This window comes from Xenopus tropicalis, chromosome 4 (genome assembly GCF_000004195.4).
Source record: "Xenopus tropicalis strain Nigerian chromosome 4, UCB_Xtro_10.0, whole genome shotgun sequence".
In the NCBI taxonomy this organism is placed as follows: domain Eukaryota; kingdom Metazoa; phylum Chordata; class Amphibia; order Anura; family Pipidae; genus Xenopus; species Xenopus tropicalis.
Window position 1 is genome coordinate 153,375,392 of NC_030680.2, and position 126,633 is coordinate 153,502,024.

The window sequence follows — 126,633 nt, forward strand, 5'->3', positions numbered from 1 at the left end:
GATAGAATGACAGAGAGATAGAATAACAGAGTGACAGAATGGCAAAGTGATAGAATGACAGAGAGATAGAATAACAGAGTGATAGAATGACAGAGAAATAGAATAACAGAGTCACAGAACAGCAAAGTGATAGAATGACAGTGATAGAATGACAGAAAGATAAAATAACAGAGTGACAAAATGGCAAAGTGATAGAATGACAGAGTGATAGAATGACAGAGAGATAAAAATAACAGAGTCACAGAACGGCAAAGTGATAGAATGACAGAGAGATAGAATAACAGAGTGATAGAATGACAGAGAAATAGAATAACAGAGTCACAGAACAGCAAAGTGATAGAATGACAGTGATAGAATGACAGAAAGATAAAATAACAGAGTCACAGAACGGCAAAGTGATAGAATGACAGAGAGATAGAATAACAGAGTGATAGAATGACAGAGAGATAGAATGACAGAGAGATAGAATAACAGAGTGATAGAATGACAGAGAGATAGAATAACAGAAAGATAAAATAACAGAGTCACAGAACGGCAAACTGATAGAATGACAGAGAGATAGAATGACAGAAAGATAAAATAACAGAGTGACAAAATGGCAAAGTGATAGAATGACAGAGTGATAGAATGACAGAGAGATAAAATAACAGAGTCACAGAACGGCAAAGTGATAGAATGACAGAGAGATAGAATAACAGAGTGACAGAACAGCAAAGTGATAGAATGACAGAGAGATAGAATAACAGAAAGATAAAATAACAGAGTGACAAAATGGCAAAGTGATAGAATGACAGAGTGATAGAATGACAGAGAGATAAAATAACAGAGTGACAAAATGGCAAAGTGATAGAATGACAGAGTGATAGAATGACAGAGAGATAAAATAACAGAGTCACAGAACGGCAAAGTGATAGAATGACAGAGAGATAGAATAAGAGAGTGACAGAACAGCAAAGTGATAGAATGACAGAGAGATAGAATGACAGAAAGATAAAATAACAGAGTGACAAAATGGCAAAGTGATAGAATGACAGAGTGATAGAATGACAGAGAGATAGAATAACAGAGTGACAAAATGGCAAAGTGATAGAATGACAGAAAGATAAAATAACAGAGTGACAAAATGGCAAAGTGATAGAATGACAGAAAGATGCACCAGATCCACTTTTTTGGTATCCAGGCAAATCCCAAATCCCAAATCCTTTGTGAAAGATTCGTCCAAATACCGAACCAAATAGGAACCCTAATTTGTATATGCAAATGAAGACAAGGAAGGGTTAAATAGAACAATCCGCAAAGTGGGCAGTGAAACATGTTTATCTTCTGTGTTTATGTGACAAAAAGTCACATGATTTTAAGCAGTGCTGTCCAACTTCTGCGGTGCCGAGGGCCGGAATTTCTCGCGCATACATGGTGGAGGGCCGCTAATGGAAGCCACTCCCCCCTTTTAAACCACACCCACTTCAAACCACACACATTTTATCACAATGGTGGTAGCACAGCAAATTCCCAAATGCTTGATCCTTACTGTGGGGATATCAACCATCATTCATATGTGAAAGAATTATGTCATATTAAGATATACCCTTAAATTCCATATGCCTCCTCCTCCCCTGTGTATAGCACAGCAACCCCCAGTACATAATTACACACCTTAGGGACCATTTAATGGCTATTTCCAACTGCTAACAAACTCCCACAACAAACCCCTGCCAGGTTCACCTCCCACAAGCAGCATAGGGCAAGCAGAGTATGGCACACACAGGCAGCACTCTGCCTGCCCTACGCTACCTGTGTGTACCATACTCTGCCTGCCCCATGATGCCTGTGTCTGCCATATGCTGCCTGTGTGTGCCATACTCTGCCCTACCCTTCCTGTGTGTGCCATACTCTGCCCTACCCTGCCTGTGTGTGCCATACTCTGCCCTACCCTTCCTGTGTGTGCCATACTCTGCCCTACCCTTCCTGTGTGTGCCATACTCTGCCCTACCCTTCCTGTGTGTGCCATACTCTGCCCTACCCTTCCTGTGTGTGCCATACTCTGCCCTACCCTGCCTGTGTGTGCCATACTCTGCCCTACCCTTCCTGTGTGTGCCATACTCTGCCCTACCCTTCCTGTGTGTGCCATACCTGCCCTACCCTTCCTGTGTGTGCCATACTCTGCCCTACCCTGCCTGTGTGGTGCCATACTCTGGCCCTACCCTTCCTGTGTGTGCCATACTCTGCCCTACCCTTCCTGTGTGTGCCATACTCTGCCCTACCCTTCCTGTGTGTGCCATACTCTGCCCTACCCTGCCTGTGTGTGCCATACTCTGCCCTACCTTCCTGTGTGTGCCATACTCTGCCCTAACCCTGCCTGTGTGTGCCATACTCTGCCCTACCCTGCCTGTGTGTGCCATACTCTGCCCTACCCTGCCTGTGTGTGCCATACTCTGCCTACCCTTCCTGTGTGTGCCATACTCTGCCCTACCCTTGCCTGTGTGTGCCATACTCTGCCCTACCCTTCCTGTGTGTGCCATACTCTGCCCTACCCTTCCTGTGTGTGCCATACTCTGCCCTACCCTGCCTGTGTGTGCCATACTCTGCCCTACCCTGCCTGTGTGTGCCATACTCTGCCCTACCCTTCCTGTGTGTGCCATACTCTGCCCTACCCTGCCTGTGTGTGCCATACTCTGCCCTACCCTGCCTGTGTGTGCCATACTCTGCCCTACCCTGCCTGTGTGTGCCATACTCTGCCCTACCCTGCCTGTGTGTTCAATAACCTCGCTGTCCTATGCTGCCTGTTTGTGCCATACCCTCCCTGCCCCATGCTGCCTAAGTGCCATACTCTGCCTACCCTATGCTGCCTACACACAGGCCTGAGGTGTGAACAGGGGAACAATGGGGGTGATTACAGCCTGAGCCTGAGGTGGGAACAGGGGAACAATGGGGGTGATTACAGCCTGAGCCTGAGGTGGGAACAGGGGAACAATGGGGGTGATTACAGCCTGAGCCTGAGGTGGGAACAGGGGAACAATGGGGGTGATTACAGCCTGAGCCTGAGGTGGGAACAGGGGAACAATGGGGGTGATTACAGCCTGAGCCTGAGGTGGGAACACTGCAGGGGGGAACAATGCAGAAACTAAAAGGTGGAACAACACAGGGGATTACATGATTAAACAATACAGGGGGATTACAGCCTGAATCTGAGGTGAGAACCATGCAGGGGGGGCAGTTAATCACAGTACTGATACCATTTAGAGCTTACACAAGAGTAAGCCATCAAAGCAGCCAGACAGGTGGGGGGCCACACAGAGGGGGGTCGCGGGCCTCCAGTTGGACAGCACTGATTTTAAGGATTCAGTTCGCCCATGTAAATTGGATTTGGCCAGATCCCGAGTGGAATCCTGTCCCGAGACAGAATGAACAGAATCTGTATAGAATAAATGGAATCTGTATAGAATAAATGGAATCTGTATAGAATAAATGGAGTCTGTATAGAATAAATGGAGTCTGTATAGAATAAATAGAGTCTGTATAAAATAAATGGAGTCTGTATAGAATAAATGGAATCTGTATAGAATAAATGGAATCTGTATAGAATAAATGGAATCTGTATAGAATAAATGGAGTCTGTATAGAATAAATGGAGTCTGTATAGAATAAATAGAGTCTGTATAAAATAAATGGAGTCTGTATAGAATAAATAGAGTCTGTATAGAATAAATGGAATCTGTATAGAATAAATGGAATCTGTATAGAATAAATGGAATCTGTATAGAATAAATGGAATCTGTATAGAATAAATGGAGTCTGTATAGAATAAATGGAGTCTGTATAGAATAAATAGAGTCTGTATAAAATAAATGGAGTCTGTATAGAATAAATAGAGTCTGTATAGAATAAATGGAATCTGTATAGAATAAATGGAATCTGTATAGAATAAATGGAATCTGTATAGAATAAATGGAATCTGTATAGAATAAATGGAGTCTGTATAGAATAAATAGAGTCTGTATAGAATAAATGGAATCTGTATAGAATAAATGGAGTCTGTATAGAATAAATGGAATCTGTATAGAATAAATGGAGTCTGTATAGAATAAATAGAGTCTGTATAGAATAAATGGAGTCTGTATAGAATAAATGGAGTCTGTATAGAATAAATGGAATCTGTATAGAATAAATGGAGTCTGTATAGAATAAATAGAGTCTGTATAGAATAAATGGAATCTGTATAGAATAAATGGAATCTGTATAGAATAAATAGAGTCTGTATAGAATAAATGGAATCTGTATAGAATAAATGGAGTCTGTATAGAATAAATGGAATCTGTATAGAATAAATGGAGTCTGTATAGAATAAATAGAGTCTGTATAAAATAAATGGAATCTGTATAGAATAAATGGAATCTGTATAGAATAAATGGAGTCTGTATAGAATAAATAGAGTCTGTATAGAATAAATGGAGTCTGTATAAAATAAATGGAATCTGTATAGAATAAATGGAATCTGTATAGAATAAATGGAGTCTGTATAGAATAAATAGAGTCTGTATAGAATAAATGGAATCTGTATAGAATAAATGGAATCTGTATAGAATAAATGGAATCTGTATAGAATAAATGGAGTCTGTATAAAATAAATGGAATCTGTATAGAATAAATGGAGTCTGTATAAAATAAATGGAATCTGTATAGAATAAATGGAGTCTGTATAGAATAAATGGAGTCTGTATAGAATAAATGGAGTCTGTATAGAATAAATGGAATCTGTATAGAATAAATGGAATCTGTATAGAATAAATGGAATCTGTATAGAATAAATGGAGTCTGTATAGAATAAATGGAGTCTGTATAGAATAAATGGAGTCTGTATAGAATAAATGGAGTCTGTATAGAATAAATGGAATCTGTATAGAATAAATGGAGTCTGTATAGAATAAATGGAGTCTGTATAAAATAAATAGAGTCTGTATAGAATAAATGGAGTCTGTATAGAATAAATGGAATCTGTATAGAATAAATGGAGTCTGTATAGAATAAATGGAGTCTGTATAAAATAAATGGAATCTGTATAGAATAAATGGAATCTGTATAGAATAAATGGAGTCTGTATAAAATAAATAGAGTCTGTATAGAATAAATGGAGTCTGTATAGAATAAATGGAGTCTGTATAGAATAAATGGAATCTGTATAGAATAAATGGAGTCTGTATAGAATAAATAGAGTCTGTATAGAATAAATGGAGTCTGTATAAAATAAATGGAGTCTGTATAGAATAAATAGAGTCTGTATAGAATAAATGGAGTCTGTATAAAATAAATGGAGTCTGTATAGAATAAATGGAGTCTGTATAAAATAAATAGAGTCTGTATAGAATAAATGGAGTCTGTATAGAATAAATGGAGTCTGTATAGAATAAATGGAGTCTGTATAGAATAAATGGAATCTGTATAGAATAAATGGAGTCTGTATAGAATAAATAGAGTCTGTATAGAATAAATGGAGTCTGTATAGAATAAATGGAGTCTGTATAGAATAAATGGAATCTGTATAGAATAAATGGAATATAGAGAACACAGAGAATGAACGATAGAAGAAAGGGGGGCAGTTAGTGAATGGGGCAGTTAGTTTAGATATAAAGCAGATCTCCGGTTCTGAGGCCCGGGGGGGGGGGGGTATAAATATCGGGTTCTGCTCTGAGCAATTTATCAGGACAGTGAAGCCCAATTACCCGGCGGCTCTCACTATCTGCCGGTTGGGGTTGATTTACAGAGGCCACTGGCAGGGAGGGAGGCAGTTGGGAAACTCCCAGGAGACCCTGTTGCTCATGGATTGGACTCTCACTTGCCCAACGGGACTTGGTTTCGAAGCAAAGAATCAGAACAATCTCAGGCCCAGGAGACAGGGGAGGGGAAGAGACGAGGGGGCTGATTGGTTCCCACACAGGGAAGAGCAGGGAGTCGGAATCTGCTTTGTGTTCTGCTTCTTCCAATGGTGATTGGATCCATCTGTCAGATTCCCCCCAGCGTTTCTCTTCCAGATCTGCTCCTACCCCACCTGGTCTGGGAATAGCCCCTTCCCCCCCCCCACCTGGTCTGGGAATAGCCCCTTCCCCCCCCCACCTGGTCTGGGAATAGCCCCTTCCCCCCCCCCACCCTGGTCTGGGAATAGCCCCTTCCCCCCCCCCACCTGGTCTGGGAATAGCCCCTTCCCCCCCCCCACCTGGTCTGGGAATAGCCCCTTCCCCCCCCCCCACCTGGTCTGGGAATTAGCCCCTTCCCCCCCCCACCTGGTCTGGGAATAGCCCTTCCCCCCCACCTGGTCTGGAATAGCCTCCCCCCCCCCCACCTGGTCTGGGAATAGCCCCTTCCCCCCCCCCCCCACCTGGTCTGGGAATAGCCCCTTCCCCCCCCCCCCACCTGGTCTGGGAATAGCCCCTTCCCCCCCCCCACCTGGTCTGGGAATAGCCCCTTCCCCCCCCCACCTGTCTGGGAATAGCCCCTTCCCCCCCCCCACCTGGTCTGGGAATAGCCCCTTCCCCCCCCCCACCTGGTCTGGGAATAGCCCCTTCCCCCCCCCCCACCCTGGTCTGGGAATAGCCCCCCCCACCTGGTCGGGAATAGCCCCTTCCCCCCCCCCCACCTGGTCTGGGAATAGCCCCTTCCCCCCCCCCACCTGGTCTGGGAATAGCCCCTTCCCCCCCCACCTGGTCTGGGAATAGCCCCTTCCCCCCCCCACCTGGTCTGGGAATAGCCCCTTCCCCCCCACCTGGTCTGGGAATAGCCCTTTCCCCCCCCCCCACCTGGTGTGGGAATAGACCCTTACCCCCCCCCCCCCACCTGGTCTGGGAATAGCCCCTTACCCCCCCCCACCTGGTCTGGGAATCGCCCCTTCCCCCCCTCCACCTGGTCTGGGAATCGCCCCTTCCCCCCCTCCACCTGGTCTGGGAATAGCCCTTCCCCCCCCTCCACCTGGTCTGGGAATAGCCCCTTACCCCCACCCCCACCTGGTCTGGGAATCGCCCCTTCCCCCCCCACCTGGTCTGGGAATAGCCCTTCCCCCCCCCACCTGGTCTGGGAATAGCCCCTTCCCCCCCCCCACCTGGTCTGGGAATAGCCCCTTTCCCCCCCCCCCCCCCACCTGGTGTGGGAATAGCCCCTTACCCCCCCCCCCCCACCTGGTCTGGGAATAGCCCCTTACCCCCCCCCCCCCACCTGGTCTGGGAATCGCCCCTTCCCCCCCTCCACCTGGTCTGGGAATAGCCCCTTCCCCCCCTCCACCTGGTCTGGGAATAGCCCCTTCCCCCCCTCCACCTGGTCTGGGAATAGCCCCTTCCCCCCCCACCTGGTCTGGGAATAGCCCCTTCCCCCCTCCACCTGGTCTGGGAATAGCCCCTTCCCCCCCCCACCTGGTCTGGGAATAGCCCCTTCCCCCCCCCACCTGGTCGGGGAATCGCCCCCCCATTGTGGCCCATTCAGTCCCAGAGCGGCCGGGGGAGACATTGGGTTCGTACAGAACTAATAAGTCAGGAGCCCAGAATGATACATTGGACTTTGCAATATAAATATAAATGTAATAATCTGGTTTGGACCAGTTCCCTAAGCCCCGCCCCCTGTTCGCTAAGCCCCGCCCCCTGTTCCCCTGCTAGACTGACTATTGGCTGAGACTCAAATAAAATGTAACAGTAGTTGCCTGTCCTCAGCCTTCAGCCTCCCAATCCCACAATCCCCTGCTGCACACGTGATGCCAATAAGGAAAGGAACGTCCCAGCGCAGTGCATTGTGGGTAATGTAGTTCCTAATGTGGGAATTTGTAACGTCGGTGTTTTAGCTCCTTAATTAATTAAATTTAATTATATGCAAATGGGTAAAAACTCAAACTCGTTTGGATTTATTGTCTTGTGTCAAAGTGCAAATCCCATGGAGGCAGGGGGGATTGTGGGAAATGCTGAAATATCTCAACATTGTACTTTGCCCCCCACACACATGGTCATCAATGAGCCTTATTGTCACCTACTCACACTGTCTATTGCCCTACTGCCCCCATCTTGCCCTACTGTCTCCATCTTGCCCTACTGCCCCCATCTTGCCCTACTGCCCCCATCTTGTCCTACTGCCCCCATCTTGTCCTACTGCCTCCATCTTGCCCTACAGTCTCCATTTTGCCCTACTGCCCCCATCTTGCCCTACTGTCCCCATCTTGTCCTACTGTCTCCATCTTGCCCTACTGTCTCCATCTTGCCCTACTGTCTCCATCTTGCCCTACTGTCTCCATCTTGCCCTACTGTCTCCATCTTGCCCTACTGTCCCCATCTTGTCCTACTGTCTCCATCTTGCCCTACTGTCTCCATCTTGCCCTACTGCCTCCATCTTGCCCTACAGTCTCCATTTTGCCCTACTGCCCCCATCTTGCCCTACTGCCTCCATCTTGCCCTACAGTCTCCATTTTGCCCTACTGCCCCCATCTTGCCCTACTGTCCCCATCTTGTCCTACTGTCTCCATCTTGCCCTACTGTCCCCATCTTGCCCTACTGTCCCCATCTTGCCCTACTGTCTCCATCTTGCCCTACTGTCTCCATCTTGCCCTACTGTCTCCATCTTGCCCTACTGTCCCCATCTTGCCCTACTGTCCCCATCTTGCCCTACTGTCCCCATCTTGCCCTACTGTCTCCATCTTGCCCTACTGTCCCCATCTTGCCCTACTTTCTCCATCTTGCCCTACTGTCCCCATCTTGTCCTACTGTCCCCATCTTGCCATACTGTCCCCATCTTGCCCTACTGTCCCCATCTTGCCCTACTTTCTCCATCTTGCCCTACTGTCTCCATCTTGCCCTACTGTCCCCATCTTGCCCTACTGTCCCCATCTTGCCCTACTGTCCCCATCTTGTCCTACTGTCCCCATCTTGCCATACTGTCCCCATCTTGCCCTACTTTCTCCATGTTGCCCTACTGTCTCCATCTTGCCCTACTGTCCCCATCTTGCTCTACTGTCCCCATCTTGCCCTACTGTCTCCATCTTGCCCTACTGTCTTCATCTTGTCCTACTGTCTCAATCTTGCCCTACTGTCTCCATCTTGTCCTACTGTCTCCATCTTGCCCTACTGTCTCCATCTTGCCCTACTGTCTCCATCTTGCCCTACTGTCCCCATCTTGCCCTACTGTCCCCATCTTGCCCTACTGTCTCCATCTTGCCCTACTGTCTCCATCTTGCCCTACTGTCTCCATCTTGCCCTACTGTCCCCATCTTGCCCTACTGTCCCCATCTTGCCCTACTGTCTCCATCTTGCCCTACTGTCCCCATCTTGCCCTACTGTCTCCATCTTGCCCTACTGTCCCCATCTTGTCCCTACTGTCTCCATCTTGCCCTACTGTCCCCATCTTGCCCTACTGTCCCCATCTTGCCCTACTGTCCCATCTTGCCCTGCTGTCCCCATCTTGCCCTGCTGTCCCCATCTTGCCCTGCTGTCCCCATCTTGCCCTGCTGTCCCCATCTTGCCCTGCTGTCCCCATCTTGCCCTGCTGTCTCCATCTTGCCCTGCTGTCTCCATCTTGCCCTGCTGTCTCCATCTTGCCCTACTGTCTCCATCTTGCCCTGCTGTCTCCATCTTGCCCTACTGTCCCCATCTTGCCCTGCTGTCTCCATCTTGCCCTGCTGTCTCCATCTTGCCCTACTGTCTTCATCTTGCCCTACTGTCTCCATCTTGCCCTACTGTCTCCATCTTGCCCTACTGTCCCCATCTTGCCCTACTGTCCCCATCTTGCCCTACTGTCTCCATCTTGTCCTACTGTCTCCATCTCGCCCTACTGTCTCCATCTTGTCCTTCTTGCTGTAGTAGTAGTATTACTACTTGTTATCATTATTATTATTATTATTATTATTAGTTGCTGTGTTATTATTTTTATTCACTATAATATTATTGCTGGTCACTGTAGTAGTAGTAGTAGTAGTAGTATTACAACTCAATGTATTTTTATTATTATTACTAGTCACTGTAGTAATAGTAGTAGTATTACTCAATGTATTATTATTACTACTGGTTACTGTAGTAGTAGTAGTAGTTGTTGTTGTTGTTGTATTACTCAATATATTATTATTAGTAGTAGTAGTAGGAGTAGTAGTAGTAGTATTACTCAAAGTGCTACAATTGTACTTAATCATAAAGAGTAAGTGGTTCTAGACCAATATAAGGTACAAGAGGTTTAAGACCCCACAGTTGGAGTAGATGGAGAATATTCGCATTCGGAATTGTCGCTGTTTTGTCACATAATAAATCTTGGAAAGTCCCGACTTCTATTTAGTGCTAAAAAATCTGAATGTTTCTATAGTTTTTATTTGTATTGATATTTGTGGTCACTGTATTTTTATTACTAGTTTCTATATTAATATTATTATGAGTAACTGTACTATTAATACTAAGTTACTATCCCCTGCAGTTCAGGAATGGCCACTAGGTGGGGTTCCACATGTTAGGGGTCGTTTGGCCTGGGACCTCCCCTCTGCTGGAGAGGGTTACAGGTCAGTGCCAGTCAGCTGAGGATAGAGAGGGGTAGTTTTGTAATGAGTCGCTCTAGGAGCGAGAGAGAGAGGTTCAGGGAGGGTAGTTGGGCAGTTAATAGCCCCACCGAGGAGATTAGAGGGGTAGCACCCCAGGTGGCCAAGACCAACAAAATAGGGGCAGGCAGTTTGCAGGGAGCAACCCAGAGAGACAAGGGCAATAAGTGGCAGAAGTACTGGGAGTTAATACACAGAGGTTGACAGAGAGGCCTACTCGGCATAGTAGCACCAAGCCCCCCCCCCCACACCGACACCCAAGGGTGCCCTACACTAGTAACTATATTATTATTATTATTATTATTATTATTAATAATAGTCACTGTATTATAGCTGTCGTTATTTTATTATTATTACTACTTACTGTACCATTATTAAGTCACTATATTATTACTACTTACTGTACCATTATTAAGTCACTATATTATTATTATTACTATTCACTGAATTTTGTTAGTACTGTATTATTAGTAGCCGCTATGTTATTATTACAACTCACTATATTAGTATTCCAATCTCTATATAATAATAATGATGATGATGAAAATAATAGTCACTATATTATTATTATTATTCCTAGTAACTATATTAGGATTCTTACTCACTATGTAAATCCTGTCACTATATTATTAATGTTATTAGTCCTATTAACTATATGATTATAACTAGTCACTACGTCAACTCTAATCACGTTAATGTTATTCCTGGTCACTGAATTAGTATTACTAGTAACGACTTCAATCAAATTCACAATATTACTACCATTATTACTAGTCACTATATCTTTATTACTACTAGTCACTATATAATTAAATTATTATTCCTACTCGCTGTATTATTAATACTATTATTCCTACTCGCTGTATTATTAATACTATTATTCCTACTCGCTGTATTATTAATACTATTATTCCTACTCGCTGCATTATTAATACTATTATTCCTACTCGCTGCATTATTAATACTATTATTCCTACTCGCTGCATTATTAATACTATTATTCCTACTCGCTGCATTATTAATACTATTATTCCTACTCGCTGCATTATTAATACTATTATTCCTACTCGCTGCATTATTAATACTATTATTCCTACTCGCTGCATTATTAATACTATTATTCCTACTCGCTGCATTATTAATACTATTATTCCTACCCGCTGCATTATTAATACTATTATTCCTACTCGCTGCATTATTAATACTATTATTCCTACCGCTGCATTATTAATACTATTATTCCTACCCGCTGCATTATTAATACTATTATTCCTACCCGCTGCATTATTAATACTATTATTCCTACTCGCTGCATATTAATACTATTATTCCTACCCGCTGCATTATTAATACTATTATTCCTACTCGCTGCATTATTATACTATTATTCCTACTCGCTGCATTATTAATACTATTATTCCTACTCGCTGCATTATTAATACTATTATTCCTACTCGCTGCATTATTAATACTCATTATTCCTACTCGCTGCATTATTAATACTATTATCCTACTCGCTGCATTATTAATACTATTATTCCTACTCGCTGCATTATTAATACTATTATTTCCTACTCGCTGCATTATTAATACTATTATTCCTACTCGCTGCATTATTAAAACTATTATTCCTACTCGCTGCATTATTAAAACTATTATTCCTACTCGCTGCATTATTAATACTATTATTCCTACTCGCTGCATTATTAAAACTATTATTCCTACTCGCTGCATTATTAATACTATTATTCCTACTCGCTGCATTATTAATACCTATTATTCCTACTCGCTGCATTATTAAAACTATTATTCCTACTCGCTGCATTATTAATACTATTATTCCTACTCGCTGCATTATTAAAAACTATTATTCCTACTCGCTGCATTATTAATACTATTATTCCTACTCGCTGCATTATAATCCTATTATTCCTACTCGCTGCATTATTAATACTATTATTCCTACTCGCTGACATATTAATTACCTATTTATTCCTACCCGCTGCATTATTAATTACTATTATTCCTACTCGCTGCCATTATTAATACTATTATTCCTACTCGCTGCATTATTAATACTATTATTCCTACTCGCTGCATTATTAATACTATTATTCCTACTCGCTGCATTATTAATACTAATTATTCCTACCCGCTGCATTATTAATACTATTATTCCTACCCGCTGCATTATTAATACTATTATTCCTACCCGCTGCATTATTATACTATTATTCCTACCCGCTGCATTATTAATACTATTATTCCTACCCGCTGCATTATTAATACTATTATTCCTACCTCGCTGCATTATTAATACTATTATTCCTACTCCGCTGCATTATTAATACTATTATTCCTACTCGCTGCATTATTAATACTATTATTCCTACCCGCTGCATTATTAATACTATTATTCCTACTCCGCTGCATTATTATATATTACTACCCATTTAATCTATTTCCTACTCGCTGCATTATTAATACTATTATTCCTACTCGCTGCATATTAATACTATTATTCCTACCCGCTGCATTATTAATACTATTATTCCTACCCGCTGCATTATTAATACTATTATTCCTACCCGCTGCATTATTAATACTATTATTCCTACCCGCTGCATTATTAATACTATTATTCCTACTCCGCTGCATTATTAATACTATTATTCCTACTCGCTGCATTATTAATACTATTATTCCTACTCGCTGCATTATTAATACTATTATTCCTACTCGCTGCATTATATAATACTATTATTCCTAGTCGCTGCATTATTAATACTATTATTCCTACTCGCTGCATATTTAATACTATTATTCCTACTCGCTGCATTATTAATACTATTTTCCTACTCGCTGCATTATTAATACTATTATTCCTACTCGCTGCATTATTAATACTATTATTCCTACTCGCTGCATTATTAATACTATTATTCTACTCGCTGCATTATTAATACTATTATTCCTAGTCGCTGCATTATTAATACTATTATTCCTAGTCGCTGCATATTAATACTATTATTCTACTCGCTGCATTATTAATACTATTATTCCTAGTCGCTGCATTATTAATACTATTATTCCTAGTCGCTGCATTAATAATACTATTATTCCTAGTCGCTGCATTATTAATACTATTATTCCTAGTCGCTGCATTATTAATACTATTATTCCTAGTCGCTGCATTATTAATACTATTATTCCTAGTCGCTGCATTATTAATACTATTATTCCTAGTCGCTGCATTATTCATACTATTATTCCTACTCGCTGCATTATTAATACTATTATCCTAGTCGCTGCATTATTCATACTATTATTCCTACTCGCTGCATTATTAATACTATTATTCCTACTCGCTGCATTATTCATACTATTATTCCTACTCGCTGCATTATTAATACTATTATTCCCCTACTCGCTGCATTATTAAATACTATTATTCCTACTCGCTGCATTATTAATACTATTATTCCTACTCGCTGCATTATTAATACTATTATTCCTACTCGCTGCATTATTAATACTATTATTCCTACTCGCTGCATTATTAATAACTATTATTCCTAGTCGCTGCATTATTAATACTATTAATTCCTAGTCGCTGCATTATTAATACTATTATTCCTACTCGGTGCATTATTAATACTATTATTCCTAGTCGCTGGCATTATTCATACTATTATTCCTACTCGCTGCATTATTAATACTATTATTCCTAGTCGCTGCATTATTCATACTATTATTCCTACTCGCTGCATTATTAATACTATTATTCCTACTCGCTGCATTATTCATACTATTATTCCTACTCGCTGCATTATTAATACTATTATTCCTACTCGCTGCATTATTCATACTATTATTCCTACTCGCTGCATTATTAAATACTATTATTCCTACTCGCTGCATTATTCATACTATTATTCTACTCGCTGCATTATTAATACTATTATTCCTACTCGCTGCATTATTAATACTATTATTCCTACTCGCTGCATTATTAATACTATTATTCCTACTCGCTGCATTATTAATACTATTATTCCTACTCGCTGCATTATTAATACTATTATTCCTACTCGCTGCATTATTAATACTATTATTCCTACTCGCTGCATTATTAATACTATTATTCCTACTCGCTGCATTATTAAAACTATTATTCCTACTCGCTGCATTATTAATACTATTATTCCTACTCGCTGCATTATTTAAAAACTATTATTCCTACTCGCTGCATTATTAAATACTATTATTCCTACTCGCTGCATTATTAAAACTATTATTCCTACTCGCTGCATTATTAATACTATTATTCCTACTCGCTGCATTATTTAAAACTATTATTCCTACTCGCTGCATTATTAATACTATTATTCCTACTCGCTGCATTATTAAAACTATTATTCCTACTCGCTGCATTATTAATTACTTATTATTCCTACTCGCTGCATTATTAATACTATTATTCCTACTCGCTGCATTATTAATACTATTATTCCTACTCGCTGCATTATTAATACTATTATTCCTACTCGCTGCATTATTAAAACTATTATTCCTACTCGCTGCATTATTAATACTATTATTCCTACTCGCTGCATTATTAATACTATTATTCCTACTCGCTGCATTATTAATACTATTATTCCTACTCGCTGCATTATTAATACTATTATTCCTACTCGCTGCATTATTAATACTATTATTCCTACTCGCTGCATTATTAATACTATTATTCCTACTCGCTGCATTATTAATACTATTATTCCTACTCGCTGCATTATTAATACTATTATTCCTACTCGCTGCATTATTAATACTATTATTCCTACTCGCTGCATTATTAATACTATTATTCCTACTCGCTGCATTATTAATACTATTATTCCTACTCGCTGCATTATTAAAACTATTATTCCTACTCGCTGCATTATTAATACTATTATTCCTACTCGCTGCATTATTAATACTATTATTCCTACTCGCTGCATTATTAATACTATTATTCCTACTCGCTGCATTATTAATACTATATCCTACTCGCTGCATTATTAATACTATTATTCCTACTCGCTGCATTATTAATACTATTATTCCTACTCGCTGCATTATTAATACTATTATTCCTACTCGCTGCATTATTAATACTATTATTCCTACTCGCTGCATTATTAATACTATTATTCCTACTCGCTGCATTATTAATACTATTATTCCTACTCGCTGCATTATTAATACTATTATTCCTACTCGCTGCATTATTAAAACTATTATTCCTACTCGCTGCATTATTAATACTATTATTCCTACTCGCTGCATTATTAAAACTATTATTCCTACTCGCTGCATTATTAATACTATTATTCCTACTCGCTGCATTATTAAAACTATTATTCCTACTCGCTGCATTATTAATACTATTATTCCTACTCGCTGCATTATTAAAACTATTATTCCTACTCGCTGCATTATTAATACTATTATTCCTACTCGCTGCATTATTAATACTATTATTCCTACTCGCTGCATTATTAATACTATTATTCCTAGTCGCTGCATTATTAATACTATTATTCCTACTCGCTGCATTATTAATACTATTATTCCTACTCGCTGCATTATTAATACTATTATTCCTACTCGCTGCATTATTAAAACTATTATTCCTACTCGCTGCATTATTAATACTATTAATTCCTACTCGCTGCATTATTAATACTATTATTCCTACTCGCTGCATTATTAATACTATTATTCCTACTCGCTGCATTATTAATACTATTATTCCTACTCGCTGCATTATTAATACTATTATTCCTACTCGCTGCATTATTAAAACTATTATTCCTACTCGCTGCATTATTAATACTATTATTCCTACTCGCTGCATTATTAATACTATTATTCCTAGTCGCTGCATTATTAATACTATTATTCCTACTCGCTGCATTATTAATACTATTATTCCTACTCGCTGCATTATTAAAAACTATTATTCCTACTCGCTGCATTATTAATACTATTATTCCTACTCGCTGCATTATTAATACTATTATTCCTACTCGCTGCATTATTAATACTATTATTCCTACTCGCTGCATTATTAATACTATTATTCCTAGTCGCTGCATTATTAATACTATTATTCCTACTCGCTGCATTATTAAACTATTATTCCTACTCGCTGCATTATTAAACTATTATTCCTACTCGCTGCATTATTAATACTATTATTCCTACTCGCTGCATTATTAATACTATTATTCCTAGTCGCTGCATTATTAATACTATTATTCCTACTCGCTGCATTATTAATACTATTATTCCTACTCGCTGCATTATTAATACTATTATTCCTACTCGCTGCATTATTAATACTATTATTCCTACTCGCTGCATTATTAATACTATTATTCCTACTCGCTGCATTATTAAAACTATTATTCCTACTCGCTGCATTATTAATACTATTATTCCTACTCGCTGCATTATTAAAACTATTATTCCTACTCGCTGCATTATTAATACTATTATTCCTACTCGCTGCATTATTAATACTATTATTCCTACTCGCTGCATTATTAATACTATTATTCCTACTCGCTGCATTATTAATACTAATTATCCTACTCGCTGCATTATTAAACTATTATTCCTACTCGCTGCATTATTAATACTATTATTCCTACTCGCTGCATTATTAATACTATTATTCCTACTCGCTGCATTATTAATACTATTATTCCTACTCGCTGCATTATTAATACTATTATTCCTACTCGCTGCATTATTAATACTATTATTCCTACTCGCTGCATTATTAATACTATTATTCCTACTCGCTGCATTATTAATACTATTATTCTACTCGCTGCATTATTAATACTATTATTCCTACTCGCTGCATTATTAATACTATTATTCCTACTCGCTGCATTATTAATACTATTATTCCTACTCGCTGCTTATAATACTATTATTCCTACTCGCTGCATTATATCTATATTCCTACTCGCTGCATTATTAATGCTATTATTCCTACTCGCTGCATTAATTAATGCTATTATTCCTACTCGCTGCATTATTAATGCTATTATTCCTACTCGCTGCATCTATTAATGCTATTATTCCTACTCGCTTCATTATTAATGCTATTATTCCTACTCGCTGCATTATTAATGCTATTATTCCTACTCGCTGCATTATTAATACTATTATTCCTACTCGCTGCATTATTAAAAACTATTATTCCTACTCGCTGCATTATTAAAACTATTATTCCTACTCGCTGCATTATAATACTATTATTCCTACTCGCTGCATTATTAATACTATTATTCCTACTCGCTGCATTATTAATACTATTATTCCTACTCGCTGCATTATTAATACTATTATTCCTACTCGCTGCATTATTAATACTATTATTCCTACTCGCTGCATTATTAATACTATTATTCCTACTCGCTGCATTATTAATACTATTATTCCTACTCGCTGCATTATTAATACTATTATTCCTACTCGCTGCATTATTAATACTATTATTCCTACTCGCTGCATTATTAATACTATTATTCCTACTCGCTGCATTATTAATACTATTATTCCTACTCGCTGCATTATTAATACTATTCATTCCTACTCGCTGCCATTTTAATACTATTATTCCTACTCGCTGCATTATTATACTATTCCTACTCGCTGCATTATAATTACTATTATTCCTACTCGCTGCATTATTAATACTATTATTCCTACTCGCTGCATTATTAAAACTATTATTCCTACTCGCTGCATTATTTAATACTATTATTCCTACTCGCTGCATTATTAATACTATTATTCCTACTCGCTGCATTATTAATACTATTATTCCCTACTCGCTGCATTATTAATACTATTATTCCTACTCGCTGCATTATTAATACTATTATTCCTACTCGCTGCATTATTAATACTATATTCCTACTCGCTGCATTATTAATACTATTATTCCTACTCGCTGCATTATTAATACTATTATTCCTACTCGCTGCATTATTAATACTATTATTCCTACTCGCTGCATTATAATACTATTATTCCTACTCGCTGCATTATTAATACTATTATTCCTACTCGCTGCATTATTAATACCTATTATTCCTACTCGCTGCATTATTAATACTATTATTCCTACTCGCTGCATTATTAATACTATTATTCCTACTCGCTGCATTATTAATACTATTATTCCTACTCGCTGCATTATTAATACTATTATTCCTACTCGCTGCATTATTAATTACTATTATTCCTACTCGCTGCATTATTAATACTATTATTCCTACTCGCTGCATTATTAATACTATTATTCCTACTCGCTGCATTATTAATTACTATTATTCCTACTCGCTGCATTATTAATACTATTATTCCTACTCGCTGCATTATTAATACTATTATTCCTACTCGCTGCATTATTAATACTATTATTCCTACTCGCTGCATTATTAATACTATTATTCCTTACTCGCTGCATTATTAATTACTATTATTCCTACTCGCTGCATTATTAATACTATTATTCCTACTCGCTGCATTATTAATACTATTATTCCTACTCGCTGCATTATTAATACTATTATTCCTACTCGCTGCATTATTAATACTATTATTCCTACTCGCTGCATTATTAATACTATATTCCTACTCGCTGCATTATTAATACTATTATTCCTACTCGCTGCATTATTAATACTATTATTCCTACTCGCTGCATTATTAATACTATTATTCCTACTCGCTGCATTATTAATACTATTATTCCTACTCGCTGCATTATTAATACTATTATTCCTACTCGCTGCATTATTAATACTATTATTCCTACTCGCTGCATTATTAATACTATTATTCCTACTCGCTGCATTATTAATACTATTATTCCTACTCGCTGCATTATTAATACTATTATTCCTACTCGCTGCATTATTAATACTATTATTCCTACTCGCTGCATTATTAATACTATTATTTCCTACTCGCTGCATTATTAATACTATTATTCCTACTCGCTGCATTATTAATACTATTATTCCTACTCGCTGCATTATTAATACTATTATTCCTACTCGCTGCATTATTAATACTATTATTCCTACTCGCTGCATTATTAATACTATTATTCCTACTCGCTGCATTATTAATACTATTTATTCCTACTCGCTGCATTATTAATACATTTTTAATACTATTATTCCTACTCGCTGCATTATTAATACTATTATTCCTACTCGCTGCATTATTAACTATTATTCCTACTCGCTGCATTATTAATACTATTATTCCTAGTCGCTGCATTATTAATACTATTATTCCTACTCGCTGCATTATTAATACTATTATTCCTAGTCGCTGCATTATTAATACTATTATTCCTACTCGCTGCATTATTAATACTATTATTCCTACTCGCTGTATTATTAATACTATTATTCCTACTCACAACAAAGTTCCTGGTCATTAGGGGCAGATTTATTAAAACTCAGAATTTCTCATTTTTTTACAAACTCCCATAATTCATTCAGCGCTGTATTTATTAATAGTCATGATCATTTGTAAGTTGATTGTACAAAAGTTTTACATTTTGTTTTAGTTTTGTTTTTATTTCTCTCTAAAAATCCGAGAATTGTTTTGGAAAGTTTTAGGAAAGTTTTGAGAATATAATGTATTCTTGAAAAAAAAAAAAAAAGTGAAATGTAAATAGACGTTCATTTTCCTGAATATTTGAAATAGAAAACAATGAGTTTAACTTCCCCTTGAGCCAAGGGCTGGCTGTCACTGGTGTGTTTTTTACAATAAAACACTAAAACTGAATACTAAAAGCTTCCATAGCAATCAATGGGTTAAACCTGGCGGGATTTTTGTCAGTCAAAAAAAGTCACATCAAGTTTTATATCTCAAAATATTTGTGGTGTTTTATTTTATTTTTTAATTATACACATGTTTTTAAAATCTCTAAATTTTTTAAAACTAAGATATAATTACCCCTTATTGGGGCAGAACAGCCCTATTGGGTTTATTTCATGGTTAAATGATACCCTTTTCTCTGTAATAATAAAACAGTACCTGTACTTGATCCCAACTAAGATATAATTACCCCTTATTGGGGCAGAACAGCCCTATTGGGTTTATTTAATGGTTAAATGATTCCCTTTTCTCTGTAATAATAAAACAGTACCTGTACTTGATCCCAACTAAGATATAATTACCCCTTATTGGGGGCAGAACAGCCCTATTGGGTTTATTTCATGGTTAAATGATTCCCTTTTCTCTGTAATAATAAAACAGTACCTGTACTTGATCCCAACTAAGATATAATTACCCCTTATTGGGGCAGAACAGCCCTATTGGGTTTATTTAATGGTTAAATGATTCCCTTTTCTCTGTAATAATAAAACAGTACCTGTACTTGATCCCAACTAAGATATAATTACCCCTTATTGGGGGCAGAACAGCCCTATTGGGTTTATTTCATGGTTAAATGATTCCCTTTTCTCTGTAATAATAAAACAGTACCTGTACTTGATCCCAACTAAGATATAATTACCCCTTATTGGGGCAGAACAGCCCTATTGGGTTTATTTAATGGTTAAATGATTCCCTTTTCTCTGTAATAATAAAACAGTACCTGTACTTGATCCCAACTAAGATATAATTACCCCTTATTGGGGCAGAACAGCCCTATTGGGTTTATTTCATGGTTAAATGATTCCCTTTTCTCTGTAATAATAAAACAGTACCTGTACTTGATCCCAACTAAGATATAATTACCCCTTATTGGGGGCAGAACAGCCCTATTGGGTTTATTTCATGGTTAAATGATTCCCTTTTCTCTGTAATAATAAAACAGTACCTGTACTTGATCCCAACTAAGATATAATTACCCCTTATTGGGGGCAGAACAGCCCTATTGGGTTTATTTCATGGTTAAATGATTCCCTTTTCTCTGTAATAATAAAACAGTACCTGTACTTGATCCCAACTAAGATATAATTACCCCTTATTGGGGCAGAACAGCCCTATTGGGTTTAAGTACTGTTTAAATAATTTTTTAGCAGACTTAAGGTAGGAGATCCGAATTATGGAAAGATCCCTTACCTGGAAAACCCCAGGTCCCGAGCATTCTGGGTAACTGGTCACATACCTGTATTAGTATCTCTGGTCACTATGTTGTTACTTTTAAATGACACAAATACAAGTTTAGCTCAATAGGCTTCTCTATAACTCGTTACTATTTCATTACTTGTCACTATACTATTATTATTATGAGCATAGTATTATTCCCTGTATTATATCATTACTTGTCACTATACTATTATTATTATGAGCATAGTATTATTCCCTGTTTTTTTGCAAATAAACATTTATATAGCCCCTCTCTAGCACTCTGTGCTCTCCCAGGGCAAAATGTGGGTGGAGCCAACAACAGCCAATCAGATTTTACCTATTGATTTTTAATGGGGAAATTCAACCTGCTGCCAGTCTCACAGTATTAACCCCAGGGTCACTAGGGAACTGCATTTTTAGGTTTTAAAAAGTGGGTGGAGCCACCAACAGCCAATCAGACTTCACCTATTGAATTTTTTTGGTTTATAATTAAAATGTTGCTTTGCTCACACTATTTATGTCAGGGTTCCCAAACAAGTGGGTGGAGACACCAACAGCCAATCACATTTCACCTATTTACTTCCAATGGTGAAGTGTAAAATGCTGTCATTGCTGTCATGTCTCACAATGAATGCCCGAGTCCCCAAATGTTGCAAAGTTGGTCACTGGGGGACTGCGGTTAAAAAATAGGAAAAGTGGGTTGGGCCACTAACAGCCAATCAGATTTCATCCATTGAATTTTTTTGCTTTAAATTTAAAATGCTGCCAGTCTCACACTATTTATGCCAGGGTGCCCACTGTTTGTCACTGGGTGACTTCCACTCAAGGTTAGAAAAAGTGGGCGGAGCCACCAACCACCAATCACAATTCACCTATTGACTTTTATTGGTTTAAATTTTAATTGCTGCCGTTCTGTAACTATTAACCCTACGGTCCCTAAACTTTGCAGAGTTAGTCACTGGGTAACTGCAGTTCCAGGTTAGAATAAGGGGGTGGAGCAACCAACCGCCAATCAGATGTCGTTGACTTTCAGTGGGGAAATGTAAGTTGCTGCCATACAGACACTATTAAACCAGGGCCCCCAAACTTTGCCCAGTGGGTTTTACTGTATAACTGGGGTCCAAGGTCAGAGAAAGTGGGCGGAGCCCATTCAGTGACTTCATGTTTTTCAACCCAACATGAAGTTTGTTCTCAAATTCCATTTTTAGTTATTATTATTACTTATATCTGCATTATTATTCCTTGTCACTAAAGTATTACAATTCGCTATATTATTATTACTAATTTCTGTATTTTTTTCATAGCAGATATATTATAATTATTTATTAATATTAACATTAATGTATCTATGTTATTTATTACTATATTCATGTTTCTATTTATTACTAGTAACTGTATTATTATTGCCAGTCACTATTTTTGCTAGTTGCTGTATAATTTTTTTTATTCCCTACATTATTATTCCTCTGAACTATATTATTATTAATCACTATATGATTATCCCTTGTCTTTGTATTATTATTATTAGTAGTACTAGTATCTATGTAATTTCTAGTCACTACACTATTTGTTATTATAGAATTGTTATTATTATTAGTTGCTGTCTTATTTTATTATTATTACAACTCATATTACTCATCACTATATTAATAATCCAATTAATGATATTATTATTCCTTATTACTGTACTATTATTACTAGTCACTGTATAACTGTTACTTATCACTATATTTTTATTTCTAGTAAGTGTATTAGTAGTAGTACTAGTCACTATTCCTAATGAGTTTATTATTACCAGTCACTGTAGGATTATTTTATATTATTATTTCTAGTCCTTACATAATTCCTAGTTTGTATATTATTATTACTAGTCACTATATCATTCCCAGTCAATATAATATTATTGCTACACTATTATTATTCCTATACAGAATTATAGAGTAATCTCATTACTAGGAAGTACATTTCTATTGCCGGTCACTATATTATTATTTCTGGGGATAAAATGTTGTCTAAAAGTTATTTTTTAGTGTTTCTTTGGCAGATCCAAAGCTTTCTTGGTCCAAATCTGTGTTTTGTTCTAGAATGAACTGATATTAATGTAGCAGAACAATATTCTGGCAACTCAGCAAACCCTGACGCTTGGGAGGAACCTCCCACCATACAGGGAAAGGCATAGAGTGTCCCCCCCATCCAGTTTTCCCACTATGTTAGGCTTCTGCACACCCAAATGTTACAGATCATTATCCCCAAGGTTTGGGGGTGCAGGAGTATAGGGGGGTCACTGGGGTCCCTGACTGATGTACAATATATGTGTGAGATACAGATCATTATCCCCAAGGTTTGGGGGTGCAGGAGTATAGGGGGGTCACTGGGGTCCCTGACTGATGTACAATATATGTGTGAGATACAGATCATTATCCCCAAGGTTTGGGGGTGCAGGAGTATAGGGGGGTCACTGGGGTCCCTGACTGATGTACAATATATGTGTGAGATACAGATCATTATCCCCAAGGTTTGGGGGTGCAGGAGTATAGGGGGGCCCCTGACTGATGTACAATATATGTGTGAGATACAGATCATTATCCCCAAGGTTTGGGGGTGCAGGAGTATAGGGGGGCCAGTGGGGTCCCTGACTGATGTACAATATATGTGTGAGATACAGATCATTATCCCCAAGGTTTGGGGGTGCAGGAGTATAGGGGGGCCCCTGACTGATGTACAATATATGTGTGAGATACAGATCATTATCCCTTAGGTTTAGGGGTGCAGGAGTATAGGGGGGCCAGTGGGGCCCCTGACTGATGTACAATATATGTGTGAGATACAGATCATTATCCCCAAGGTTTGGGGGTGCAGGAGTATAGGGGGGCCAGTGGGGTCCCTGACTGATGTACAATACAGTATATGTGTGAGATACAGATCATTATCCCCAAGGTTTGGGGGTGCAGGAGTATAGGGGGGCCAGTGGGGTCCCTGACTGATGTACAATATATGTGTGAGATACAGATCATTATCCCCAAGGTTTGGGGGTGCAGGAGTATAGGGGGGCCAGTGGGGTCCCTGACTGATGTACAATATATGTGTGAGATACAGATCATTATCCCCAAGGTTTGGGGGTGCAGGAGTATAGGGGGGCCAGTGGGGTCCCTGACTGATGTACAATATATGTGTGAGATACAGATCATTATCCCCAAGGTTTGGGGGTGCAGGAGTATAGGGGGGCCAGTGGGTCCCTGACTGATGTACAATACAGTATATGTGTGAGATACAGATCATTATCCCCAAGGTTTGGGGGTGCAGGAGTATAGGGGGGCCAGTGGGGTCCCTGACTGATGTACAATACAGTATATGTGTGAGATACAGATCATTATCCCCAAGGTTTGGGGGTGCAGGAGTATAGGGGGGCCAGTGGGGTCCCTGACTGATGTACAATATATGTGTGAGATACAGATCATTATCCCCAAGGTTTGGGGGTGCAGGAGTATAGGGGGGCAGTGGGGGGATTTTGCTGTTTCCCAGTGACTGTGCAGGTTGCCGGGCGGATGAACTGGTTAATGGGACGGTTACTGGGAGGGGCCGGAGGGGCAGAATCCCTTGGCTGGGGCAGCGCGGGGCAGTCAGACAGAGGGGCCCAGTCGGTGCCAGGGGGCGTGTCGGAGGGGCTGAGGGGTGGGGCTGTAGCCCTGGGACTGGGGGGGGGGGAGACTGGAACAGCTAATAGCAAAGAGCTTAAGGAGGCCAAGGAACTACAACTCCCTGCAGGCTCCCCGCCATGTTCATTGGTCACAGAAAGTTCTGTCCCATAAGTTGGGTAGCGACAGTGACATGATTTGTTGTTCAACTACAGCCCCCAGAATCCTCTGTTGAGAGGGTCTTCGCATTTCCTGTGATTTGTTCAAGTTTTACTGGACAAGCCTTACAGCAGCTGCCTGGGGGTCACTGGGAGTTGCAGTTAATAATACCCGGGGGTTTAGAACCTGGCAAAAATAATAAGAATAACAGATTCCCTGACCTACAATGGGCATTGCCCCCAGCTCTTCACTTCCTACTCTGTAAATGCACCCTATACTGGCAGGTTTACACCGGCACATATAGACTGGCAGGTTTACACCGGCACATATACACTGCCAGGTTTACACTGGCACATGTAGACTGGCAGATTTACACTGGCACATATACACTGGCAGGATTACACTGGCAGATTTACGCTGGCACATATACACTGGCAGGTTTACACTGGCACATATACACTGGCACATATACACTGGCAGGTTTACACTGGCAGATTTACACTGGCACGTATACACTGGCAGGTTTACACTGGCACATATACACTGGCACATATACACTGGCAGGTTTACACCGGCACATGTAGACTGGCAGATTTACACTGGCACATATACACTGGCAGGTTTACACTGGCACATGTAGACTGGCAGATTTACACTGGCACATATACACTGGCAGGATTACACTGGCAGATTTACGCTGGCACATATACACTGGCAGGTTTACACTGGCACATATACACTGGCACATATACACTGGCAGGTTTACACTGGCAGATTTACACTGGCACGTATACACTGGCAGGTTTACACTGGCACATATACACTGGCACATATACACTGGCAGGTTTACACCGGCACATGTAGACTGGCAGATTTACACTGGCACATATAGACTGGCAGGATTACACTGGCACATATACACTGGCAGGTTTACACTGGCACATATACACTGGCAGGTTTACACTGGCACATATACACTGGCAGGTTTACACTGGCACATATAGACTGGCAGGATTACACTGGCACATATACACTGGCAGGTTTACACTGGCACATATACACTGGCAGGTTTACACTGGCACGTATACACTGGCACATATACACTGGCAGGTTTACACCGGCACATGTAGACTGGCAGGTTTACACTGGCACATATACACTGGCAGGATTACACTGGCAGATTTACGCTGGCACATATACACTGGCAGGTTTACACTGGCACATATACACTGGCAGGATTACACTGGCAGATTTACGCTGGCACATATACACTGGCAGGTTTACACTGGCACATATACACTGGCAGGATTACACTGGCAGATTTACGCTGGCACATATACACTGGCAGGTTTACACTGGCACATATACACTGGCAGGATTACACTGGCAGATTTACGCTGGCACATATACACTGGCAGGTTTACACTGGCACGTATACACTGGCACGTATACACTGGCAGGTTTACACTGGCACATATACACTGGCAGGTTTACACTGGCACATATACACTGGCAGGTTTACACTGGCACATATAGACTGGCAGGTTTACACTGGCACATATACACTGGCAGGTTTACACTGGCACATATACACTGGCAGGTTTACACTGGCACATATAGACTGGCAGGTTTACACTGGCAGATTTACGCTGGCAGGTTTACACTGGCAGATTTACACCGGCACATATACACTGGCAGGATTACACTGGCAGATTTACGCTGGCACATATACACTGGCAGGTTTACACCGGCACATATACAGTACACTGGCAGGTTTACACCGGCACATATACACTGGCAGGTTTACACTGGCACGTTTACACCGGCACATATACACTGGCAGGTTTACACCGGCACGTTTACACCGGCACATATACACTGGCAGGTTTACACCGGCACGTTTACACCGGCACATATACACTGGCAGGTTTACACCGGCACGTTTACACTGGCACATATACACTGGCAGGTTTACACCGGCACGTTTACACCGGCACATATACACTGGCAGGTTTACACCGGCACATATACACTGGCAGGTTTACACTGGCACATATACACTGGCAGGTTTACACTGGCACGTATACACGGGCAGGTTTACACTGGCACGTATACACGGGCAGGTTTACACTGGCACATATACACGGGCAGGTTTACACTGGCACATATACACTGGCAGGTTTACACTGGCACGTATACACGGGCAGGTTTACACTGGCACATATCCACTGGCAGGTTTACACTGGCACGTATACACGGGCAGGTTTACACTGGCACGTATACACGGGCAGGTTTACACTGGCACATATACACGGGCAGGTTTACACTGGCACGTATACACGGGCAGGTTTACACTGGCACATATACACGGGCAGGTTTACACTGGCACGTATACACGGGCAGGTTTACACTGGCACGTATACACGGGCAGGTTTACACCGGCACATATACACTGGCAGGTTTACAATAATGACTGACAGCACTGGTGCTGCTGGGAGAGGAGGGGCTTGATTCCCAGAGTGACTGACAGCACCGGCACTGCTGAGGGAGAAGGGGCTTGATCCCCAGAGGGACTGACAGCACTGGCGCTGCTGAGGGAGAAGGGGCTTGATCCCCAGAGGGACTGACAGCACTGGCACTGCTGAGGGAGAAGGGGCTTGAACCCCAGAGTGACTGACAGCACTGGTGCTGGTGAGGGAGAAGGGGCTTGATCCCCAGAGTCAGGGCAGTAAGTGGCACAATTACTAGCCGTTTTATTAACGTAAAGCATTTGCCTGTATTGAGCCCCCTGCAGCTCTGCGGCCCCCCCTCCCTCAGGCCCAAAGCTCTGGGTTGGGCAGAAGCCACACAATGATGTGCAGGAGGGGATGATGGGAAATTGGCCAGTAAATTGCTCACCCCCAGCTGTTTCATTTCCAGCCACAGGGGAGCCCCCAGGGAGTGACTCTCAGCCAATGGCAGGAGGCTCAGCAGCCGGCGTCTCCCCCTGAACCAATCGTATGATTTACTGTGTCTCAACTGTTATCGTTCAGCTGCAATAGAGATAGTGGGACCCTCGTTATGTCTTGGGCTTCACTAACGACTTCCCTTAATTGTCTGCAACTTCTCTGTAACATCCAATCATCTTGTGTCTCATTTGTCCTCATTATGTGACTCCCTACAGATACCCAGCAAACTCCTTAGCGCAGCAAGCGGGGGGTTGCACAGACTGTCCCATATCCTCACACACAGGAGAATAAGGGTTTGGTCTGGTGGAACTATACCAACCGGTACATGGGGGGGAGAGAGGGAAAGGGGGTTCGGGGAGTAGAGAGACAAATGGGGGGAGAGGGGAAATATAGAAGGGGGAGAAGAGGGAGGATGGGGGGGAGTAAGGCCAAACAGTTGGGGGGGGGAATAGAAAAGGAAAGGAGAGGGGATGAGAGACAGAAGGAGAGAGGGGAAGGGAAAGGGGGTTCGGGGAGTAGAGAGACAAATGGGGGGAGAGGGGAAATATAGAAGGGGGGAGAAGAGGGAGGATGGGGGGGAGTAAGGCCAAACAGTTGGGGGGGGGAATAGAAAAGGAAAGGAGAGGGGATGAGAGACAGAAGGAGAGAGGGGAAGGGAAAGGGGGTTCGGGGAGTAGAGAGACAAATGGGGGGAGAGGGGAAATATAGAAGGGGGGTGAGGGGAGTGGAAGGAGATACAAGAAAAGAGATAAAAAATATTAAGGTGGAGATATCAGGGAATGAGAGGGGATGTGACAGGGGAACAAACTGATTAGCAGGGCAAGATGGAGACAGTAGGACAAGATGGAGACAGTAGGACAAGATGGAGACAGTAGGGCAAGATGGAGACAGTAGGGCAAGATGGGGACAGTAGGACAAGATGGAGACAGTAGGGCAAGATGGGGACAGTAGGACAAGATGGAGACAGTAGGGCAAGATGGAGACAGTAGGGGCAAGATGGGGACAGTAGGGCAAGATGGAGACAGTAGGACAAGATGGAGACAGTAGGGCAAGATGGAGACAGTAGGACAAGATGGAGACAGTAGGGCAAGATGGAGACAGTAGGACAAGATGGAGACAGTAGGACAAGATGGAGACAGTAGGACAAGATGGAGACAGTAGGGCAAGATGGAGACAGTAGGACAAGATGGAGACAGTAGGACAAGATGGAGACAGTAGGACAAGATGGAGACAGTAGGGCAAGATGGAGACAGTAGGGCAAGATGGAGACGTAGGCAAGATGGACATAGGCAGATGAGACAGTAGGGCAAGATGAGACAGTAGGGCAAGATGGAGACAGTAGGGCAAGATGGAGACAGTAGGGCAAGATGGAGACAGTAGGGCCAAGATGGAGACAGTAGGGCAAGATGGAGACAGAGGCAAGATGGAGACAGTAGGGCAAGATGGAGACAGTAGGACAAGATGGAGACAGTAGGGCAAGATGGAGACAGTAGGACAAGATGGAGACAGTAGGGCAAGATGGAGACAGTAGGACAAGATGGAGACAGTAGGACAAGAATGGAGACAGTTAGGGCAAGATGGAGACAGTAGGACAAGATGGAGACAGTAGGACAAGATGGAGACAGTAGGACAAGATGGAGACAGTAGGACAAGATGGAGACAGTAGGGCAAGATGGAGACAGTAGGGCAAGATGGAGACAGTAGGACAAGATGGAGACAGTAGGACAAGATGGAGACAGTAGGGCAAGATGGAGACAGTAGGACAAGATGGAGACAGTAGGACAAGATGGAGACAGTAGGGCAAGATGGAGACAGTAGGGCAAGATGGAGACAGTAGGACAAGATGGAGACAGTAGGACAAGATGGAGACAGTAGGGGCAAGATGGAGACAGTAGGACAAGATGGAGACAGTAGGGCAAGATGGGGACAGTAGGACAAGAGGGGGACAGTAGGACAAGATGGAGACAGTAGGACAAGATGGAGACAGTAGGGCAAGATGGAGACAGTAGGGCAAGATGGAGACAGTAGGGCAAGATGGAGACAGTAGGGCAAGATGGAGACAGTAGGACAAGATGGAGACAGTAGACAAGATGGAGACAGTAGGGCAAGATGGAGACAGTAGAGCAAGATGGAGACAGTAGGGCAAGATGGGGACAGTAGGGCAAGATGGAGACAGTAGGGCAAGATGGAGACAGTAGGGCAAGATGGAGACAGTAGGGCAAGATGGAGACAGTAGGACAAGATGGGGAGTAGGGCAGATGGAGACAGTAGGGCAAGATGGAGACAGTAGGACAAGATGGAGACAGTAGGACAAGATGGAGACAGTAGGGGCAAGATGGAGACAGTAGGGCAAGATGGGGACAGTAGGGCAAGATAGAGACAGTAGGGCAAGATGGAGACAGTAGGGCAAGATGGAGACAGTAGGGCAAGATGGAGACAGTAGGGCAAGATGGGAGACAGTAGGGCAAGATGGAGACAGTAGGGCAAGATAGAGACAGTAGGGCAAGATGGAGACAGTAGGGCAAGATGGAGACAGTAGGGCAAGATGGAGACAGTAGGACAAGATGGAGACAGTAGGGCAAGATGGGGACAGTAGGACAAGAGGGGGACAGTAGGACAAGAGGGGGACAGTAGGACAAGAATGGAGACAGTAGGACAAGATGGAGACAGTAGGGCAAGATGGAGACAGTAGGGCAAGATGGAGACAGTAGGACAAGATGGAGACAGTAGGGCAAGATGGGGACAGTAGGACAAGAGGGGGACAGTAGGGCAAGATGGAGACAGTAGGGCAAGATGGAGACAGTAGGGCAAGATGGAGACAGTAGGGCAAGATGGAGACAGTAGGACAAGATGGAGACAGTAGGACAAGATGGAGACAGTAGGGCAAGATGGAGACAGTAGAGCAAGATGGAGACAGTAGGACAAGATGGAGACAGTAGGACAAGATGGGGACAGTAGGACAAGAGGGGGACAGTAGGGCAAGATGGAGACAGTAGGACAAGATGGAGACAGTAGGGCAAGATGGGGACAGTAGGGCAAGATGGAGACAGTAGGGCAAGATGGAGACAGTAGGGCAAGATGGAGACAGTAGGACAAGATGGAGACAGTAGGGCAAGATGGAGACAGTAGGACAAGATGGAGACAGTAGGGCAAGATGGAGACAGTAAGAGCAAGATGGAGACAGTAGGGCAAGATGGGGACAGTAGGGCAAGATGGAGACAGTAGGGCAAGATGGAGACAGTAGGGCAAGATGGAGACAGTAGGACAAGATGGGGACAGTAGGGCAAGATGGAGACAGTAGGGCAAGATGGAGACAGTAGGACAAGATGGAGACAGTAGGACAAGATGGAGACAGTAGGACAAGATGGAGACAGTAGGGCAAGATGGAGACAGTAGGGCAAGATGGGGACAGTAGGGCAAGATAGAGACAGTAGGGCAAGATGGAGACAGTAGGGCAAGATGGAGACAGTAGGGCAAGATGGAGACAGTAGGGCAAGATGGAGACAGTAGGGCAAGATAGAGACAGTAGGGCAAGATGGAGACAGTAGGGCAAGATGGAGACAGTAGGGCAAGATGGAGACAGTAGGACAAGATGGGGACAGTAGGGCAAGATGGAGACAGTAGGGCAAGATGGAGACAGTAGGGCAAGATGGAGACAGTAGGACAAGATGGAGACAGTAGGGCAAGATGGGGACAGTAGGGCAAGATCGGGACAGTAGGGCAATATCGGGACAGTAGGGCAATATTAGATTGCCCTGTTTAATGATCAGTACAAGGCCTATTCATTGCACTCATGTTGCACAAGGGGGGGGGGGGGTAGTGTCCCTAATAAGGGGGGCAGTTGGAGTGCAGTTGTATTACCCATGAGCAGTTGGGGGTGCCGTTACCCATAACCCATTACACAATGCCCCCCCGTGCCAGGAATGTTCCCGGCCGTTACACAGGGAATAACTGTGGGTTGCGGCACAGAGAATCCTCATAGGAGGCATCAGGCTCTTCCTGCCCCCGAGAGGCGGAAATCAGGGCCAATCAGAGCGGCCGGAGAGGATGTTTTCTTGGAATGAGAAACTTATGAGTTTTGGCAAATTCCTGCATTTTCTCTATAAATTTAGCTGCGAAATTGCAAAATCCCAACCCAGAGATTTGTTTCCTGTGGGGAGTTTGGCGCATTGGGTTTATATGGGGGGTGTCAGCCCCTCGCTGGGGGGGGAGAATTAACCCCTGCCGGGCAGCAGGGGGGTAGGGGGGAGCAGACCCTCAAAATAGGGCGCACTCACGCAGCAGGGGGCACTCACGCAGCAGGGGGGCACTCACGCAGCAGGGGGGCACTCACGCAGCAGGGGGGCACTCACGCAGCAGGGGGGCACTCACGCAGCAGGGGGCACTCACGCAGCAGGGGGGCACTCACGCAGCAGGGGGGCACTCACGCAGCAGGGGGCACTCACGCAGCAGGGGGGCACTCACGCAGCAGGGGGGCACTCACGCAGCAGGGGGGCACTCACGCAGCAGGGGGCACTCACGCAGCAGGGGGCACTCACGCAGCAGGGGGCACTCACGCAGCAGGGGGGCACTCACGCAGCAGGGGGGCACTCACGGCAGCAGGGGGGCACTCACGCAGCAGGGGGCACTCACGCAGCAGGGGGGCACTCACGCAGCAGGGGGCACTCACGCAGCAGGGGGGCAACTCACGCAGCAGGGGGGCACTAACGCAGCAGGGGGCACTCACGCAGCAGGGGGCACTCACGCAGCAGGGGGGCACTCACGCAGCAGGGGGGCACTAACGCAGCAGGGGGCACTCACGCAGCAGGGGGCACTCACGCAGCAGGGGGCACTCACGCAGCAGGGCGCACTCATGCAGCAGGGGGCACTCACGGAAGGGGCCGGGGGAGACCAGTAAGGTATCGGGGAGGCCAATAAGGGGCCGGGGCAGATCAGTAAGGTATCGGGGAGGCCAATAAGGGGCCGGGGCAGATCAGTAAGGTATCGGGGAGGCCAATAAGGGGCCGGGGCAGATCAGTAAGGTATCAGGGAGGCCAATAAGGGCCGGGGCAGATCAGTAAGGTATCAGGGAGGCCAATAAGGGGCCGGGGCAGATCAGTAAGGTATCAGGGAGGCCAATAAGGGGCCGGGGCAGATCAGTAAGGTATCAGGGAGGCCAATAAGGGGCCGGGGCAGATCAGTAAGGTATCAGGGAGGCCAATAAGGTATCAGGGAGGCCAATAAGGGGCCGGGGCAGATCAGTAAGGTATCAGGGAGACCATTAAGGGGCCGGGGCAGATCAGTAAGGTATCAGGGAGGCCAATAAGGGGCCGGGGCAGATCAGTAAGGTATCGGGGAGGCCAATAAGGGGCCGGGGCAGATCAGTAAGGTATCAGGGAGGCCAATAAGGGGCCGGGGCAGATCAGTAAGGTATCGGGGAGGCCAATAAGGGGCCGGGGCAGACCAGTAAGGTATCAGGGAGACCATTAAGGGGCCGGGGCAGATCAGTAAGGTATCAGGGAGGCCAGTAAGGGGCCGGGGCAGATCAGTAAGGTATCAGGGAGGCCAGTAAGGGGCCGGGGCAGATCAGTAAGGTATCGGAGAGGCCAATAAGGGGCCGGGGCAGATCAGTAAGGTATCAGGGAGGCCAATAAGGGGCCGGGGGAGACCAGTAAGGTATCGGGGAGGCCAGTAAGGGGCCGGGGCAGATCAGTAAGGTATCGGGGAGGCCAATAAGGGGCCGGGGCAGATCAGTAACGTATCGGGGAGGCCAATAAGGGGCCGGGGCAGATCAGTAAGGTATCGGGGAGGCCAATAAGGGGCCGGGGCAGATCAGTAAGGTATCGGGGAGGCCAATAAGGGGCCGGGGCAGATCAGTAAGGTATCAGGGAGGCCAGTAAGGGGCCGGGGCAGACCAGTAAGGTATCGGGGAGGCCAGTAAGGGGCTGGGGCAGACCAGTAAGGTATCGGGGAGGCGAGTAAGGGGCAGGGGCAGATCAGTAAGGTATCGGGGAGGCCAGTAAGGGACCGGGGGAGACCAGTAAGGTATCGGGGAGGCCAATAAGGGGCTGGGGCAGACCAGTAAGGTATCGGGGAGGCGAGTAAGGGGCAGGGGCAGATCAGTAAGGTATCGGGGAGGCCAGTAAGGGGCCGGGGCAGACCAGTAAGGTATCGGGGAGGCCAGTAAGGTATCAGGGAGGCCAATAAGGGGCCGGGGGAGACCAGTAAGGTATCGGGGAGGCCAGTAAGGGGCAGGGGCAGATCAGTAAGGTATCGGGGAGGCCAATAAGGGGCCGGGGGAGACCAGTAAGGTATCGGGGAGGCCAATAAGGGGCTGGGGCAGACCAGTAAGGTATCGGGGAGGCGAGTAAGGGGCAGGGGCAGATCAGTAAGGTATCGGGGAGGCCAGTAAGGGGCCGGGGCAGACCAGTAAGGTATCGGGGAGGCCAGTAAGGTATCAGGGAGGCCAATAAGGGGCCGGGGGAGACCAGTAAGGTATCGGGGAGGCCAGTAAGGGGCCGGGGCAGACCAGTAAGGTATCGGGGAGGCCAGTAAGGTATCGGGAGGCCAATAAGGGGCCAGGGCAGATCAGTAAGGTATCAGGGAGGCCAGTAAGGGGCCGGGGCAGACCAGTAAGGTATCAGGGAGGCCAGTAAGGGGCCGGGGCAGATCAGTAAGGTATCAGGGAGGCCAGTAAGGGGCCGGGGCAGACCAGTAAGGTATCAGGGAGGCCAGTAAGGGGCCGGGGCAGATCAGTAAGGTATCAGGGAGGCCAGTAAGGGGCCGGGGCAGACCAGTAAGGTATCAGGGAGGCCAGTAAGGGGCCGGGCCAGATCAGTAAGGTATCAGGGAGGCCAGTAAGGGGCCGGGGCAGATCAGTAAGGTATCAGGGAGGCCAGTAAGGGGCCGGGGCAGACCAGTAAGGTATCAGGGAGGCCAATAAGGGGCCGGGGGAGACCAGTAAGGTATCAGGGAGGCCAGTAAGGGGCCGGGGCAGATCAGTAAGGTATCAGGGAGGCCAATAAGGGGCCGGGGCAGATCAGTAAGGTATCAGGGAGGCCAGTAAGGGGCCGGGGCAGACCAGTAAGGTATCAGGGAGGCCAATAAGGGGCCGGGGGAGACCAGTAAGGTATCAGGGAGGCCAATAAGGGGCCGGGGCAGATCAGTAAGGTATCAGGGAGGCCAGTAAGGGGCCGGGGCAGACCAGTAAGGTATCAGGGAGGCCAGTAAGGGGCCGGGGCAGACCAGTAAGGTATCAGGGAGGCCAATAAGGGGCCGGGGGAGACCAGTAAGGTATCGGGGAGGCCAATAAGGGGCTGGGGCAGACCAGTAAGGTATCGGGGAGGCGAGTAAGGGGCAGGGGCAGATCAGTAAGGTATCAGGGAGGCCAATAAGGGGCTGGGGGAGACCAGTAAGGTATCAGGGAGGCCAATAAGGGGCCGGGGCAGATCAGTAAGGTATCAGGGAGGCCAGTAAGGGGCCGGGGCAGACCAGTAAGGTATCAGGGAGGCCAATAAGGGGCCGGGGGAGACCAGTAAGGTATCGGGGAGGCCAATAAGGGGCTGGGGCAGACCAGTAAGGTATCGGGGAGGCGAGTAAGGGGCAGGGGCAGATCAGTAAGGTATCGGGGAGGCCAGTAGGGGGCCGGGGCAGACCAGTAAGGTATCGGGGAGGCCAGTAAGGTATCAGGGAGGCCAATAAAGGGCCGGGGGAGACCAGTAAGGTATCGGGGAGGCCAGTAAGGGGCCGGGGCAGACCAGTAAGGTATCGGGGAGGCCAGTAAGGTATCGGGAGGCCAATAAGGGGCCAGGGCAGATCAGTAAGGTATCAGGGAGGCCAATAAGGGGCCGGGGCAGATCAGTAAGGTATCAGGGAGGCCAGTAAGGGGCCGGGGCAGATCAGTAAGGTATCAGGGAGGCCAGTAAGGGGCCGGGGCAGACCAGTAAGGTATCAGGGAGGCCAATAAGGGGCCGGGGCAGATCAGTAAGGTATCAGGGAGGCCAGTAAGGGGCCGGGGCAGATCAGTAAGGTATCAGGGAGGCCAATAAGGGGCCGGGGCAGATCAGTAAGGTATCAGGGAGGCCAGTAAGGGGCCGGGGCAGACCAGTAAGGTATCAGGGAGGCCAGTAAGGGGCCGGGGCAGATCAGTAAGGTATCAGGGAGGCCAATAAGGGGCCGGGGCAGATCAGTAAGGTATCAGGGAGGCCAGTAAGGGGCCGGGGCAGACCAGTAAGGTATCAGGGAGGCCAGTAAGGGGCCGGGGCAGATCAGTAAGGTATCAGGGAGGCCAATAAGGGGCCGGGGGAGACCAGTAAGGTATCGGGGAGGCCAATAAGCGGCCAGGGGAGACCAGTAAGGTATCAGGGAGGCCAATAAGGGGCCGGGGGAGACCAGTAAGGTATCGGGGAGGCCAATAAGGGGCCGGGGCAGACCAGTAAGGTATCGGGGAGGCCAATAAGGGGCCGGGGGAGACCAGTAAGGTATCGGGGAGGCCAATAAGGGGCCGGGGCAGATCAGTAAGGTATCAGGGAGGCCAATAAGGGGCCAGGGCAGACCAGTAAGGTATCGGGGAGGCCAATAAGGGGCCGGGGGAGACCAGTAAGGTATCGGGGAGGCCAATAAGGGGCCGGGGCAGACCAGTAAGGTATCGGGGAGGCCAATAAGGGGCCAGGGCAGACCAGTAAGGTATCAGGGAGGCCAATAAGGGGCCGGGGGAGACCAGTAAGGTATCAGGGAGGCCAATAAGGGGCCGGGGGAGACCAGTAAGGTATCGGGGAGGCCAATAAGGGGCCGGGGCATATCAGTAAGGTATCAGGGAGGCCAGTAAGGGGCCGGGGCAGATCAGTAAGGTATCGGGGAGGCCAATAAGGGGCCGGGGCAGTTCAGTAAGGTATCAGGGAGGCCAATAAGGGGCCAGGGCAGATCAGTAAGGTATCGGGGAGGCCAATAAGGGGCCAGGGCAGATCAGTAAGGTATCAGGGAGGCCAATAAGGGGCCGGGCAGACCAGTAAGGTATCGGGGAGGCCAATAAGGGGCTGGGGGAGACCAGTAAGGTATCGGGGCGGCCAATAAGGGGCCGGGGGAGACCAGTAAGGTATCGGGGAGGCCAATAAGGGGCCGGGGGAGACCAGTAAGGTATCGGGGAGGCCAATAAGGGGCCGGGGGGACCAGTAAGGTCGGGGGCCAATAAGGGCCGGGGAGACCAGTAAGGTATCGGGGAGGCCAATAAGGGGCCGGGGGAGACCAGTAAGGTATCGGGGAGGCCAATAAGGGGCCGGGGGAGACCAGTAAGGTATCGGGGAGGCCAATAAGGGGCCGGGGGAGACCAGTAAGGTATCGGGGAGGCCAATAAGGGGCCGGGGGAGACCAGTAAGGTATCGGGGAGGCCAATAAGGGGCCGGGGGAGACCAGTAAGGCATCGGGGAGGCCAATAAGGGGCCGGGGCTGATCAGTAAGGTATCGAAGAGGCCAGTAAGGGGCCGGGGCAGACCAGTAAGGTATCGGGGAGGCCAGTAAGGGGCCGGGGCAGACCAGTAAGGTATCAGGGAGACCAGTAAGAGGCAGGGGCAGACCAGTAAGGTATCGGGGAGGCCAGTAAGGGGCCGGGGCAGATCAGTAAGGTATCGGGGAGGCCAGTAAGGGGCAGACTGGGATTAAGGAGACCAGTAGGGTGCTAGAGAAGAAACTCCCACCTTGGCCTGTGCCCCTCAGGGGTATATTCAGGGTGCCGGACATTATAGAATAACAATATGTAGTACTTCAGTTTCCCCTGCTCACTGCCCTGACCTCTAGATTGCAAGCTTTAGGGGCCAGTGTCCTGTTTCTTTATCCGCCTATTGTTGTGGGAAAGCGGCCGCTGTACAGTCCATAAACATAAACCTTTATACAAAGTCTATTTCATGCCAATTGGACTGTTCTGTCCCGGAATGTTCCCAAGAATGTGCCACGGAGACAATGAGACACGGCCATGGTATGTGGCTTCTTAACCTGCCGCTCGCTGCCCGACGCCTCCGCCCCTGGGGGAACATCACAACTTTCCTGCTGCTAAAAACGCCACAAGTGGGAAAAAAAGGGAAATTTGTTGCTTTGCAAAGATTTGTATCTTCCTGGTCCGAAAAAGCACCGGTGCCGCCGACAGGGTCAGTTCTGGGGGTAATGGCCCAAACCCGGGGGCTTCAGAGGTACCGAGTACCCCAAGTGCTTTCTGGTTTCTATGCTCCCTGCCTATAGCAACTGGATCTACACAGAATAAATAGCAAGAATGATGAGCAATACAAAATAATGATAATATTAAAAATATACCCTTACAATCCATCTGCAGTCTGGTTGTCAGGAACACTTTCCCTAGCAACGCAGTGGCACGTTCAATTCTAGGTTACACAGAAGCAGAAAATCAAAATCTTTCTAAACCCATAAAAATACACAGAAGGGCAGTGAGATGGCGCCATCTAGTGGTCAAGGCTTCTAATAAACAATATTATTATTATCATGTATTTCAACGGCGCCAACAGATTCCTCAGCCAATATAGCATGTAAAACTGGTTCTGCCAAACAGCTTACAATCTACTAAATCTAAGTAAGAATAGAATGTAACCATTATCATCACTGTACTTTAACCAGAGACTTAATAACTGATTCTGCTTCTAAACCCGCATCAGCGACAGAATCATTTAAATACTATATGGGGGGGGGGGGGGGTCACTATATATAAATATATAAGGGGGGGCAGTAATGAAATAGAGAAAGTACAGGGAAGAGCGACTAAGCTGATAAAGGGAATGGGCTCAGTTATGGGGAAAGGCTGGCCCAGTTGGGATTGGTTACACTGGGGGGGGGGGGCAGTTAAGGGGGGGTCACTATATATAAATATATAAGGGGGGGTCACTATATATAAATATATAAGGGGGGGGGGGGCAGTAATGAAATAGAGAAAGTACAGGGAAGAGCGACTAAGCTGATAAAGGGAATGGGCTCAGTTATGGGGAAAGGCTGGCCCAGTTGGGATTGGTTACACTGGGGGGGGGGGGGGCAGTTAAGGGGGGGTCACTATATATAAATATATAAGGGGGGGTCACTATATATAAATATATAAGGGGGGGGGGCAGTAATGAAATAGAGAAAGTACAGGGAAGAGCGACTAAGCTGATAAAGGGAATGGGCTCAGTTATGGGGAAAGGCTGGCCCAGTTGGGATTGGTTACACTGGGGGGGGGGGGGCAGTTAAGGGGGGGGGCACTATATATAAATATATAAGGGGGGGCAGTAATGAAATAGAGAAAGTACAGGGAAGAGCGACTAAGCTGATAAAGGGAATGGGCTCAGTTATGGGGAAAGGCTGGCCCAGTTGGGATTGGTTACACTGGGGGGGGGCAGTTAAGGGGGGGTCACTATATATAAATATATAAGGGGGGGGCAGTAATGAAATAGAGAAAGTACAGGGAAGAGCGACTAAGCTGATAAAGGGAATGGGCTCAGTTATGGGGAAAGGCTGGCCCAGTTGGGATTGGTTACACTGGGGAAGGGGCAGTTAAGGGGGGGGGTCACTATATATAAATATATAAGGGGGGGCAGTAATGAAATAGAGAAAGTACAGGGAAGAGCGACTAAGCTGATAAAGGGAATGGGCTCAGTTATGGGGAAAGGCTGGCCCAGTTGGGATTGGTTACACTGGGGAAGGGGCAGTTAAGGGGGGGGGTCACTATATATAAATATATAAGGGGGGGGCAGTAATGAAATAGAGAAAGTACAGGGAAGAGTGACTAAGCTGATAAAGGGAATGGGCTCAGTTATGGGGAAAGGCTGGCCCAGTTGGGATTGGTTACACTGGGGAAGGGGCAGTTAAGGGGGGGTAGGATCACTATATATAAATATATAAGGGGGGGCAGTAATGAAATAGAGAAAGTACAGGGAAGAGCGACTAAGCTGATAAAGGGAATGGGCTCAGTTATGGGGAAAGGCTGGCCCAGTTGGGATTGGTTACACTGGGGGGGGGGGCAGTTAAGGGGTGGGTCAATATATATAAATATATAAGGGGGGCAGTAATGAAATAAAGAGTAAGGGGGGGTTAGGAAGGCACAATCAGATCACACAGACAGGCACTTTAGAAGTTATTATTAAGAAAAGCTTTGCATTATCCCAAAATAAATTGTTTGTGCCGGGGGGGGGGGGGGAGGGGGGCCGGATGCCCACACCCAGGTTATCCAATTAAAGACAGTACTGGGGGTCAGTAATAAACACTGGGCAACCAATCAGAAATTTGCTTTCATTGTTCCTACCTGCAGTTGGCTGGAAAAATCTAATCATGGGTTGGTTGCTATGGGTTACTGCCCAGGTGCAAATGTGCCTCATAATGTATCTCCCTGTAACACCCCTTTCCCTTCCTAACATGGAACCTCCTTTCCTCTAATCTGATTGGCTCCCTGCTGTACCTATGTAATGTATCGGGGGGGTCCCACAGGCTCACAGTTCTCCAGACACCCCTGCACAAAGAATTTTTATAACCCCCCCCCCCCCCATTGAAGTGCAGAGGATCTGGGGGGGGGGGTATAAAAGCTGTAAAGATTGTCTAATTAAAATATAATGAAGATCTGTTTTTTTTTCAGCAGAGAACGTGATAATGGGATTTGATTATTTGACTTTACTTCCCCTTGCAATTCCCTGTGTTCCCTATTGGTGCTGCATTAACACAATCTTGCCACTAGGGGTCCCTGTTGTACATTCAATCAATTTCTCTCGTGTTCCTTATCACTCATTCTGCAAGATGTGAGGGTCCTTATGGTTTGGGGTTTTGGGGACCCCTGTGATGCTTGGGGCCCATTAAAAATGCATTTTCTGCCCCAGCACCAAAGCAGCCACGTAGCAGCCAATGGCCTACACTGTACTAATTGCCAGGGATCTGTGTATCTGGCCTTTGAGACTTGGGGCTATTGGGCCACAGGGGCCCACGTGCCAATCCCACCACAAATGACATGTATAGGGGCATTATTTCATATTTGACCCCCAGCATTCTGGCACACCTGCCCATTATTTATATTTATTATTTCATTGTAATGAATAAATTGTAATTATAACCCAATAAAACTCCCAGCATCCCCTGCCAGCACAGAGCCGGGGCCCATACCAGACATAGATTATTTGGGTTCCCATGAATAATCCCAGAAATACAGCAAAGTGCTGGTAATGAGCCCAAACAGATTTATTCTACGTGCAAGAATAATCCACAAGGGCCTCACACAAGAACATTGGGTCGCCCCAGGATCTCTCTGCAAATGGAACCCGGGTGAACTCCCTTTGTCCCTAGGGCTGTACACTTGGCCCCTACTCTGGGCAGTAGTGCCCCCGGGATACTAATCCCACTAACTCTCCTCATTGGAGCTCAGGCTGCTCTAGCTAAGCCCTTAACTATCTGTCACCCCCAGTGTGACTTATGAAAGATTATATCCTGATACTGACTAGGCCTTTACCTCACCCACTTTGCCCCAACCTGCCTGCTCAGGTGGGGTTCTTCTCAAAGATGACCCAAAGTATGTGGCCGCTCTGCCCGATATAGTTTACATAAATGCCATCTAGTGGCCAAACTATAGAACTACAATGGCCATACTTTGCTCCTTCCCTATTAGAATAAGTTACTGGGGGACTGCCAGGGAACAGGGGCATCTGTTTTACACGTCCCCTACAAATAAAATGGATATTTGGCCATAGAATATACTGGGGGGGGGGGGGTGGATTATTCATTTACAAGAGCAGAGAGAGTGAATCCAGATACAGTGTTGCATAGCTGGTTATTGCCCCCCCGGCTGGTACCTTAGTAGCCTGACCAGTAAATATGTTAGTAATAGGGAAGAGACACAGGAGATGCAGAGAGGGCAGGATTACTTCCCCTTTAATGTGCATAGCCATTGGCCAATGTCAGTGCTCCTGGGCCCACCATCAGGGGAACACAGCGATGGGGCGCTGCCCATTGGCTACAGCTGGCGGAGGGCCCGCAGATAAGGCACAAGGCTATTGGCAGATTGTTCTATAGGAGACAAATGCACCATTTACACCCGGCCTTGCAGCAGGTTTGTGGCACAGAAATGACATGCGCTGCTGCAGACTGCAATGCTATTAAGGAAGCCAATAAAATCAAGCAAAGCACCGCCTCTAATCTATTGGAACAGACACTAACGGCAGCCACTCATTAGCGCAGGAATTGCCCCTACGTGCCTTTCCCATTGGCTGAGCCACAGGACAGTAATGCCGCTGGGATTCCCTGCAGGATACGCGGCTCAGAGTGGAATTCCAAAAAGATTTCCCAGCAGGAAGAATAAGGAATACATTCTGCCAGGGGGGCCCCTATCCTTTACACAGGGAGGGCACTATGGGGGCACCTGGGCAGGGCACAGCCTGGGGTTGCCCAAAACTCCGCCAAGGTCCTCACTGCTCAAACACTGCTCCTCATTCATCAACTTCTGCCCCTTTTGCCCTACATGATGGCCACTAGTAGAAAGGAACAGTATCATCATGGGAAAGGCCAAAGGAAAGGGAGAAACTGCGCCACAAACAGGCAGTGAAGTAAACTGAGGGAATCAGGTGTGTGTTAGGGGCGGAGTAATGGGACAGGTAAGAGGAGGAGTTTACAGTTGGGAGATCAGAAGTCATTGGATGTAGTGGATAAAAGGGCAGGAACAGAAGGTATGGGGGGTATTGAATAAAGGGGCAGGAACAGAAGGTATGGGGGGCATTGGATAAAGGGGCAGGAACAGAAGGTATGGGGGGTATTGGATAAAGGGGCAGGAACAGAAGGTATGGGGGGTATTGGATAAAGGGGCAGGAACAGAAGGTATGGGGGGTATTGGATAAAGGGGCAGGAACAGAAGGTATGGGGGTATTGGATAAAGGGGCAGGAACAGAAGGTATGGGGGGTATTGGATAAAGGGGCAGGAACAGAAGGTATGGGGGTATTGGATAAAGGGGCAGGAACAGAAGGTATGGGGGGGTATTGGATAAAGGGGCAGGAACAGAAGGTATGGGGGTATTGGATAAAGGGGAGGGAACAGAAGGTATGGGGGGGTATTGGATAAAGGGGCAGGAACAGAAGGTATGGGGGGTATTGGATAAAGGGGCAGGAACAGAAGGTATGGGAGGTATTGGATAAAGGGGCAGGAACAGAAGGTATGGGAGGTATTGGATAAAGGGGCAGGAACAGAAGGTATGGGAGGTATTGGATAAAGGGAGGGAACAGAAGGTATGGGGGGTATTGGATAAAGGGAGAGGAACAGAAGGTATGGGGGGTAGCGGATAATGGGGCAGAAACAGAAGGTGTGGGGGGTATTGGATAAAGGGGCAGGAACAGAAGGTATGGGGGGTATTGGATAAAGGGGCAGGAACAGAAGGTATGGGGGGTATTGGATAAAGGGGAGGGAACAGAAGGTATGGGGGTATTGGATAAAGGGAGAGGAACAGAAGGTATGGGGGGGTAGCGGATAAAGGGGCAGAAACAGAAGGTATGGGGGGTATTGGATAAAGGGGCAGGAACAGAAGGTATGGGGGGTATTGGATAAAGGGAGAGGAACAGAAGGTATGGGGGTAGCGGATAAAGGGAGAGGAACAGAAGGTATGGGGGGTATTGGATAAAGGGGCAGGAACAGAAGGTATGGGGGGTATTGGATAAAGGGGCAGGAACAAAAGGTATGGGGGGTATTGGATAAAGGGGCAGAAACAGAAGGTATGGGGGGTATTGGATAAAGGGAGAGGAACAGAAGGTATGGGGGGTATTGGATAAAGGGGCAGGAACAGAAGGTATGGGGGGTATTGGATAAAGGGCAGGAACAGAAGGTATGGGGGTATTGGATAAAGGGGCAGAACAGAAGGTATGGGGGGTATTGGATAAAGGGACAGGAACAGAAGGTATGGGGGGTATTGGATAAAGGGGCAGAAACAGAAAGTATGGGGGGTATTGGATAAAGGGGCAGGAACAGAAGGTATGGGGGTTTTGGGATAAAGGGGAAGGAACAGAAGGTATGGGGGGTATTGGATAAAGGGGCAGGAACAGAAGGTATGGGAGGTATTGGATAAAGGGGCAGGAACAGAAGGTATGGGGGTATTGGATAAAGGGGCAGGAACAGAAGGTATGGGAGGTATGGATAAAGGGGCAGGAACAGAAGGTATGGGAGGTATTGGATAAAGGGGCAGGAACAGAAGGTATGGGGGGTATTGGATAAAGGGGAAGGAACAGAAGGTATGGGGGGTATTGGATAAAGGGGCAGAAACAGAAGGTATGGGAGGTATTGGATAAAGGGAGAGGAACAGAAGGTATGGGGGGTATTGGATAAAGGGGCAGAAACAGAAGGTATGGGAGGTATTGGATAAAGGGGCAGGAACAGAAGGTATGGGAGGTATTGGATAAAGGGGCAGGAACAGAAGGTATGGGGGGTATTGGATAAAGGGGCAGGAACAGAAGGTATGAGAGGTATTGGATAAAGGGGCAGGAACAGAAGGTATGGGGGTATTGGATAAAGGGGCAGGAACAGAAGGTATGGGAGGTATTGGATAAAGGGGCAGGAACAGAAGGTATGGGGGGTATTGGATAAAGGGGCAGGAACAGAAGGTATGGGGAGGTATTGGATAAAGGGGCATAAACAGAAGGTATGGGAGGTATTGGATAAAGGGGCAGAAACAGAAGGTATGGGGGGTATTGGATAAAGGGGCAGAAACAGAAGGTATGGGAGGTATTGGATAAAGGGGCAGAAACAGAAGGTATGGGGGGTATTGGATAAAGGGGCAGGAACAGAAGGTATGGGAGGTATTGGATAAAGGGGCATAAACAGAAGGTATGGGAGGTATTGGATAAAGGGGCAGGAACAGAAGGTATGGGGGGTATTGGATAAAGGGGCAGAAACAGAAGGTATGGGAGGTATTGGATAAAGGGGCAGAAACAGAAGGTATGGGGGGTATTGGATAAGGGGCAGGAACAGAAGGTATGGGAGGTATTGGATAAAAGGGGCATAAACAGAAGGTATGGGAGGTATTGGATAAAGGGGCAGAAACAGAAGGTATGGGAGGTATTGGATAAAGGGGCAGAAACAGAAGGTATGGGGGGTATTGGATAAAGGGGCAGGAACAGAAGGTATGGGAGGTATTGGATAAAGGGGAGGGAACAGAAGGTATGGGGGGTATTGGATAAAGGGAGAGGAACAGAAGGTATGGGGTGTAGCGGATAACGGGGCAGAAACAGAAGGTATGGGGGGTATTGGATAAAGGGGCAGGAACAGAAGGTATGGGGGGTATTGGATAAAGGGAGAGGAACAGAAGGTATGGGGGGTATTGGATAAAGGGAGAGGAACAGAAGGTATGGGGGGTATTGGATAAAGGGGAGGGAACAGAAGGTATGGGGGGTATTGGATAAAGGGAGAGGAACAGAAGGTATGGGGGTAGCGGATAAAGGGAGAGGAACAGAAGGTATGGGGGGTATTGGAATAAAGGGGCAGGAACAAAAGGTATGGGGGGTATTGGATAAAGGGGCAGAAACAGAAGGTATGGGGGGTATTGGATAAAGGGGCAGGAACAGAAGGTATGGGAGGTATTGGATAAAGGGGCAGGAACAGAAGGTATGGGAGGTATTGGATAAAGGGGAGGGAACAGAAGGTATGGGGGGTATTGGATAAAGAGAGAGGAACAGAAGGTATGGGGGGTAGCGGATAACGGGGCAGAAACAGAAGGTATGGGGGGTATTGGATAAAGGGGCAGGAACAGAAGGTATGGGGGGTATTGGATAAAGGGAGAGGAACAGAAGGTATGGGGGTAGCGGATAAAGGGAGAGGAACAGAAGGTATGGGGGGTATTGGATAAAGGGGCAGGAACAAAAGGTATGGGGGGTATTGGATAAAGGGGCAGAAACAGAAGGTATGGGGGGTATTGGATAAAGGGAGAGGAACAGAAGGTATGGGGGGTATTGGATAAAGGGGCAGGAACAGAAGGTATGGGGGGTATTGGATAAAGGGGCAGGAACAGAAGGTATGGGGGGTATTGGATAAAGGGGCAGGAACAGAAGGTATGGGGGGTAGCGGATAACGGGGCAGAAACAGAAGGTATGGGGGGTATTGGATAAAGGGGCAGGAACAGAAGGTATGGGGGGTATTGGATAAAGGGAGAGGAACAGAAGGTATGGGGGTAGCGGATAAAGGGAGAGGAACAGAAGGTATGGGGGGTATTGGATAAAGGGGCAGGAACAAAAGGTATGGGGGGTATTGGATAAAGGGGCAGAAACAGAAGGTATGGGGGGTATTGGATAAAGGGAGAGGAACAGAAGGTATGGGGGGTATTGGATAAAGGGGCAGGAACAGAAGGTATGGGGGGTATTGGATAAAGGGGCAGGGAACAGAAGGTATGGGGGGTATTGGATAAAGGGGCAGGAACAGAAGGTATGGGGGGTATTGGATAAAGGGGCAGGAACAGAAGGTATGGGGGGGTAAAGTTGGATAAAGGGGCAGAAACAGAAGGTATGGAGGGTATTGGATAAAGGGGCAGGAACAGAAGGTATGGGAGGTATTGGATAAAGGGGCAGGAACAGAAGGTATGGGAGGTATTGGATAAAGGGGCAGGAACAGAAGGTATGGGGGGTATTGGATAAAGGGGCAGGAACAGAAGGTATGGGAGGTATTGGATAAAGGGGCAGGAACAGAAGGTATGGGGGGTATTGGATAAAGGGGCAGGAACAGAAGGTATGGGAGGTATTGGATAAAGGGGCAGAAACAGAAGGTATGGGAGGTATTGGATAAAGGGGCAGAAACAGAAGGTATGGGGGGTATTGGATAAAGGGGCAGAAACAGAAGGTATGGGAGGTATTGGATAAAGGGGCAGAAACAGAAGGTATGGGGGGTATTGGATAAAGGGGCAGGAACAGAAGGTATGGGAGGTATTGGATAAAGGGGCATAAACAGAAGGTATGGGAGGTATTGGATAAAGGGGCAGAAACAGAAGGTATGGGAGGTATTGGATAAAGGGGCAGAAATAGAAGGTATGGGGGGTATTGGATAAAGGGGCAGGAACAGAAGGTATGGGGGGTATTGGATAAAGGGGCAGGAACAGAAGGTATGGGAGGTATTGGATAAAGGGGAGGGAACAGAAGGTATGGGGGGGTATTGGATAAAGGGAGAGGAACAGAAGGTATGGGGGGTAGCGGATAAAGGGGCAGAAACAGAAGGTGTGGGGGGTATTGGATAAAGGGGCAGGAACAGAAGGTATGGGGGGTATTGGATAAAGGGGCAGGAACAGAAGGTATGGGGGGTATTGGATAAAGGGGAGGGAACAGAAGGTATGGGGGGTATTGGATAAAGGGAGAGGAACAGAAGGTATGGGGGGTATTGGATAAAGGGGCAGGAACAGAAGGTATGGGAGGTATTGGATAAAGGGAGAGGAACAGAAGGTATGGGGGTAGCGGATAAAGGGGCAGAAACAGAAGGTATGGGGGGTATTGGATAAAGGGGCAGGAACAGAAGGTATGGGGGGTATTGGATAAAGGGGCAGGAACAGAAGGTATGGGGGGTATTGGATAAAGGGGCAGAAAACAGAAGGTATGGGGGGTATTGGATAAAGGGGCAGGAACAGAAGGTATGGGGGGTATTGGATAAAGGGGAAGGAACAGAAGGTATGGAGGGTATTGGATAAAGGGGCAGGAACAGAAGGTATGGGGGGTATTGGATAAAGGGGCAGAAACAGAAGGTATGGGAGGTATTGGATAAAGGGGCAGGAACAGAAGGTATGGGGGGTATTGGATAAAGGGGAAGGAACAGAAGGTATGGGAGGTATTGGATAAAGGGGAAGGAACAGAAGGTATGGGGGGTATTGGATAAAGGGACAGGAACAGAAGGTATGGGGGGTATTGGATAAAGGGGAAGGAACAGAAGGTATGGGGGGTATTGGATAAAGGGACAGAAACAGAAGGTATGGGGGGTATTGGATAAAGGGGCAGGAACAGAAGGTATGGGGGGTATTGGATAAAGGGACAGAAACAGAAGGTATGGGGGGTATTGGATAAAGGGGAAGGAACAGAAGGTATGGGGGGTATTGGATAAAGGGGCAGGTACAGAAGGTATGGGGGATATTGGATAAAGGGGCAGGAACAGAAGGTATGGGGGGTAGCGGATAAAGGGGCAGGAACAGAAGGTATGGGGGGTATTGGATCCCATGGAATCTCCCCCCTCACACAGACTCCCCAGGTGGAACACAGTAAGTACAACACTGGGGGGGGGAAGGGGGGCCCCATGGAATCTCCCCCCTCACACAGACTCCCCAGGTGGAACACAGTAAGTACAACACTGGGGGGGGGGCAGGGGGGCCCCATGGAATCTCCCCCCTCACACAGACTCCCCAGGTGGAACACAGTTAGTACAACACTGGGGGGGGCCCCATGGAATCTCCCCCCTCACACAGACTCCCCAGGTGGAACACAGTAAGTACAACACTGGGGGGGGGGCAGGGGGGCCCCATGGAATCTCCCCCCTCACACAGACTCCCCAGGTGGAACACAGTAAGTACAACACTGGGGGGGGGGCAGGGGGGCCCCATGGAATCTCCCCCCTCACACAGACTCCCCAGGTGGAACACAGTAAGTACAACACTGGGGGGGGAAGGGGGGCCCCATGGAATCTCCCCCCTCACACAGACTCCCCAGGTGGAACACAGTAAGTACAACACTGGGGGGGGGGGCAGGGGGGCCCCATGGAATCTCCCCCCTCACACAGACTCCCCAGGTGGAACACAGTTAGTACAACACTGGGGGGGGCCCCATGGAATCTCCCCCCTCACACAGACTCCCCAGGTGGAACACAGTAAGTACAACACTGGGGGGGGCAGGGGGGCCCCATGGAATCTCCCCCCTCACACAGACTCCCCAGGTGGAACACAGTAAGTACAACACTGGGGGGGGGGGGCAGGGGGGCCCCATGGAATCTCCCCCCTCACACAGACTCCCAGGTGGAACACAGTAAGTACAACACTGGGGGGGGGCAGGGGGGCCCCATGGAATCTCCCCCCTCACACAGACTCCCCAGGTGGAACACAGTAAGTACAACACTGGGGGGGGGGGCAGGGGGGCCCCATGGAATCTCCCCCCTCACACAGACTCCCCAGGTGGAACACAGTAAGTACAACACTGGGGGGGGGGGCAGGGGGGCCCCATGGAATCTCCCCCCTCACACAGACTCCCCAGGTGGAACACAGTAAGTACAACACTGGGGGGGGGGGGCAGGGGGGCCCCATGGAATCTCCCCCCTCACACAGACTCCCCAGGTGGAACACAGTAAGTACAACACTGGGGGGGGGGGGGCAGGGGGGCCCCATGGAATCTCCCCCCTCACACAGACTCCCCAGGTGGAACACAGTAAGTACAACACTGGGGGGGGGGCAGGGGGCCCCATGGAATCTCCCCCCTCACACAGACTCCCCAGGTGGAACACAGTAAGTACAACACTGGGGGGGGGGGGGGCCCCATGGAATCTCCCCCCTCACACAGACTCCCCAGGTGGAACACAGTAAGTACAACACTGGGGGGGGGGGGGGGCCCCATGGAATCTCCCCCCTCACACAGACTCCCCAGGTGGAACACAGTAAGTACAACACTGGGGGGGGGGCAGGGGGGCCCCATGGAATCTCCCCCCTCACACAGACTCCCCAGGTGGAACACAGTAAGTACAACACTGGGGGGGGGGGGGCAGGGGGGCCCCATGGAATCTCCCCCCTCACACAGACTCCCCAGGTGGAACACAGTAAGTACAACACTGGGGGGGGGGGGGCAGGGGGGCCCCATGGAATCTCCCCCCTCACACAGACTCCCCAGGTGGAACACAGTAAGTACAACACTGGGGGGGGGGGGGGGGCAGGGGGGCCCCATGGAATCTCCCCCCTCACACAGACTCCCCAGGTGGAACACAGTAAGTACAACACTGGGGGGGGGCAGGGGGGCCCCATGGAATCTCCCCCCTCACACAGACTCCCCAGTTGGAACACAGTAAGTACAACACTGGGGGGGGGCAGGGGGGCCCCATGGAATCTCCCCCCTCACACAGACTCCCCAGGTGGAACACAGTAAGTACAACACTGGGGGGGGGGGGGGGGGAAGGGGGGCCCCATGGAATCTCCCCCCTCACACAGACTCCCCAGGTGGAACACAGTAAGTACAACACTGGGGGGGGGCAGGGGGGCCCCATGGAATCTCCCCCCTCACACAGACTCCCCAGTTGGAACACAGTAAGTACAACACTGGGGGGGGGCAGGGGGCCCCATGGAATCTCCCCCCTCACACAGACTCCCCAGGTGGAACACAGTAAGTACAACACTGGGGGGGGGGGGCAGGGCGGCCCCATGGAATCTCCCCCCTCACACAGACTCCCCAGGTGGAACACAGTAAGTACAACACTGGGGGGGGGGGGGGGAAGGGGGGCCCCATGGAATCTCCCCCCTCACACAGACTCCCCAGGTGGAACACAGTAAGTACAACACTGGGGGGGGGGGCAGGGGGGCCCCATGGAATCTCCCCCCTCACACAGACTCCCCAGGTGGAACACAGTAAGTACAACACTGGGGGGGCAGGGGGGCCCCATGGAATCTCCCCCCTCACACAGACTCCCCAGGTGGAACACAGTAAGTACAACACTGGGGGGGGGGCAGGGGGGCCCCATGGAATCTCCCCCCTCACACAGACTCCCCAGGTGGAACACAGTAAGTACAACACTGGGGGGGGGCAGGGGGGCCCCATGGAATCTCCCCCCTCACACAGACTCCCCCGGTGGAACACAGTAAGTACAACACTGGGGGGGGGGGGGGGGGGGGGCAGGGGGGGCCCCATGGAATCTCCCCCCTCACACAGACTCCCCAGGTGGAACACAGTAAGTACAACACTGGGGGGGGAAGGGGGGCCCCATGGAATCTCCCCCCTCACACAGACTCCCCCGGTGGAACACAGTAAGTACAAACACTGGGGGGGGGGGGGGCAGGGGGGCCCCATGGAATCTCCCCCCTCACACAGACTCCCCAGGTGGAACACAGTAAGTACAACACTGGGGGGGGGGGGGGGGCAGGGGGGCCCCATGGAATCTCCCTCCTCACACAGACTCCCCAGGTGGAACACAGTAAGTACAACACTGGGGGGGGCAGGGGGGCCCCATGGAATCTCCCCCCTCACACAGACTCCCCAGGTGGAACACAGTAAGTACAACACTGGGGGGGGGGGGCAGGGGGGCCCCATGGAATCTCCCCCCTCACACAGACTCCCCAGGTGGAACACAGTAAGTACAACACTGGGGGGGGGGGGCAGGGGGGCCCCATGGAATCTCCCCCCTCACACAGACTCCCCAGGTGGAACACAGTAAGTACAACACTGGGGGGGGGCAGGGGGGCCCCATGGAATCTCCCCCCTCACACAGACTCCCCAGGTGGAACACAGTAAGTACAACACTGGGGGGGGAAGGGGGCCCCATGGAATCTCCCCCCTCACACAGACTCCCCAGGTGGAACACAGTAAGTACAACACTGGGGGGGGGGGGGAATGGGGGGCCCCATGGAATCTCCCCCCTCACACAGACTCCCCAGGTGGAACACAGTAAGTACAACACTGGGGGGGGGAAGGGGGGCCCCATGGAATCTCCCCCCTCACACAGACTCCCCCGGTGGAACACAGTAAGTACAACACTGGGGGGGGAAGGGGGGCCCCATGGAATCTCCCCCCTCACACAGACTCCCCCGGTGGAACACAGTAAGTACAACACTGGGGGGGGGAAGGGGGGCCCCATGGAATCTCCCCCCTCACACAGACTCCCCAGGTGGAACACAGTAAGTACAACACTGGGGGGGGGGGGCAGGGGGGCCCCATGGAATCTCCCCCCTCACACAGACTCCCCAGGTGGAACACAGTAAGTACAACACTGGGGGGGGGGGGGGCAGGGGGGCCCCATGGAATCTCCCCCCTCACACAGACTCCCCAGGTGGAACACAGTAAGTACAACACTGGGGGGGGGCAGGGGGGCCCCATGGAATCTCCCCCCTCACACAGACTCCCCAGGTGGAACACAGTAAGTACAACACTGGGGGGGGGGGGGGCAGGGGGGCCCCATGGAATCTCCCCCTCACACAGACTCCCCAGGTGGAACACAGTAAGTACAACACTGGGGGGAGGGGGGGCAGGGGGGCCCCCATGGAATCTCCCCCCTCACACAGACTCCCCGGTGGAACACAGTAAGTACAACACTGGGGGGGGGGGGGGGCAGGGGGGCCCCATGGAATCTCCCCCCTCACACAGACTCCCCAGGTGGAACACAGTAAGTACAACACTGGGGGGGGGGGCAGGGGGGCCCCATGGAATCTCCCCCCTCACACAGACTCCCCAGGTGGAACACAGTAAGTACAACACTGGGGGGGGGCAGGGGGGCCCCATGGAATCTCCCCCCTCACACAGACTCCCCAGGTGGAACACAGTAAGTACAACACTGGGGGGGGGGGGGGGCAGGGGGGCCCCATGGAATCTCCCCCCTCACACAGACTCCCCAGGTGGAACACAGTAAGTACAACACTGGGGGGGGGGGGGGCAGGGGGGCCCCATGGAATCTCCCCCCTCACACAGACTCCCCAGGTGGAACACAGTAAGTACAACACTGGGGGGGGGGGGGCAGGGGGGCCCCATGGAATCTCCCCCCTCACACAGACTCCCCAGGTGGAACACAGTAAGTACAACACTGGGGGGGGGGGGGGGGGGCAGGGGGGCCCATGGAATCTCCCCCCTCACACAGACTCCCCAGGTGGAACACAGTAAGTACAACACTGGGGGGGGGGGGGGCAGGGGGGCCCCATGGAATCTCCCCCCTCCACACAGACTCCCCAGGTGGAACACAGTAAGTACAACACTGGGGGGGGGGGGGCAGGGGGCCCCATGGAATCTCCCCCCTCACACAGACTCCCCCGGTGGAACACAGTAAGTACAACACTGGGGGGGGGGGCAGGGGGGCCCCATGGAATCTCCCCCCTCACACAGACTCCCCCGGTGGAACACAGTAAGTACAACACTGGGGGGGGGGGGGGCAGGGGGGCCCCATGGAATCTCCCCCCTCACACAGACTCCCCAGGTGGAACACAGTAAGTACAACACTGGGGGGGGGGCAGGGGGGCCCCATGGAATCTCCCCCTCACACAGACTCCCCAGGTGGAACACAGTAAGTACAACACTGGGGGGGGGGGGCAGGGGGGGCCCCATGGAATCTCCCCCCTCACACAGACTCCCCAGGTGGAACACAGTAAGTACAACACTGGGGGGGGGGGGCAGGGGGCCCCATGGAATCTCCCCCCTCACACAGACTCCCCAGGTGGAACACAGTAAGTACAACACTGGGGGGGGGGGGCAGGGGGGCCCCATGGAATCTCCCCCCTCACACAGACTCCCCAGGTGGAACACAGTAAGTACAACACTGGGGGGGGGGGGGGGCAGGGGGGCCCCCATGGAATCTCCCCCTCACACAGACTCCCCAGGTGGAACACAGTAAGTACAACACTGGGGGGGGGGGGGCAGGGGGCCCCATGGAATCTCCCCCCTCACACAGACTCCCCAGGTGGAACACAGTAAGTACAACACTGGGGGGGGGGGGGGCAGGGGGGCCCCATGGAATCTCCCCCCTCACACAGACTCCCCAGGTGGAACACAGTAAGTACAACACTGGGGGGGGGGGGGCAGGGGGGCCCCATGGAATCTCCCCCCTCACACAGACTCCCCAGGTGGAACACAGTAAGTACAACACTGGGGGGGGGGCAGGGGGGCCCCATGGAATCTCCCCCCTCACACAGGACTCCCCAGGTGGAACACAGTAAGTACAAACACTGGGGGGGGGGGGGGGCAGGGGGGCCCCATGGAATCTCCCCCCTCACACAGACTCCCCAGGTGGAACACAGTAAGTACAACACTGGGGGGGGCAGGGGGGCCCCATGGAATCTCCCCCCTCACACAGACTCCCCAGGTGGAACACAGTAAGTACAACACTGGGGGGGGGCAGGGGGGCCCCATGGAATCTCCCCCCTCACACAGACTCCCCAGGTGGAACACAGTAAGTACAACACTGGGGGGGAAGGGGGGCCCCATGGAATCTCCCCCCTCACACAGACTCCCCAGGTGGAACACAGTAAGTACAACACTGGGGGGGGGGGGCAGGGGGGCCCCATGGAATCTCCCCCCTCACACAGACTCCCCAGGTGGAACACAGTAAGTACAACACTGGGGGGGGGCAGGGGGGCCCCATGGAATCTCCCCCCTCACACAGACTCCCCAGGTGGAACACAGTAAGTACAACACTGGGGGGGAAGGGGGGCCCCATGAATCTCCCCCCTCACACAGACTCCCCAGGTGGAACACAGTAAGTACAACACTGGGGGGGGGGCAGGGGGCCCCATGGAATCTCCCCCCTCACACAGACTCCCCAGGTGGAACACAGTAAGTACAACACTGGGGGGGCCCATGGAATCTCCCCCCTCACACAGACTCCCCAGGTGGAACACAGTAAGTACAACACTGGGGGGGGGCAGGGGGGCCCCATGGAATCTCCCCCCTCACACAGACTCCCCAGGTGGAACACAGTAAGTACAACACTGGGGGGGGGGGGCAGGGGGGCCCCATGGAATCTCCCCCCTCACACAGACTCCCAGGTGGAACACAGTAAGTACAACACTGGGGGGGGGCAGGGGGGCCCCCATGGAATCTCCCCCCTCACACAGACTCCCCAGGTGGAACACAGTAAGTACAACACTGGGGGGGGAAGGGGGGCCCCATGGAATCTCCCCCTCACACAGACTCCCCAGGTGGAACACAGTAAGTACAACACTGGGGGGGGGGGGCAGGGGGGCCCCATGGAATCTCCCCCCTCACACAGACTCCCCAGGTGGAACACAGTAAGTACAACACTGGGGGGGGGGGGCAGGGGGGCCCCATGGAATCTCCCCCCTCACACAGACTCCCCAGGTGGAACACAGTAAGTACAACACTGGGGGGGGAAGGGGGGCCCCATGGAATCTCCCCCCTCACACAGACTCCCCAGGTGGAACACAGTAAGTACAACACTGGGGGGGGGGGGGGCAGGGGGCCCCATGGAATCTCCCCCCTCACACAGGACTCCCCAGGTGGAACACAGTAAGTACAACACTGGGGGGGGGGGCAGGGGGGCCCCATGGAATCTCCCCCCTCACACAGACTCCCCAGGTGGAACACAGTAAGTACAACACTGGGGGGGGGCAGGGGGGCCCCATGGAATCTCCCCCCTCACACAGACTCCCCAGGTGGAACACAGTAAGTACAACACTGGGGGGGGGCAGGGGGGCCCCATGGAATCTCCCCCCTCACACAGACTCCCCAGGTGGAACACAGTAAGTACAACACTGGGGGGGGGGCAGGGGGGGCCCATGGAATCTCCCCCCTCACACAGACTCCCCAGGTGGAACACAGTAAGTACAACACTGGGGGGGGGGGGGCAGAGCCAAGATACAGGCAGCCGGGGGGCCGCACAGTAGGACACACAGGTTACAGGCCGCAGTAAGGAGGAGCCTAAGGACACGCCCCCCTCTCACAGGCCTTTCTCTCCGCTATGAGTCTCACACACTTACAAACGCCGAGCCAGTAAATTACCAGCAGAAGTCAGTAAAGCTTCCAGCCAATGAGCCAAGAGAGACAGCCAGCCAATCAGAGCGAGGGGAGGGTTTGTTGTGGCCGGGTAATGACGTAGGAGGGCGGTGCCACAGGAGGGAGGAGGTGGCTAAGAAGCAGTTGCTGATGGACTGGTCTGGCTCCTCCCCCCAGGTTGCGGGTTAGTGTGAGGCGGGCAGCAGGGGGACGAGGAGCGGAGAGCTGGACTGGGCCGTTACCGGGACCCCTTGGCACCCAACTCTGTGTGTACCGGGACCCATCTCTCGCTTACCGGGACCGTATGTAGCAACGCCGCTGCCAGGTAACTCGTTCGCTCAGCACCTCCGCACCACAAGGGGGCGCCTTCCTCTCCCTACCCACCTGTACCGACCCCTCACCTGCTCTACTTACCGACACTTACCCGCAGCCCTGCCGGCCCTCTGGCTCCTCACCCTCCGCCTTGTAGGTACCCCATGTCCCCCCACCTACGGCCCCATCCCCTCCATTCCGCCCCGGGCTCCTCACCTTTACTTTCCCCTGCCTGTGGGCCCGTCATCTGATTGGTTCCCCTGGGCCCGTCATCTGATTGGTTCCCCTGGGCCCGTCATCTGATTGGTTCCCCTGGGCCCGTCATCTGATTGGTTCCCCTGGGCCCGTCATCTGATTGGTTCCCCTGGGCCCGTCATCTGATTGGTTCCCCTGGGCCCGTCATCTGATTGGTTCCCCTGGGCCTATGGTCTTCTTCTTACCCGCTGTGCCCTGCCAACCCCCGGGCCCCTCACCGGCCCTGTGTCCTGCCCCCCCTCGCCTACCCCCTCATAGGTACTCTGTACCCTTCTACCCCCTCATAGGTACCCTGTACCCTTCTACCCCCTCATAGGTACCCTGTACCCTTCTACCCCCTCATAGGTACCCTGTACCCTTCTACCCCCCTCACCTACCCCCTCATAGGTACTCTGTACCCTTCTACCCCCTCATAGGTACTCTGTACCCTTCTACCCCTCACCTACCCCCTCATAGGTACCCTGTACCCTTCTACCCCCTCACCTACCCCCTCATAGGTACTCTGTACCCTTCTACCCCCTCATAGGTACTCTGTACCCTTCTACCCCCTCATAGGTACCCTGTACCCTTCTACCCCCTCATAGGTACCCTGTACCCTTCTACCCCCTCACCTACCCCCTCATAGGTACTCTGTACCTTCTGTACCCTTCTACCCCTCATAGGTACTCTGTACCCTTCTACCCCTCATAGGTACCTCTGTACCCTTCTACCCCCTCATAGGTACCCTGTACCCTTTCTACCCCCTCATAGGTACCCTGTACCCTTCTACCCCCTCATAGGTACCCTGTACCCTTCTACCCCCTCATAGGTACCCTGTTACCCTTCTACCCCCTCATAGGTACCCTGTACCCTTCTACCCCCTCATAGGTACCCTGTACCCCTTCTACCCCCTCATAGGTACCCTGTACCCTTCTACCCCCTCATAGGTACCCTGTACCCTTCTACCCCCTCATAGGTACCCTGTACCCTTCTACCCCCTCATAGGTACCCTGTACCCTTCTACCCCCTCATAGGTACCTCTGTACCCTTTCTACCCCCTTCATAGGTACCCTGTACCCTTCTACCCCCTCATAGGTACCCTGTACCCTTCTACCCCCTCATAGGTACTCTGTACCCTTCTACCCCCTCATAGGTACCCTGTACCCTTCTACCCCCTCATAGTACCCTGTACCCTTCTACCCCCTCATAGGTACCCTGTACCCTTCTACCCCCTCATAGGTACCCTGTACCCTTCTACCCCCTCACCTACACCCTCATAGGTACCCTGTACCCTTCTACCCCCTCATAGGTACCCTGTACCCTTCTACCCCCTCATAGGTACTCTGTACCCTTCTACCCCCTCATAGGTACTCTGTACCCTTCTACCCCCTCATCTACCCCCTCATAGTACCCTGTACCCTTCTACCCCCTCATAGGTACCCTGTACCCTTCTACCCCCTCATAGGTACCCTGTACCCTTCTACCCCCTCATAGGTACCCTGTACCCTTCTACCCCCTCATAGGTACCCTGTACCCTTCTACCCCCTCATAGGTACCCTGTACCCTTCTACCCCCTCATAGGTACTCTGTACCCTTCTACCCCCTCACCTACCCCCCTCATAGGTACCCTGTACCCTTCTACCCCCTCATAGGTACCCTGTACCCTTCTACCCCCTCACCTACCCCCTCATAGGTACCCTGTCCCCTTCTACCCCCTCATAGGTACCCTGTCCCCTTCTACCCCCTCATAGGTACCCTGTCCCCTTCTACCCCCTCATAGGTACCCTGTCCCCTTCTACCCCCTCATAGGTACCCTGTCCCCTTCTACCCCCTCATAGGTACCCTGTCCCCTTCTACCCCCTCATAGGTACCCTGTCCCCTTCTACCCCCTCATAGGTACCCTGTGCCCTCACCTACCCCCTCACCTACCCCTCATAGGTACTCTGTACCCTCACCTACCCCCTCATAGGTACCCTGTACCCTCACCTACCCCCTCATAGGTACCCTGTACCCTCACCTACCCCCTCATAGGTACCCTGTACCCTCACCTACCCCCTCATAGGTACCCTGTACCCTTCCACCCCCTCACCTACCCCCTCATAGGTACCCTGTACCCTTCTACCCCCTCACAGGTACCCTGTACCCTTCTACCCCCTCACAGGTACCCTGTACCCTTCTACCCCCTCACAGGTACCCTGTGCCCTCACCTACCCCCTCATAGGTACCCTGTACCCTTCTACCCCCTCATAGGTACCCTGTGCCCTCACCTACCCCCTCATAGGTACTCTGTACCCTCACCTACCCCCTCATAGGTACCCTGTACCCTCACCTACCCCCTCATAGGTACCCTGTACCCTCACCTACCCCCTCATAGGTACCCTGTACCCTCACCTAACCCCTCATAGGTACCCTGTACCCTCACCTACCCCCTCATAGGTACCCTGTACCCTCACCTACCCCCTCATAGGTACCCTGTACCCTCACCTACCCCCTCATAGGTACCCTGTACCCTCACCTACCCCCTCATAGGTACCCTGTACCCTCACCTACCCCCTCATAGGTACCCTGTACCCTCACCTACCCCCTCATAGGTACCCTGTACCCTTCTACCCCCTCATAGGTACCCTGTTACCCTTCTACCCCCTCATAGGTACCCTGTACCCTTCTACCCCCTCATAGGTACCCTGTACCCTTCTACCCCCTCATAGGTACCCTGTACCCTTCTACCCCCTCATAGGTACTCTGTACCCTTCTACCCCTCATAGGTACTCTGTACCCTTCTACCCCCTCACCTTACCCCCTCATAGGTACCCTGTACCCTTCTACCCCCTCATAGGTACTCTGTACCCTTCTACCCCCTCATAGGTACCCTGTACCCTTCTACCCCCTCATAGGTACCCTGTACCCTTCTAACCCCTCATAGGTACCCTGTACCCTTCTACCCCCTCATAGGTACTCTGTACCCTTCTACCCCCTCGCCTACCCCCTCATAGGTACTCTGTACCCTTCTACCCCCTCGCCTACCCCCTCACAGGCACCCTGTACCCTTCTACCCCCTCACAGGTACCCTGTACCCTTCTACCCCCTCACAGGTACCCTGTACCCTTCTACCCCCTCATAGGTACCCTGTACCCTTCTACCCCCTCATAGGTACCCTGTACCCTTCTACCCCCTCATAGGTACCCTGTACCCTTCTACCCCCTCATAGGTACCCTGTGCCCTCACCTACCCCCTCATAGGTACCCTGTACCCTTCTACCCCCTCATAGGTACCCTGTGCCCTCACCTACCCCCTCACCTACCCCCTCATAGGTACCCTGTACCCTCACCTACCCCCTCATAGGTACCCTGTACCCTCACCTACCCCCTCATAGGTACCCTGTACCCTCACCTGCCCCCTCATAGGTACCCTGTACCCTCACCTACCCCCTCATAGGTACCCTGTACCCTTCTACCCCCTCATAGGCACTCTGTACCCTTCTACCCCCTCGCCTACCCCCTCATAGGTACTCTGTACCCTTCTACCCCCTCGCCTACCCCCTCATAGGTACCCTGTACCCTTCTACCCCTCATAGGTACTCTGTACCCTTCTACCCCCTCATAGGTACTCTGTACCCTTCTACCCCCTCACCTACCCCCTCATTAGGTACTCTGTACCCTTCTACCCCCTCATAGGTACCCTGTACCCTTCTACCCCCTCATAGGTACCCATGTACCCTTCTACCCCCTCATAGGTACCCTGTACCCTTCTACCCCCTCATAGGTACCCTGTACCCTTCTACCCCCTCATAGTACCCTGTACCCTTCTACCCCCTCATAGGTACCCTGTACCCTTCTACCCCCTCATAGGGTACCCTGTACCCTTTCTACCCCCTCATAGGTACCCTGTACCCTTCTACCCCCTCATAGTACCCTGTACCCTTCTACCCCCTCATAGAGTACCCTGTACCCTTCTACCCCCTCATAGGTACCTGTACCTCTTCTACCCCCCCTCATAGGTACCCTGTACCCTTCTACCCCCTCATAGGGTACCCTGTACCCTTCTACCCCCTCATTAGGTACCTGTACCCTTCTACCCCCTCATAGGTACCCTGTACCTTCTACCCCCTCATAGGTACCCTGTACCCTTCTACCCCCTCATAGGTACCCTGTACCCTTCTACCCCCTCATAGGTACCCTGTACCCTTCTACCCCCTCATAGGTACCCTGTACCCTTCTACCCCCTCATAGGTACCCTGTACCCTTCTACCCCCTCATAGGTACCCTGTACCCTTCTACCCCCTCATAGGTACCCTGTACCCTTCTACCCCCTCATAGGTACCCTGTACCCTTCTACCCCCTCATAGGTACCCTGTACCCTTCTACCCCCTCATAGGTACCCTGTACCCTTCTACCCCCTCATAGGTACCCTGTACCCTTCTACCCCCTCATAGGTACCCTGTACCCTTCTACCCCCTCATAGGTACCCTGTACCCTTCTACCCCCTCATAGGTACCCTGTACCCTTCTACCCCCTCATAGGTACCCTGTACCCTTCTACCCCCTCATAGGTACCTGTACCCTTCTACCCCTCGCCTACCCCCTCATAGGTACCCTGTACCCTTCTACCCCCTCATAGGTACCCTGTACCTTCTACCCCCTCATAGGTACCCTGTACCCTTCTACCCCCTCATAGGTACCCTGTACCCTTCTACCCCCTCATAGGTACCCTGTACCCTTCTACCCCCTCATAGGTACCCTGTACCCTTCTACCCCCTCGCCTACCCCCTCATAGGTACCCTGTACCCTTCTACCCCCTCGCCTACCCCCTCATAGGTACCCTGTACCCTTCTACCCCCTCATAGGTACCCTGTACCCTCACCTTTCCCCTCATAGGTACCCTGTGCCCTCACCTACCCCCTCATAGGTACCCTGTGCCCTCACCTACCCCCTCATAGGTACCCTGTGCCCTCACCTACCCCCTCATAGGTACCCTGTGCCCTCACCTACCCCCTCATAGGTACCCTGTGCCCTCACCTACCCCCTCATAGGTACCCTGTGCCCTCACCTACCCCCTCATAGGTACCCTGTGCCCTCACCTACCCCCTCATAGGTACCCTGTGCCCTCACCTACCCCCTCATAGGTACTCTGTACCCTTCTACCCCCTCGCCTACCCCTCATAGGTACTCTGTACCCTTCTACCCCCTCGCCTACCCCCTCATAGGTACCCTGTACCCTTCTACCCCCTCATAGGTACCCTGTACCCTTCTACCCCCTCATAGGTACTCTGTACCCTTCTACCCCCTCATAGGTACTCTGTACCCTTCTACCCCCTCACCTACCCCCTCATAGGTACTCTGTACCCTTCTACCCCCTCATAGGTACTCTGTACCCTTCTACCCCCTCACCTACCCCCTCATAGGTACTCTGTACCCTTCTACCCCCTCACCTACCCCCTCATAGGTACTCTGTACCCTCACCTACCCCCTCATTGGTACCCTGTGCCCTCACCTACCCCCTCATAGGTACCCTGTGCCCTCACCTACCCCCTCATAGGTACCCTGTACCCTCACCTACCCCTTCATAGGTACCATGTGCCCTCACCTACCCCCTCATAGGTACCCTTTGCCCTCACCTACCCCCTCATAGGTACCCTTTGCCCTCACCTACCCCTCATAGGTACCCTTTGCCCTCACCTACCCCCTCATAGGTACCCTTTGCCCTCACCTACCCCCTCATAGGTACCCTGTGCCCTCACCTACCCCCTCATAGGTACCCTGTGCCCTCACCTACCCCCTCATAGGTACCCTGTGCACTCACCTACCCCCTCATAGGTACCCTGTGCACTCACCTACCCCCTCATAGGTACCCTGTGCACTCACCTACCCCCTCATAGGTACCCTGTGCACTCACCTACCCCCTCATAGGTACCCTGTACCCTCACCTACCCCCTCATAGGTACCCTGTACCCTCACCTACCCCCTCATAGGTACCCTGTGCCCTCACCTACCCCCTCATAGGTACTCTGTACCCTTCTACCCCCTCACCTACCCCCTCATAGGTACCCTGTACCCTTCTACCCCCTCACCTACCCCCTCATAGGTACCCTGTACCCTCACCTACCCCCTCATAGGTACCCTGTGCCCTCACCTACCCCCTCATAGGTACCCTGTGCCCTCACCTACCCCCTCATAGGTACCCCTGTGCCCTCACCTACCCCCTCATAGGTACCCTGTGCCCTCACCTACCCCCTCATAGGTACTCTGTACCCTTCTACCCCCTCACCTACCCCCTCATAGGTACTCTGTACCCTTCTACCCCCTCACCTACCCCCTCATAGGTACCCTGTACCCTTCTACCCCCTCACCTACCCCGTCATAGGTACTCTTTACCCTTCTACCCCCTCATAGGTACCCTGTACCCTTCTACCCCCTCACCTACCCCCTCATAGGTACCCTGTACCCTTCTACCCCCTTATAGGTACCCTGTACCCTCACCTACCCCCTCATAGCTACCCTGTACCCTTCTACCCCCTCATAGGTACCCTGTGCCCTCACCTACCCCCTCATAGGTACCCTGTGCCCTCACCTACCCCCTCATAGGTACCCTGTACCCTCACCTACCCCCTCATAGGTACCCTGTACCCTCACCACCCCCTCATAGGTACCCTGTACCCTCACCTACCCCCTCATAGGTACCCTGTACCCTCACCTACCCCCTCATAGGTACCCTGTACCCTCACCTACCCCCTCATAGGTACCCTGTACCCTCACCTACCCCCTCATAGGTACCCTGTACCCTCACCTACCCCCTCATAGGTACCCTGTACCCTTCTACCCCCTCATAGGTACCCTGTACCCTTCTACCCCCTCATAGGTACCCTGTACCCTTCTACCCCCTCATAGGTACCCTGTACCCTTCTACCCCCTCATAGGTACCCTGTACCCTTCTACCCCCTCATAGGTACCCTGTACCCTTCTACCCCCTCATAGGTACCCTGTACCCTCACCTACCCCCTCATAGGTACCCTGTGCCCTTCCAACACCTGGTTCCCTCACCTACCCCCTCATAGGTACCCTGTGCCCTTCTACCCCCTCACCTACCCCCTCATAGGTACTCTGTACCCTTCTACCCCCTCACCTACCCCCTCATTGGTACCCTGTGCCCTCACCTACCCCCTCATAGGTACCCTGTGCCCTCACCTACCCCCTCATAGGTACCCTGTACCCTCACCTACCCCTTCATAGGTACCATGTGCCCTCACCTACCCCCACATAGGTACCCTGTACCCTCACCTACCCCCTCATAGGTACCCTTTGCCCTCACCTACCCCCTCATAGGTACCCTTTGCCCTCACCTACCCCCTCATAGGTACCCTTTGCCCTCACCTACCCCCTCATAGGTACCCTTTGCCCTCACCTACCCCCTCATAGGTACCCTGTGCCCTCACCTACCCCCTCATAGGTACCCTGTAACCTCACCTACCCCCTCATAGGTACCCTGTACCCTCCCAACCCCTGGTTCCCTCACCTACCCCCTCATAGGTACCCTGTGCCCTCCCAACCCCTGGTTCCCTCACCTACCCCCTCCATAGGTACCCTGTGCCCTCCCAACCCCTGGTTCCCTCACCTACCCCCTCATAGGTACCCTGTGCCCTCCCAACCCCTTGTTCCCTCACCTACCCCCTCATAGGTACCCTCCCAACCCCTGGTTCCCTCACCTACCCCCTCATAGGGACCCTGTACCCTCAGCTACCCCCTCATAGGTACCCTGTGCCCTTCCAACCCCTGCTTTCCTTACCTACCCCCTTATAGGTAGCCTGTACCCTTCCAACCTCTACTTTCCTCACCTACCCCCTCATAGGTACCCTGTGCCCTCCCAACCCCTGGTTCCCTCACCTACCCCCTCATAGGTACCCTGTACCCTCCCAACCCCTGGTTCCCTCACCTACCCCCTCATAGGTACTCTGTACCCTTTCAGCCCCTGGTTCCCTCACCTACCCCCTTATAGGTACCCGGTGCCCTCCCAACCCCTGGTTCCCTCACCTACCCCCTTATAGGTAGCCTGTGCCCTTCCAACCCCTGGTTTCCTCACCTACCCCCTCATAGGTACCCTGTACCCTCCCAACCCCTGGTTCCCTCACCTACCCCCTCATAGGTACCCTGTACCCTTTCAACCCCTGGTTCCCTCACCTACCCCCTCATAGGTACCCGGTGCCCTCCCAACCCCTGGTTCCCTCACCTACCCCCTTATAGGTAGCCTGTGCCCTTCCAACCCCTGGTTTCCTCACCTACCCCCTTATAGGTACCCTGTGCCCTTCCAAGCCCTTGTTCCCTCACCTACCCCCTCATAGCTACCCTGTACCCTCCCAACCCCTGGTTCCCTCACCTACCCCCTCATAGCTACCCTGTACCCTCCCAACCCCTGGTTCCCTCACCTACCCCCTCATAGGTACCCTGTACCCTCCCAACCCCTGGTTCCCTCACCTACCCCCTCATAGGTACCCTGTACCCTTTCAACCCCTGGTTCCCTCACCTACCCCCTTATAGGTAGCCTGTGCCCTTCCAACCCCTGGTTTCCTCACCTACCCCCTCATAGGTACCCTGTACCCTCCCAACCCCTGGTTCCCTCACCTACCCCCTTATAGGTAGCCTGTGCCCTTCCAACCCCTGGTTTCCTCACCTACCCCCTCATAGGTACCCTGTACCCTCCCAACCCCTGGTTCCCTCACCAACCCTTTCATAGGTACCCTGTACCCTTTCAACCCCTGGTTCCCTCACCTACCCCCTCATAGGTACCCTGTGGCTCTGGCCCCTGGTTATACTGGGAACGCTGCCGGCTCTGGCCCCTGGTTATACTGGGAACGCTGCCGGCTCTGGCCCCTGGTTATACTGGGAACGCTGCCGGCTCTGGCCCCTGGTTATACTGGGAACGCTGCCGGCTCTGGCCCCTGGTTATACTGGGAACGCTGCCGGCTCTGGCCCCTGGTTATACTGGGAACGCTGCCGGCTCTGGCCCCTGGTTATACTGGGAACGCTGCCGGCTCTGGCCCCTGGTTATACTGGGAACGCTGCCGGCTCTGGCCCCTGGTTATACTGGGAACGCTGCCGTGCCCTGGCTGGCTGGCCCCTGGTTATACTGGGAACGCTGCCGGCTCTGGCCCCTGGTTATACTGGGAACGCTGCCGGCTCTGGCCCCTGGTTATACTGGGAACGCTGCCGGCTCTGGCCCCTGGTTATACTGGGAACGCTGCCGGCTCTGGCCCCTGGTTATACTGGGAACGCTGCCGGCTCTGGCCCTGGTTTACTGGAACGCTGCCGGGCCCCTGGTTATACTGGGAACGCTGCCGGCTCTGGCCCCTGGTTATACTGGGAACGCTGCCGGCTCTGGCCCCTGATTATACTGGGAACGCTGCCGGCTCTGGCCCCTGGTTATACTGGGATTGCTGCTGTATAAACGTTGGCCGTATGTCTCGGGCCGGAGCCGTATTACAAAGAAAGTGTTTGTTCCGAGTGATACGGAGAGGCAAATACTGGAAATAAAGTGAGTTTTGCGTCAGTCCGGGGCTGCTGCCCCCCTGGGCCCGGCACTGTTGGGCTTTGTAGCCGCACAGAGGGGCACTTATTGGCCCTGCTATGTGAGAGCGGTCAGCGCTGCCCGGGGGTTAATTAAATGTGCAATTTAAAACAAACATTTCTGTAGATCTGACTGAATTCCTAGGGTGTCTGAGATGCTGGATTATTCCTAATGCATCTGCCTGGAACGCTGTGTTGGCAGGAGAAGAGTCGGCGCCGCGCGGTTCCCAGCCCTCGCTTGGCACGCGTCCTGTGCGGCGTTACCAGCCCTGCTGGGCCCTATTGATTGGAACTCCCCACTTATATAAATAAGTGCAGTCACGGCAGGGAGAGGCCTCTGCGCAGGTCTCATTCCCCCCTCTCCCTGCCCCCCAGCTCCAACATTCCCTGCCGCTCTCCTGTCTGTACAGCAAGGGGGGCACGGGGACTTCTTCCACCCCCTCCTCTCTGCTTAATAACAGGAGATTTAAAGGGATATTGCCACCCCCAAAAAGGCCCTTTTTTAGATAATTTTATTTAATTTGCATTCACTTCTGCTTATTGCTGCCCAGTTTTGTTTTACTGACTGTGCCACTGGCACAGGGAGCCGCGACTGTCAGCTTATCCCCTCTGCCAGTTGCACTGCTGATTCATCTTGTTAATGGCCCCCAACCCTGGGGCAGTATAAAGGGATGGCACTCAATGCTCTGTTATACAGATAGCTAGAATCTCAGCCATAAAGCAGGGCAGGACTGCTGCTTACAATGGGGGGATCAGATAGGATCTGTGCCACTGTGACAGAATGCTCTGTTATACAGATAGCTAGAATCTCAGCCATAAAGCAGGGCAGGACTGCTGCTTACAATGGGGGGGGGATCAGATAGGATCTGTGCCACTGTGACAGAATGCTCTGTTATACAGATAGCTAGAATCTCAGCCATAAAGCAGGGCAGGACTGCTGCTTACAATGGGGGGATCAGATAGGATCTGTGCCACTGTGACAGAATGCTCTGTTATACAGATAGCTAGAATCTCAGCCATAAAGCAGGGCAGGACTGCTGCTTACAATGGGGGGATCAGATAGGATCTGTGCCACTGTGACAGAATGCTCTGTTATACAGATAGCTAGAATCTCAGCCATAAAGCAGGGCAGGACTGCTGCTTACAATGGGGGGGGATCAGATAGGATCTGTGCCACTGTGACAGAATGCTCTGTTATACAGATAGCTAGAATCTCAGCCATAAAGCAGGGCAGGACTGCTGCTTACAATGGGGGGATCAGATAGGATCTGTGCCACTGTGACAGAATGCTCTGTTATACAGATAGCTAGAATCTCAGCCATAAAGCAGGGCAGGACTGCTGCTTACAATGGGGGGATCAGATAGGATCTGTGCCACTGTGACAGAATGCTCTGTTATACAGATAGCTAGAATCTCAGCCATAAAGCAGGGCAGGACTGCTGCTTACAATGGGGGGATCAGATAGGATCTGTGCCACTGTGACAGAATGCTCTGTTATACAGATAGCTAGAATCTCAGCCATAAAGCAGGGCAGGACTGCTGCTTACAATGGGGGGATCAGATAGGATCTGTGCCACTGTGACAGAATGCTCTGTTATACAGATAGCTAGAATCTCAGCCATAAAGCAGGGCAGGACTGCTGCTTACAATGGGGGGGGGATCAGATAGGATCTGTGCCACTGTGACAGAATGCTCTGTTATACAGATAGCTAGAATCTCAGCCATAAAGCAGGGCAGGACTGCTGCTTACAATGGGGGATCAGATAGGATCTGTGCCACTGTGACAGAATGCTCTGTTATACAGATAGCTAGAATCTCAGCCATAAAGCAGGGCAGGACTGCTGCTTACAATGGGGGGGATCAGATAGGATCTGTGCCACTGTGACAGAATGCTCTGTTATACAGATAGCTAGAATCTCAGCCATAAAGCAGGGCAGGACTGCTGCTTACAATGGGGGGATCAGATAGGATCTGTGCCACTGTGACAGAATGCTCTGTTATACAGATAGCTAGAATCTCAGCCATAAAGCAGGGCAGGACTGCTGCTTACAATGGGGGGATCAGATAGGATCTGTGCCACTGTGACAGAATGCTCTGTTATACAGATAGCTAGAATCTCAGCCATAAAGCAGGGCAGGACTGCTGCTTACAATGGGGGGGATCAGATAGGATCTGTGCCACTGTGACAGAATGCTCTGTTATACAGATAGCTAGAATCTCAGCCATAAAGCAGGGCAGGACTGCTGCTTACAATGGGGGGATCAGATAGGATCTGTGCCACTGTGACAGAATGCTCTGTTATACAGATAGCTAGAATCTCAGCCATAAAGCAGGGCAGGACTGCTGCTTACAATGGGGGGATCAGATAGGATCTGTGCCACTGTGACAGAATGCTCTGTTATACAGATAGCTAGAATCTCAGCCATAAAGCAGGGCAGGACTGCTGCTTACAATTGGGGGATCAGATAGGATCTGTGACAGAATGCCTACAATGCCAGCCCTGGAGCTGCAAGTTAGATGTTAATGGGATGGAATGCAGTGCTGCCTGCCTCGCACAGGATTGTGGGAGTTGTAGTTGTGCTGGCAGAGGGAGAGTTACAGTTGGATGCGCTAGAGAAGGAAGGAATGGGAAGGCAGGGGGAAGGTGGGAGAGTGTGTAGCAGCCAGTGAGTACGGCAGCAGTTCCGGGACTGGTTCTACGTGGGAAAGAACAAAGTGGATGGTCCTGTTTGATCCGAGCGCGGTGTTGGGACACGTCGGCTCCCACGGTGTATGGCGGCACAATCCTTTGTGTTGGGCTGGGGGGGTTACACTTGTGTGTGAGTGTGAGCTCCTAGTGTCGCTGTGACTGACTGTGCCAGTCCCCCTTCCCCCCCCCGGCACAGAGCGCTGGGTGGGTGTCACAGGGTGCAGTCTGCGGGTGGCCCCTGAGTCTCTCTGTGCCTCCTCATTCCTCCTCTTCAGCTCCGGCGTCTGTCCCTGCCTCGCACTGTGTTTCTTTCTTTAAAGGGGAACTGGACCCAAAATCTCATCTTTCATTAACGAGGCGCTGTCATTTCCCTCAGTATCCATTTATCCATCTCTGCACTGCTGGTTCTGACTCCTGATACAACTCCCCAATATCCATTCATTCCTCATTCTCACTGGGTTTATAGTTATGTGTAACTGTCACTGTCCCTGTCCCTTTCCCTTCCCTGCACTGCTGGTTCTGACTCCTGATACAACTCCCCAATATCCATTCATTCCTCATTCTCACTGGGTTTATAGTTATGTGTAACTGTCACTGTGTCTGTCCCTTTCCCTTCCCTGCACTGCTGGTTCTGACTCCTGATACAACTGCCCAATACCCATTCATCCCTCATTCTCACTGGGTTTATAGTTATGTGTAACTGTCACTGTGTCTGTCCCTTTCCCTTCCCTGCACTGCTGGTTCTGACTCCTGATACAACTGCCCAATATCCATTCATCCCTCATTCTCACTGGGTTTATAGTTATGTGTAACTGTCACTGTGTCTGTCCCTTTCCCTTCCCTGCACTGCTGGTTCTGACTCCTGATACAACTCCCCAATATCCATTCATTCCTCATTCTCACTGGGTTTATAGTTATGTGTAACTGTCACTGTGTCTGTCCCTTTCCCTTCCCTGCACTGCTGGTTCTGACTCCTGATACAACTCCCCAATACCCATTCATCCCTCATTCTCACTGGGTTTATAGTTATGTGTAACTGTCACTGTGTCTGTCCCTTTCCCTTCCCTGCACTGCTGGTTCTGACTCCTAATTTTGGTACAGATTATATCTATCTTAGCTAGGAAATGGCAGTGCCGGAGTTCTTACGTTCTTATGGGGGGGGGTTGTTGGATCCCCCCCTGAATCAGTGGGACTGGCAGATACATTAGATAGGTACAAGGAAGGGGCTGGGTATTTAGCAAGTGAGGGAATACAAGGGTAGGGGGGATAGCTCTCAGTACAAGTGAGGGAATACAGGGGTAGGGGAGATAGCTCTCAGTACAAGTGAGGGAATACAGGGGTAGGGGGGATAGCTCTCAGTACAAGTGAGGGAATACAGGGGTAGGGGAGATAGCTCTCAGTACAAGTGAGGGAATACAGGGGTAGGGGGGATAGCTCTCAGTACAAGTGAGGGAATACAGGGGTAGGGGAGATAGCTCTCAGTACAAGTGAGGGAATACAGGGGTAGGGGGGATAGCTCTCAGTACAAGTGAGGGAATACAGGGGTAGGGGAGATAGCTCTCAGTACAAGTGAGGGAATACAGGGGTAGGGGAGATAGCTCTCAGTACAAGTGAGGGAATACAGGGGTAGGGGGGATAGCTCTCAGTACAAGTGAGGGAATACAGGGGTAGGGGGGATAGCTCTCAGTACAAGTGAGGGAATACAGGGGTAGGGGGATAGCTCTCAGTACAAGTGAGGGAATACAGGGGTAGGGGAGATAGCTCTCAGTACAAGTGAGGGAATACAGGGGTAGGGGGGATAGCTCTCAGTACAAGTGAGGGAATACAGGGGTAGGGGGGATAGCTCTCAGTACAAGTGAGGGAATACAGGGGTAGGGGGGATAGCTCTCAGTACAAGTGAGGGAATACAGGGGTAGGGGGATAGCTCTCAGTACAAGTGAGGGAATACAGGGGTAGGGGGGGATAGCTCTCAGTACAAGTGAGGGAATACAGGGGTAGGGGGGATAGCTCTCAGTACAAGTGAGGGAATACAGGGGTAGGGGAGATAGCTCTCAGTGCAAGTGAGGGAATACAGGGGTAGGGGGGATAGCTCTCAGTACAAGTGAGGGAATACAGGGGTAGGGGAGATAGCTCTCAGTACAAGTGAGGGAATACAGGGGTAGGGGGGATAGCTCTCAGTACAAGTGAGGGAATACAGGGGTAGGGGGATAGCTCTCAGTACAAGTGAGGGAATACAGGGGTAGGGGAGATAGCTCTCAGTACAAGTGAGGGAATACAGGGGTAGGGGGGGATAGCTCTCAGTACAAGTGAGGGAATACAGGGGTAGGGGGGATAGCTCTCAGTACAAGTGAGGAATACAGGGGTAGGGGAGATAGCTCTCAGTACAAGTGAGGGAATACAGGGGTAGGGGAGATAGCTCTCAGTACAAGTGAGGGAATACAGGGGTAGGGGGGATAGCTCTCAGTACAAGTGAGGGAATACAGGGGTAGGGGGGATAGCTCTCAGTACAAGTGAGGGAATACAGGGGTAGGGGGGGATAGCTCTCAGTACAAGTGAGGGAATACAGGGGTAGGGGGGATAGCTCTCAGTACAAGTGAGGGAATACAGGGGTAGGGGAGATAGCTCTCCGTGCAAGTGAGGGAATACAGGGGTAGGGGGGATAGCTCTCAGTACAAGTGAGGGAATACAGGGGTAGGGGAGATAGCTCTCAGTACAAGTGAGGGAATACAGGGGTAGGGGGGATAGCTCTCAGTACAAGTGAGGGAATACAGGGGTAGGGGGGATAGCTCTCAGTACAAGTGAGGGAATACAGGGGTAGGGGAGATAGCTCTCAGTACAAGTGAGGGAATACAGGGGTAGGGGAGATAGCTCTCAGTACAAGTGAGGGAATACAGGGGTAGGGGGGATAGCTCTCAGTACAAGTGAGGGAATACAGGGGTAGGGGAGATAGCTCTCAGTACAAGTGAGGGAATACAGGGGTAGGGGGGATAGCTCTCAGTACAAGTGAGGGAATACAGGGGTAGGGGAGATAGCTCTCAGTACAAGTGAGGGAATACAGGGGTAGGGGGGATAGCTCTCAGTACAAGTGAGGGAATACAGGGGTAGGGGGGATAGCTCTCAGTACAAGTGAGGGAATACAGGGGTAGGGGAGATAGCTCTCAGTACAAGTGAGGGAATACAGGGGTAAGGGAGATAGCTCTCAGTACAAGTGAGGGAATACAGGGGTAAGGGAGATAGCTCTCAGTACAAGTGAGGGAATACAGGGGTATGGGAGATAGCTCTCAGTACAAGTGAGGGAATACAGGGGTATGGGAGATAGCTCTTAGTACAAGTTGCCCCAGGGACTGGTCCGATTGCCATCTTGGAGTCAGGAAGGAATTTTTTCCCCTCTGGGGCAAATTAGAGAGGCTTCAGATGGGGTTTTTGCCTCCTCGGGATCAGTAGCAGTTAGGCAGGTTATATATAGGCATTATGGTTGAACTTGATGGAGTGTGTCTTTTTTCAGCCTAACTTACTATGTAAATAGACTGAGGAGCTATAGACTTGTTTGTCTTTATTCTCTTACCAACATGTAGCCTGTTAACTTAGAGAATTCACCTTGAGGGGCGGGGCCAATGCATTAGCCACACCTTCTGCACACCTGCCTGGACATGTGGGTGTGTTTCAGCAGTTAGAGCTGTGGTTTTGGTGGCTTTCTCTCAGTGAATATGACTAGTAAGTGCAGTTATGGGGCTGGGGGTTATTATTTGAGTGGTACCCTACAGATGTGCCAGGCTGGGGAAGAGTTATACCCTGGGGTATAAATGCTCATTGGGGGGCTTTATTCCCCTATTTGAAATAATAGTGATAAAAAGGCAGCAATGGGCTAAAGGTTCCCTGCCCAGTGGGGGTGGGCCCGGTGGCTCCCCTGCCCAGTGGGGGTGGGCCCGGTGGCTCCCCTGCCCAGTGGGGGTGGGCCCGGTGGCTCCCCTGCCCAGTGGGGGTGGGCCCGGTGGCTCCCCTGCCCAGTGGGGGTGGGCCCGGTGGCTCCCCTGCCCAGTGGGGGTGGGCCCGGTGGCTCCCCTGCCCAGTGGGGGTGGGCCCGGTGGCTCCCCTGCCCAGTGGGGGTGGGCCCGGTGGCTCCCCTGCCCAGTGGGGGCCACCGGGCCCACCCCCACTGGGCAGGGGAGCCATGTATGTAGCCAATTTGGCCACCCAACTACCTGTTTGCCCCACTGGCCGTATACCTGGCTTAGAGATTACCTTGTTAGACCCTCAGGGGAGGCAGGGCCTGTATTGCTGCTGGTTACCTGCTGTGGCCTGTGGTACCCCCCCCCCCCGGGGCATTCAGCTGCCCATTGCTATTCTGTATCTCCGTGCTATTATAGGAGGGGTGCAGTTGTGCTATTCCTGCTGTTTACATGGGAGAGCAGTAAGTGTGGGTGCAGCGGTGTGAGTGGCGGCCGGGGTGCGGCTATTTCGGGCAGTGTAGGCGAATACGTGGCCACTGTTTCCTGAAGATAAACAAAGCGCAGCCTTGGGATGGGGGAGCCACACTGGGGAACGGGCAGCTGGGATATGTGCCCCTTCTGCTCACTCTGGGGCTGGGGCAGAAGACCCCCTGTGGGGCCCCTGACTGCAGCTCTCTTGGCTTTTACCTTACTGTGCGCACTCTCCCTGACTCCCTGGGTGTTCCCTCTTTGTACCCCCCACAGGGAGATGTGTCTGTGCCAGGTCTTATGGGGGCACCGGGGATGCCTCACAGCTGGCAGGGAATGGGTTCCCCCTCAGTAGGTTTTTGGATTTCAGCAGCATGGGGTGCCTGTAAGGAGAGATCTCATCAAACTATGGCAGGGATTCTCCTGTACTAAGCACAATTCAGCAGGAACAGCCCCCTAAGTTTGCCCATAGCCTGTACAGAGAGATACCATAACACTATGGCACATAGGGATTCCCCTGTACTAAGCACAATTCAGCAGGAACAGCCCCCTAAGTTTGCCCATAGCCTGTACAGAGAGATACCATAAAACTGTGGCACATAGGGATTCCCCTGTACTAAGCACAATTCAGCAGGAACAGCCCCCTAAGTTTGCCCATAGCCTGTACAGAGAGATACCATAACACTAAGGAAGCATAGGGATTCCCCTGTACTAAGCATAATTCAGCAGGAACAGCCCCCTAAGTTTGCTCATAGCCTGTACTGAGAGATACCATAACACTATGGCAGCTTTGGGTCAGGATGGGGGGCAGTACAGAGTGGCACACTAAACCCCCCACCTCAGATCTCTCTGTGCTTCTTGCCTGCACTTGTGTATTTCTCCCAGCCCCTATCAGGTGTAACTCTATCTCCCCCCGGGGCTGGTCCCATGGCCCAGTGCTGTGAGGACACAGTCTGTAAATAGACTGGCGTTACTATAAGTGTAAGGGGACCCCAGACGGACCACAAGCGCCACCCCCTCGCCCTCCTACTGGGGTTCAGCCCCCGGCCGCACTGCATAGTAGTGATGTAAGCAAAGGCTGCCATTACTGTGCCCTTAGGCTTCAGTATCGGTGCCACCCGAGGGCATGGACCAGTAGCCTTCCTGCACTTACCTTTTGTCTGCCCTCCTCCTGCTGGGAATGGGGGCAAATACACTGCCTCTCACAGCTTGTGTGACTGGGTGGGGCAATTGGCCACTTTCCTGGGATTTCAGCAACCCCCCCCCCCGGGAACTAATAGGATGCACAGGGCACCCCACAGCAGGTTTCAGGGCTACAAGGAGCACCCCAGGTGTTGTGGAGGGGTCCATGTTGGGAATGTCACTTGGCTGGGATACGTAAGGGCATCATATGTCCTGTGTGTGGGTATGGGCACCGCGTGGGGGCTGCGCACACTATGGGCACCGCGTGGGGGCTGCGCACACTATGGGCACCGCGTGGGGGCTGCGCACACTATGGGCACCGCGTGGGGGCTGCGCACACTATGGGCACCGTATCAGTACCACGCAGTGGTCCACACTGCCCAATAGATGCCACTGTATGGGGGCATGGGGGTACACACAGTATGGGCACCATATCAGTACCAGGCACTGGCCCAGCATTGCCCAATAGATGCCACTGTATCAGTACCAGGCACTGCCCCAGCACAGCCTTTGTCTCTGCCGTTCCTGCTGTGGGGCACTGGGCAAGCTCTATGCCATGGGGAAGGAATGAATGGAAGTTTCCATGAGCCTTTCCTTGGGTTTTAAAGGGCAACTAAGGCTAAATACTGCTTACATCCCACAGCTGCCGTACTGCTTTGCACAAACAGCACTAACATTTTCTGTTATAAAATGGAAAAAGGAAACTGACGTTTCATCATATGGTTTTGACACCCAGAGTTTTGCAACTCACGAGATTCTTGCTTTCAGCTGGCCCAAAAATGGCAATGTTTGCTTGATCCGACGGGGTCCCATCAGATTTGTGCTTAGTGTATGGGGACAGGGGAATAGCTCTCTATACAGGCTATGAGCAAGGGGGCTGTTCCTGCTGAATTGTGCTTAGTACAGGGGAATCCCTATGTGCCATAGTTTTATGGTATCTCTCTGTACAGGCTATGAGCAAGGGGGCTGTTCCTGCTGAATTGTGCTTAGTACAGGGGAATCCCTATGTGCCATAGTTTTATGGTATCTCTCTGTACAGGCTATGAGCAAGGGGGCTGTTCCTGCTGAATTGTGCTTAGTACAGGGGAATCCCTATGTGCCATAGTTTTATGGTATCTCTCTGTACAGGCTATGAGCAAACTTAGGGGGCTGTTCCTGCTGAATTGTGCTTAGTACAGGGGAATCCCTATGTGCCATAGTTTTATGGTATCTCTCTGTACAGGCTATGAGCAAACTTAGGGGGCTGTTCCTGCTGAATTGTGCTTAGTACAGGGGAATCCCTATGTGCCATAGTTTTATGGTATCTCTCTGTACAGGCTATGGGCAAACTTAGGGGGCTGTTCCTGCTGAATTGTGCTTAGTACAGGGGAATCCCTATGTGCCATAGTTTTATGGTATCTCTCTGTACAGGCTATGAGCAAACTTAGGGGGCTGTTCCTGCTGGATGGCAGCTCCTACCTGTATGTATGTTGAGGGAATGTTCTGGGCACACAAGAAGCTGTACCCACATACTGTGAGGCCAGGGTGAGAGAGGACGAGAGAGAGCGAGAGTGCAGAGAACAGGTAAGAGTGCATTTGGGAGCGAGACAGCTCTCGCTGGAGCTCATCAGGGAATTGGAGATTAATTAGGATAATTACTGTATGTGCTGGGTGTTTCCTGGAACCTACAGGACTTGCCGGTGTCGGTGAATGCCCAGCTGGCACATTAGCGGCTGTGAGTGGCCGATAGTCACGCTCTGTCTCTCTGTTCCAGCCCGGGCTGCAGCACTACAGGCCGATGGAGCACATACAAGGTGCCTGGAAGACCATCAGCAATGGCTTTGGCTTTAAGGACTCTGTGTTTGACGGAAGCAGCTGCATGTCCCCCACCATTGGGCATCAGTTTGGCTACCAGCGGCGGGCGTCGGATGATGGCAAGCTCAGCGATACCTCCAAGACTGGCAGCACCATGCGAGTGTACCTACCCAACAAGCAGAGAACCGTGGTAAGTGGGTGCAGTATTCTCACCCCCCCCCCCCGGGCAGGCTCCCTGGGCATTACTACAGCTGGCGCCCCAATAATGCAGCTTAGGAATGGGTCGAGCAATGCAGTCAATTCTGCCCCCACCTTACTGAGCTGCCCCTGGGAAACCCCTCGTGAAGGTAAAACTGAAATCCTAGACAAGAAAAAATAGCATCAACCAATCGGCACGACCCATAGGGAACATAGAGGGGCATATTTATTGGAGACCAACATCACCGGTGATGTTGCCATAGCAACTAAACGGCAATTAGACTTGGAGGGTCACTTACAAGTTAGAAAACAGAAGCAAAGATCTGATTGGTTGCTATGGGCACCAGCACCGGCTATGTTTGTCTCCAATGTTAATTCATTCGCCCTCAGTATCATTTTAGACTGGGTCCCCAGACCCTCACTCAGACCCCCCTGGAGCCACTGGCCTAAGTCCTCTATCCTTGATTGTCCATTGAAACCAAATCATAGTTGCTAGGCATAATGACCCTAGCAACCATATGGGGCTTTAATGCTAAGCTTTGGAACATATGTTTATTCTAAAACTTCAGAAAACTGTAAAATGAAAACGAATTGCAAATGTTCTGCGTTATAATTTAGATTTGCTTCCCCTTTAATGTTGCACCCAAACTGCACTCTGCTCTGCCTGGTAAGTTCCCCTCATGTGGGGGCGCTAGTGAGCATCTCCTAAAGGGCCAGTAACATTCAAGAAAATGAGCAGTTAACCCTTCATGTCAGTTTGTTGGGTGTTTGGCCCAAGCTGCATGATCTGAACCCCCACAGGTACCAAGAGCAGGGAGGCCTCTCTAATGACACATTTGTCTGTTACCGTTTTCTGAGTTTTGGGGGGGCCCTAGGGGCATATTTATTATAGCGTGTAAGCCAACATCACTGGCGATGTTGCCCATAGCAACCAATCAGATCTTTGCATTCGTTTTCTAACTTGTAGGGGACTGTTCAAATTTAATTTCTGATTGGTTGCTATGGGCGACATCACCGGTGATGTTGGCTTGCATGCTATAATAGATTTGCCACCTAATGTGAGAGAGTCGGGGTTGGATGGGAGGCGGGGGGGGGCCTTGCAGTAAAGTTGGCTCCCCTTCCGGGGTGTCAGTAATAGACAACCCCTAAAACTGTGGTTAAACTCCAACCCCTTGCATTTCTGTCTGTGGCATCTGTAGGGGGCAGCAGGTTGCCCAGCTCTGCTAGTGCCAGGATATGTGCCACTTGGCTGACTGGCAGCTCCGTGGGGGCGTAACCCTTTAGTGGCACTATTTAGCCAGCGCGCAGTCAGTGTGCCTGTCTCTTTAAGGCAGTGTCTCTATAGAGAGAGATGGCGCACGTGCCCCCGGCGGCTCTTGGCACACACACACTTGTTCCACTAGTTCCGCGGCATTGCTGTGTGCATTAAAGCTGCTCGTAGGGATGGGGCCACATGGTGACTTCACCCAGGCTTAGCTGCCCTCGCCATGTGACTCGCTGGGCAGGAATGTGGCTCACTCAACTGCCCATTAAATTCCATGCAAGGTAGAACCGGGCCGCCTTCTGTAACTGGGCCAATAGTACTGCCAAGTTATGGGCAGGGGGCCAGTGAGGTCAGTTTCCTAAGGCAAAATCCCAGCAGCTCTGCCATCCTGGCAGCCCTGGCACGCATTCTCACTATGTGCCCAGCATCCTTCCCTGGCATTTACTTACTCACCACCAGTCCAGGGCCCCTACTCCCCAGTCAGCTATGCAATTGGTCATCTGATTGGCAGTCTGTCTCCAAAGTCAAATTTAAAATGCTGAAACCACAGTGACCTCAAAATCAGTCTGTTATGGTCCCCTCCAAGCCTCTGGCAACTGTGTTTACTAGGGTCATTAGCCCTAGCAACTGCATAGTAACTAGAGTTACAGTAGAATGGAAGAAAAACAACTTTTATATCAAGCAGTTCTACCCCCTCTCTGTGTATAAGGCTGGTGTATCTAGCAGTTCTGCCCCCTCTCTGTGTATAAGGCTGGTGTATCTAGCAGTTCTGCCCCCTCTCTGTGTATATGGCTGGTGTATCTAGCAGTTCTGCCCCCTCTCTGATACACCAGCCTTATACACAGAGAGGGGGCAGAACTGCTAGCTACACCAGCCTTATACACAGAGAGGGGGCAGAACTGCTAGCTACACCAGCCTTATACACAGAGAGGGGGCAGAACTGCTAGCTACACCAGCCTTATACACAGAGAGGGGGCAGAACTGCTAGCTACACCAGCCTTATACACAGAGAGGGGGCAGAACTGCTAGCTACACCAGCCTTATACACAATCAGTTCTGACTGTGTGTCTCCCCCTTCAGGTCAATGTGCGGAGTGGGATGAGTTTGCACGACTGTCTCATGAAAGCTCTGAAGGTTCGAGGGCTCCAACCCGAATGCTGCGCAGTCTTCCGGCTGATTCAGGATCCAAAGGGGTAAGTTTGCCCTTCTGCCCCCTGCCTGCCTTGGATTGGTTCTGTGTTTGTGCCCTGGTACAGCCACAATCCCTAGGGATAAAGGCAATGGATACCCTGTACACACAGTGGGGGGCACAAAGCACTCCTGGGCAGCATGTATCTGTGGGTAGAATAATATCGTGGGGCAGTGGGAGTTTCAGGTGCCCCCCCATGCGCCCTGGGGCAGATACTCTGCACTGCTGTTGGGTGAGTGTGGGTGACAGGTGAGTAATGAGTTACTCAGTTTCAGTGGGTGGATCCCAGTCATGTGGCCTCTCCTGGCTGTGTGAAACCGTTTCAGGCTGCGGAGTGATTCTGTGGAAGTTCCCTGTGCCAGTGTGCCAGTTCCCTGTGCCAGTGTGCCAGTTATATTTAGCTCAGGTGTGTACCAAGCCGGGAGTCTCCTCCCCAAGGCCGTGGCACTGCCAGCAAGGATATGGCTACGAGGTGGAGAGAGAATGGTGCCAGATTCTCCTTTTACTGAAATAATAAACCCAGTTGCACTGAGGCTGCACAGAACCACCCTACTGATCCAACTTGCATTCATGGGCCCGGGCATTGCCAGACTGGGGCACTTAGCAGCCATTTATTGTAGCCATGGAATTCTAGGTGTGCCTGACTCTCCCTGGTATCCCCATTAAGCCAGTGTATCTGTTTAAAAGTGGGGCTCTCTTAGCCTTAAGAGGGGGGTTAGCAGGGGCCCAGATATCTGCCCAGTGATGGAAGGTGGGGGGGGGGCAGCACGGAATCGCACAGCAGGGGGGTCGTTCTATGAGCACCCCTAGGGTCACATAATAATATCTGGCCGGCAGCCAACTGGCCAAGGGCATTACTGCTGGGGTAATTTCCCTCTCTATCCTGTGTCCCCACAGGAAGTTGCGCTTGGATTGGAACACGGACGCCATGTCGCTAGTCGGAGCGGAGCTGCAGGTGGATTTTCTCGATCACGTGCCACTCACGACACATAACTTCGTAAGTCGGTTTTTCTGCCTGTTAGTGGGGCGTTGGGACGGTGGCTACTGAGATGCTCTTTGTTATTGGCCATGGGAAGTCCTGGCAATGCGGCCCCAGCAGAGAAGCCATATGCCCAATGCAGCCCTGAGTCATTTGCCTGCTCTGCTGCCACTCCTGCCCCCTCGTTTCACTGGCATTAGGGGGGCTCTCTGGGATATCACACCACTTTAAAGGCAAAGCTAACAACACATTTTAGGTTTTTTACATTTTTATTTTTTTGCAGTTTTACCGCAGCCCCACGTATGCCTGGCCTGAGTAATCTCTCACTGATTTTTTGCTTGCCAGGGTCTCTGCACCTCACCAAAATGCCATTTTTGGGGAAGTTTCCCTTTAAAAGAATGAATAGAGGAGGTTAGGAATGGTGTTTGTGCCCAGGAGCGAGTGCCCTTTGCTGAAGTGGGAGGGGGGTGGCTGTATGTTGTATGTGGCACCTTTTCCTTTCATGTAGAATATCTGGTTAGTTTTCTGGGGGAGGGGGTTGGCTGGCAGTGGTGTAAATGGGGGGTACTGGGCTGAACCCCTTTGCTGATATTACAGTAGGGAAGTGGGAAATAGTTGGGGCTGCCATGTATCGGCTGGGCTTCAGGGTGGTAGTGCCACGTATCCCTGCTAGCAGCCATTTCGTGCCAGCGCTGGGCAGCTGTGCTTTCTCTCGGGGGCATTAGCAGCAGTGCAGGGTGAGTCTCTCACACATTACACAGGGCAAGGCTGTCGGGCACTGAATGTGTTGCATTTGTCATTGCTGGGGTTGGGGGGCATTACATGGCCGGAATGTGCCCCCTCCCCCAGATGGCAGAAGCAGTTAAATAATCCAGCAGTGCCGGGTCCCATCGGGTAGAATAACAAACAGAACAGAAGCTCTTTGAGAGGAACTTTCCAGCTGAAATATTTGGGAGATTTGTACAAACCTGGAATATGGGCGTCATTGGTTTCATGTCACTAACCCCGCCCCCAACGCCTCTCTGTCTTGTCCCCCCCCCCCCAGGTGCGGAAAACATTTTTAAAACTGGCATTTTGCGATATCTGTCAGAAGTTTCTATTAAACGGCTTTCGCTGCCAGACGTGTGGCTACAAGTTCCACGAGCACTGCAGTACCAAGGTGCCCACCATGTGCGTGGACTGGAGCAACATCCGGCAGCTGCTGTAAGTATAGGGGCAATGGCGGAGGGGCGGAGCCTGTCAGCCCAGCTGTGGGCGGGGCTAGGGAACCCTAATGGCAGCTTACAGCTTATTTTATTCAAACTGATATAGGGGTTTCCCTAAAGCTCTGGCACGGGCGGCCTCTGGGCAGTGCCTGGTACTTACTACAGGGGGCCCTCGTGGCGGGGCATTATATTCATATTATATAGAGATTTCCATCAGTGTATTGTTTGCTCACAGCTAGGGAATGTGCATGGAAACTGCACGCAGGAATAATTCAGGATTTGGGGAGTAGGGATTTCGGCAGCCTGAAAACATCTGGGCAAACCAGTTTATTCTATTTTTAAACAAAGCTATAATTGTATATAAAATGAGAGCGGCCAAGGCCATAAACAGGGCGTGCGTCCAACTAATCATTTGGCGCTTTCATCCCAGGGCAGTAGAAAGTAGTAAGAGCAGGACTTTCCTGCCCCAAACCACTTTATGCCCCGTGGCAAAGGCAGCATCCTGGGCAATACTGGCTAAAGGCTTGGCATGAACCCACTGAATCTGTCTGCTTGTAAATATATAATGGGCTTGCATGGGCCCGACCAGTCCTGTTAGGGACCCCCATTCCTTCATTCCACCCACCTCTGAGAGTACAGAGAGGGGCAACTAAGCTGATAAAGGGAATGGGCTCAGTTATGGGGAAAGGCTGGCCCAGTTGGGATTGGTTACACTGGGGGGGGGGGGCAGTTAAGGGGGGGTCACTATATATAAATATATAAGGGGGGGCAGTAATGAAATAGAGAAAGTACAGGGAAGAGCGACTAAGCTGATAAAGGGAATGGGCTCAGTTATGGGGAAAGGCTGGCCCAGTTGGGATTGGTTACACTGGGGAAGGGGCAGTTAAGGGGGGGTCACTATATATAAATATATAAGGGGGGGGCAGTAATGAAATAGAGAAAGTACAGGGAAGAGCGACTAAGCTGATAAAGGGAATGGGCTCAGTTATGGGGAAAGGCTGGCCCAGTTGGGATTGGTTACACTGGGGAAGGGGCAGTTAAGGGGGGGGGTCACTATATATAAATATATAAGGGGGGGCAGTAATGAAATAGAGAAAGTACAGAGAAGAGCAACTAAGCTGATAAAGACAATGGGCTCCCATACATACAATAAACATTTATTGACCATCCCAGCAGACAGGAGGGAGCCAATCAGAGGAAAGGAAGGAGGTTCCATGTTAAGGAAGGAAAGGGGAGTTACAGGGGGGGCTGGGAGATTTGTGATTCCGCCCCCCCCCCCGAATCAGTGGTACTGGCAGATACATTAGATAGGTACAAGGAAGGGGAGTTACAGGGGGGGCTGGGAAGTTGTGGGATCCCCCCCCCCTGAATCAGTGGTACTGGCAGATACATTAGATAGGTACAAGGAAGGGGAGTTACAGGGGGGGGCTGGGAAGTTGTGGGATCCCCCCCCCCCTGAATCAGTGGTACTGGCAGATACATTAGATAGGTACAAGGAAGGGGAGTTACAGGGGGGGCTGGGAAGTTGTGGGACCCCCCCCCTGAATCAGTGGTACTGGCAGATACATTAGATAGGTACAAGGAAGGGGAGTTACAGGGGGGGGCTGGGAAGTTGTGGGATCCCCCCCCCCTGAATCAGTGGTACTGGCAGATACATTAGATAGGTACAAGGAAGGGGAGTTACAGGGGGGGCTGGGAAGTTGTGGGATCCCCCCCCCCTGAATCAGTGGTACTGGCAGATACATTAGATAGGTACAAGGAAGGGGAGTTACAGGGGGGCTGGGAAGTTGTGGGACCCCCCCCCCTGAATCAGTGGTACTGGCAGATACATTAGATAGGTACAAGGAAGGGGAGTTACAGGGGGGGCTGGGAAGTTGTGGGATCCCCCCCCCTGAATCAGTGGTACTGGCAGATACATTAGATAGGTACAAGGAAGGGGAGTTACAGGGGGGCTGGGAAGTTGTGGGATCCCCCCCCCCTGAATCAGTGGTACTGGCAGATACATTAGATAGGTACAAGGAAGGGGAGTTACGGGGGGGCTGGGAAGTTGTGGGACCCCCCCCCTGAATCAGTGGTACTGGCAGATACATTAGATAGGTACAAGGAAGGGGAGTTACAGGGGGGCTGGGAAGTTGTGGGACCCCCCCTGAATCAGTGGTACTGGCAGATACATTAGATAGGTACAAGGAAGGGGAGTTACAGGGGGGGCTGGGAAGTTGTGGGATCCCCCCCTGAATCAGTGGTACTGGCAGATACATTAGATAGGTACAAGGAAGGGGAGTTACAGGGGGGGCTGGGAAGTTGTGGGATTCCGCCCCCTGAATCAGTGGTACTGGCAGATACATTGGATAGGTACAAGGAAGGGGAGTTACAGGGGGGGCTGGGAAGTTGTGGGATCCCCCCCCCTGAATCAGTGGTACTGGCAGATACATTAGATAGGTACAAGGAAGGGGAGTTACAGGGGGGGCTGGGAAGTTGTGGGATCCCCCCCCCCCTGAATCAGTGGTACTGGCAGATACATTAGATAGGTACAAGGAAGGGGAGTTACAGGGGGGGCTGGGAAGTTGTGGGACCCCCCCCTGAATCAGTGGTACTGGCAGATACATTAGATAGGTACAAGGAAGGGGAGTTACAGGGGGGCTGGGAAGTTGTGGGACCCCCCCCTGAATCAGTGGTACTGGCAGATACATTAGATAGGTACAAGGAAGGGGAGGAGGAGGAGTATTATTAGAATACACGGTAGGAATATGAAGACTCTGTGCAGCATTAGTTAGTCTGTATCCACATTAGGCAGAGCCATCACATGGCACTGATGATGACAGATCTGTGGATATGATTGGATAGATCTCAGTGGACAGTACTTGATGCAGTTAAATTACAGCCAATGGCAGGTAACCTGTTAACCTTTTTTCCCCGTTAGATTATTCCCCAATCCAAACAACATGGAAGGGGGCAGCCACACGTTACCCTCTCTGACAGTGAGGCGAATGCGAGAATCTGTGCGGATTCCAATCAGGTAAGAGTTCTCTTTCTTCTCTGGAGTCGGAATCATGGGGGGAGGAATATTCCTGTTACTCTGCTGAGTCAGGCTGTGTATTCCAGTCACCTTAGACCAGTGCTGTCCAACTTCTGTTGTACCGAGGGCCGGAATTTTTCCGACCTACATGGTGGAGGGCCGATAATGGAAGCCAGTTTTGACCACTCCCCTTTTTGAAACCGCACCCACTTGAAACCACACCCATGTTATCACATGACCATACCCATATTAATGGTTGTAGTACAGCAAAAACCTGCCATACTCTGCCTTCCCTACCCTGCCTGTGTGCCATACATTCACTGTGTGTGCCATACTTGGCCTGTGTGTGTGCGCCATACTTGGCCTGTGTGTGTGCGCCATACTTGGCCTGTGTGTGTGCGCCATACTTGGCCTGTGTGTGTGCGCCATACTTGGCCTGTGTGTGTGCGCCATACTTGGCCTGCCCTACCCTGCCTGTGTGTGCCATACTCTGCTTGCCCTATGCTGCCTGTGTGTATGGCACACACAGGCAGCCTACAGTGACACAATGCTGGCACTGCTCCTACAGTCTGCACAATAACTATATATATTAAAAAACTTTTTAATTGCAGTACCACCTCAGTATATATTCTTTTTGTAGTGTGCAGGGATTATTTGTGGGTTTCTACTGCTCCTGAGGTGGGAACAGGGGAACAATGGGGGTGATTACAGCCTGAGCCTGAGGTGGGAACAGGGGAACAATGGGGGTGATTACAGCCTGAGCCTGAGGTGGGAACAGGGGAACAATGGGGGTGATTACAGCCTGAGCCTGAGGTGGGAACACTGCAGGGGGTGAACAAGGCAGAAACTAAAAGGTGTGAACAACACAGGGGATTACATGATTAAACAATACAGGGGGGTTACAGCCTGAATCTGAGGTGAGAACCATGCAGGGGGGGCAGTTAATCACAGTACTGATACCATTTAGAGCTTACACAAGAGTAAGCCATCAAAGCAGCCAGACAGGTGGGGGGCCACACAGAGGGGGGTCGCGGGCCTCCAGTTGGACAGCACTGCCTTAGACCATCACTAAACCTGAAATTTATTTCCCTGTGAAAGTAGCGCCCCCCAGTGTGTGAAACCAATAGAACAGACTGATATTATACGATTGTTTCAGATGTGCCAGTGGCACGGGCAGTGGGCATAGTCTGGTAGGTACCGGGCAGTCTAATTTATTGTGACGGATCCCAGTCGGGTAATAGTTGGATCTACTGGATTTTACGCTTGGTTTCCAGCTGTACATGACATAGTCCCTGCTGCTGGTGGGAGGGGGGCCCTGTTCTCAGTAGTAGCCTTTAGTTATAGCACACAGACACATTTACACAGCACTTATCAAGTTTGACTCCCATGTCATCTAGCTGTACTTTATGTGCAGAACACACCATACAGTGGCGCTGTTCTGTTACAGCCCTATGGGCAACATTGGCTCTTGGCCAGTACTGGTGAGAAGTGGTACTGCAACTACTCATCTATAAACCTGCTGTGCAACAACTTTCCAATGAGCCATTGGGCACAAATGTGAGGGTCCTTTGTCACAGCAAAGCAGTGAGCCTGCACCCAGGCCCCACACCCCACCCCACCCTGGGGTGTGATCATGTGTGATCCCGTGTTACCTACCCAGTCTGTGTCTTCTGCCAGGATTGGCCAGTCTCATTCGCTAAGACCGACAAGCAGCCAATAGATACCCTGAATGTTTCCGCACCAGTAACCGTAATCTGTTTCTTTTTGTCTTCCCAAAGCTCCCAACAGAGATATTCAACTCCTCACCCCTTCTCCTTCAGCACCCCCAGCGCTCCTTCTGAGTGCTCCCTCTCCCAGAGACAGAGGTCCACTTCCACGCCTAATGTGCATATGGTCAGTACCACAATGGCCGTGGACAGCCGCCTTATTGAGGTAAGGATCACCCCCCCCCCCATCCTGATTTCATTGGTTACAAGCTTATTGGCCATTACGGCTTTGGGCAGCCCCTCAGTTGGGGCCACTGTGCCATTGGAAGGTGCCCGCTGTATGGCAGCAGGTAGGCAGAATGGAGTAGGTATCTGTGCCAGTACTTGCCCCTTACACCTTCTGCTGAGTGCCAATGTGGTAAATTTGTGTAGGGAAAGCACTTTAAAACTCCCTTTGCATGTTAGCACTGCAGCGCTGAGTGAACTTAAGGTAAACTTCCCCTTTAATTACACACATGAACCCTTCAGGCACCTGTAGGGCACACAGCTCTGACTCCTGCTCTGTAACTGGCCTTTTATTTGCCTCTCTGTTTTTTTTTTATCTCCTGGTGACTGGGAGTAGAATAACTGGCTGAATGTGTCCCCCAGCTCTTGGGGCCGGCAGCTCTGTATGAGAGGAAGAGTAGGTATTTCTGTCCTGCTGTCATTGCTTGTCTCGCCTGTCCCACTACTCGCCTGTCCCACTACTCGCCTGTCCCACTACTCGCCTGTCCCACTACTCGCCTGTCCCACTACTCGCCTGTCCCACTACTCGCCTTGTCTTCTGCCCATGGGAATGCTTTGTGTCTGTGCCATAGCCTACTTACCTTCTCTAGGGACAAGTCTTAAATGAGCTTCAGCTTGGTTGATGGGAAATTAATGGCTTTATTTTAAGGGGAAGTGCACTCTGAAACAGTATGTGGGGTTATTGTGTGCCCAGAACATTCCCTCTCTGTATATTTGTATTTATACATATGGGTAGGGGGTGCCATAGTGTTGCTCTTAGACAGTACAGTATGGGGGTACAGCTTATTGTGTGCCCAGAACATTCCCTCTCTGTATATTTGTATTTATACATATGGGTAGGGGGTGCCATAGTGTTGCTCTTAGACAGTACAGTATGGGGGTACAGCTTATTGTGTGCCCAGAACATTCCCTCTCTGTATATTTGTATTTATACATATGGGTAGGGGGTGCCATAGTGTTGCTCTTAGACAATACAGTATGGGGGTACAGCTTATTGTGTGCCCAGAACATTCCCTCTCTGTATATTTGTATTTATACATATGGGTAGGAGGTGCCATAGTGTTTCCCTTAGACAGTACATTATGGGGGTAAAGCTTAATGTGTAGAATTGGGGATTGGGGCCGGGAAGCTGCTGTAGAATTGGGGTTGGGGCCGGGAAGCTGCTGTAGAATTGGGGATTGGGGCCGGGAAGCTGCTGTAGAATTGGGGATTGGGGCCGGGAAGCTGCTGTAGAATTGGGGATTGGGGCCGGGAAGCTGCTGTAGAATTGGGGATTGGGGCCGGGAAGCTGCTGTAGAATTGGGGATTGGGGCCGGGAAGCTGCTGTAGAATTGGGGATTGGGGCCGGGAAGCTGCTGTAGAATTGGGGATTGGGGCCGGGAAGCTGCTGTAGAATTGGGGATTGGGGCCGGGAAGCTGCTGTAGAATTGGGGATTGGGGCCGGGAAGCTGCTGTAGAATTGGGGATTGGGGCCGGGAAGCTGCTGTAGAATTGGGGATTGGGGCCGGGAAGCTGCTGTAGAATTGGGGATTGGGGCCGGGAAGCTGCTGTAGAATTGGGGATTGGGGCCGGGAAGCTGCTGTAGAATTGGGGATTGGGGCCGGGAAGCTGCTGTAGAATTGGGGATTGGGGCCGGGAAGCTGCTGTAGAATTGGGGATTGGGGCCGGGAAGCTGCTGTAGAATTGGGGATTGGGGCCGGGAAGCTGCTGATTGGATGGTTGGGCAAAGCTGGGTTGCAGGCTGCCAATCTGTAGGTTTCAGGGAAATGGGTGTGGTTAGTTCAGGAGGGCTGATGAGGGGGAAATGCATGCTGGGATATGAAGTGGGTGTGATTAATCGTTTGCCATTTGTGCATGTGTGAGATTGGATGAGGTACCTGTGGGTCGGTGCCAGTAGAACCTCACCTGACGGGTCTGTTTATGTTGCAGGATGCGGTGCGGAGTCACAGCGATTCAGGTGAGATTTCCTTTGCTTCTCTCTTCTCTTCTGTGTCCTTATTCTCTGGGCATTGTGGGTAATGGCTCTGTTTCTCCCCTTCTCAGGGAGCCCCAATAATCTGAGTCCTACGGGGTGGTCCAACACCAAAACGCCGGCCCCCACACACCGAGAGAAGGCAGCGTCATCCAGTGGGCAGGAGAAGAACAAAATAGTGAGTTCTGACTTCTGAGCACCGGCTCCTGTGCCCAAATGCAGCAAAGCCTTGGCCACTTTACTCTCCATGTCCCTGGGGCTCTATATAAATACCTGTATATGTTTCTCCTGATTGGCTGATAGCGGCAGCGCCTGGCCCTGTATATATAATGGGGCAGAAATGAATGATGTGTTTTGCTTTCCCTTTACCAGCGCCCCCGTGGGCAGAGAGACTCCAGTTATTACTGGGAGATAGAGGCCAGTGAGGTGATGCTCTCCACAAGGATTGGATCGGGCTCCTTCGGAACAGTGTACAAAGGGAAATGGCACGGTAAGTGTTAATTATTGGCTCCTCCTTCCATCCATGCGAGTTGTACAGGGGGCTTGGGGGGGGGGGGGTGCCCTACACTCATGGATATATTAACTCACCTCTTCAGCCTACATTGGCCAAGACCAAAGCACTCTGGGGATTATTAATTTGCAGTAAGTAATAATATAACCCTGTATCCCCCCCCCCCCCCCCCCCCCTCCATGCTAATAAAGCATCCGCCCCTTCCTTGCAGGTTCCATGTTAAAGAGGGAAAGGACTGTTTCAGGGAGAGCTGGAAAATTGTAGGGTTCTCTCCCATAACACCCCTCTCCCTCCCAGGGGGAAACCCCACAACTTCCCATCTCTCCCTGTAACACCCCTTTCCCTTCTTAACATGGAACCTTCTTTCCTCTAATCATATTGGCTGCTTCCTGTCTGCTGGGAGGAGCTAATATTAAATAAAGCATCCGCCCCTTCCTTGTACCTATCTAATGTATCTGCCAGTACCACTGATTCAGGGGGGGGGGATCCCACAACTTCCCAGCCCCCCTGTAACTCCCCTTCCTTGTACCTATCTAATGTATCTGCCAGTACCACTGATTCAGGGGGGGGGGGTCCCACAACTTCCCAGCCCCCCTGTAACTCCCCTTCCTTGTACCTATCTAATGTATCTGCCAGTACCACTGATTCGGGGGGGGGATCCCACAACTTCCCAGCCCCCCTGTAACCCCCTTCCTTGTACCTATCTAATGTATCTGCCAGTACCACTGATTCAGGGGGGGGGGATCCCACAACTTCCCAGCCCCCCTGTAACTCCCCTTCCTTGTACCTATCTAATGTATCTGCCAGTACCACTGATTCAGGGGGGGATCCCACAACTTCCCAGCCCCCCTGTAACTCCCCTTCCTTGTACCTATCTAATGTATCTGCCAGTACCACTGATTCAGGGGGGGGATCCCACAACTTCCCAGCCCCCCCTGTAACTCCCCTTCCTTGTACCTATCTAATGTATCTGCCAGTACCACTGATTCAGGGGGGGGATCCCACAACTTCCCAGCCCCCCCTGTAACTCCCCTTCCTTGTACCTATCTAATGTATCTGCCAGTACCACTGATTCAGGGGGGGGATCCCACAACTTCCCAGCCCCCCTGTAACTCCCCTTCCTTGTACCTATCTAATGTATCTGCCAGTACCACTGATTCAGGGGGGGGATCCCACAACTTCCCAGCCCCCTGTAACTCCCTTCCTTGTACCTATCTAATGTATCTGCCAGTACCACTGATTCAGGGGGGGGATCCCACAACTTCCCAGCCCCCCCCTGTAACTCCCCTTCCTTGTACCTATCTAATGTATCTGCCAGTACCACTGATTCGGGGGGGATCCCACAACTTCCCAGCCCCCCCTGTAACTCCCCTTCCTTGTACCTATCTAATGTATCTGCCAGTACCACTGATTCAGGGGGGGGGATCCCACAACTTCCCAGCCCCCCTGTAACTCCCCTTCCTTGTACCTATCTAATGTATCTGCCAGTACCACTGATTCAGGGAGGGGGGGGGGGGGGCACAACTTCCCAGCTCCCTGGCTGTGTGCCAGTGCTGGGGGTACATGGCTGTTCAGAAGGATCTTGTGCCCATTGCAGCACTGTGATATCCCCGGGGCCATTAGTTCCGTGAAGCATTGGGGTCCCCTCTGTTAGTGCTGGGCGGTATACCGGTAAAAACCGATCACCGGTGTTTTTTTTTAAACCGATATGTATTTTCTACATACCCCCATACCGGTGTGCTTGAATACTTCCGGGTGCGCACGTGACGTCAGTGCGCACGTGACGTCAGTGCGCACGTGACGTCAGCGCGCACGTGACGTCAGCGCGCACGTGACGTCAGCGCGCACGTGACGTCAGCGCGCACGTGACGTCAGCGCGCACGTGACGTCAGCGCGCACGTGACGTCAGCGCGCACACTCTACAAAAGCGCCATCGCATTCAGAGTCGGATACCAATGTGAGCTGGTGGGGGTGCCTGGCAAGTAATTATATTTTATGTGAAGGGGATGGGGGGGTGTTATTTATGTGAAGGGGATGGGGGGGTTATACTTATGTGAAGGGGATGGGGTTGTGTTTGGGGGGGTTGTGGTGGGGTGGGGGGTTATATTTATGTGAAGGGGATGGGGGGCTGTTTGGAGTGGGGTGGGGTGGGGGGGGTGTGCGGATGGGGGTGTGTGTGCGGATGGGGGGTGTTTGGGGTGGGGGGGGTGTGTGCGGATGGGGGGTGTTTGGGGTGGGTTGGGGGGAGTGTGCGGATGGGGGGGTGTTTGGGGTGGGTTGGGGGGGGAGTGTGCGGATGGGGGGGTGTTTGGGGTGGGTTGGGGGGAGTGTGGCGGATGGGGGGGTGTTTGGGGTGGGGTTGGGGGGTGTGTGCGGATGGGGGGGTGTTTGGGGTGGGGGGGGTGCGTGCGGATGGGGGGGTGTTTGGGGTGGGGACGTGCGTGCGGATGGGGGGGTGGGGGGGCTGCGTGCGGATGGGGGGGTGGTGGGGGGTGCGGGTGGCGGGTGTTTGGGGTGGTCACCTAATCATGCATGGGGGAAAAAAAATACCGTCAAATACCGTGATACCGATATAATTTTGAAAAATACCGTGATATAAATTTTTGGTCATACCGCCCAGCACTACCCTCTGTGCATGTAAGCTGTTGGGCCGGGGCCGGTATCGGTTCATGGAAAGGAGAAGGAAGCAAAATAAGATTTTGGCCAGTGGCTGTAACTTCGGGCGTTGTCCCTAAATTGGGAATTACATCATGTGGATTCCTGACGTCTGCTCCAAATGTTCTCCTTGTACTTGACATGAAGAATGTCCCACTTGGGCAAGGGTTTCGGGAGTGTCTGTCACGCGGTGGGATTTCCTGGCTGCCCCCCCGTGTTACTGGGCTTGTTACACTGCATGGAGACATAAGCTGCCCATACCAACACACCAAGAAAAACTACCTTTTGCAGGGAGCTGCCATTGTACCAGCTTTTTGTCCATTGCTGTACCAAAGCATGCTGGGAGATGTGGGGTGAGCAGCCATTGCTGTACCAAAGCATGCTGGGAGATGTGGGGTGAGCAGCCATTGCTGTACCAAAGCATGCTGGGAGATGTGGGGTGAGCAGCCATTGCTGTACCAAAGCATGCTGGGAGATGTGGGGTGAGCAGCCATTGCTGTACCAATATGTCAATATGACCTGCTGTGCAGTATTGCATCCCCAGCGGCGCCCCCTAGTGGCTTAGTTATGAATGAGCGCATCAGCGGCCCCCACCCTGTGTATAATATATATGATGTTACTCACTCTAATCGCTTGTTCTGTTTGGCAGGGGACGTGGCAGTGAAAATCCTGAAGGTGACCAATCCAACGCCAGAGCAGCTCCAGGCATTCAGGAATGAAGTTGCTGTACTTAGGTGAGTCCTGGACGATCTGCCCAAGAGCTAACCATCTGATTGGCTCTTTCTACCTTACTGAGTGTAGCTTGGCTGGGCACCGACAACTCTCCCTGACTTTGCCACTTGCATGCTGAGCTGGTTAGCCAGGTACTGGCCCAATAATCCTATCATACTGCCGGCCTACAGAAACCTGCTATGCACGCATGTGCTACTGCCCAATTACCAAAAAGATATCAGTTGGGTAGGTCCTTCCGAGGGCCCCATTCAGGGGCCAATAAGCTGTTAATTAGGTTTACGTCTGTATGCCAGACCCCATTGCTCCATAGCAGAACAACAGGCGCTGCTGCCTCACTGCAACTCCCATAACCCCATTTCTCTCCGTATTATTATCCTGTCCCAAAGGAAAACGCGGCACGTTAACATTCTGCTTTTCATGGGCTACATGACCAAGGAGAATCTGGCCATCGTCACGCAATGGTGTGAGGGGAGCAGCCTGTACAAACATCTCCATGTCCTCGAGACCAAGTTCCAGATGTTCCAGCTCATCGACATCGCCAGGCAAACGGCACAAGGGATGGAGTAAGTACTGCCCTGTGGGGGGCACCCCTCTACTTATTGGGGGGACTAGTGAATGCTTTCTGGCTGTGAGTTTGTTATACTCGGCCATTCATGTTCAGCATCTTTGGGTGATCCCTTCCCTCTATGGGGTCCTGTATGTGTCCTGCTGGGACCTGCTGTGACTCACTAGTATAAATCTGCCTTCCTGGCCTCTCTCTGCCTGGCTGTCTGCCTTCCTGGCCTCTCTCTGCCTGTCTGTCTCTGCCTTCCTGGCCTCTCTCTGCCTGTCTGTCTCTGCCTTCCATGGCCTCTCTCTGCCTGGCTGTCTGCCTTCCTGGCCTCTCTCTGCCTGTCTGTCTCTGCCTTCCTGGCCTCTCTCTGCCTGTCTGTCTCTGCCTTCCATGGCCTCTCTCTGCCTGTCTGTCTCTGCCTTCCTGGCCTCTCTCTGCCTGTCTGTCTCTGCCTTCCTGGCCTCTCTCTGCCTGTCTGTCTCTGCCTTCCATGGCCTCTCTCTGCCTGTCTGTCTCTGCCTTCCATGGCCTCTCTCTGCCTGTCTGTCTCTGCCTTCCTGGCCTCTCTCTGCCTGTCTGTCTCTGCCTTCCTGGCCTCTCTCTGCCTGTCTGTCTCTGCCTTCCTGGCCCCTCTCTCTGCCGGTCTGTCTCTGCCTTCCTGCCCTCTCTCTGCCGGTCTGTCTCTGCCTTCCTGGCCTCTCTCTGCCGGTCTGTCTCTGCCTTCCTGGCCTCTCTCTGCCGGTCTGTCTCTGCCTTCCTGGCCTCTCTCTGCCGGTCTGTCTCTGCCTTCCTGGCCTCTCTCTGCCGGTCTGTCTCTGCCTTCCTGGCCTCTCTCTGCCGGTCTGTCTCTGCCTTCCTGGCCTCTCTCTGCCGGTCTGTCTCTGCCTTCCTGGCCTCTCTCTGCCGGTCTGTCTCTGCCTTCCTGGCCTCTCTCTCCTTGCCCAGTTAACCTGCTGTAGCTTAGAACTGAAAATTCAATGGAAAATGGCAAAATAATGGTTGTTTTAGAATTGTGCAACTTGGGAAACTCTAGGCTCGTTACAGGCAGTGTAATTACCGGCAGTGGGATAGCGCTCGTTACAGGCAGTGTAATTACCGGCAGAATCTCTCCTTACAGCATTTGTCTCATTGTCTCTCTGCTTGTCTTTCAGTTACCTCCATGCAAAGAATATTATCCACCGGGACATGAAATCCAACAGTATCCTTTCTGCCCTCTGTGCCAGGCTGAGCCCCAGGCCCCCCCCCTGCCTGTGCCCTGCACCCTACCCACCTACCCACAGTTGTTTCATTTGTTGCTAAAGTGTGTGTGTGTATATCTGTATATTGGGAGCGGTATTGTGTGTATATACTATATACTGTATAATGTAGTGGGGGGTCCCTAAGCGCAGGTAACTGACAGCAGCACAGAGCATGTGCTGGGAATCGGCAGAAAAGAAAATGGGGGGCTACTTGGGGCATCATCTGGGGCATAGATCTCCCCAGCTAAAGGGGGGTGGGGGAACATTGGCTGCTGTTGGTGGGAATAGTTGCAGTTGGTCACCTTTAACATGTAATCACATTTGAATTAATCCTGCGGGCCCCCCTTATAGATATTTTATCAGGGAGCAGGTAATTCTTGGGTGCTGTGGGGCAGGATGGGGGAGCAGTTGTTTGGTGCCTGGGGGGCAGTTACTTTCTGCTTATGTACTTGGGTACCATGATATCCCGCTCGGAGCCAGTAATGACTCCTGTGACTGGGCATTGGTCACTGTGCAGCATGTGACCTTGTCAGAGCTCAGTTGTGGGCCTTGATTCGCTGGACAGATATCTTTCTCCATGAGGGGTTAACCGTGAAAATCGGAGACTTTGGATTGGCCACGGTAAAGAGCAGGTGGAGCGGTTCCCAGCAGGTGGAGCAACCGACAGGCTCCATACTGTGGATGGTAAGGATGGGGCTCTGTAATACAGGGCTACTTGTGGGCAACTTGTAGGGACTGCCCGGGTACAGCTCATATGGGGGCACTGGGAGGGGCACTGGGAGGGGCTTCTGTTTTACCTGGAGCATTTAGAGAGTGGCGGTTCATTCTTTGTATCTGGCCTATGGGAGAGAGGGGGCTGAGCTGTGTCTGCCTCTGATTGGATATAGTTGCCCTGTGATGTGGCCCTTACAGGGGCAGAACAGATATTGGGCCCATTTCTACCCAATAAACACAGGATTATTTGTTCCATTTGTGTCACTGGGTTTCTGCATCTACTTTTAGGACTGAGCTTTTAGGTCACATTCATAATATGGGGCGGGGAATTGCTGGCCACGCCCCCAAGCAGATGGGCTGTCTCTCCTTTTACTTAGGGGCTGTGACGAATCAGAGGCTGCCTTTCCTTCTTGGGGGGCACAAGGTTTAAGGCACCCCCACCTGTGGATGCCATAGTTACTGTATGTTCCACTGCATTAACCACTAAATGCCCAAGGTTTGTAGTTAAACTGCCCCCTGTCTGCCCCACAGGCCCCAGAAGTGATCCGCATGCAGGACAATAACCCCTTCAGCTTCCAGTCGGACGTCTATTCCTATGGGATCGTGCTGTTTGAGCTTATGACCGGGGAGCTGCCCTACTCCCACATTAGGGACAGGGACCAGGTGAGTGACACCTACACTGTGCGCATCAAGGACTACTTGCCCTTTAATTGACTATTATAGTGCATACGGTAATAATCTCAGGCAATTTGCATTTGGCCTTTATTTTGTATTTATTGTGATTTTAGGACTTTCAGCAGCTCTCAAATTTGGAATTTTAGCAGCTGTCTGGTTGATAGGGTCAGATTTCCCCTAGCAACCAGGCAGTGATGTGACTGGGAGATGAATAAGAATAGGACTGAATGTAAAGAAAAGGTCTAAACTGGAGTCGCACAGAGCAATAGGCTTTTGGCTGCCGGGGTCAGTGACCCCTACTTGAAAGCTGGAAAGAGGCAGAAAAGGAAAGCCTTTCCAAAACTATAAAGACCAATTGAAAAGTTGCTAAGAGTGGGACCTGATCAATTACATTGTAGAAGTTTCCTTAGAGGAACACTGTACCCCCACACTGAGCCCCCAGAGCGTTTATATCATAATATGGGGCCAGTGACAGACTCCCCAAACTGCCTAACACCCATAAACATTGCCCTTGCCCCCCTGTTTTGTGCTGTGCTCCCCCAGAGATCACCTGACAGGAAGTAGTGTGGGAATAAGAGACCGATCTCTGCCCATTCATTGGCTGATGTGGCCTAGCCTGTGTGTGTGCCCTGTGAATGGTATAGTGCCCGGGGCGGACACACCAGTCTGTATGAAAATGGTTTCTTTAGATGAAGCACGGGAGTTACGTTATTTGGGGGTTTAGTTTCCCTTTAAAGGTCAACTGCCCCCTTCAAGGTTCCTTTTAAAAGGAAACATTTAATTTAGGAACTCCCAGCACCCCTGATGGATTCCTAATGTATTACTTGTTCAGGAGGCTTCTGGCTCTGCTTGCTGAGAAGCACCCCCTACCTACCTACCTACCTACCCTTCCTGGATACGACTTACCCCTCTCCTGTGCCACTGCTCACAGCCCAGTAACTTCTTTCCTTTGCTCTTAGATAATATTTCTGGTTGGACGAGGAGGGACGGTCCCCGACCTGAGTAAGCTCTACAAGAACTGCCCCAAGGCAATGAAGCGTCTCGTGGCCGATTGTATCAAAAAAATGCGGGAGGAGCGCCCCCTATTCCCTCAGGTGAGGTGCATAGACCTGCATTGCTCTATTGTACAGTGCCCCCCAATGTCTGGGTACTGTATCTGTAACCTTGTTATGGGCTAAGGGGGCCCAGCCTGAAGGCCAGTTAGGGGGGGATTTGGGGTGAGTGGGTATTTGTGCCCTGGGTACCCCTGGAACTATAGCGGGGTGACTGTTACCCCAATGTTTCTATATATCTGTAACCTTGTTATGGGCTAAGGGGGCCCAGCCTGAAGGCCAGTTAGGGGGGGATTTGGGGTGAGTGCTTATTTGTGCCCTGGGTACCCCTGGAACTATAGCGGGGTGACTGTTACCCCAATGTTTCTATATATCTGTAACCTTGTTATGGGCTAAGGGGGCCCAGCCTGAAGGCCAGTTAGGGGGGATTTGGGGTGAGTGCTTATTTGTGCCCTGGGTACCCTGGAACTATAGCGGGGTGACTGTTACCCCAATGTTTCTATATATCTGTAACCTTGTTATGGGCTAAGGGGGCCCAGCCTGAAGGCCAGTTAGGGGGGGATTTGGGGTGAGTGCTGTGCCCTGGGTACCCCTGGAACTATAGCGGGGTGACTGTTACCCCAATGTTTCTATATATCTGTAACCTTGTTATGGGCTAAGGGGGCCCAGCCTGAAGGCCAGTTAGGGGGGGATTTGGGGTGAGTGCTTATTTGTGCCCTGGGTACCCCTGGAACTATAGCGGGGTGACTGTTACCCCAATGTTTCTATATATCTGTAACCTTGTTATGGGCTAAGGGGGCCCAGCCTGAAGGCCAGTTAGGGGGGGATTTGGGGTGAGTGCTTATTTGTGCCCTGGGTACCCCTGGAACTATAGCGGGGTGACCGTTACCCCAATGTTCACTGCCAGAAGGCTAGCTATGTTCATATGATGTGCCAGGCTATAGGTGGCAGTGCCACACAGTATAACATGGCAATATATTTATTTTCTGTGCCAGATCCTCTCATCTATTGAGCTGTTACAACACTCGTTACCCAAAATCAATCGCAGCGCTTCGGAGCCGTCGTTACACCGCGCCGCACACACAGAGGACATCAATTCCTGCACACTGACTTCCACCCGGCTGGCAGTTTTCTGAGGGGACAGTTGCTGTGACTGTGGCACCATCACCAAATTCTCCCCCCACGCCAAGTGCTTTATCCCAAAGGGGAGATTGTCCAGTGTGTCAGGCAGGGGCCCCTGAGCCCCAGGATATCGCCACTGTGCTTCCAGTCTCACTGTGTGACACCCCATCATAAACTGCTGCCCCCCTGTGGGTTGGCCTCCCAGCTCCTATAGTCACTGCGCAATAATCTCGGCCCCCGGAGCTTCCAGACCTGGAATTTTCTTCATTTCTGAAATCCCAGATGAACTCGGGGGGGGGGGAATTTTCTCTGTGGCAGAAGCAGCGCTGGGGGTGGGTGTGGAATGGCCTGGGGGGTCCTTAATAGACTTGATTTGCACATCAGTTCATGTACGGGCGGGGGGGTCCCTGTGTTCCTATACAGCAGCGGCACAATGGGAATTGGGTTTGGTTCCGTCTATCGCAGGAAAGCCCTGGAGGTCTCTGTGCCCAGTGGGGACGTTGGTGCAGAACCCGGCGGGGGGCCCAATACACCAATGTACATACAAGGTCCGACTGAGATCCCAGATGCGCACTATAAGGGGAATCGGAGTGATACCGTTTGTTATTATATGATTTGGGTTTTAATTGGTTCTTTTACTGCTTCTCAGCAGCTGCCTCTATTGGCTGATTTGCCTTTTTGTTATAAATTAAATGCGTCTTACATTTTATTTACATTCTGTTTCCCGTCATCCAGCTGGGGGGGGCACAGGGCAGGCTGTGAGAGGGGTTTGGCTATAGTGGGGTACCCCAGTAGTGCCGGGCTGGGAGGTGCCAACATACCTGTGCAGAACATTAGCCAAGTAAGCACGGGCAGAGAGTCTGGTTACAGGAGAAAATATAAAGTGGATAATGTACCCCCTACTGTAAATGATAAGGATATTAGCAGTCACTGAGGGGTTCTGTGCCCCCCATATAAAGGCACAAGGCTGCAGGCTGAGTTATACAGGGAACTCTGAGTATCACTCATGTATTATAAGGGATAATGTACCACCCCCTCCCTCCCCCCCCCCAACCATAGAGGAGCGGTGTCTCGGTTTCTAAGACCATTGGAAATGTGTTTTCTGATGGTCTTAGGCGACCCCTGTGAAAGGGTCATTCTACCCCCAAAGGAGTCCCGACCCCCAGGTTGAGAACCGCTGTTCTAAGGGCAGTCAGGTTATGGGGTTCCCTACCAAGAGAGGGGGAATGAGTGATACATTGGGGGTGGGGAGGAAAGGGGATCTCACCATCAGCATAGGAAGGGGCTCCTTACTGTAAGGGCAGTCAGGTTATGGGATTCCCTACCAAGAGAGGGGGAATAAGTGATACATTGGGGGTGGGGAGGAAAGGGGATCTCACCATCAGCATAGGAAGGGGTTCCTTACTGTAAGGGCAGTCAGGTTATGGGATTCCTTACCAAGAGAGGGGGAATGAGTGATACATTGGGGGTGGGGAGGAAAGGGGATCTCACCATCAGCATAGGAAGGGGCTCCTTACTGTAAGGGCAGTCAGGTTATGGGGTTCCCTACCCAGAGAGGGGGAATGAGTGATACATTGGGGGTGGGGAGGAAAGGGGATCTCACCATCAGCATAGGAAGGGGTTCCTTACTGTAAGGGCAGTCAGGTTATGGGATTCCTTACCAAGAGAGGGGGAATGAGTGATACATTGGGGGTGGGGAGGAAAGGGGATCTCACCATCAGCATAGGAAGGGGTTCCTTACTGTAAGGGCAGTCAGGTTATGGGATTCCCTACCAAGAGAGGGGGAATGAGTGATACATTGGGGGTGGGGAGGAAAGGGGATCTCACCATCAGCATAGGAAGGGGTTCCTTACTGTAAGGGCAGTCAGGTTATGGGATTCCTTACCAAGAGAGGGGGAATGAGTGATACATTGGGGGTGGGGAGGAAAGGGGATCTCACCATCAGCATAGGAAGGGGCTCCTTACTGTAAGGGCAGTCAGGTTATGGGATTCCCTACCAAGAGAGGGGGAATGAGTGATACATTGGGGGTGGGGAGGAAAGGGGATCTCACCATCAGCATAGGAAGGGGTTCCTTACTGTAAGGGCAGTCAGGTTATGGGATTCCTTACCAAGAGAGGGGGAATGAGTGATACATTGGGGGTGGGGAGGAAAGGGGATCTCACCATCAGCATAGGAAGGGGTTCCTTACTGTAAGGGCAGTCAGGTTATGGGGTTCCCTACCCAGAGAGGGGGAATGAGTGATACATTGGGGGTGGGGAGGAAAGGAGATCTCACCATCAGCATAGGAAGGGGTTCCTTACTGTAAGGGCAGTCAGGTTATGGGGTTCCCTACCCAGAGAGGGGGAATGAGTGATACATTGGGGGTGGGGAGGAAAGGGGATCTTTATAAAGAGAAATGGGGATCCTCAATCTAGTGTTTGAGTATAATAGCCCCCACCCCAGGGCAGTAACATTAAGATCCAATGCAGATCACATGACACTTCCCATGAGGCAGTGGGCCCCAGAGCTGACATGAAGGCAAGGGTAAGGCAGAAGGGTGGGTACCAGTGTTGGCCCATACGGTTGCAGCTGAGACTGAATGTGGGGGGGGGGAGAACCAATGTATTTGCAGTAGGACAGAGGGTGAGGGACCCCCCCCCACCTCATGGGGCCCCTCTGTACAGACAGACAGAACAAGAGACAGTCCCAGACATCAGGTTTATTGTTGTGCAAACGGGTCACTAATGATTCCGGCCGGGGGGGCTCAGTTAGAGGCTGCGGGGGGTTCCTCACCGACTCCGGACAGGTGCATAAAGAGCTCCCCCAGTTCCGCCACCTCATCCTCTGCATCAGGGAGGTTCCGCTGCTCCCGCTCCTCAATGAAGTCCCACAGCCGCACCGAATTGAGAAACTGCAAGGAGGCAACAGGATGTCTTATGGATGGCTCCTCCCCCAGGCAGCTAATGCTATACACAGGGTAACCCCACCCCCTCCCCAGGCAGCCAATGCTATACACAGGGTAACCCCACCCCCCAGCCAATGCTATATACAGGGTAACCCCACCCCCCAACCAATGCTATATACAGGGTAACCCCACCCCCCAGCCAATGCTATACACAGGGTAACCCCACCCCCTCCCCAGGCAGCCAATGCTATACACAGGGTAACCCCACCCCCTCCCCAGGCAGCCAATGCTATACACAGGGTAACCCCACCCCCTCCCCAGGCAGCCAATGCTATACCCCCCACAGGAAGGTTCGGTACCCCCACACAGCGCCTCTTACCCTCACGGTGCCTTCGGACCCAAGCTGCTTCCGTGGTTTCTCAGGTTCTGCCCTCGTCCCATCAGGGTAGGCGTGTAAGTAAAGGCATTTGCCCCCAAATGGGCACGTTCCCCGCCCCTGATCAAAGTATTTACAGGCTTTTTTCCTGGAACAGAAGGGATGGGGGGTCCTCCGGTTATTCCTATACAATGTGAGGGGGGGGGTTCTCTGGGACCTGAGCCTCATTCAATGACCCCCCAGCACTATGGCAGCACCAAGACACTGCTGCAGGAGGGGAGGGGCGGGGGGAATGTGTGCCAAGTCAGTGTGGCGATAGGGTGGGCTGAATACTGGGGGTCAGCCTGGCACAGCTGGGGGGGCATCAGCCCCCAGAGACACAGGAAGGCCCTAAATACCACAGAGGGGCAGAGTGGGCACAATGTGTGTTTGTGGGGGGGCCACTCACCCCATTCCCTGCTTAAAGGCCTCAATCAGCTCAAACTTCTTGCTTTGGTCTTCGACCCAATAGGCGCTGGGGATGACGAACTCGGAGATGACGCGGCACTCTGGGCACGACCTGCAATACAGGAGTCAGTGAGCCGGGCACGGGGGGGGGGCACACCCCTCCTACCCCCCCAACCTGAGGGCCCACAGGCTCCACCCCCTTCTCCGGGTCAGGATTTGCCCCTGTGCCCCACACAGTGCCAGCTCTCCTCCTGCTGATTTAAAGGGGAACTGTCACTGTGAGAGAGAAATCACATTTAACCCTTTGTGTACCCCTCATTCCCAGGATTCTGAGAAGCTTCTCTAACGGAGCTGTGCCCTCACTGGGTGCCAGTGGAGCACCAGCCCCCCCCCCCCCGGGTCAGAATTAGCCCCGTGCCCCACACAGTGCCAGCTCTCCTCCTGCTGATTTAAAGGGGAACTGTCACTGTGAGAGAGAAATCACATTTAACCCTTTGTGTACCCCTCATTCCCAGGATTCTGAGAAGCTTCTCTAACGGAGCTGTGCCCTCACTGGGTGCCAGTGGAGCACCAGCCCCCCCCGGTCAGAATTTGCCCCGTGCCCCACACAGTGCCAGCTCTCCTCCTGCTGATTTAAAGGGGAACTGTCACTGTGAGAGAGAAATCACATTTAACCCTTTGTGTACCCCTCATTTCCAGGATTCTGAGAAGCTTCTCTAACGAAGCTGTGCCCTCACTGGGTGCCAGTGGAGCACCAGCCCCCCCCCCCCCCCCCGGGTCAGAATTAGCCCCGTGCCCCACACAGTGCCAGCTCTCCTGCTGTTGATTTAAAGGGGAACTGTCACTGTGAGAGAGAAATCACATTTAACCCTTTGTGTACCCTTTCATTCCCAGGATTCTGAGGAGCCTCTCTAACTGACCCCTGCCCTCACTGGGTGCCAGTGGAGCACCAGCCCCCCAGCCGTGGCCACACCTACCTACCTACCTGTGAGGGCAGCACTCACTTGATGACAGGATTCTCGAACTGGCGGGCACATCTCCACTGGCGGATACATGCCAGGCAGTAGGTGTGGTGGCAGTTGGAGAGGATGCCGAAGCGCCGCTCGGAGGGCGACTGTTTGTCGTAGACGCGCTCCATGCAGATGCTGCACACCTTGCCCTCACTGGCCTGGAAGGCAAACGCTCTCTCCATGTCCCGCTCGAAGTTGGCCATGCACAGCTGGCGGGAGAGAGGCAGATGAGGCACCCGTGCCAACCCCAACCCCCCCCCCCCCCCCGTGCCCCACAACAAACCGCCACTCACCTTCTCGTGGTGCCCCCTCTGCTCCTGGTCGTACGGATGCAGGACCTGGAGGCCGCAGATCTCGCACACGTTGCCATGGATATAGGGGCAGCTCTCGCCATAGTGACAGCCACCGGCCTGGGCAAAAGGGCACAACTGCTGGGGGGCATCAGGATAGGCGCTGGGGATTGGGGTCTCATCCAGTCCGGTGCAGATGGCTTCCAGGTACGAATGGGGTTTGGCCTCCAACTCACTGACTGGGGGGTCAGCGGCGCAGCCGGGCCGGAGTGCAGGATCGGGATGAGCCTTTTCCACGGAGGCGCCGCACAGATCTAAGAGGGGAGAGGTCAGAGTGACGCGCAGCCGTAACACCCCCTTCCCATAATCCCTGCCATGGGGGCCCTTAGTCATAAGTGTGAGCCCAATGGGTCACTCCTGCGCTTGGCAAAACCAGCACCAAACAGAACCAGCATCTTCTGTGATCCTGGGACTCCATGGGCCCCTAATAACTGGGGGGTCACATGATGTACAGGCGGGGGCTGCCATATTGCTTGCCCCATCCTCTCCCCACAGAACAGACAGGTACCAGCTCAGCAGAGAACTCACCACGGTCCCTAAGTACAACGGATTTCTTCTCACGCCTCTGGGGGGCACTTTTTGTGACGGGCGCCGCAGCTTCCTGTGTGGGGAGTAATGGAGGGGTGCTCTCTAACGGCGCCGGCGCCATCTCTTGGGGAGGGTAAAACACGGATCCGTTACACGGCTTGACATGATCATACCTGGAAAAGGGGCGGCACCAGTGAGAGTTTACACACACAAACACATGGAGGCGGGGCAATGTTACTATGTGACAAAGCCCCGCCCCCTGGCAATCTGAGCCTATTGGATCAGTAAGAGAGACCATTGCAATGTGAGAGAAGGGGGTTCAGGTATTTGCTGATCCAATAGACAGTATAAACCCAATAACCCAGTGCTGAGTGATACCCGCCACCACTATAGACTCCCTACCTGCAGCGGGCTCCGTACGCACACTGGCCCCTCTGGTAAAAGCGGCAGACAGTGGAGGGTTTGCTTGTGGCCAAGTCATGAGAGAAGAGGCAGCGGCCCCCCTCCCTGCACACACCATGTAGGAAATACCTGCAGGGAGACAAGATACCCCGTAACCATGGAGATGCCAACAGATCCACCCACTGTACAGGGCCCTTATGTGCACCCCCACATACCCCTCACCTGTTCTACTGCAGCCCCATAGGTTGATAGTGGTAAGAGGCGGTACTGCAACTATTCATTCTGCCATTGCCTGAAGCCCCTCCCAGGAACAGCAGCGCCCTTACATGGGTATAGAGGCTCCTCCTCTGTCTAAGGGAAACACTATGGCACCCCCTACCCATATGTATAAATACAAATATACAGAGAAGGAATGTTCTGGGCACACAATAAGCTGTACCCCCATACTGTACTGTCTAAGGGAAACACTATGGCACCTCCTACCCATATGTATAAATACAAATATACAGAGAGGGAATGTTCTGGGCACACAATAAGCTGTACCCCCATACTGTACTGTCTAAGGGAAACACTATGGCACCCCCTACCCATATGTATAAATACAAATATACAGAGAAGGAATGTTCTGGGCACACAATAAGCTGTACCCCCATACTGTACTGTCTAAGGGAAACACTATGGCACCTCCTACCCATATGTATAAATACAAATATACAGAGAGGGAATGTTCTGGGCACACAATAAGCTGTACCCCCATACTGTACTGTCTAAGGGAAACACTATGGCACCTCCCTACCCATATGTATAAATACAAATATACAGAGAAGGAATGTTCTGGGCACACAATAAGCTGTACCCCCATACTGTACTGTCTAAGGGAAACACTATGGCACCCCCTACCCATATGTATAAATACAAATATACAGAGAAGGAATGTTCTGGGCACACAATAAGCTGTACCCCCATACTGTACTGTCTAAGGGAAACACTATGGCACCCCCTACCCATATGTATAAATACAAATATACAGAGAGGGAATGTTCTGGGCACACAATAAGCTGTACCCCCATACTGTACTGTCTAAGGGAAACACTATGGCACCCCCTACCCATATGTATAAATACAAATATACAGAGAAGGAATGTTCTGGGCACACAATAAGCCCCACCCCCATACTGTACTGTCTAAGGGAAACACTATGGCACCCCCTACCCATATGTATAAATACAAATATACAGAGAAGGAATGTTCTGGGCACACAATAAGCCCCACCCCCATACTGTACTGTCTAAGGGAAACACTATGGCACCCCCTACCCATATGTATAAATACAAATATACAGAGAAGGAATGTTCTGGGCACACAATAAGCTGTACCCCCATACTGTACTGTCTAAGGGAAACACTATGGCACCTCCTACCCATATGTATAAATACAAATATACAGAGAAGGAATGTTCTGGGCACACAATAAGCTGTACCCCCATACTGTACTGTCTAAGGGAAACACTATGGCACCCCCTACCCATATGTATAAATACAAATATACAGAGAGGGAATGTTCTGGGCACACAATAAGCTGTACCCCCATACTGTACTGTCTAAGGGAAACACTATGGCACCCCCTACCCATATGTATAAATACAAATATACAGAGAGGGAATGTTCTGGGCACACAATAAGCTGTACCCCCATACTGTACTGTCTAAGGGAAACACTATGGCACCCCCTACCCATATGTATAAATACAAATATACAGAGAGGGAATGTTCTGGGCACACAATAAGCTGTACCCCCATACTGTACTGTCTAAGGGAAACACTATGGCACCCCCTACCCATATGTATAAATACAAATATACAGAGAGGGAATGTTCTGGGCACACAATAAGCTGTACCCCCATACTGTACTGTCTAAGGGAAACACTATGGCACCCCCTACCCATATGTATAAATACAAATATACAGAGAGGGAATGTTCTGGGCACACAATAAGCTGTGTTAGCCCATTACTAAAGGAATACAACAAACACACGTGACCCCGCGCCTAGCCCTGCCCACCTGCACGTCACATGTTTGGTGTTCATGGCGGCGCTTTAGCTTCTCCTTTAGCTCGGAAGCCCCTGAGTCCCTCTGACCGACGTCTCCTCCGGTTCTGGTATCACCCGCGGTGCAGCTGCCTGAGCAACACAACCGGAAACATCGATTCGCGCTTCAGTTCCGGATTTCGGGCAAAGTTTAGTCCTCCCTTTCGTCATTTCCGGCTCCCTCCGGGCCAATGGGAGAGCGATGTAATTGTAGCGTTGGTAGGAATGGCGCTTAGTGTCATGTGACGCGTCCCTGCCAATGGGCTGCCGGTATTACCCGGGCCGTGTAGTAATGGGGTTCATACCCCCAGGGCCCTGGCATTGCCCCTTACAGACTGACCGTGTGGGGGCAAGGGGCAGATCCGGGGAACCCTCCGCCAGGGGAGCGGCCCTCAGATACTTCTGTGCAGTTAGTGACAAACCTAGGGGCTTCTCATTGGCTGCAGTGTCTCCTCCCACAGCAGCACCGACTGGATAGAATTACAGGCAGCAGCGGCCCCAGGGAACATGCACCGGGAGCTGCTGAAATTCAGCCACTGTGGGTGGGACATTTACTGCCCCTGTGTGCCCCAGCAGTGCCCTGTGTGTGGGGAGGCGGCAGTCAGCTCCTGGCGGCTGGAGGAGGCCCCTGTCAGTATCCCCAGCCCCCTAGTGAGTGGCCACAGCCAGCCCTGCTCCTTTGTACTGAGGCCTACATGGGGCAACTTCCTGGGGTGAGTGCTGTGTGGGGAGGGATATACCCCAGGGGGGGGTTATAGTGGGACTGGGTGAGTGCTGTGTGGGGAGGGTTATACCCCAGGGGGGGTTATAGTGGGACTGGGGTGAGTGCTGTGTGGGGAGGGTTATACCCCAGGGGGGGTTATAGTGGGACTGGGGTGAGTGCTGTGTGGGGAGGGATATACCCCAGGGGGGGTTATAGTGGGACTGGGGTGAGTGCTGTGTGGGGAGGGATATACCCCAGGAGGGGTTATAGTGGGACTGGGGTGAGTGCTGTGTGGGGAGGGATATACCCCAGGGGGGGTTATAGTGGGACTGGGGTGAGTGCTGTGTGGGGAGGGATATACCCCAGGGGGGTTATAGTGGGACTGGGGTGAGTGCTGTGTGGGGAGGGATATACCCAGGGGGGGTTATAGTGGGACTGGGGTGAGTGCTGTGTGGGGAGGGATATACCCCAGGAGGGGTTATAGTGGGACTGGGGTGAGTGCTGTGTGGGGAGGGATATACCCCAGGGGAGGGGTTATAGTGGGACTGGGGTGAGTGCTGTGTGGGGAGGGATATACCCCAGGAGGGGTTATAGTGGGACTGGGGTGAGTGCTGTGTGGGGAGGGATATACCCCAGGGGGGGGGGTTATAGTGGGACTGGGGTGAGTGCTGTGTGGGGAGGGATATACCCCAGGGGGAGGGGTTATAGTGGGACTGGGGTGAGTGCTGTGTGGGGAGGGATATACCCCAGGGGGGTTATAGTGGGACTGGGGTGAGTGCTGTGTGGGGAGGGATATACCCCAGGGGGGGTTATAGTGGGACTGGGGTGAGTGCTGTGTGGGGAGGGATATACCCCAGGGGGGGTTATAGTGGGACTGGGGTGAGTGCTGTGTGGGGAGGGATATACCCCAGGGGGGGTTATAGTGGGACTGGGGTGAGTGCTGTGTGGGGAGGGATATACCCAGGGGGGGTTATAGTGGGACTGGGGTGAGTGCTGTGTGGGGAGGGATATACCCCAGGGGGGGTTATAGTGGGACTGGGGTGAGTGCTGTGTGGGGAGGGATATACCCCAGGGGGGGGGGGGGGGGTTATAGTGGGACTGGGGTGAGTGCTGTGTGGGGAGGGATATACCCCAGGGGGAGGGGTTATAGTGGGACTGGGGTGAGTGCTGTGTGGGGAGGGATATACCCCAGGGGGGGTTATAGTGGGACTGGGGTGAGTGCTGTGTGGGGAGGGATATACCCCAGGGGGGGTTATAGTGGGACTGGGGTGAGTGCTGTGTGGGGAGGGATATACCCCAGGGGGGGTTATAGTGGGACTGGGGTGAGTGCTGTGTGGGGAGGGATATACCCCAGGGGGGGTTATAGTGGGACTGGGGTGAGTGCTGTGTGGGGAGGGATATACCCAGGGGGGGTTATAGTGGGACTGGGGTGAGTGCTGTGTGGGGAGGGATATACCCCAGGGGGGGTTATAGTGGGACTGGGGTGAGTGCTGTGTGGGGAGGGATATACCCAGGGGGGTTATAGTGGGACTGGGGTGAGTGCTGTGTGGGGAGGGATATACCCCAGGGGGGGTTATAGTGGGACTGGGGTGAGTGCTGTGTGGGGAGGGATATACCCCAGGGGGGGGGGGGGGTTATAGTGGGACTGGGGTGAGTGCTGTGTGGGGAGGGATATACCCCAGGGGGAGGGGTTATAGTGGGACTGGGGTGAGTGCTGTGTGGGGAGGGATATACCCCAGGGGGGGTTATAGTGGGACTGGGGTGAGTGCTGTGTGGGGAGGGATATACCCCAGGGGGGGTTATAGTGGGACTGGGGTGAGTGCTGTGTGGGGAGGGATATACCCCAGGGGGGTTATAGTGGGACTGGGGTGAGTGCTGTGTGGGGAGGGATATACCCCAGGGGGGGTTATAGTGGGACTGGGGTGAGTGCTGTGTGGGGAGGGATATACCCCAGGGGGGATTATAGTGGGACTGGGGTGAGTGCTGTGTGGGGAGGGATATACCCAGGGAGGGTTATAGTGGGACTGGGGTGAGTGCTGTGTGGGGAGGGATATACCCCAGGGGGGGGTTATAGTGGGACTGGGGTGAGTGCTGTGTGGGGAGGGATATACCCCAGGGGGGGTTATAGTGGGACTGGGGTGAGTGCTGTGTGGGGAGGGATATACCCCAGGAGGGGTTATAGTGGGACTGGGGTGAGTGGCTGTGTGGGGAGGGATATACCCCAGGGGGGGGGGTTATAGTGGGACTGGGGTGAGTGCTGTGTGGGGAGGGATATACCCCAGGGGGAGGGGTTATAGTGGGACTGGGGTGAGTGCTGTGTGGGGAGGGATATACCCCAGGGGGGGTTATAGTGGGACTGGGGTGAGTGCTGTGTGGGGAGGGATATACCCCAGGGGGGGTTATAGTGGGACTGGGGTGAGTGCTGTGTGGGGAGGGATATACCCCAGGGGGGGTTATAGTGGGACTGGGGTGAGTGCTGTGTGGGGAGGGATATACCCCAGGGGGGGTTATAGTGGGACTGGGGTGAGTGCTGTGTGGGGAGGGATATACCCCAGGGGGGGGGGGGGGGGGGTTATAGTGGGACTGGGGTGAGTGCTGTGTGGGGAGGGATATACCCCAGGGGGAGGGGTTATAGTGGGACTGGGGTGAGTGCTGTGTGGGGAGGGATATACCCCAGGGGGGGTTATAGTGGGACTGGGGTGAGTGCTGTGTGGGGAGGGATATACCCCAGGGGGGGTTATAGTGGGACTGGGGTGAGTGCTGTGTGGGGAGGGATATACCCCAGGGGGGGTTATAGTGGGACTGGGGTGAGTGCTGTGTGGGGAGGGATATACCCCAGGGGGGGTTATAGTGGGACTGGGGTGAGTGCTGTGTGGGGAGGGATATACCCAGGGGGGGTTATAGTGGGACTGGGGGTGAGTGCTGTGTGGGGAGGGATATACCCCAGGGGGGGTTATAGTGGGACTGGGGTGAGTGCTGTGTGGGGAGGATATACCCCAGGGGGGGGGGGGGGGTTATAGTGGGACTGGGGTGAGTGCTGTGTGGGGAGGGATATACCCCAGGGGAGGGGTTATAGTGGGACTGGGGTGAGTGCTGTGTGGGGAGGATATACCCCAGGGGGGGTTATAGTGGGACTGGGGTGAGTGCTGTGTGGGGAGGGATATACCCCAGGGGGGTTATAGTGGGACTGGGGTGAGTGCTGTGTGGGGAGGGATATACCCCAGGGGGGGTTATAGTGGGACTGGGGTGAGTGCTGTGTGGGGAGGGATATACCCAGGGGGGATTATAGTGGGACTGGGGTGAGTGCTGTGTGGGGAGGGATATACCCAGGGAGGGTTATAGTGGGACTGGGGTGAGTGCTGTGTGGGGAGGGATATACCCCAGGGGGGGTTATAGTGGGACTGGGGTGAGTGCTGTGTGGGGAGGGATATACCCCAGGGAGGGTTATAGTGGGACTGGGGTGAGTGCTGTGTGGGGAGGGATATACCCCAGGGGGGTTATAGTGGGACTGGGGTGAGTGCTGTGTGGGGAGGGATATACCCCAGGGGGGGTTATAGTGGGACTGGGGTGAGTGCTGTGTGGGGAGGGATATACCCCAGGGGGGGTTATAGTGGGACTGGGGTGAGTGCTGTGTGGGGAGGGATATACCCCAGGGGGGGTTATAGTGGGACTGGGGTGAGTGCTGTGTGGGGAGGGATATACCCCAGGGGGAGGGGTTATAGTGGGACTGGGGTGAGTGCTGTGTGGGGAGGGATATACCCCAGGGGGAGGGGTTATAGTGGGACTGGGGTGAGTGCTGTGTGGGGAGGGATATACCCCAGGGGGAGGGGTTATAGTGGGACTGGGGTGAGTGCTGTGTGGGGAGGGATATACCCCAGGGGGAGGGGTTATAGTGGACTGGGGTGAGTGCTGTGTGGGGAGGGATATACCCCAGGGGGGGGTTATAGTGGGACTGGGGTGAGTGCTGTGTGGGGAGGGATATACCCCAGGGGGAGGGGTTATAGTGGGACTGGGGTGAGTGCTGTGTGGGGAGGGATATACCCCAGGGGGGGGGGGGGTTATAGTGGGACTGGGGTGAGTGCTGTGTGGGGAGGGATATACCCCAGGGGGGTTATAGTGGGACTGGGGTGAGTGCTGTGTGGGGAGGGATATACCCCAGGGGGGGTTATAGTGGGGACTGGGTGAGTGCTGTGTGGGGAGGGATATACCCCAGGGGGGGTTATAGTGGGACTGGGGTGAGTGCTGTGTGGGGAGGGTTATACCCCAGGGGGGGGTTATAGTGGGACTGGGGTGAGTGCTGTGTGGGGAGGGATATACCCCAGTGGGGGGGGTTATAGTGGACTGGGGTGAGTGCTGTGTGGGGAGGGATATACCCCAGGGGGGTTATAGTGGGACTGGGTGAGTGCTGTGTGGGGAGGGATAATACCCCAGGGGGGGGGTTATAGTGGGACTGGGGGTGAGTGCTGTGTGGGGAGGGATATTACCCCAGGGGGGTTATAGTGGGACTGGGGTGAGTGGCTGTGTGGGAGGGTTATACCCCAGGGGGGTTATAGTGGGACTGGGGTGAGTGCTGTGTGGGGAGGGATATACCCCAGTGGGGGGGTTATAGTGGGACTGGGGTGAGTGCTGTGTGGGGGAGGGATATACCCCAGGGGGGGGTTATAGTGGGACTGGGGTGAGTGCTGTGTGGGGAGGGTTTATACCCCAGGGGGGTTATAGTGGGACTGGGGTGAGTGCTGTGTGGGGAGGGATATACCCCAGGGGGGGTTATAGTGGGACTGGGGTGAGTGCTGTGTGGGGAGGGATATACCCCAGGGGGGGTTATAGTGGGACTGGGGTGAGTGCTGTGTGGGGAGGGATATACCCCAGGGGGTTATAGTGGGACTGGGGTGAGTTGCTGTGTGGGGAGGGATATACCCCAGGGGGGGGGGTTATAGTGGGACTGGGGTGAGTGCTGTGTGGGGAGGGATATACCCCAGGGGAGGGCGTTATTAGGGGGACTGGGGTGAGTGCTGTGTGGGGGAGGGATATACCCCAGGGGAGGGGTTATAGTGGGATGGGGTGAGTGCTGTGTGGGGAGGGATATACCCCAGGGGGGGGTTATAGTGGGACTGGGGGTGAGTGCTGGTGTGGGGAGGGATATACCCCAGGGGAGGGGTTATAGTGGGACTGGGGTGAGTGCTGTGTGGGGAGGGATATACCCCAGGGGAGGGGTTATAGTGGGACTGGGGTGAGTGCTGTGTGGGGAGGGATATACCCCAGGGGAGGGGTTATAGTGGGACTGGGGTGAGTGCTGTGTGGGGAGGGATATACCCCAGGGGGGGTTATAGTGGGACTGGGGGTGAGTGCTGTGTGGGGAGGGATATACCCCAGGGGGGGGGTTATAGTGGGACTGGGGTGAGTGCTGTGTGGGGAGGGATATACCCCAGGGGAGGGGTTATAGTGGGACTGGGGTGAGTGCTGTGTGGGGAGGGATATACCCAGGGGAGGGGTTATAGTGGGACTGGGGTGAGTGCTGTGTGGGGAGGGATATTACCCCAGGGGAGGGGTTATAGTGGGACTGGGGTGAGTTGCTGTGTGGGGAGGGATATACCCCAGGGGGGTTATAGTGGGACTGGGGTGAGTGCTGTGTGGGGAGGGATATACCCCAGGGGGGGGGTTATAGTGGGACTGGGGTGAGTGCTGTGTGGGGAGGGATATACCCCAGGGAGGGGTTATAGTGGGACTGGGGTGAGTGCTGTGTGGGGAGGGATTATACCCCAGGGAGGGTTATAGTGGGACTGGGGTGAGTGCTGTGTGGGGAGGGATATACCCCAGGGAGGGGTATAGTGGGACTGGGGTGAGTGCTGTGTGGGGAGGGATATACCCCCAGGGGGGTTATAGTGGGACTGGGGTGAGTGCTGTGTGGGGAGGGATATACCCCAGGGGGGGGGGTTATAGTGGGACTGGGGTGAGTGCTGTGTGGGGAGGGATATACCCCAGTGGGGGTTGTAGTGGGACTGGGGTTACCTGGCATCAGTCTCACCATAGCAACAACATGCCCCTTGCACTTACATACACAGCCAATCACAATGAGCCTGGCATAACATGTGATGGGTGACCCCACCCAGTGCCATTGCCCCTCATTCCCGGGGTAGTTACTAATGCTGGGGAGTATTAATACTGCTCTTTTTTTCTTTTAGGGAGTACGATGGCAGCGCAGACCTCCATGTTGGAATCTCCAGCTCTACAGGTGCATCCACTTCCTTGTCCTGTAACTGGCACCTTATATACCCTGCTCTGTGATGTCATCACTTATAATCAGTGATTAATGATGTCACATGACTCACTGAAACTTGCGTACTGTATTAAATAAAGTACCCCCTGTTTAGAAGTCACCTTCCATGTCCTGTATAACAGCATTCAGCCTGCAGCCTTGTGCCTTTATATGGGGGGCACAGAACCCCTCAGTGACTGCTAATATCCTTATCATTTACAGTAGGGGGTACATTATCCCTTATAATACATGAGTGATACTCAGAGTTCCCTGTATAACTCAGCCTGCAGCCTTGTGCCTTTATATGGGCACAGAACCCCTCAGTGACTGCTAATATCCTTATCATTTACAGTAGGGGGTACATTATCCCTTATAATACATGAGTGATACTCAGAGTTCCCTGTATAACTCAGCCTGCAGCCTTGTGCCTTTATATGGGGGGCACAGAACCCCTCAGTGACTGCTAATATCCTTATCATTTACAGTAGGGGTGCAGTGTGCCCCACTGTATTCTAGACAAGCCATGGGTCACAGGGCACAGAGGCAGCCATTACTGTGACTCATTAGGGGGTACAGCACACATGGGCACCCTGGCTTGTAGGCACGCCTATACCTGGCAGGGGGGTTCCCTATGGCTCTGGCTAATGCCCCATGTCCCCCCCTACAGGCACCGTGTATCACTACAATGAGAGCGGCGTTCATAAGGATTCCGTGGGCTGGGAGCAGAGTGTGAGCGTCCCCCTTGTACCCGCGCACCAACATGCCCTCCTGCACCAGTGGGATTCTTATTTAGAAGAGTTCTCGGCAGCAGATAACTGGCGCCCACACAGGTACCCCCTGGGGATGAGCCAATCACAGCCAGTCAGTGCCCAGTTGGGCCAGATAATTCATTAGTGTATGTATTAATAACAGGAGAGGTAAAGTGCAGCACAGTGAAATACAGGGGAGTTTATTGCCCGGTACCCATGTGACTGTCTCTGCTTCCTTTGCACGGGGGAGTGTATTTCCTGGTACCCATGTGACTGTCTCTGCTTCCTTTGCACGGGGGAGTGTATTTCCCGGTACCCATGTGACTGTCTCTGCTTCCTTTGCACGGGGGAGTGTATTTCCCGGTACCCATGTGACTGTCTCTGCTTCCTTTGCACGGGGGAGTGTATTTCCTGGTACCCATGTGACTGTCTCTGCTTCCTTTGCACGGGGGAGTGTATTTCCTGGTACCCATGTGACTGTCTCTGCTTCCTTTGCACGGGGGAGTGTATTTCCTGGTATCCATGTGACTGTCTCTGCTTCCTTTGCACGGGGGAGTGTATTTCCCGGTACCCATGTGACTGTCTCTGCTTCTTTGCACGGGGGAGTGTATTTCCCGGTACCCATGTGACTGTCTCTGCTTCCTTTGCACGGGGGAGTGTATTTCCCGGTACCCATGTGACTGTCTCTGCTTCCTTTGCACGGGTAGTGTATTTCCTGGTACCCATGTGACTGTCTCTGCTTCCTTTTGCACGGGGGAGTGTATTTCCTGGTACCCATGTGACTGTCTCTGCTTCCTTTGCACGGGGGAGTGTATTTCCTTGGTACCCATGTGACTGTCTCTGCCTCTTTGCACGGGGGAGTGTATTTCCTGGTACCCATGTGACTGTCTCTGCTTCCTTTGCACGGGGAGTGTATTTCCTGGTACCCATGTGACTGTCTCTGCTTCCTTTGCACGGGGGAGTGTATTTCCCGGTACCCGTGTGACTGTCTCTGCTTCCTTTGCACGGGGGAGTGTATTTCTTGGTACCCGTGTGACTGTCTCTGCTTCCTTTGCACGGGGGAGTGTATTTCTTGGTACCCATGTGACTGTCTCTGCTTCCTTTGCACGGGGGAGTGTATTTCCCGGTACCCGTGTGACTGTCTCTGCTTCCTTTGCAACGGGGGAGTGTATTTCCCGGTACCCGTGTGACTGTCTCTGCTTCCTTTGCACGGGGGAGTGTATTTCCCGGTACCCGTGTGACTGTCTCTGCTTCCTTTGCACGGGGGAGTGTATTTCCCGGTACCCGTGTGACTGTCTCTGCTTCCTTTGCACGGGGGAGTGTTATTTCCTGGTACCCATGTGACTGTCTCTGCTTCCTTTGCACGGGGGAGTGTATTTCCCGGTACCCGTGTGACTGTCTCTGCTTCCTTTGCACGGGGGAGTGTATTTCCTGGTACCCATGTGACTGTCTCTGCTTCCTTTGCACGGGGGAGTGTATTTCCTGGTACCCATGTGACTGTCTCTGCTTCCTTTGCACGGGGGAGTGTATTTCCTGGTACCCATGTGACTGTCTCTGTTTCCTTTGCACGGGGGAGTGTATTTCCTGGTACCCATGTGACTGTCTCTGCCTCTTTGCACGGGGGAGTGTATTTCCTGGTACCCATGTGACTGTCTCTGCTTCCTTTGCACGGGGGAGTGTATTTCCTGGTACCCATGTGACTGTCTCTGCTTCCTTTGCACGGGGGAGTGTATTTCCCGGTACCCGTGTGACTGTCTCTGCTTCCTTTGCACGGGGGAGTGTATTTCTTGGTACCCGTGTGACTGTCTCTGCTTCCTTTGCACGGGGGAGTGTATTTCTTGGTACCCATGTGACTGTCTCTGCTTCCTTTGCACGGGGGAGTGTATTTCCCGGTACCCGTGTGACTGTCTCTGCTTCCTTTGCACGGGGGAGTGTATTTCCCGGTACCCGTGTGACTGTCTCTGCTTCCTTTGCACGGGGGAGTGTATTTCCCGGTACCCGTGTGACTGTCTCTGCTTCCTTTGCACGGGGGAGTGTATTTCCCGGTACCCGTGTGACTGTCTCTGCTTCCTTTGCACGGGGGAGTGTATTTCCTGGTACCCATGTGACTGTCTCTGCTTCCTTTGCACGGGGGAGTGTATTTCCCGGTACCTATGTGACTGTCTCTGCTTCCTTTGCATGGGGGAGTGTATTTCCTGGTACCCATGTGACTGTCTCTGCTTCCTTTGCACGGGGGAGTGTATTTCCTGGTACCCATGTGACTGTCTCTGCTTCCTTTGCACGGGGGAGTGTATTTCCCGGTACCCATGTGACTGTCTCTGCTTCCTTTGCATGGGGGAGTGTATTTCCTGGTACTCATTCATTCTTGAGACAAGCCCAATATGTCAGAACCCAGTCTGTTACTGTGTAGTTTACAGCGCTGCTGCCTGGCAAGGCCTTAGTTGCTAGGAGACTCTGGCTGGGAGAGGATGACAGTGATTATGGGTTTAACCCTTTCTGTACCATTATGCAGATTAACTGAATGTTCCCATTTAACCCCGCACTCCCCCGAATGGGAGAGAATCAGGGCCCAATGATGGAATTTCTGTTACAGGTACCAGGAAGCGGATCAGAACTGTTACACCTTCGCCCTGACCTTCATCAACCGGGTTCTGCTGGTGCAGGAGAAGGAACCGTTCAGCAAGGAGGAGTTTACTGCCAGGTACGTTCTGCCCCGGACCCGCCGCCTCTCCAAGTACCTGTCCATCTGGCGCCAGATCTCCCTCACCGGCTTCTGCATCCTGCCCACTCACTGCCCATAGGCCGGGGTGGCACTGGGGCAATTCTGCCTGGAATCAGCCTCTGTCTCTCTGCGAGGGAACCACAGGGCGGAGTCTGGGGACCAAAGGGCGGAGTCTGGGGATCATCATCTCATAGGCGTCTCCCTAACAGGGTACATGAGACTGCATGCAGCCAATCCGCAGATGCCCCAAGCAGGGAGGATATTTGCCCCCTCGCCCGGAATAGGAACCATTTGCACAGTTAATTTGTCCAGATCAGTGTTCATAGGAGAATGAGCCCCACTTCTGTCCCTGTAATCGTGATCATGTGACCCCATCATTATATTTATTGTGCCCCTAAAATAAAGTGATTTTAAAACTTGTCACTCATTCATCCATTGCCCATTGCGCACCAGTCACAGGATATTTATAGTGTATCAATGTACCTCAAAGCAGAGTAACTATCAGCGGGGGTGGTGCCGATCACCATCAGCGGGGGTGGTGCCTATGGTATGGGGGGGAGCAGGCAGGGCAGCTGTAGGCACATACTGTATAAGACAGATAGGGGGCGCTGTGGGTATATATATAATGCTATGGGGGGAGCAGGCAGGGCAGCTGTAGGCACATACTGTATAAGGCAGATAGGGGGCGCTTGTGGGTATATATATAATATATATAATGCTATGGGGGGGAGCAGGCAGGGCAGCTGTAGGCACATACTGTATAAGACAGATAGGGGGCGCTGTGGGTATATATATAATGCTATGGGGGGAGCAGGCAGGGCAGCTTGTAGGCACATACTGTAATAAGGCAGATAGGGGGCGCTGTGGGTATATATATATATATATATAATGCTATGGGGGGGGAGCAGGCAGGGCAGCTGTAGGCACATACTGTATAAGGCAGATAGGGGGCGCTGTGGGTATATATATAATGCTATGGGGGGAGCAGGCGGGGGAGCAGGCAGGGCAGCTGTAGCACATACTGTATAAGGCAGATAGGGGGCGCTGTGGGTATATATATTATAATATGCTATGGGGAGGGAGCAGGCAGGACAGCTGTAGGCACATACTGGTATAAGGCAGATAGGGGGCGCTGTGGGTATATATATAATGCTATGGGGGGGAGCAGGCAGGGCAGCTGTAGGCACATACTGTATAAGACAGATAGGGGGCGCTGTGGGTATATATATATATATAATGCTATGGGGAAGGGAGCAGGCAGGACAGCTGTAGGCACATACTGTATAAGGCAGAATAGGGGGCGCTGTGGGTATATATATAATGCTATGGGGGGGAGCAGGCAGGGCAGCTGTAGGCACATACTGTATAAGACAGATAGGGGGCGCTGTGGGTAATATATATATATAATGCTATGGGGGGGAGCAGGCAGGGCAGCTGTAGGCACATACTGTATAAGACAGATAGGGGGCGCTGTGGGTATATATATATATAATATGCTATGGGGGGAGCAGGCAGGGCAGCTGTAGGCACATACTATATAAGACAGATAGGGGGCGCTGTGGGTATATATATATATATAATGCTATGGGGGGAGCAGGCAGGGCAGCTGTAGGCACATACTGTATAAGACGGATAGGGGGCGCTGTGGGTATGTATATATATATATAATGCTATGGGGGGAGCAGGTAGGGCAGCTGTAGGCACATACTGTATAAGGCAGATAGGGGGCGCTGTGGGTATATATATAATGCTATGGGGGGAGCAGGCAGGGCAGCTGTAGGCACATACTGTATAAGGCAGATAGGGGGCGCTGTGGATATATATATATATATAATGCTATGGGGGGAGCAGGCAGGGCAGCTGTAGGCACATACTGTATAAGGCAGATAGGGGGCGCTGTGGGTATATATATAATGCTATGGGGGGAGCAGGCAGGGCAGCTGTAGGCACATACTGTATAAGGCAGATAGGGGGCGCTGTGGATATATATATATATATAATGCTATGGGGGGAGCAGGCAGGGCAGCTGTAGGCACATACTATATAAGACAGATAGGGGGCGCTGTGGGTATATATATAATGCTATGGGGGGAGCAGGCAGGGCAGCTGTAGGCACATTACTATATAAGACAGATAGGGGGCGCTGTGGGTATATATATATATATATAATGCTATGGGGGGGAGCAGGCAGGGCAGCTGTAGGCACATACTGTATAAGACAGATAGGGGGCGCTGTGGGTATATATATAATGCTATGGGGGGGAGCAGGCAGGGCAGCTGTAGGCACATACTGTATAAGACAGATAGGGGGCGCTGTGGGTATATATATATATAATGCTATGGGGGGGAGCAGGCAGGGCAGCTGTAGGCACATACTGTATAAGACAGATAGGGGGCGCTGTGGGTATATATATATATATAATGCTATGGGGGGGAGCAGGCAGGGCAGCTGTAGGCACATACTGTATAAGGCAGATAGGGGGTGCTGTGGGTATATATATATATAATGCTATGGGGGGAGCAGCAGGGCAGCTGTAGGCACATACTGTATAAGGCGGATAGGGGGCGCTGTGGGTATATATATATATAATGCTATGGGGGAGCAGGCAGGGCCAGCTGTAGGCACATACTGTATAAGGCGGATAGGGGGCGCTGTGGGTATATATATATAATGCTATGGGGGGGAGCAGGCAGGGCAGCTGTAGGCACATACTGTATAAGGCAGATAGGGGGCGCTGTGGGTATATATATAATGCTATGGGGGGGAGCAGGCAGGGCAGCTGTAGGCACATACTGTATAAGGCAGATAGGGGGCGCTGTGGGTATATATATATATATAATGCTATGGGGGGAGCAGGTAGGGCAGCTGTAGGCACATACTGTATAAGGCAGATAGGGGGCGCTGTGGGTATATATATAATGCTATGGGGGGAGCAGGCAGGGCAGCTGTAGGCACATACTGTATAAGGCAGATAGGGGGCGCTGTGGGTATATATATATATATATATAATGCTATGGGGGGGAGCAGGCAGGGCAGCTGTAGGCACATACTGTATAAGGCAGATAGGGGCGCGCTGTGGGTATATATATATATATATAATGCTATGGGGGGGAGCAGGCAGGGCAGCTGTAGGCACATACTGTATAAGGCAGATAGGGGGCGCTGTGGGTATATATATAATGCTATGGGGGGGAGGCAGGCAGGGCAGCTGTAGGCACATACTGTATAAGACGGATAGGGGGCGCTGTGGGTATGTATATATATATATAATGCTATGGGGGGAGCAGGTAGGGCAGCTGTAGGCACTACTGTATAAGGCAGATAGGGGGCGCTGTGGGTATATATATAATGCTATGGGGGGAGCAGGCAGGGCAGCTGTAGGCACATACTGTATAAGGCAGATGGGGGCGCTGTGGATATATATATATATATATATATATATATATATAATGCTATGGGGGGGAGCAGGCAGGGCAGCTGTAGGCACATACTATATAAGACAGATAGGGGGGCGCTGGTGGGTATATATATAATGCTATGGGGGGGAGCAGGCAGGGCAGCTGTAGGCACATACTATATAAGACAGATAGGGGGCGCTGTGGGTATATATATATATAATGCTATGGGGGGAGCAGGCAGGGCAGCTGTAGGCACATACTGTATAAGACAGATAGGGGGCGCTGTGGGTATATATATAAATGCTATGGGGGGGAGCAGGCAGGGCAGCTGTAGGCACATACTGTATAAGACAGATAGGGGGCGCTGTGGGTATATATATATATAATGCTATGGGGGGGAGCAGGCAGGGCAGCTGTAGGCACATACTGTATAAGACAGATAGGGGGCGCTGTGGGTATATATATATATAATGCTATGGGGGGGAGCAGGCAGGGCAGCTGTAGGCACATACTGTATAAGGCAGATAGGGGGTGCTGTGGGTATATATATATATAATGCTATGGGGGGAGCAGGCAGGGCAGCTGTAGGCACATACTGTATAAGGCGGATAGGGGGCGCTGTGGGTATATATATATATATAATGCTATGGGGGGGAGCAGGCAGGGCAGCTGTAGGCACATACTGTATAAGGCGGATAGGGGGCGCTGTGGGTATATATATATATAATGCTATGGGGGGAGCAGGCAGGGCAGCTGTAGGCACATACTGTATAAGGCGGATAGGGGGGCGCTGTGGGTATATATATATATATAATGCTATGGGGGGGAGCAGGCAGGGCAGCTGTAGGCACATACTGTATAAGGCAGATAGGGGGTGCTGTGGGTATATATATATATAATGCTATGGGGGGAGCAGGCAGGGCAGCTGTAGGCACATACTGTATAAGGCGGATAGGGGGCGCTGTGGGTATATATATATATATAATGCTATGGGGGGAGCAGGCAGGGCAGCTGTAGGCACATACTGTATAAGGCGGATAGGGGCGCTGTGGGTATATATATATATATAATGCTATGGGGGGAGCAGGCAGGGCAGCTGTAGGCACATACTGTATAAGGCAGATAGGGGGCGCTGTGGGTATATATATAATGCTATGGGGGGAGCAGGCAGGGCAGCTGTAGGCACATACTGTATAAGGCAGATAGGGGGCGCTGTGGGTATATATATATATAATGCTATGGGGGGGAGCAGGCAGGGCAGCTGTAGGCACATACTGTATAAGGCAGATAGGGGGCGCTGTGGGTATATATATATATATAATGCTATGGGGGGAGCAGGCAGGGCAGCTGTAGGCACATACTGTATAAGGCGGATAGGGGGCGCTGTGGGTATATATATATATAATGCTATGGGGGGGAGCAGGCAGGGCAGCTGTAGGCACATACTGTATAAGACAGATAGGGGGCGCTGTGGGTATATATATATATAATGCTATGGGGGGAGCAGGCAGGGCAGCTGTAGGCACATACTGTATAAGGCAGATAGGGGGCGCTGTGGGTATATATAATATATATAATGCTATGGGGGGAGCAGGCAGGGCAGCTGTAGGCACATACTGTATAAGGCGGATAGGGGGCGCTGTGGGTATATATATATATAATGCTATGGGGGGAGCAGGCAGGGCAGCTGTAGGCACATACTGTATAAGGCGGATAGGGGGCGCTGTGGGTATATATATATATATAATGCTATGGGGGGAGCAGGCAGGGCAGCTGTAGGCACATACTGTATAAGGCAGATAGGGGGCGCTGTGGGTATATATATAATGCTATGGGGGGGAGCAGGCAGGGCAGCTGTAGGCACATACTGTATAAGGCAGATAGGGGGCGCTGTGGGTATATATATAATGCTATGGGGGGAGCAGGTAGGGCAGCTGTAGGCACATACTGTATAAGGCAGATAGGGGGCGCTGTGGGTATATATATAATGCTATGGGGGGAGCAGGCAGGGCAGCTGTAGGCACATACTGTATAAGGCAGATAGGGGGCGCTGTGGGTATATATATATATATATAATGCTATGGGGGGGAGCAGGCAGGGCAGCTGTAGGCACATACTGTATAAGGCAGATAGGGGGCGCTGTGGGTATATATATATATATATATAATGCTATGGGGGGGAGCAGGCAGGGCAGCTGTAGGCACATACTGTATAAGGCAGATAGGGGGCGCTGTGGGTATATATATAATGCTATGGGGGGAGCAGGCAGGGCAGCTGTAGGCACATACTGTATAAGGCAGATAGGGGCGCTGTGGGTATATAAATATATATATAATGCTATGGGGGGGAGCAGGCAGGGCAGCTGTAGGCACATACTGTATAAGGCGGATAGGGGGCGCTGTGGGTATATATATAATGCTATGGGGGGAGCAGGCAGGACAGCTGTAGGCACATACTGTATAAGGCAGATAGGGGGCGCTGTGGGTATATATATATATATATAATGCTATGGGGGGGAGCAGGCAGGGCAAGCTGTAGGCACATACTGTATAAGGCAGATAGGGGGCGCTGTGGGTATATATATAATGCTATGGGGGGAGCAGGCAGGGCAGCTGTAGGCACATACTGTATAAGGCAGATAGGGGGCGCTGTGGGTATATATATATAATGCTATGGGGGGGAGCAGGCAGGGCAGCTGTAGGCACATACTGTATAAGGCAGATAGGGGGCGCTGTGGGTATATATATAATGCTATGGGGGGGAGCAGGCAGGGCAGCTGTAGGCACATACTGTATAAGGCAGATAGGGGGCGCTGTGGGTATATTATATAATGCTATGGGGGGAGCAGGCAGGGCAGCTGTAGGCACATACTGTATAAGGCAGATAGGGGGCGCTGTGGGTATATATATATATATATAATGCTATGGGGGGGAGCAGGCAGGGCAGCTGTAGGCACATACTGTATAAGGCAGATAGGGGGCGCTGTGGGTATATATATAATGCTATGGGGGGGAGCAGGCAGGGCAGCTGTAGGCACATACTGTATAAGGCGGATAGGGGGCGCTGTGGGTATATATATAATGCTATGGGGGGGAGCAGGCAGGGACAGCTGTAGGCACATACTGTATAAGGCAGATAGGGGGCGCTGTGGGTATATATATAATGCTATGGGGGGGAGCAGGCAGGGCAGCTGTAGGCACATACTGTATAAGGCAGATAGGGGGCGCTGTGGGGTATATATATAATGCTATGGGGGGGAGCAGGCAGGGCAGCTGTAGGCACATACTGTATAAGACAGATAGGGGGCGCTGTGGGTATATATATAATGCTATGGGGGGGAGCAGGCAGGGCAGCTGTAGGCACATACTGTATAAGACAGATAGGGGGCGCTGTGGGTATATATAATAATGCTATGGGGGAGCAGGCAGGGCAGCTGTAGGCACATACTGTATAAGACAGATAGGGGGCGCTGTGGGTATATTATATATATAATGCTATGGGGGGGAGCAGGCAGGGCAGCTGTAGGCACATACTGTATAAGGCAGATAGGGGCGCTGTGGGTATATATATATAAATGCTATGGGGGGGAGCAGGCAGGGCAGCTGTAGGCACATACTGTATAAGGCAGGATAGGGGGCGCTGTGGGTATATTATATATAATGCTATGGGGGGAGCAGGCAGGGCAGCTGTAGGCACATACTGTATAAGGCAAGATAGGGGCGCTGTGCGGTATATATTATAATGCTATGGGGGGGAGCAGGCAGGGCAGCTGTAGGCACATACTGTATAAGGCAGATAGGGGGCGCTGTGGGTATATATATATATATAATGCTATGGGGGGAGCAGGCCAGGGCAGCTGTAGGCACATACTGTATAAGGCGGATAGGGGGCGCTGTGGGTATGTATATATTATAATGCTATGGGGGGGAGCAGGCAGGGCAGCTGTAGGCACATACTGTATTAAGGCGGATAGGGGGGCGCTGTGGTATGTATATATATATATAATGCTATGGGGGGGAGCAGGCAGGGCAGCTGTAGGCACATACTGTATAAGGCAGATAGGGGGCGCTGTGGGTTTATATATATATATATATAATGCTATGGGGAGGGAGCAGGCAGGACAGCTGTAGGCACATACTGTATAAGGCAGATAGGGGGCGCTGTGGGTATATATATAATGCTATGGGGGGAGCAGGCAGGACAGCTGTAGGCACATACTGTATAAGACAGATAGGGGGCGCTGTGGGTATGTATATATATATATATATAATGCTATGGGGAGGGAGCAGGCAGGACAGCTGTAGGCACATACTGTATAAGGCGGATAGGGGGCGCTGTGGGTATGTATATATATATATATATAATGCTATGGGGGGAGCAGGCAGGGCAGCTGTAGGCACATACTGTATAAGACAGATAGGGGGCGCTGTGGGTATATATATATATATAATGCTATGGGGGGGAGCAGGCAGGGCAGCTGTAGGCACATACTGTATAAGACAGATAGGGGGCGCTGTGGGTATATATATAATGCTATGGGGGGGAGCAGGCAGGGCAGCTGTAGGCACATACTGTATAAGACAGATAGGGGGCGCTGTGGGTATATATATATATATAATGCTATGGGGGGAGCAGGCAGGGCAGCTGTAGGCACATACTGTATAAGGCAGATAGGGGGCGCTGTGGGTAGTATATATATATATATAATGCTATGGGGGGGAGCAGGCAGGGCAGCTGTAGGCACATACTGTATAAAGGCAGATAGGGGGCGCTGTGGGTATATATATATATTATAATGCTATGGGGGGAGCAGGCAGGGGCAGCTGTAGGCACATATGTATAAGGCAGATAGGGGGCGCTGTGGGGTATATATATATATAATGCTATGGGGGGAGCAGGCAGGGCAGCTGTAGGCACATACTGTATAAGGCAGATAGGGGCGCTGTGGGATAATATATATATATAATGCTATGGGGGGAGCAGGCAGGGCAGCTGTAGGCACATACTGTATAAGGACAGATAGGGGGCGCTGTGGGTATTATATATAAATGCTATGGGGGGGAGCAGGCAGGGCAGCTGTAGGCACATACTGTATAAGGCAGATAGGGGGCGCTGTGGGTATATATATATAATGCTATGGGGGGGAGCAGGCAGGGCAGCTGTAGGCACATACTGTATTAAGGCAGATAGGGGGCGCTGTGGGTATATATATATATAATGCTATGGGGGGAGCGGCAGGGCAGCTGTAGCACATACTGTATAAGGCAGATAGGGGGCCGCTGTGGGTATATTATATATTTAATAATGCCTTATGGGGGGACGCAGGCAGGGCCAGGCTTGTAGGCACATACTGTATAAGGCAGATAGGGGGGCGCTGTGGGTATATATATATATATAATGTTATGGGGGGGAGCAGGCAGGGCAGCTGTAGGCCACGATACTGGTATAAGGCAGATTAGGGGGGCGCCTGTGGGTTATATATATAATGCTTATGGGGCGGAGCAGGCAGGGCAAGCTGTAGGCACATACTGTATAAGGCGCCAGTAGGTGGGCGCTGTCGGGCTAATATAGAATATATATAATGCGTATGGGCGGGGAGCAGGCCAGGGCAGCTGTAGGCACATACTGGTATAAGGCGGATAGGGGGGCGCGCTTGTGGGTATATATAATTATAAAATGCTATGGCGGGGGAGGCAGGCAGGGACAGCTGTAGGCACATACTTGTAAAGCGCAGATAGGGGGGGCGCTTGTGGGTATATATATATAATGCTATGGGGGGAGCAGGCAGGGCAGCTGTAGGCACATACTGTATAAGGCAGATAGGGGGCGCTGTGGGTATATATATATATATATATAATGCTATGGGGGGGAGCAGGCAGGGCAGCTGTAGGCACATACTGTATAAGGCAGATAGGGGGCGCTGTGGGTATATATATATATATAATGCTATGGTCTACAAGAACTGCCCCCAAGGCCAAATGAAGCGTCTCGTGGCCGATTGTATGTCAAAAAAAATGCTGGAGGAGCGCCCCTATTCCCTCCAGGGTGAGGTGCATAGACCGCATTGCTCTATTGTACAGTGCCCCCCAATGTCTGGGTACTGTATCTGTAACCTTTGTTATGGGCTAAGGGGGCCCAGCCCTGAAAAGGCCAGTTAGGGGGATTGTGGTGAGTGGGTATTTGTGCCCTGGGTACCCCTGGAACTATAGCGCGGAGTGGACTGTTACCCCACATGTTTCTATTATATCTGTTATACCTTGTTATGGGCTTAAGAGGGGCCCAGCCTGAAGCGCAGTTAGGGCGGGATTTGGGGTGAGTGCTTATTTGTTGCCCTGGGTACCCCTGGAACTATAAGCGGGGGGACTGTTACCCCAATGTTTCTATATATCTGTAAACCTTTATGGGCTAAGGGGGCGCCCAGCCTGAAGGCCAGTTACGGGGGATTTGGGGTGAGTGGCTTATTTGTGCCCTGGGTACCCCTGGAACTATAGCGGGGTGACTTGTACCCCAATGTTTCTATAATCTGAACCTTGTTATGTGTAAGGGGGCCCAGCCTGAAGGCCCAGTTAGGGGGGATTTGGGGTGGAGTGCTGTGCCCTGGCGTACCCCTGGAACTATAGGCGGTGAAACTGTTACCCCAATGTTTCTATATATTCTGTAACCTTGTTATGGCTAGAGGGCCCCAGGCCTGAAGGCCAGTTAGGGGGGATTTGGGGGTTGAGTGCTTATTTGTGCCCTTGGGTACCCCTCGAACTTATTAGCGGGGTGACTGTTCCCCAATGTTTCTATATATCTGTAACCTTGTTATTGGCTAAGAGGGGACCCAGCCTGAAGGCCAGTTAGGGAGGGATTTGGCGTGAGTCGCTTTATTGTTGCCCTGGAGTACCCCTGGAACTATAGCGGTGACCGTTACCCCCAATGTCACTGCCAGAAGGCTAGCTATGTTCATATGATGTGCCAGGCTATAGGTGGCAGTGCCACACAGTTTATAACATGGCAATATATTTATTTCTGTGCCAGATCCCTTCATCTATTGAGCTGTTACAACACTCGTTACCCAAAATCAATCGCAGCGCTTCGGAGCCGTCGTTACACCGCGCCGCACACACAGAGGACATCAATTCCTGCACACTGACTTCCACCCGGCTGGCAGTTTTCTGAGGGGACAGTTGCTGTGACTGTGCACCATCACCAAATTCTCCCCCCACGCCAAGTGCTTTATCCCAAACGGCGGAGATTGTCCAGTGTGTCAGGCAGGGGCCCCTGAGCCCCAGGATATCGCCACTGTGCTTCAGTTCCACTGTGTGACACCCCCATCATAAACTGCTGCCCCCCTGTGGGTTGGCCTCCCAGCTCCTATAGTCACTGCGCAATAATCTCGGCCCCCGGAGCTTCCAGACCTGGAATTTTTCTTCATTTCTG

The 126,633-nt window shown here is 51.2% G+C and overlaps 3 protein-coding genes across 4 annotated transcripts; 2 read left to right on the forward strand and 1 right to left on the reverse strand.

The window, feature by feature from the left end:
* Positions 1-56,131: 56,131 nt before the first annotated feature.
* Positions 56,132-98,012, forward strand: raf1 (Raf-1 proto-oncogene, serine/threonine kinase). Of its 2 annotated transcripts, XM_031900112.1 has the most exons (18): positions 56,132-56,376; positions 76,193-76,423; positions 78,776-78,888; positions 79,782-79,881; positions 80,909-81,066; positions 83,989-84,084; positions 85,863-86,016; positions 86,413-86,472; positions 88,005-88,032; positions 88,119-88,225; positions 88,420-88,537; positions 91,863-91,947; positions 92,332-92,508; positions 93,650-93,696; positions 94,302-94,420; positions 94,982-95,113; positions 96,085-96,219; positions 97,173-98,012. In XM_031900112.1, the coding sequence occupies exons 2-18, from the start codon at positions 76,217-76,219 to the stop codon at positions 97,311-97,313; spliced, it is 1,977 nt and encodes a 658-aa protein (XP_031755972.1). In that variant the 5' UTR covers positions 56,132-56,376; positions 76,193-76,216; the 3' UTR covers positions 97,314-98,012.
* Positions 98,013-99,983: 1,971 nt separating this feature from the next.
* Positions 99,984-105,482, reverse strand: mkrn2 (makorin ring finger protein 2). The gene is given in 8 exon segments (NM_001005447.1): positions 99,984-100,190; positions 100,564-100,708; positions 101,009-101,119; positions 102,012-102,226; positions 102,311-102,621; positions 102,896-103,068; positions 103,298-103,426; positions 105,357-105,482. Coding segments are annotated over 8 exon segments (1,257 nt in total). The 5' UTR covers positions 105,383-105,482; the 3' UTR covers positions 99,984-100,043.
* A 202-nt stretch (positions 105,483-105,684) lies between these two features.
* On the forward strand, positions 105,685-116,232 carry mkrn2os (uncharacterized LOC100125093). Its single transcript, NM_001103004.1, is given in 4 exon segments — positions 105,685-106,095; positions 112,268-112,317; positions 113,009-113,171; positions 115,684-116,232. Coding segments are annotated over 4 exon segments (627 nt in total). The 5' UTR covers positions 105,685-105,889; the 3' UTR covers positions 115,892-116,232.
* Positions 116,233-126,633: the final 10,401 nt, after the last annotated feature.

Excerpts from the sequence above, each read along its gene's own strand:
- raf1 (XM_031900112.1), top strand. The coding sequence starts at position 76,217 with ATGGAGCACATACAAGGTGCCTGGAAGACCATCAGCAATGGCTTTGGC. Across the intron at positions 88,538-91,862 it reads GTACAAAGGGAAATGGCACG|GGGACGTGGCAGTGAAAATC; the intron begins GTAAGTGTTAAT and ends TCTGTTTGGCAG. Across the intron at positions 93,697-94,301 it reads CCGGGACATGAAATCCAACA|ATATCTTTCTCCATGAGGGG; the intron begins GTATCCTTTCTG and ends TTCGCTGGACAG.